This window comes from Saccopteryx bilineata, chromosome 5 (assembly GCF_036850765.1).
Source record: "Saccopteryx bilineata isolate mSacBil1 chromosome 5, mSacBil1_pri_phased_curated, whole genome shotgun sequence".
Lineage (NCBI taxonomy): Eukaryota > Metazoa > Chordata > Mammalia > Chiroptera > Emballonuridae > Saccopteryx > Saccopteryx bilineata.
This window is the reverse complement of record NC_089494.1, coordinates 215,000,984-215,134,190: the sequence shown is the minus strand read 5'-3', so window position 1 is coordinate 215,134,190 and position 133,207 is coordinate 215,000,984. Positions and strand designations below refer to the sequence as shown.

Here is a 133,207-nt window from a genome sequence, read left to right as displayed (position 1 = left end):
AGCCAGTTTATCAGTTTATATACTTTGGGGCAAGTGTCCCCAAACTACGGCCCGTGGGCCGCATGCGGCCCCCTGAGGCCATTTATCTGCTCCCCCCCACCGCCACATTCCTGGAAGGGCACCTCTTTCATTGGTGGTCAGTGAGAGGAGCACTGTATGTGGCAGCCCTCCAATGGTCTGAGGAACAGTGAACTGGCCCCCTGTGTAAAAAGTTTGGGGACCCCTGCTTTGGGGGGTGGTTAGTAATTTATTAAAAAGCATGCAGGCCCTGGCCAGTTAACTCAACCAGTTAAGAGTGCCATCCCAAAACAAGGTTGCAGGTTCGATCCCTAGTTAGGGCACACATGGAGAGCAACCAAAGAATACATGACTGAATAGAACAACAAATGAGTGTTTCCCTTCTCCTCTCTCTCTCTTTTCCTTTCTCTGCCTTTCAAAAATCAGTAAAAATTAAGCTCTGGCAGGATGGCTCCGTTGGTTGGAGTGCTGTCCCAGAGCACAGAGGTTGCTGATTTGATTCCTCAGTCAGGGCACACACAGAGGCAGCTTGATTTTTACCGTTTCTTTCTCCCTGCCTCTTTCTCAAAAAACAAACAAACAAACAAATAAAAAAATATAAAGTAGTTCTAAAAATGAAAAAGAGCATCCAGTTAGTCATGTAGCAGTGCACAAGAGCTGGCATGTCTCCCCAGCAAGTTCAATTAGCACAGGTCTGTTTGGTGATATCTCCAAACAGCTGGGGCCTGGCATCTCTGAGGCCATCTGCCTCTGGGACTCTGCAAAAGAGAATCTCTGGTCTCTTGGAAGACAAAGTAAAGACTCAAGATTTGTGAACTAAGTTCCTAGTTATTTATAGAGCCTTAACTTTTCATGGGAAATTCTGTGGCTAGGCTCTTACAAATAACTATCGTTATTCAACCCCGCCTGAATCTTCAAGTCTCTCCCAGGTGTCCACTTCTAAAGAAACTTTACAGTCCTTCCTGCAAAGAAAAACACTGAATTTCAAAGGGGAAGGCCAGGAAGCCATTAAGAAAAAATAGCAAGTATAATTGACTATTTCCGAACCCTTATTTATTATAATTAAAAACTATTACTGAAACTAAAAATTTAACTTTGGGGTTCCCTTATCATCTGTAATGATGTTATGCTTTTTATTCATTTTAAAAGTGTAAATCTCTTTATTTCTTAATTGAATTTATTGGGTGATGTTGGTTAATAAAATTACATAATTTTAAATATGTAATTTTAAAATAAATAAACCAAGTCAGGATTTCATAATACATTGTGTGGACACTGTACCATATATTCACCATTCCAAGTCAAATCTCCTTCTATCACCATTTGTCCCCCTTTTACCCTCTTTTTTTCTTATGATAACTTTGTATGGATGTGAAGCCAGTGGCCACGGCCACCATCAGAGCAGCCTGGTCCATGCAGGTTCGCATTGGATTTGGACAGTCGGTAAAGAAACAACGGAGCCAAAAACTGATGGGCTATCATCTTTAATCCTCGCTTGCACTAGGTGGGCAAGTAAAAACACACACTGGGCTCCAAAACCCACTCATTCAATGCTCAAAAAGCTACTGACTTATCTGAGTTTCCTAGAATCAAAAGTTTCTAGCTCACCAGACTTATTCACCTCTGTTCCCCATCTCCTTCTCTCTGCACAAACTCTGCACAAACTGGCTTTTCCTTCAACACTCCGCCATCTTGGCTGCTTCCCCTGGACTCCTCCATGTGGCCTTTCTCTGCTCTGCTCTCTAATGCTAATCTCAGGAACTGAGAGAGCAAGCTCCTATTCTGCCCCCACTTTATAGTGTAGAAATCAGAACCTTTAATCCAATATACAAAATAGGGAAGTCTCCATTGTTGGGTAGATAAAATATATTATGCTCACTTTGTTAAAGATGGCACTGCCCACATGGAAGCCCGTCACCCAGGTGATATTAATGTGTGTTGAGGGCAGGCTGTGGGCAGGCAACCTGGGGCTTGGTTTTAGGACTAAGCCTTTCCCACCCTTTTTTGATGTGGGGTGGTACAATCCCATCATGCCTCAGATAAGTGACTTTGTATTAGGGACTTCCCTATTTTTTTTTTTTTTTTGTATTTTTCTGAAGCTGGAAACGGGGAGAGACAGTCAGACAGACTCCCGCATGCGCCTGACCGGGATCCACCCGGCACGCCCACCAGGGGCGATGCTCTGCCCCTCCAGGGTGTCGCTCTGTTGTGACCAGAGCCACTCTAGCGCCTGGGGCAGAGGCCAAGGAGCCATCCCCAGCGCCCAGGCCATCTTCGCTCCAATGGAGCCTCGGCTGCGGGAGGGGAAGAGAGAGACAGAGAGGAAGGAGAGGGGGAGGGGTGGAGAAGCAGATGGGCGCTTCTCCTGTGTGCCCTGGTCAGGAATCGAACCCGGGACTTCTGCACGCCAGGCCAACGCTCTACCACTGAGCCAACCGGCCAGGGCCGACTTCCCTATTTTGTATATTGGATTAAAGGTTCTGATTTCTACACTATAAAATGGGGGCAGAATAGGAGCTTGCTCTCTCTGGTTCCTGAGATTAGCATTAGAGAGGAGAGCAGAGAAAGGCCACGTGGAGAAGGCCAGGAGAAGAATCCAAGATAGTGGAGTGCTGAGGGAGAAGCCAATTTGTGCAGAGTTTGTGCAGGGAGATAGAAGGAGATGGGGAACAGAGGTGAATAACTCTGGTGAGCTAGAAACCTTTGATTCTAGGAAACTCAGATAAGTCAGTAGTTTTATGAGCACTGAGTGAGTGGGTTTTGGCACCCAGTTTGTGTTTTTACTTGCCCGCCGGATACAAGCTAGGATTAAAGATGATGGCCCACCAGTTCTTGGCTCCATTGTTTCTTTACCGACTGTCTGAATCCAATGCAAACCTGCATGGGCCAGGTGGCTGTGATGGTGGCAGTGGGTACTGGCCATACAAACATGATACATTTTTGTTGCTCAGTTTTATGTGAAAGTAATTTTCCTAAACTTTTAGTGTGAGACAGGCTTCCTAGTTCCATAGCCTAGGCCCTTGGGGGGAACACAACAGTGTTCCAAGGAAGTCAGTCTTCTGGCCCATTGCAAGGAGGGTGTCCACATTCCAGAAGGACCATGAAGTGCCTTACCAAAAAAGAAAAAGATAAGTTAATTATAGGAATTTGAGGAAGGGTGGAGTTTAGGAAAAATTAAAATAAAGTTTTAAAATGTTTTGATAGACTCTAAAGAGAGCAAAACGGTATATAAAAGGATCTACATCTTGTCTGGACTGCAGCATGGACCCAGGGTGCTGTTTTTTGAAAACTAAAAATTTTAAACAGGTGTGTATTAGTAACTGAATAGAAACTTCATTTGTTTACTATGACTTTTCTCCTTTCTTTCCTTGTGATTCAAACTGGCTTAATCCAGCACCCTAACACATGCCTCCTTCTTCATGTAAGACCACTCCCTTCAATGATAAGTCCTCAGGACAATGAGGTTCTTATCAGCATCAAATTATTTTAGGATTAAAGCCCTCAGGTCTGTTGACTCCAGAGACAGAATTTCTGTCAAATTAGAAAAAACATCTAAGCCTCAGTTGTGTTTTAGCTCCATGCCCCAAAAAGCCATGAAACCAGAGGAAGCAACATCTTGGCTGATAACATGACCAGATGCACTGATCAACTACCCCTAGTGCTGACCAATCGTCATCTCAGTAGAGACCATGACCCTAACTCCGTTAGGCACCATGATTAATGACTCTTCACCTATATAACTAGTGGTGGGATTCAAATAATTTAACAATCAGTTCTCTGCCCTAATGACCATTTTAAGTATTAAAAAACAATATTCTGAAAGGTAGTTTATTATTTCATGCATTTAGTACTTAAATAAGAGCAATGAAAGAGCTACACAAAACTAGATTATAAGAAAGAGTTTTAAAATATTAATGAAAAATATTAAATAATACCTGACAAAAAACAATAAAACTGTTAGGATATTTCCATATTCCTTCTTGATCAGTGTCCTCACTTGCAATTTTTTTCACTTAAAGGCGGAATGAACATTATTACAGGCACACAGAATATGCCATTGAACAGATGAACATTAAAAAAAAGGAAGGAATGTAAATTTGTGATTCAGCTGTTGCCCAGGTGCCCACCTTAGAAAGAACTCTGATTACAAGTGCCATTTTAACAAATGGTTCTCCAAACTCAACAAAAAATTAGGTATTGGTTCTGCCAAACCAGTGAAAACTGGCTGAATCTCACCACAATATATAAACTATCCCCTAATGCCATTGGGAAACCAGGTCTTTGTGCACTAGGTCACCTGTGACTCTGGCATAGGCCACTTCTGAAAAATAAATCCTTGCTTTCTTTGCTGCAAACTCCTCTTTGTGTCTTTTTAGGTGAGCTTTGATGCACACAGGTGAATGATTCCTTTATCTGATGACATATTGTTTCCACAAACCATTTTTTGACAACCCCTAGCTCAGAAGTAGAGCCTATTTCTTTCTGTCAAAGTGATTTAAGAGCTAACCAAGAGTGGGATATTTCAATCTTAATTAAAGGACTTCAAAAGTAAAGTTTTTAATGATCTGATTATACAGAAAAGGGTTCTCTGGAAGTAAAAAAGCAGTAGTTATTCTAAGTAGGAGGGTTTGTGACACTGCATGTTCTTGGGAGAAATATTATTTTCTGTTATTTTTCAACGGGCTTTATCTGTATCTATTGTCTGTATCTGATAAATGGCAAAGCAGATTTTAACTTTCTTAGTCCAAACTCATTTTTCCTTTCTCATAGGTTTCGGCAAAACTTTTCTAACTTCAGCAAGCTCCCTTTTCTGTTATTTTTGTGTAGTGCTTAAAAATATGTTGGCGTAATTTTTGTGGTTTCCCAGCTCACTCCCCTTTCCCAGTTTGATCTATCAAAGATCCAGTTTCAAATATAAGGTGACAGAAGTTGATTTGGCTTTGAGTGATAGGTGTACAACATAATCAGCAGTTCAAACTCTATAAAATTTTTACCTGAAACCTATGTCCTCTAATTGACAAATATCACCGTGTTAAAGTTAATTCTCTAAATAAAATTTAAAAATTAAAAAGAAGAATAAATAAAATCTTAAAAAAAAGATCCACTGTCTCTTTTCCTCCATTTTTGCTGTCACTGTGCTATCGGTATATGTACACACACACACACAAGTATAAGTGCATAGTTATATTCTAAAAGCATAGCACAATTATATTTCAAAATATTTAATTTGAAATAATTATAGATTTACAGAACATTTAAAAATTAAGACATAATTCTTATATTTCACTCAGCTCCCCCTAATGAAAACATCTTACATAATCACGGTACATTTATTAAAATAAAAAGTTAATTTTGGCACAATACTGTTAACTAACTGCACACTTTATTCAGATTTCACCAGTTTTTTCACTAATATCTTTTTTTCTGTTCTTGAGTCAATCCAAGATGAGCCATTTAAAATTGTCCCATCTTGATCATTATATAGGTGTACTTAGATCAACAATTAAAATATAATTTCTAAGACATTTTATTGTTTGATGTAACTACTTAAGCAACATTGAGTAAAGATAAAATATAATAAATTATGCTCCCAAGTCCAACTTTCTGCTAATAAAAAAACAGAAATTAGATGTCAATTGCCTGATTTGTGGTGGCGCAATGGATAAAGAGTCAACCTGGAAAGCTGAGGTCACTGGTTTGAAACCCTGGGCTTGCCTGGTCAAGGCACATATGGGAGTTGATGCTTCCTGCTCCTCCCCCCATTCTCTCTCTCTACCTATCTCTCTCTCCTCTCTAAAATAAATAAAGTCTTAAAAAAAAAAGAAAATGGATGTCAAAACTGGAAATTCTTAAGTGGGGCATCCAGTCTTCATGGCTTTCTAAACAATATACTGTAAATGAAACAAGATGCCCTGATTGGGGGTGAAGGCACCTTAGTTCCTTTATCAAAGAGGATATTCAGAGCCCTATTCCAGAGATCCAAATTCAGCCACAGCTATTGTTCATCATCAGATCTAAATTATGCTGTTGTATTTTACATCTTTTTTTTTCTTGACTGAAACAACGCTCAGATCATCTTTTTTTCTCATCTTTTTCCTTATTTTGTGTTACAGCAAATATAGCCCAGTGAGCATCAAACTTTTGTACTCATCAGAATCACCTGGTTTGTCTGTTAAAGCACAGAATGTCGAACCACAATGTGTGTGATTGGCTTTCCCAGCACAGATAACTGGGATGAATGTGTTCAAAGTGAAGTAGATATAGATACAGAGAACAAGTTGGTATGGAACTCTGTCATATAAATATTCAAGGCACCATAAAATTGGAGGAAAGCAGTGATACAGCATACACTCTGGTTGATAATGTGGTTAAAGTTATTGTATATTGGGTGCTTGTTATGACGGTGTCTACACAAATATTACATATAGCTCCGTTATCTAATATAAAAGTACAGAGTGGTCCAGAGTAGATGGAGTTGAAGAGTTTAGCTACAGCTGAGAAAAACTAAAAGCTGAGTATATGAAGAACTCTGTTCCTATAATCAGGGATCAGCAGGAAAGCAAAATAGAAACTGGTTTTACAACCAGCCAGCAGAAATCCAAGAAAGCCTGAAGACCCATAATTAAGTCAGCTAGCTTCTGAATCCTGTCCAATGCTAGGTCAATGATTTCCTTATCAATGGTGCTGTGCCTACAGTCACAGCTATCTACAACATCTTCTTTGCCAGTTTTGCCCGTGATGGCACCCTAGGGCAAACTTCATCACTTACAATTGGTCAATTGGTTCGGGGTTTATAAACATTCTTGTGTGAACATACTGGACAACGCTAGCCTTACTGAAGCCGGTGTTGAAGGACTCATCTTCCCTTACAATGCTCTTATCACCTGGTTTTGGGTGAGAGGCTGAATTTTATATTCCAGGCAGTAGAGCTCCTAGCAGGTATTTCTAATCTGGACAAATGCCTCCCCAATGTGGTCAGAGATGCTTTAAGGCAGAATAGTAGAGATAGGGGTGGGAATAGATACCGAGTCTAGGTTATGCTATTCAAAAAAGTAGGAATAGAAGTATTTGTTTTTAATAATCAGTGAAATAAAATTTTAGAATGCTACTCAAAAGAGTTTTTCTACAGATTCTTCAATATCAATTAAAGATAATATTAATAATAATAATAACAACAAATTGCCTATATGAATCCTCAGTTCCCTGATGGTGAGATTTTGTTTATTTCCAAGTCTTGGGCAATTCATAATGAAGGAGATAGGTAAGCAATAGATTTGCCCATCACCAGGTTTTGTAGATTAATCTGGTGATTGCCTCAGAGAGGGAGATACTGCCATCATTTTTAATACTTCTACTGGACAGAAATGATGATTGCTGGTGACATTTAATCACTTCTCTTTAGTATTTCAAGTTGCTGAAAGTCAGTTTGACAAATATCATACCCCTTTTTTCTTACAAGATCTCCCTTCTTTCTTGCTAACAGAATCTCATATTTTGATCAGATATAGGACAGCCTCGAGCTTCATCGGAAGTTGACTTCTCCCTACTATACTGAGTTACCATTGGTCTAAAATAGTCATAATCTCAATCTCCTTGCAGTGGACTGGTTTAAGCATTGGTATGTTAGGTAATTCTGGGTAATACCAGTGAGAGGAGTCTTATTGGATGGGTTACTGAAAGGATTTTCCCTGTTGATAAGGAAATATTCCCTTTTGTGCCTTTGGATGTATTCTGTGAGGAGGTGACCCTTGCAGCTGTTATAGGTTTTTCCTGACCATAATGAACAAGCTTTGAGATCAAACACTGATACAGTGAATATGCCAAAATCCTAAATTCTCTTGAGCTCTGAATCTACTAACCTCAGGATTGTTACGTGAAATAGTGTCTTTTTGTTTTAAGCCATTTTGAATTGTTTCTCATTCTTGTAGCTTAAAGCATTCTACCTGATAAAGGTAATAATTTTCTCATTACCTAATATAAACATTAAAGTTACAAACTTGTCTTATTTTTTGCACACACAGAAAAATCATAAAGAATTTTACAGGGTTTTACATGTTTTATTTCTCTTTGCATGTATAATATTTTATCTGTATTTATGCTTAGAATCTTGCAGTGATTTATTCATAAAAATAATCAAGGACCACATATTATCCCTCTAGATTCAAAATAAATATATCCCTAATTCAACTTTCTCTTGCTTGGATCCCAAAGATATCCATGGCCATTCCAACACCACCTCATCTGGGTGGGTAGTGTGGCAGAGGGGAAGTAAAAGTAAAAAGAGATAGTCTTGACAAATTGCAATTATAATATCTAATTTTTATGAGTGTTATAAGAATGTACAACTATGTGAAGACTTCTTTTCCAGGGCCTCAGGATAGGACTGAATAAATGGAGGAGCATTGAAGGTAAGTTTCCATTAAGAATAGCCAATTTGCCTGACCTGTGGTGGTGCAGTGGATAAAGCGTCGACCTGGAAATGCTGAGGTCGCCGGTTCGAAACCCTGGGCTTGCCTGGTCAAGGCACATATGGGAGTTGATGCTTCCAGCTCCTCCCCCCTTCTCTCTCTCTCTCTCTCTTTCTCTCTCCTCTCCCTCTCTCTCCTTTCTATAAATGAATAAATAAAATAAAATAAATTAAAAAATATTAAAAAAAAACTTATAAAAAAACAAAAAAGAATAGCCAATTTAAGAGAAAGTGAGGAAGTTCTGGGAAGGAGACATGCACAATGAGAAGCCAGCATTTCTGCCTTTGAGACTTCCAGTTGGCGACAACTAATTGCTAAAGTAAAGCCTAGTAGAAGTAGAAAAATGACTCGAAGCTCTGAATTAACCAACTCTACCTGCTTACTTCTGGATTTCCTGTAGCGTGAAATGAAGAGAAAAATGCCGCTTCTAGTCTGATATTTCTATTACTTACACTGAAAGCATTCTAATGGTAACAGTCATGCATAAAAGCCATACAAGCATGCACACAAGTAACATGTATTGTATCTTTCCTCATTACAAAAGAAACATATTTATTTTGGAAATTTTGAGTTATAGGCATTCAAAAGAAAGAAAAGAACTTTAAATTATCACTCAGAGACTATTTCAACAGTTTTTGCCTATATCCTATTATTCCTATGCATGTTCTTTACATATTCTGTAACTTTTAATATTCAACTAATTGTTTTAAACTTGATTTTTAAAAACTAATAACCACAGAATTAAATTGAACATTTAAGTTAATCTTAGAGTTAAACTAAACTTTATTTTATTTAGCTTCCTATAGATGCAATTGATAGTAATTAAACAAGCTCAACAAATCGGTTCAACATTTAAAACTAGACTAAATGCAAAATAGATAACATTCTAAATATATTTTAACTGCCCATAAATATCTCTTTGTTAATACCAAATAAATTCTGAGACCAGGCCATTTAAGAAAATTCCTAAGATCATGTCTGTGGTACCATCCTTCTCCCTCCCCACAGTATTTGTATATTATAGCTATGATATCTCTGCTTCTTAAGACAAAAGTGATTTAGTACAATTTTTGCTAAATTCATTGTCATTAGTTCATGTAATTTCTTTATTAAATTGAGTTGCAAGAGAAAATTCAACTTAAAACCACTTAAATATCTGATATATTGGGTTCTCTCTGCAGAATATATTTTTTTATAAGGAATTCTCATCTTTTATTATGATTGGAAGTAGGGTAAATGACTGTAATAACAAATATTAAATATCTGTCATTGAGTGGTGTATCTTTAATTTAAAAACTACATTTACTTTTTGAACCATGAATTTTGGATTAAATCCACATTATAATCTATGGACCATAGTATTCATATAATATATTTATTTCTGCTGTTTTTCATTATATATTAAGCCTTAATAGGGTTTTTAAGTTTGAAAATGTTGTGTAATCAAATTGAAACAATACAGCTTCAATATTGTTATTATGCATATATATAAACAAATGAATATAGTATGATCATTTGAATTGTAATAAACTTTCTTATAAATATATAAGAATCAGGGATTCTTTTCTTTTTTTTTCTTTTTTTTTTTTTTTTGTATTTTTCTGAAGTTGGAAACAGGGAGGCAAGTCAGACAGACTCTCGCATGTGCCCGACTGGGATCCACCGGGCACACCCACCAGGGGGCGATGCTCTGCCCATCTGGGGCGTTGCTCTGTTGCAACCAGAGCCATTTTAGCACCTGGAGGCAGAGGCCACAGAGCCATCCTCAGCACCTGGGCCAACTTTGCTCCACTGGAGCCTTGGCTGCGAGAGGGGAAGAGAGAGACAGAGAGGAAGGAGAGGGGGAGGGGTGAGGAAGCAGATTGGCGCTTCTCCTGTGTGCCCTGGCCAGGAATCAAACCCGGGACTCCTGCATGCCAGGCCGAAGGTCTACCACTGAGCAAACCGGCCAGGGCAAGAATCAGGGACTCTTAACCGTTTTTTGTTACATGGGTTCTTTTGGATGTCTGGCTTGACCTATAAATCCCTCTCAGGTTAATATTTAGAAATACATAAAATAATACAACTAAGGTATAAAAAAGTCAATTTCATTTAAATATAGTCTTGTGCATGAATCACAGGTTATAGACCCCTGCATCAAGATTTTGAATAGCCCTTTATTTACTATATCAAAAAGTGCCTGAGAACATACCGAAATAGAACAGTTTCTTGAGCATATAAGAGCCAAACTGACCTATGTTCATTAAACACATATTTTACTAAAGCCCTTAGGTTGTGTTTTGTATATTTATATTGTTTTTGCCTTTAAATCCAGAAGTAAGAATTGTTATCAATTTAGAAATAAAATATGTGATACAGGGACTTATAAGTTGGTTTCTTATAATATAGATTCCTTTGTTATCTAGCAGAACTATGAAATCTTGGAATCAATATACCTGTACATGCCTTTAAAGTTAAAATCTGAGCATTTCACTACATTACAAATTTTGAAGTTTGTCCTATTCAACTGTAGAATTGGAGCATGGATTGTTTAATTAAAGGTATAAGTTTAATAAAAAAGAAGATATGAGTGAAAGAATAGAAGGAAGGTGCTCAGTATTAACCAAAATAGGACCAAAAGAAACAGAATTAGAAAATAAAAAAGATGTGGGGGGAAAAGTACCACACACCACAGCATTAAAGAATTGAAATTATGAAGAGAGAAAAATAAGAAAAGACCTACCATGACTCTTATTAGCAATTTATTGTCCACAAGTTCACATGCTCTGGAATATTTGGAAATTACATTTCATCTTTTGTGTGGCACTATATATCTCAGATGAGTATAATGATATTTTACCTATTCTTTAAAAAATAAATTAAATAATGGTTGAATTTATGTCCCTTATATAATTTTCTCATTTAATGAGTATTGTAGTTCCATTATTTTTATCTTCTCCCTCTTTTCATGGAATGAGTAGAAACAGGCCTGAATTAAAAGAAAGATTGTGCAGACATAATTTGGAAACCATACCACTTAATGTGAATATCTGTAGGTGTTAGTTACCCATTTACAGAAAGTTCTTCTTTGCTTCTTTCCCACTACTCTGCTCTGTTCTTTGACCTGTATATATTGAAACTGTGGTTTTCAGAATCCTTTTACATATCAAATCTTTTGCTTGGGCATTTGCTTGATTCCTTATTTAAGATCAGAAGATAGAAAAAATCCCTCAAATTAGAAAAGAGGGTATAAAAATAAATAATAGCTGTGAGAGACACAAATCTGATATGATTAAAAAAACCCAGAAGGTATATGATGTATAAAACATAACCAATATGTCTTTTCTTGATTGTATTTTAAAACAATGTAATTCTTGCTACATTTAATTACCACAATTGCCATAGATTGCACAATCTAGAGGAATGCTCTAACCCCTGTCCAAATCAGAACCCCTCTAAAACTCCCCTTCATGTAGAGGCCCTTCACATACCATGTAAAGAATGGGATGAAGAACCATTTTTAAATCTTGTCAAGTTGGTAGAGTGAATATGGGTAGTTTCTGAATACTCCAAACATCAGAATGCTTTTGAGGGGAAAGAAAAAAATAGATTCATTGCATTTTTTTTAATTATAGGAGGTAAAATTGATTTTGTGGGGAGAGGAAATACTGTCTCTGTGCTCCACATATTATTGTGGCATAAGATTGCAATCGCTGCTAAGCCCTTTTGGAGAAAAACTCTCCAAGGATTGCTGAGGTTAAGACTGTGTTGTGGTTTCTCGGCCTTACTCTTTTGCATCTATTTGCCTTAGGCCAGGGTTATTTTAAATATTTATAGATTATTATACAAGAAGAAAGTAATAGGAAACTTATATAATGTGTTATAGTAGCTAAGACAGGGCAGAGATTAATTCAGAAGCTTATCATTAAGGAAAAATATTGCAAGATTTTACCTGAAGTATTTTTTTTCCTTGTCTCTGACAATGCAATTAAAAAAAATAAGGATGATAACATAAGTTTAAACTCTGCTTTGTTTATAAGTATGTATGCTGCAACCTGTTTATCATTGCCAAATGGAAAAATTCATTCCCTGGCACTTCTTTACAAGACTCCCTATGTAGTCTAATCATTACAAAGAGAAATATCCATATATAAGTGGATCAAAGCATGGATTTAAAAAAGCAAAGAGAAAGAAGAAGTGATTCACTGGATCTGACACCCTATTTAACATTTCAGGGTCAAACCAATACCAAATTCCTAGGACATAGTAGGGAGTCCAGCAGATAGTAAATGAAGTGGCAAATGCAACAGTCATCCTTAGGGTCCTCAGCCGAGCTCTTGGTATATTGTTCTTGGATTGATTCAGTTGCAGTTCTATTAGAAAGATAAAAGAGCAGGCATATAAAGACCAGTTTTATTATAAAACTAAAATGGACAAAGAGGAAGAGAGAATTACTAATTCAACCTAATAAATATAATGGAAGCAAATTTCCAATGTTTTGAATCATGATAATTTATTGGAAAAGCATGTTTATATTTCAAGTTTTCTACACTATCATATAATGAACAGAAAATATTAAAAGATGATAGTGCTCTTAACATTAACTTTCCATCAAACGAATATGGATTTGAAATATGGGGGTAACTCAAACCCTCAAAATATAAATTTAAGATAGAAGACAGGTTAAGCAGAGTTGAATTCTCTGCATCTTGGTTGTCATGCAAACTGTGGCATAAATTTATAAATCCTAGTCTTTGAGAAAGCACTACGTTACTGAAGCAATAAACAAACTAACAAAAAGAACAAACAAACCAAAAAACCCCCACAACCACACTTGTCAAGTTTCAGATGCAGTAGTTCATTACATATTCAACAATATTCCACATATCCAACACACACATAGACACACACACACACACTTTGTGAGACTATAAAAGAGATGATGTGAAACAGAACAGTTTAATTTTAACAAATATATTAGCTACCATTTAATGAATTTTACTTCACTATTTCTAGATATCAGGTGTTTGATACAGGGTTGTGATGGCCCAGTAGGAACAATTTGTCATGCTTATACTGGGTAAATGAGGTAATTTGTCCTTTCATCTTTAATTCCATGGTGCAAATTGGAACAGTAGGAGATATAACCTCATCTGTAAACTGGAGAAAAATATACCTCCTGGGGTGATTATGAATGTTAAATGAGTTAATATATGTAAACTGCTTAGAACAGTATTTGGCACATAGTAAGTGCCACTCTGGGTATTGCTGTTTACAAACCGTTTACCCACAATTAACACCAAATCTAAAGAATACATACTGTGGGGATCTTGGCGAAGGATCCGTGTCAGGGTAAAGATGATTTTTGCATTGCAGATCAACATGATGAGAAGAGGGATGATGAAGAGGCAGCTGAAGGTGAAAAGGTTGTAAAAAGCTTGATGCCACCATTGTGGAAAACTGCAGTGTGTTACACACTGAGAGAAACCTTCTGACTGTCCAGAGCCATCAGCTAAATGAATCATCCTGAAGATATATAACTATAAAAAAAGAAAAAAAATTAAAAAGTTGTGTTACTTTATTTCAAACAGTATTGGCATGTTTTCTTGAAAGTTTTCTCTTCTGCATTTTGCTAACCTTCTGGCATGTTGCTGTCCAAAGTAATCGCTAAGTTCGTTGATATTTGCAATTTCTATGTAAAGTTATAAGTGGATCTCTACTTAAAATATGTTTGGGTAATGTGAACGGATTCTTAGGACTTGGGACTTTTTTGGGAATTATTTCAACCTTGCAGAGCAGCTCTCAACCCAGGATTTAAACCTTGTTTGTACTTCAATTTCTGGCACAATTATGTTGAGTAAACTCTGCAAGTAATTTTTTTTTAACTCTGCAAGTAATTTTATCGTTTCATCTGCAGCATCTATAACTGTATGTGGCTTTTGAAATGTGTCCCCAAGATAGATATTTAAATTTTATTTATGAGACAGAAAACCCCAATAAAGTGGTCAAAAGATATAAACAGACAGTTCACACCATATATATATATATATATATACACACACACACACACACACACACACACACACACACACACACAGTGGCTTTAAAGCATATGATAAGATGTTTAACCTCACTTATGATAAGAGAAATGTTAATTAAGGCTACACTGAAATGCCATTTTTCACTATCAAGATTGCCAAAAATTGGAAAGAAAGGCAACAAAGTCTCATAGCAAGGCTGTGGGGAAACAAGGACACTCATACATTGCTAGCAGGAATGCAAATTGGTACAACCATTATGGAGGGGTATTTTGTGATAACTAGCATAATGCATATCAATTTACTTTTGATCCAGTAATCTTATATCAAGGAATTTACTCTGAAGATATACCCCTGCCTCCATTATATGAAAATACAGCTGCACAGGCATTGTTGAAAAACATTGAAAATATCTAAATACCAATTCAAGAACAGTAGCTGAATAAACTACGGTAGACCACATAATGGAGTGCTACATGGCTATAAAAAAAGTAAGAAAAATGTCTATATATATGTACGTATATATATTTGTGTGTATGCATGTGTGTATACATTTATTTATTTTTCAGCTCTATCTTTTAAGAGACCCCTGACACATTAGTGCCCAGATCTTGGTTTCTGTCATTCTCTACCATAAAAACAAGAGCTCATTTGAGAAGTAGGTGATGCCAAGGCTGGAACAAGCAAAGTACAATATGTGCTTGGATCAGCTTGTGCCAAAAGCCAAAAAGTTGTCAGAAAATGATGGAGCATGTCAAAAGAACTCAGAAGCCAGCTTGAAAGAGCTCCCATTGGCCAAATCTAGGAAAGATTAAGTAAAACATTACAGAAAACAACTGGAGTTTATTATTCTAAGTGAAGTAAGCCAGTCAGAAAAAGATAAGTACCGTATGATTTCACTTATTTGTGTAATCCTAAAGAGCAAAATATACTAACAAACAAAATATTCAATAGAAACAGATTAATAGATATGAAGACCAGACTGACAGCTGTCAGAGGGGCTAGTGGTTGGAAGGCTTGTGAAAAGGGTAAAAAGATTAAGCCAGTGGTTCTCAAAGTGTGTGCCAGGGCGCACCAGTGCAAAGATTTTCAGGTGCACCCTAAGGTATTCCAGAAAAAATCAGTATGTGCCTGTTGGGGACCAAAAAACCAACAGGGTTTTTGGAGTTTAGATTTTTGGGGGACAGAGGTGTGGGGAATTGGCTGTAAGCTGACAGTCTGCTCAACCCCCCACTTCACTTTCCTGATTAGGTTACAGAAGGCTGTTAAGCTGTGGTGCTGGATTGTTTACACTACCCCCCATGTTCCCCAGAATGACTGGAGGCAAGTTTATTCTATCCTTTGTTTGCTCTAAAGTTAAGGTGATATGTATGGTGGGGGTTTTCTGTTATTGGTAAAGTTCTTGGGTTGCCTTGGAAACATGATCAAAGATCTCAATGATTTGCTAATGGTCCACTTTGCCCTATAAATAAAGCAAGATGCGTTTTTTGGGCATGCTTTGTTCTTGCCAGCAGCAATTACAGGGCCAGCCCAACCCTGTATTTTCTTAATTCCTCACCATTCCCACTCGGGAACTAGAATTACTAGCTGCGCTGGTTAGTGGCATGTGCCCAGATATAAAAATAAATATAGTTACTCTATTATACCATTCATTATGGAAATACCACCCTTTTTGTTAACAAATCATTATTATATTTATTATTAACATATCATTATATTATTTTTAGATAAATACATCCAAATAAAATGGGTAGATTTCTCAAAAAGAAGTATGATATTGAAGAGTCCGATTTTGGAAGTGAGCAAAAGTTTAGTGAGCAGAAGGCTGACAGGTAGAATTTAATTTATAGCATTTTCCATCACTTCACACTGAACAATACAATTGGATTAGAAACCCATTCATGGAAGCTTCAAGTGATTTTGGTTTAATATTAACAGAAGAAGAACTGGCAGCTATATCCACTGATCATGGATTGATGATTAAACATAAGGAATTGTCTCTTGAAGCCTTTTGGATTTCTATAAAAGAAGAATATGTGGCAATATCTAAAAAAGCTTTGAACATTTTACTACAATTTTTAACATCCTATTTATGTGAATTAGAAATTTCTACCCTCAACACAATTAAGATGAAAAGAGAGGAATTCTTCAATGTATTGATGAGAAAATGAGAGTTTGCCTTTCAAATTATATGCTGCCCAAACATTGACGAAATCGCTAGGACACATCAGGCTCATGTATCTCATAAACACAAGAATGCAAAAACTTAACACATTTGCACTGGCACCTGCCGAATTTACTAAATTTTACTAAGAATGTATCTATATATATAAAAAGATAACTTTTTTGTGGCTTTAAAAAATTTGTAGTCCCTCCTTTTTACAAATTCTAAGAAGCATAACTTAAAAAATGTAACATAAAAATGTTTTAAAATGTCAGAATAAATTTAATTTTGTCATATTTATTTCATTTAATTACCATAAAAGCATGATTGGATTTTATATTTTTTCTTTAATATTTGACTTATTATAACATATTTCTCAGAAATTTGTATATAGTGTGCCTACAATTATTTGTAGGATTTTAAATGCACCCTGACTTCAAAAAGTTTGAGAACCACTGGATTAAGCAAAGAAAAAAAAAACTTACAGGCACAGACAACTGTGTAGGACTGCAGGAGGGAAAGGAGGGGGTGAGAAGAAGAAGGCTAGAAAGGGAATAGATGGTGACATAGGGGGACCTGACTTGGGGCGGTGAATACACAATATAATATATAAATGATGTTTTGTAGAATTGTGCACCTGAAACTTGTCTAAATTTATTAAGCAATGTCATTCCATTAATTTAATGAAAAATTTAAAAAAACTGATAAAAACGATAAAATATTGAATAAAGAATTTATGGGCACATGCTGAAATAAATTACAAAACAACAGCAAACAAGTGGGGAAGGGGAAAGCTCTTTGTTACGGTATAAAAGAACAATGGAAGTAGTGTTAATCACTATAATAATAAGTGATTCAGGCAAGGATCATCAATGATTGTAAAAACATTGGTGAAAGCTTGCAGAGAACAGGTTATTTACGTCATCTAAAAACATCTACCTGCAGCATATTTATTCATTATAAAGAGTAAGACAACTTTATAATAGAGAAATAACCAAATAATGTTTTTGTTTTTTATTATTAAGTTGACTTTATTGAAACACTGAGAATGGGTCCTGGCTGGTTGGCTCAATGGTTGAGCGTCTGCCCGGTGTGTGCTGTCCTGGGTTTGATTTTCAGTCAGGGTACACCGGAGAAGAAATGACCATCTGCTTCTCTTCCCCACTGCTTCTCTCTCTTTCTCTCTCTCTCTCTCTGTTCCTCTCCAGCAGCCATGGCTTGATTGGTTCGAGCAAGTCAGCCCCGGGTGTTGAGGATGGCTCTGTTAGATTCAGGGAGTACTGGGGCTGCCAAAGATGTAACTATTGAAGGAACAGGGAGTGCTGCAAAGAGTGTAACTATTGAAGGAACAGTAAGTGCTGATATGGCTCCTGTGAGGCTGGGAACAAAGAAGATCAGAGACCCTTATCAGAAGTTTAGGTTTGAAATTCGCCACTAAGCTAAAACCAGCCCCTGTTGCTATGCCGGCCCCTGTTGCTATGCTGCGTGTGACTTCCCTAGCCAATAGCTAAACTGCCACATCTGCTTCTGTACTATGCTTGCTCACTTAGGATATATGAGGGCCTGGCTGTAAGCTCTAGGTGCGGCTTCTGTTTGCAGCTCCTTGTGGGCATGGTGTCTCCGGACATCTTGGGAGTTCACCCCTGCGCAGGTTAAACTGGCCAATAAAGTAACATCTTAACTCCTGAAAGTCTCCGACGTTTGTTCTCATACCCGGTGGATGCTACAGCTCCATGGCCTCCGCCTCAGGTGTTAAGAAGAGCTAGGCTGCTGAGCAGCAGAGCAACTCCCCAGATGGGCAGAGCATCGCCCCCTAGTGAGCCTGCTGGATGGATCCCAGTTGGGGCACATGCTGGAGCCTCTCTGCCTCCCTTCCTTTCACTGGGGCTGAGTGTCCAGCGTGTGACCTCTGGAGGTCCTGGTTCTTGGGTACCTTCACCTTCCTGCTCCCAGAACCGTGAGGCCATATCCCCAAGTCCAAACACTGCTGGGTGCCTCTGCTATGGTGAGCTTAGGACCAGATCACTCCTCCTCTGTTTTTTGTTTTTTAGTGAGAGGAGGAGAGGTAGAGAGACTGACTCCCACAAGCACCTTATTGGTGTCCACCTGGTAACCCCTGTCGGGGCCGATCCTCGGGTTAACCAAGCTATCTTCAGAGGACAGGGCTGACTCTCAAAACAGTTGAGCCACTGGCTGTGAAAGTTGAAGAGGCAGAGAAGCGGGAGAGGGAGAGGAAGAGAAGCAGATGGTTGCTTCTCGTGTGTACCCTGACCGGGGATCAAACCTGGGATTCCGCACACCGGACGAACACCCATCCACTGAGCCAACTGGCCAGGGCCTGTTTCTTCTTTTTTTTTTTTTTTTAAGCTATGTGCTTCAGTATTTTTTTTTGTGTGTGCTTGTTCTGTTGTCATTAGGGTATTAAGAGAAAAATTGTCATATGTACAAGAGTCCTTCGTGTTATCAGTGCTTCCACACTCCATTGGTCCTTTGTGACTGTAGATCTTCATCTTATCCCCTTTTATATTATTGTTATCACAGATTATCCTTGTTTTTATTGTGACCTTGTTAGAGCTTTTACTTGTAATTTATTTTGTCTTGTTCTTTGTATCCGATAGACTAACTCCTTGAGTATTTCCTGCAGTTGGGGTTTTCTGGTGATAAATTCCCTGAGCTTCTGTATATCTGGAAAAGTTTTTATTTCTCCTTCATATTTGATGGATAACTTTGATGGTTATAGTGTTCTTGGCTGGTAGTTCCTCTCTTTCAGTACTTTGAATGTTTGGGTCCTCTGGCTTGTAGAGTTTCTGCTGAGAAGTCTGATAATAGCTTGGTGGGCCTTCCTTTATATGTTATGTTCTCTTTTCTCTAGCTGCCTTGAGGATTCTTTCTTGGTCATTGATTTTTGACAATTTTATAATGATGTGCCTTGGAGAAGTTCTGTTTGAGTTGAGGTCACTTGGCATTCTGTTTGCTTCTTGGATTTGAGAATCTACCTCTTTCCATAGGCTTGGGAAGTTCTCATCAATGATTTGTTTGAATAGGCTTTCCATTTCCTTCTTCTTCTCTTCTTTTTCTGATATACCCATTATTCTTATATTGTTTTTTCTGATGGAGCAATACAATTTATGTAGAGCTCTATAATTTTTTAAAATTTGAGATTCCGTCCTTCGTCTAGTTGCTTGTCTTTGACGTTACTGATTCTCTCCTCCATCTGGCCTGTGCTATTAGGTGAACTTGCTACCTCATTTTCGATTCATGTATTGATTTCTTCATCTCTGTTTGCTTCTTTTTTAAAGTTTCAATCTCCTTTGTGAAGTATTCATTTTGTTAATTAATTTGTTTTCTGAGTTAATTATATTGACTATCAGTGTTTTCTCGCATCTCATTGAGTATTTTCAGAACTTCGATTATGAATTCTCTACTGTTTAACTCCAAGGTTTATATCTAGCTGAGATTGCTTTCTGGAAATTTAAAATTTTCTTTCTGAACTACATCTCTTTCTTGTGTAGCTATGATATTCATTTTCTTCTTCCTGGATGGAATTTGAGAGTGGAATTGTTAAGGAATTTAACCTAATTAAACTAAACTAAATTAAAATAAAAAATACAAGAACAAATAGAAAAACATTAAAAATAATAAAAAATAAAAGAGAAAACCACAAAAATAACAAAAGCAAAAACAAAATACTTCCACAAAAATAATAAAAAATTTAAAAATAAAAGAAAATGAAATTCAAAATAAAAGAGATTTCAGTTATGGGAGGTTTTCCTGATGTATCCCAGTAGGTGGTGCTGTATTACATATTTTGGCTTTGAGAAATTCTTGGGCTGATCTTCTCTGAGATGTTGCTGTCACAATGATGGAGGTGGGGCTGCCATTGTGATGATGGGTGGGAAGTGTTGTGAAGGCCTACAGCTTTATAGATTTAGCAATGATCATCTCAGGCCTCTGGGCTCTTCTCCCCATGTTTCAACAGACCAGGGGACCAGACACAAAGCACCTGTTCTTTAGGGGAGAGAGTGTCTCTGGAGAACTAGCTGCAGGGTAAGCCTTTGCCTTTGCCACTTTCTGTACCATGAGGTGAAGGAGGTAAGATCTGGGAGGCTGGGGTGGGGGACACACTTTGGTTTTCTTTGCCTCTGCGCCAAGTGTGGGCTGTGGGCAGACCCTGCGCCAAGTGTGGGCTGTGGGCAGACCCTGGGAACACTGGCATTGACCCCTCGTTCTGACACTGCTTTGGTTTAGTATCTCCCCTTCTGTTCTTGAATCTCATCACTCCTCCTGGCAGAAGGAGACCCAGTTACTCCAGGCTTCTTCCCTGTCTGGAGCCCCAGTGGACAAAACCCCAGACAATCCAGGTTTCTCTCTTCTCCAAAGCTGACTGAGAGTGAGTCGTATTTTCCACCCTCTTTCTCAGTCTTTCACATAGATCTTTTCAGGCAAGCCTGAGATACCAGCTGGGGTTCTTTTATTGCATTATAGCTATTTAATTTGTTGAAATTTCAAGGGGAGAGATTAAGGGTATCTCTCTTGCCATCATTACTTTGACTTGATTGCTTTTTTTTTTTTTTTTTTTTTGTATTTTCCCAAAGTTGGAAATGGGGAGGCAGTCAGACAGATTCCCGCATGTGCCCGACCGGGATCCACCCGGCATGCTCACCAGGGGGCGATGCCCCGCCCATCTTGGGGCGTCGCTCTGCCACAACCAGAGCCATTCTAGCGCCTGAGGCAGAGGCCACAGAGCCATCCCCAGCACCCGGGCAAACTTTGCTCCAATGGAGCTTTGGCTGCAGGAGGGGAAGAGAGAGACAGAGAGGAAGGAGAGGGGGAAGGGTGGAGAAGCAGATGGGCGCTTCTTCTGTGTGCCCTGGCCGGGAATCGAACCCGGGACTCCTGCACGCCAGACCGACTCTCTACCACTGAGCCAACCGGCCAGGGCCGACTTGATTGCTTTTTATATGCTCCTTGACCCAGGATTGAACCAATGACCTTTGTGCACCAAGCTGACACTTTATCCACTGAGCTACACAGCTAAGGCCAATTTTTTTCTTTTTTTCTTTTTACTTATTTATTTATTTTTAGATGGGAGAAGAGAAATTAAGAGAAAGACTCCCACATGTGCCCTGACTGGGATCCACCCAGGCAACGCCTTCTGCGGCAGCTGCTCAAATCAACTGAACTCTACTCAGTGCCTAGGGCCCTGCTTGAACCAATTGAGCCACTGGCTGTAGGAAAAGAAGAAGGAGAAAAGGGGGAGAAGGAGGAGGAGAAAAGCAGATGGTCACTTCTCCTGTGTGCCCTGATCAGTAATTGAGCCCAGGACATCCATACACCAGGCCAACGCTCTATTCACTGAACCACTGGCCAGGGCCAATTTCTTTCTTTTTTTATGCTTGAATAACATTTCATTTAGTATGTGTGCCTATCTATCTATCTATCTATCTATCATCTATCATCTATCTATCTATCATCTATGATCACATTTTTTTTTATCCATTCATCCATCAATGAACACAGGTAATTTTCATATCTTGGCTATTGTAACTAATGTTACAGTGAACATGGGAGTGTATATATCTTTTTCGCTTAGTATATTCGTTTTCTTAAGATAAATACCCAGAAATGGAGTTGCTGGATCAGACAGTATTTTCAATTTAAGTTTTTTGAGGAAACTCCATACTGTTTTCTATAGTGACTGTATCTATTTGCATTCCTACCAGCAGTGTAGAAGGGTTTCCTTTTGTCCACATCCTCATGAAAACTTACTATTTCTTGTCTTTTTGATAATAGCCATTCTAACAGGTGTGAGGTGATATCTCCACATGGCTTTGATGTGCATTTCTCTGATCATTACTGATGTTGAACACATTTTCACGTACTATTGATCATTTGTATGTCTTCCTTGTAAAAATATATATTCATATCCTCTGCTCATTTTTAAATTAAGTTGTTTGTTTTTTTTGCTATTGAGTTGTATGGATTCTTTATATACACTCATGTGCCACCTAACAATGAGGATCTGTTCTGAGAAATGCATAGTTAGGTGATTTTGTTACTGTACAAACATCATAGAGTATACTTATACAAACCTTGATAGCATAGCTCTGGAGAGGAGGAAAGATAATTTTCCTTCTACCCTACTGGGTTCTTGGTGGAGACCCTTTGTAATAAAGGTCAGATTAATAAGAGAATAATAGCCTGACCTTTGGTGGCGCAGTGGATAAAGTGTTGACCTGGAATGCTAAGGTCGCTGGTTCGAAACCCCAGGATTACCTGGTGAAGGCACATATGGGAGTTAATGCTTCCTGCTCCTCCCCAACCTTCTCTCTCTCTCTTTCCTCTCTAAAATGAATTTTATAAAAAGTAAAAAAGAGAATAACAAACAAAAGTTTAATAACATGTATACCTCAAAACAGATAACTTGTCGAAGTGGCTGAAGTCACCACCTTAAATACCATCTTCAGCTAAAGAGGAAAGATGTTAGGGGTGGAGAAAGTTAGTTATGTTATACAGATTTAATGTCTGTTGCATTGATAAGAGTTTCTAGAGACAACATTATACCCTTTTCTTGGTATTGGGAGAGAGAAACCCTTACAATTGGAGATTTCCTTTACAATGGTATTTTTTTAAAAATAAAGGGTAACTTCTAGTTTTTTTTTATTTCCAGAACGTCCACCATATTTGCTGTTTCTTAAAATTAACCAGCCTAAAATAATCCTTATGCCCAAATGACATATTTTGGGATGAAAAATTCTGTTTTCCTACAGCTCCTAGGAAATAAACCTGTACAGCATGTTACTGTACTGAATACTGTAGGCAGCTGTAACACAATGGTGTTTGTAAAACGCATTGTGATAGGAGAGCTACAACATTCCCTAGCTGATAGGAATTTTCAGTTCCATTGTAATCCTGTGGGACCACTGTCATAAACATGGTTGAGGGAAAATGACTGTATTTTGGATATTAACCCCTTATCAGATACATGATTTGCAAATATTTTCTCTTATTTGACAGTTTGTCTTTTTATTTTTTTTAAAGACAGTTTGTCTTTTAATTTCATTGATAGTTTCCTTTGCTGTGCATTAGCCTTTTAATTTGATGCAGTACCAATTGTTTATTTTTGCTTTTGTTGCCAGGATTTCTTTTATTTTAAACAAATTAGAGACAACGTTTAAAAATTTTTGATTGAATTAGTAAATTTAAATTTAATTTAATTAACAGTCTGAGTAGTTCTTTCCTTTTTGAGGTGATGGAGTGAGAGGGGAATACACTTTTTATAAAATATGTATTTCCTTTGTTTGCTTTTACAGTAGAAAAATTTAATTAACTATAAGTAAATATAATACAAAATACCATGGTTTCTTTTACTTGTAATTAAGATGATTTTCGGTTTTGAGAGTGAAAATAATTTTAAAATTAACCCACTAGAGGGCGCCCAATAATCAACTCAAACATGCAGTCAGCTAATTCTATTTTATGATCCAGACCAACTGTTTCCTCTATACAAAGTGACCCTTTCAGTTTTCCATGTTTCTTTTCAAGCTACCTTATTGAAAGTTCAGTTTTTAATTTGAACCAACACATGTGAGTTGTAGTCTTTGGAAAGGTTACTTTTCATAGAACCTGAGAGTATTATACTTCCTTAAAATCTTTAATTACATTTAAATTTACTAATTCAATCAAAAAATTTTAAGTCTTATACTTCTCTTTGCACTTTCTCAATTGTACTTGTAATCAGATGACCTGAGTTTAACTGTGTTCTGCGCTGGGCCAAATTTTTACTTTAATATTTTATATTTTTAACTTACAATGATGAATCTTTTAATAATACTTTAAAATATAGTACTATGATTTGCATTTTGGTTATCATCTTTTTTAAATTATTATTTAACAAATACTTATTTTAAAAGCAATGCCTCAGTCAAAAACTACACTGGAAAAAAAAGAAGAAAAAAAACTATACTGGGTGCTGTCTGTACTAAAAGATAAACCAGATATATTCTGCTGTCATGGAATTAAATATTTGGTAGGGAAGATACAGCATGTATGTAATGCCTACAATACAAGATAGGCTGTGATAAGGCCAAAAAGAGAGATATAGTCAAGTGGTATGAAAAATCAGTATGTTACTTGTCTATAAATTAATTTGTTTTAGGCTTGGTTCAGTTTATTTTATGCTCCAAGGCCATGTTCATTTTAATGATTGTTAGAGGGATCACTTTACTTCCAGTGGTTCTTTTGTCCTTGGATTATATTTCTTTAATTTCTTTATGTTTCATCTCTCTCATCCCTTGCTTTATTTTGCCATAAACAAGAGTGATCTGTTTTCCTTATTTACAGTCAATTGCAAATGCTCATTTCTTTTAAAAATATTATTTTAACTCTCACCTGACCCCTATACTAAATACACCATAAACTAATCTTTTCCTAAAGTAATTGTCTTCAGATGAATGTACTTTAGTTTCCTCATCTATAAAACAGAGATGTTAATATTATCTATCCCTAGGGGCTGTCATGACAATTAAACAAATTAATAGTTGGAAAGGGCTTAGAATAGCACTTGGCACACCTATGTACATTATAACTCTTATTATAATAAAAAATTTTGAGGCACACAATTTATAAATATGTACCCATATGTATTTGTTTATATATTTGTAAGTATATGCTATATATTTTTTTTCCTGAAATCTTTTTTTTTTTTTTTTTTTTTATAGAGACAGAGAGAGAGTCAGAGTGAGGGAAAGACAGGGACAGACAGACAGGAACGGAGAGATAAGAAACATCAATCATTAGTTTTTCGTTGCGCATTGCGACACCTTAGTTGTTCATTGATTGCTTTCTCATATGTGCCTTGACCGTGGGCCTTCAGCGGACCGAGTAACCCCTTGCTTGAGCCAGCGACCTTGGGTCCAAGCTGGTGAATTTTTGTTCAAACCAGATGAGCCCACGCTCAAGCCGGTGACCTCGGGGTCTCGAACCTGGGTCTTCCACATCCCAGTCCGATGCTCTATCCACTGCGCCACCGCCTGGTCAGGCTGAAATCTTTTAACGATCTATTCTAATCTTAAAATTCTCCTTCTCCAGGATAAAAGAAAATAGACAATATTGCGCAGTGTGACATAAAGTAGTAGTTAAAAGCTCTAGGTATGAAGTTAATGGGATATACTTACACCTCCACCTATTAGATGGTAATGTTGAGCATGTTTTATAACATTTTTATCCTTAGTTTCTTTATGAAAAAAAAAACAAGGACAGTAATTATATCTAAGTTACAGGGTTGTTGGGAGCCTTACTCAAAGTAATACACACAAAAGCATTTAGCATAATTCCTGTTCAATATTTTTGTCCTCCATAACTATTATTTATCATTATTGTCATTATTTCTGTTATCATTATGCTATTACTGTATTCTAGTACAATTTTTGGTATGTTGTATGTGTATGATGAGTATTTGTTGAATTTAAGGTGCTTTTCAAGTCGGAAGTACATTCTAGCCCTGCAAATTCTCAGTGTCAAAGGCAAGCCTCCACATCTTCAGACCACACATATTAACACCAAAGAATAAAGCATGGCTCATGTATTTTTCCTGCAGGCCTAGGTTAACTATAGAATTTAAATACTGTCAAAATGTAATGTTTCATATTAAACTGCTGTGGGCTACTGATATGAACACTTCCTGCAAATAATCTGTTACTCTGGAATTCTTGTGGTCCTAAATGATTGTCATTGAAAACCATATAATTTTTAATTATACTATATATGGACACACCTAATTCAGGAAATGTTTTCTCTTCAACATGTACTTACCAGCCTAACCACAGATGTTCTTAAATTAATTCTTTCAGATCATGCTTGTTGTCTTTCCTCCCATTTTCTCTTCTCTTTTTTCTTTTTCCCCTTTTCTTCTTTTCTTTTCTTCCTTTTCTCTCCCTCCTTCCCTTCTTCTCTCCTTCTCTTCTTCTTTCCTCCCTCCCTCCCTCCTTTCTTCCCTCCTTCTTTCCTTCCTCCTTCCCTTCCTCCCTTCCTTCCTTCCTTCCTTCCTTCCTTCCTTCCTTCCTTCCTTCCTTCCTTCCTTCCTTCCTTCCTTCCTCCTCCTTTTAGATATAATGCCTCTAAAACTTGATTTATTATGCTCTAACACATATACCTTTCAGACTGAGTAGGACAATTTGGTGACTAGGGAGTAGGTCATCCAAATTTACTTGTCAGTCAGAATAAATGTTATAATTTTGAAAAAATTAAAATAATCAACCATTATATAAACAATTCACTCTGCTGTTTTTCAAAGAGCTGTGCATTTTAATACCCATATTTTCCTATTATTTTTTCTCTTGACTTGATGAAAGAAGGAATGAAGACAAGAAGACAGGAGGGAATGAACTTTAACTGATTGGTTATGAAATCTTGTAGGAGATGATTTTATATAGCTTACTTCTTTATAATTTATTCATTACAATTGCATTTAAACTTAGTTAAGTAATTTACACAGAATTACTTAGCTGTTAAGAGATGAGATTCAAATTGAGATTTGAAACCAATTTTGTTTAAACCAATACCCATGCTATTTCTACTATTTGTTGCAGGGAGATGTGAGGTCTTCAGAGAGACTATTTCTGGGGTTACTGAATGGCCAAGCAGAGAATGGGCCTCCCTGATTCCTATTCAACCAGAGCAAATTTACTTATATTTGTTTCATTTATTAGGGCTCCACATAGAATTTTTAAAAAAATTCCCTTACTCATACAAGGTTTGGAAGTTCTTATACTACACTACGCTGAGACTTTTGGAAATATATCCCCAAACCATCATAGAATTTTGTTTTTGAGATTAGTAATCAGGAAAGATAAAAAACCAAGGTGGCCAATTTGAAATTTGTTTTCTTCTGAATAGAGGCAAAATGTCATAAATTCAGATTGCCAGGCCTCAGTTTTGACAACAAACTTTGTAGATATTTTTTAACGAGCAATGAATTAGTCAAGTAATTGAAAGTTAATCTATGCACCTAGGGATGAAGATTAAAGTCATATTTTCAATGTGTATTAGCCGTGACAGGATGCGTCTTTGTCAATGGGCTTGTCTGTAGAGTGTGGGGAAGCGTGAGGTACACCCACCGTGTGTCACAATCTAGAAATAAAGAGCCCTCTCTATCTCTTGTCTTCGCCATCAAATATATGTAATAATAGTCATGGGGCTGAAAGCTTTTTCCTTCAGAGATAGAGCGGAGAGCTATAACAAAAAGTATAATTAACTAGCCTTAATCAAAAGACAACAGGCCAAGTCACACGGGGAAAACCAATGAATCCCTTTAAACCAGTGGTTTCCAAACTACAGGTTGTGCCTATCAGTGAGTTGTAATCAACAGTAAAAAAAAAAAATGAAACAGAATAGATATTTATTTCACAAAAGCTATTTTCAGTTATAGGTGTGTGAGGAAGACAGACAAACCATGTTTCCATGCAGTCTATATTTCTTACTTGGCTTACTGCCAAAAATGTTTGAACATCATTATTTTCAAAGGTGTTTTTTGGTTGCTCTCTTATATGTGAAACGGGGATAATAACATGGTTCTAATGTACTTCATAGAGTTAATGTATAAATATGTATTATAATATGTAAATAATGTAAACATAAAATATGACTGTGTTTTAGGTTTTTCAGGAAACTTCAGAAAGCTCTTTACAAATTTAAAGTGCTGCTGAAAATAAAGATGGGTCATTTATTTTACAAAAATAAAAACAGTATCATTTTCTGTGACCCATATTCATAGAAATCTCTTAGGTAGAGTAATGTATTTATATTTTAAGTCAGGCTATTATTACTTGAAATGCCTAAACAATTTAAAGTTAATTTATATTTTCTTTTTATTACATAAAAATAGATAAGTATTTGGCATTTTCTCCCTATTATTGCTGTGATATAGTTAATTGAAAATAATTGAGTTAATAAATCAATATTTTATTTATAGTTTTGGAAGAGTCCTTTTAAAAGAGCAAAATTGTGGGTTTGTGTTTCACTTATCATAAATTGACATTTCTACTTCTGTTTCAACTTTCATCTATATGAGTATTCCAAATTACCAACTACTTTCCAAATAGCTGTACTTATACAATGACTTTATATTGTCAGTATCATGTCTTAAAGCAAATATTTTTAGCTCTTTTGAAAGCCTTCCTTTTCTCCCCTTTCAAATAGATAGGCAGACAAAGAAACAAACATTCCTTTTCTAAATCTGTTTGTTTCAATGGTTTTACTATTAAAGTGCCTTAGCTAAAAAATATTAAAGTTTTATTTTACTCTCCCCTCTATTATTTTTTTTTCTTTAAAAATTTTTTTCATTGATTTGAGAGATAGAAGCATCAACTCATTGTTCCACCTAGTTGTTCTATTTAGCTGTACACTCATTGATTGCTTCTTGTATGCCCTGACCCAATCAAACCTACAACCTTGGTGTGCCAGCATGACTTTATCCACTGAGCCACCTGACCAGGGCTACTCCCCTCTATTATTAATTCTCTATTACTAAAGCCAATTTGTTGCCAAGCTTTGCTTTTTGTTTGAAATGTCCCTTGTAATTACTAGTAAGTCCCTCTGATACCACCCTAGTCCCCAACCTAATCATCTCTTTGCCAGATGATCTGCAAAAGCTTGTTTGTCTCTCTCCGCTTCACATACATTTTCTCAAACTATTTTTGTTAAAAGTCATTTTAGGAATATATGACATGAAGACTTAAGTTAACACTGCTGTATGTCATATAAGAAAGTTGTTAAGAGAGTTCTCATCATAAGAGAAATATTGTTTCTTTTTTATTGAATTTATTGGGTGACACTGATTAACAGAATGATACAGGTGCCTGACCAGGCGGTGGCGCAGTGGATAGAGCGTTGGACTGGGATATGGAAGACCCAGGTTCGAGACCCTGAGGTTGCCAGCTTGAGCGTGGGCTCATCTGGTTTGAGCAAAGCTCACCAGCTTGAATCCAAGGTCGCTGGCTGAAGCAAGGGGTTACTTGGTCTGCTGAAGGCCCGCGGTCAAGGCACATATGAGAAAGCAATCAATGAACAACTAAGGTGTCGCAATGCGCAACGAAAAACTAATGATTGATGCTTCTCATCTCTCCGTTCCTGTTTGTCTATCCCTCTCTCTGACTCTCTCTCTGTCTCTGTAAAAAAAAAAAAAAAAAAAAAAAAAAAAGTGATACAGGCTTCAGGTTTCTATTGTACAACACATCATTTTTACACTATATTGTGTGTTCACCACCCCAAGTCAAGTCACTGTCCATTCCCACTGATCCCCATTAAATCCTCCTCTACTTACCTGGGCAATCACCACACTGCTGTCCCTGTCCATGGGTTTTTCCTTCTTCCTCTTTTTTTTTTCTCAATCTCTCCACCCCATCCTGTGCCCAATACCCTCCTACCTCCAATAACTGTTATCCTGCTCTCCATCTTTGAGTCTGCCTCTACTTTGCTTGTTATTTCATTTTGTTCATTAGAATCCACATGTGACTGACATCATATGATATTTGTCTTTCCCTGACTGGCTTATATCACTTAGTATAATACTCTCTAGATCTATTCATGCTGTTGCAATGGGTAAGATTTTCTTCTTTCTTATAGCCAGGTAAAGAGAAACTTTTTTTCTTTTTTTCTTATGGTTTCTATATGAGATGATGAATGTTAGCTACACCTATTGTGGTAATCATTTCACAATATGTGTATTTTTTTAAAGGTAAAGTGGTACATTTATTAAGATACAATAAGTTCAAAGAAATCACTGAAAGCACTAGAACAACTTATAAATGTCAAAGGTCATGTTTAGAAAATCAATAGAAACAAAAAATGTTAAAATTATTTAGTCAAAATATTAGTAACCAAAAATATGAAAAAGATATTCTTTTGTGTATTTGTATTCAAGGAGCTCAGAAAGACAGGTGCTTTCTATATTGAGGGTATCAGGAAAAACAGTAATATACAGTTTTGCTGGAAATCAATTTAACATTAGGTTTAAAAGTGTCTTAAAAATGCTTATACACTTTTACTCCACTATTTTAATTTATAGAATGTGCTGAAGGCATAAGAAGACACTTGGGAGAAGATTTGCATTGTAATGTTTGTTTTATCATTGAGAGAAAGGAAGCAAGTGATCCATTAACTCAGTCGGGCCTCACTTGACACAGTACCATTTCAAGTGAAATTTGTGCAGACTGGAAATGTGCCCTTGCTTTGCAATGGGTCTCAGTTACCACAGCACTGTGCAAAGTGAGGACCGCCTGCGCTTAGTAACGCTGCAGGCAAGTAGGTGGCAGATGGAACAGAAGCTGGTTGTATGTGACTGGATTCTCTGTAAGGGTGTGTTGGCTGTAATCATCACGTGGTGAGCATTTGAATGTATACAAACATTGAAACCAAGAAACTCCCAGCTAAGGAAAGGGCAAGTTGTTTTATATAGCAATTTTTTTTAATGATAAAAGAAGGGTAAAGCAATGCATGTACATTATGATAACTTTGTAAAATACCAGGATTAAAGAAAAGTAAGACTTATTTTTTATATCTACGTACTTTTTACGATAAATTCTTAAGCAAGAAAACAAGCAAACTAAAACTGCGTATTTTCTTTTTTTTTTTTTTGTACTTTTCTGAAGCTGGAACCGGGGAGAGACAGTCAGACAGACTCCCGCATGCGCCCGACCGGGATCCACCCGGCACGCCCACCAGGGGCGACGCTCTGCCCACCAGAGGGCGATGCTCTGCCCCTCCGGGGGGTCGCTCTGCCGCCACCAGAGCCACTCCAGCGCCTGGGGCAGAGGCCAAGGAGCCATCCCCAGCGCCCGGGCCATCTTTGCTCCAATGGAGCCTCGGCTGCGGGAGGGGAAGAGAGAGACAGAGAGGAAGGAGGCGGGGGGGGGGGGGGGGGGGATGGAGAAGCAAATGGGCGCTTCTCCTATGTGCCCTGGCCGGGAATCGAACCCAGGTCCCCCGCACGCCAGGCCGACGCTCTACTGCTGAGCCAACCGGCCAGGGCAAACTGCGTATTTTCAGTATCATTTCACAACATATGTAAGTCAAATAATCATGCTGATTACACCTTAAAATCATACAATGGTGTATGTAAATTCTTTCTCAATAAAACAGGGGGAAAAAAGAAAAATATCACTTGACTCTTCCCACAAGACTCACAAAAGGCTCCCACATGAATTTTAGATTTTCCCCTATCAATGTCTTCTATATTATAAATCCAGCATACCACCATTCATTGATTCATTTATCCAAACTTTTTTTTTAGTAAAATGTGCAAGATTTATTTACCCTAAAAAACCGCAGAGTATTGAAACATTTTAAATTTCTATTTTTGCTAGGTATCTGACTCAGTGTTGTGAATATGAAATAAGTTGAGCACAACAGTCTCAGATGTTTAGGAGTATATACATTAAAGGCAAAGACAGGCAAACAAACACAATCACTTTATGACAAAGAAATCATGAGCTACGAGGTTAAAGAAAAGGGAGCAACCACCAAATCTAGTTCCTTACTAGTCCCAACTCTGAATTTTTCTCTTCAGCCAAACATGTCACCTATGACAATCATTCTTTCAACCTTTGCTGAAAAATATGTGATCCTTGACTTACTTTTTCTATCCAAATACCATTCCTCTTTAAAAATTTAGCTTATTTCACCTTTACTCTAAAATCCTCCTTCACCATTTTAACTCATACTCATCTTTCCCTCTTCTGACACTTGTAATAGGTTTAAGACAATTTAGTATGTAGTTATATTAGTTTAATATAAGTTTTGTCTTTACAACTGAATTCCATTTTTTTTAGAGCAATTTCTTTATTTCAGTGTTAAGAACCTAACTTGTGTTAGCTTCTCCCCCCAAAATCAATCACTAAGTAGCACTCATACTTTAAAGAAACAGAATGGAAAATTTCAGGACATAGGCCTTAGATAAATAAATTCATTTCAAGTGACATATTTGCTGAAACTATTCTTATATATTCAGTCACTGTGACAATAATTGTAATATACTTTTCTCCAGAGAAATCAAAACATTTCATTTTTTCCTGTCATAAAACACACATTAATTTAATTTATCTAATAGCCAAAAAATGTTTGTTAAGTGAGGAATTGTTGAAAAAATTTAGTTACCCAGCTTTCCAGTGTCTTGTACTATTTATTTATTGAGTCCTGCATGGTGTTTTTCAAAAACCATCTGGCCATAGACAGACGTTCATTTGTAGAGGCAAGTTTCTGAAGGATCCTGGTTAACTCTGACTTTACTTCCTGACACATTCTTGTACCCTTGGTTCATCCTATAGTACATTTTACTAGGACAGAGAGTGAGAACTTGCTCACTTGTTAATTCAAAGATCTTTCTGTTTGCAAAAATGTTTGCTTCAGAGATATGACGGCTGACAAAGGGAGATTCTGTAGGTCAAATAACCAGGTAGCCTCTGTTGAAAACAATCTGGAGAGATATCTATCGCTCTCTCTGTAGGAGAGGACCTGTGCCTACACCAACAGTCTTACAGTTTGCTCACAGCCTGTTACAGTCTAATTTACCTCCAGAAAAGCTCAAGTCACCATCTAGGAAACATTCAAATTTCTAAAAGTCCAAGATTTTCCACTTTTCCCCTTTATTCAGTCCCACTCAGCTGCGAACTTCAGAATAACATACTAACTGAGAATAATCCTCTCTAAACTGCAATCACAGAATTCTTAACATTTCCACTCGAAATGTCCCAAATAAGACAATTTATAAATATTTCCCACCCATGAAAAATTTCATAGTTCTTAAAGATTCTCTAAATTTACTGTGTCAGCCAGAGCAAAAAGGAAAATAGATGAAAGACCAAGATGGGAATGAGATCAAGTTTGAGAACAGCTACATTTTGAAGGAGTATTTACTATGTACCAGAAATTAGTCTAGACGTGTTAATAGGTTATTCATTTAATCCTCACAAAAATGCGTAAAGTAGCAACTACCTCTATTTTATATAAATGAAGGGAATTGAAACTCAGGAGATTAAGAAATTTACCCAGGGTGACAATGGGAGAATTAAACTCTACTCTCTGACTTCCAGAGCCCAACCTCTTAACGATAATATAATATTGCCTTTGACATACAGTAATACTATATAATACTCAAGTTAAATAGAAAATCTGTGCTGGCCATAGCCTAACAAGTTCATGATAATGGTTTACCTGTGGTCCAGCAATGAGGCTACTGAGGAGCCACCCCAGGCCAATCAAGGACTGCCCCAGCTTACTGGTGCTCACAGCTAGGGGCCTTGTGATGGCCAGGGAGCGGTCCAGGCTGATCACTACCATCATGAAGGCCGGAGCGTACATGGAGAAAAGCTTCAGGTAGCTGAGGACTTTGCAGAGGAACTCTCCCCCATACCACTGGACCGTAATGTTCCACATTCCATCCAGTGGCATGACAATCAGGGTCTCCAACAGGTTGGCCAAAGTCAGATGTTTTAAAAGCACCTTCATTCTTGAGAGCTTTTTCCCTTTCTCTTTCTTCTGAGTCCATTTCTTAAGTTTCAACAAGAAAGAAACATTGAAAGTTGTGGACAGTAGAAAAAGGAAGAAAGTAACTGTCACTCGGATCTTTCCAGATAAGGTCAGGGAGGGGAGGTTGCCTTGCATCAGCGGGCTGCTGCTGTTGATGGGTGAACAGTGATTTTGATTCTGTTCTGGAGAAGCATTGTTTGCCATATTTCCTAACTGATAATGCTTCAAGACGTGCGTCTCTGGTACTTCTAGATTTTTATTGTGGTTGAACATAAAGTTCTATTTTATTTCTGTCACTGGTTTAGATTTGTGTCAAGTTTTGTCCCAGAGATACTTTATATTTAGTATGAAAGATCAAGGTGAACTTGTTTTGTGGGCTTATAATCCAACAGAATACTAAAACAGAGCCTGCCAAACACATTCTGAGGGCCAAATGTAACTGTGATACCTCAGCAGATGGCCTGGTTTTCACATTTCCTGAATGAAGGACACTTGAAGTTTAATTTTGAATTTAAAATGTACTCAGGATATTATTCAAATAACCTTAATAAAGAGATACTGAAAACTAATAAGTATTAGTGTTCCATTAAGCAAATGAAAATGAAAATAAAGAAGAAAAAAAAAAACTTGATCCAGTTAAAATTTGTTGTTTTAAGAAATTAATACATTTCTCAAAAACATTTGTTTTTTTTTTAACCACACACTACTATGCATTCAAACACCAGACAAATATGTTAATTTAGAACCATTCTCTACAAATTAATACCTTAATGGTTAGAATCAGTTTGATCTAATACAAATTGGGCTGCATTCAAATTTATCAATTTAATGGTCATATTATTCATGCTTATATTACAATAAAAATGTTTATTTTAAAAATTATTGGCTTAGAAAACTTTTTATAATTGTCTAATCATTATACTTGCCATTATTGTACATTATTGCATATAGTAACCAGATATGGGAGAGAAAACTGTATAAATGCTGTAACCATATTTAAATGTTTCTATATATGTAATATGAAATATTTGCTTATATTCCTTATATATTATCTGATAATTTCACATTGGGGCCACTTAAAGACTTTCTCTGTATTGCTGTGTTAACTTTGTTTTTATTTACTTATTTTATTCTTTTTTTTTTTTTACAGAGATAGAGAGAGAGTCAGAGAGAGGGATAGATAGGGACAGACAGACAGGAATGAAGAGAGATGAGAAGCATCAATCATCAGTTTTTCGTTGCGACACCTTAGTTGTTCATTGATTGCTTTGTCATATGTGCCTTGACCATGGGCCTTCAGCAGACCAACCCTTGCTCAAGCCAGTGACCTTGGGTCCAAGTTGGTGAGCTTTTTGCTCAAACCAGATGAGCCTGCACTCAAGCTGGTGACCTTGGAGTCTCGAACCTGGGTCCTCCACATCCCAGTCAGACGCTCTATCCACTGCGCCACCACCTGGTCAGGTGACTTATTTTATTTTTTAATTGACCTTATTGGGATGAAATTGGTTCCTACAATTATATAGATTTCAGGGGTACCATTCTATAATAACATTTTCTGTACATTGCACTGTCTGTTCACCATCTCAGGTCAAGTCTCCTTCCCTTACCATTTATCCCTCCTTTACCTTCTTCTGCTTCCCTCCACTGTTTTAACTTTGATGGTGAGTTTTGATGATGATACTTACCAATATTGGTATGACTTACATTGGAATTTATTAAATCACCTGCTTGATTTGTCTGTGTCGACTAGTTCACTTCTGTGGCAGTCACAACTGGAAGAATATTAAAAGTAAAGGTGTTTCTTTTGACTTAAATGGTTTATTCTTGTTGGTTCATATTTTTGCTTTTTTCTGTTTTATATTCATTTATTTAATAGTTATTAAATTTCTGGTATATATACATACTCTTAGCCTTTGTAGGTGATTAAAAAAAAAGTACATATGGCATCATCTAGGCCCTGAAGGAACTTTTTTGTTAGTAAAGAAGATTAGATTAGATATGTCTTGTGCGCCTTCTTGTGTCACCTGTGTGCTGGCTGCCTTCTTGATCTTGAATAGCTGAAACCAGTTGCTTACCCGGCCTCTCTCCTGGCTGTCACCACATGCCCAGAGTTATTGGCTTTCTTTTACTTCTTCTGGACTTAGATAAAATATTATACTGCAGTACATGGAATTTGGCTTCCTAAAGGAATTTCTGAAGGGTCTAAAAATATTTCCTAATAAAGTATTTTTGTTCTGAAATAGAAAGTTTTAGAAAAATTATAGGAGGAATAGATGAGTCATGTGAAGAATGCTTTTCAGAAAAGTATATCACGTGTATTTATAAGCAAAAATGTAGCATAAATATACACTTAACTCTCATTATTTGTGGTTGTTATGTTCTATAAAGTAGCCACAAACACTCAATTAGTGGATACTGAATGATTCCTTCTAATGAATATACAGGAGTGAGTTCCTAAAACATCATTTGCATTACTAGGTTCATTTACCAACATCTTTTTTTTTTTTTTTTTTCATTTTTCTGAAGCTGGAAACGGGGAGAGACAGTCAGACAGACTCCCGCATGCGCCCGACCGGGATCCACCCGGCACGCCCACCAGGGGCGACGCTCTGCCCACCAGGGGGCGATGCTCTGCCCATCCTGGGCGTCGCCATGTTGCGACCAGAGCCACTCTAGCGCCTGAGGCAGAGGCCACAGAGCCATCCCCAGCGCCCGGGCCATCTCTGCTCCAATGGAGCCTTAGCTGCGGGAGGGGAAGAGAGAGACAGAGAGGAAAGCGCGGCGGAGGGGTGGAGAAGCAAATGGGCGCTTCTCCTGTGTGCCCTGGCCGGGAATCGAACCCGGGTCCTCCGCACGCTAGGCCGACGCTCTACCGCTGAGCCAACCGGCCAGGGCACCAACATCTTTATGAAATGAACCAATTTCATCAGCACTGAAACTCTGCTCTTGCACATAACTCTTTTCCTATATAACACTTAGCAGGTATTAACATTTTTTTTTCAAAGTTTTATGATATTCAGAAACTGCATCACCTGCAAGTTTAATATTTTTCATACTGTATCACCTTTTTTTTTTTTTTTTTTCTGAAGCCGGAAACGGGGAGAGACAGTCAGACAGACTCCTGCATGCGCCCGACCGGATCCACCTGGCACGCCCACCAGGGGCCACGCTCTGCCCACCAGGGGGCGATGCTCTGCCCCTCCGGGGGGTCGCTCTGCCGCGACCAGAGCCACTCTAACGCCTGGGGAAGAGGCCACAGAGCCATCCCCAGCGCTCGGGCCATCTTTGCTCCAATGGAGCCTTGGCTGCAGAAGGGGAAGAGAGAGACAGAGAGGAAGGAGGGGGTGCGGGGTGGAGAAGCAAATGGGCGCGTCTCCTATGTGCCCTGGCCGGGAATCGAACCCGGGTCCCCCGCACACCAGGTCGACGCTCTACCGCTGAGCCAACCGGCCAGGGACCATACTGTATCACCTTTTGAAATGTGCAAGCCAGTTGATTTTCATCCTCACAACCAGGCTGTCCGCCACATTGAAAAAATCAATCCTCGGCCCTGGCCTGTTGGCTCAGCGGTAGAGCGTCGACCTGGCATGCGGGGGACCAGGGTTCGATTCCCGGCCAGGGCACATAGGAGAAGTACCCACTTGCTTCTCCACACCCCCCTCCTTCCTCTCTGTCTCTTTCTTCCCCTCCCACAGCCAAGGCTCCATTGGAGCAAAGATGGCCCAGGCGCTGGGGATGGCTCCTTGGCCTCTGCCCCAGGCGCTAGAGTGGCTCTGGTAGTGGCAGAGCGACGCCCTGGAGGGGCAGAGCATCGCCCTCTGGTGGGCAGAGCGTCGCCCCTGGTGGGCGTGCCGGGTGGATCCCGGTCGGGCGCATGCGGGAGTCTGTCTGACTGTCTCTCCCCGTTTCCAGCTTCAGAAAAATACAAAAAAAAAAAAAAAAAAAAAAAAATCAATCCTCATCTCATTTCGTCATTTTCCCATCTTTTACATGGTTTCATCACACGCTACACATTTCACTTTACCACTCTCTGGAGCAGCTACATGTATAGATGAGCAAATTTCTACTTCCTTTTTCTGGATGTACCATATTGCTGATTCATTAACATTGAATACATAGTTACCAGCACTATAGCTTATGCCTGAATTAGTTCTTCTAACACATGTATTTTCTCTGTAAGTCACATCAAAGTCTTCTTATGCTTAAGAACACAGGACAGCACTTTAGCACCATGCTTGGGGCCATTTTAAATAATTAAATTACCAATAAATGCACAAAAAAGTAAAAAGCATGTCACTAAATAGGCCCCCAAAAGAACGTTTGCTCACAGTAAGAGAGCTAAAATGATATGGCAGAGAATGGTCTTGTTTGACCTCAGCGGGGGAACTGCATGCTAAGGAGTTTGGGTTTTACCTATAAGCAGTACCTTGAAGGATAAAGTGGCTTGCTGTTAATATAGCCAGGTTTGTGCTTTAGAAAGAACATTGTGTAACATACAGAGAATTTATTGAAGGGATTTGGGAAATAGTGGGCAGATCAACATTTGAAGCAGTTATTCTAGTTAGAATACCCTTGCTGCTAACACAACATGTAAAGTATGGAGGGAGCATAAAGTGAAGAGAGATAAATTTGCTTATATATAAAGTACAGTTAACAGAACTTGATTGATTAGTTCTTATTTTTGAAGAAGTAAAAGGAATAAAGAATTAGGTTTTAATTTCCAGTTTGGAAATATGAGTTGGATGGGCTGTCTTCTAAACCTAGGAATATTGGAAAGAGAGCAGTTTTAAACATACTTACTTTGAGATGCCTATACATTAGCTTTAAGGGAATTTTTATTATGTATTTGGCTATAAAACTGTGGAGCTCAAGAGATACATCCTGGTTGGAGATATAAATCTGTAGAATCTTTATGTATTTCTTGTGGTTGAAGTCATGGAAGTGGATAAGATTGCCTAGAGCAAGTGTGAATGATAAGGCATAAGTACCAAGAAAGAACTCTGTGGCCTAATCAGGAGGTGGCGCAGTGGCTAGAGTATGGGCCTGGGATGCTGAGGACCCAGGTTCAAAACCTTGAATGAAGAATTGATGCTTCTTATCTCTCTCCCTTCCTGTCTGTCTGTCCCAGTCTGTCTCTCTCTCTATCACAAAAACAAACAAAAATACATAGTAATAACAGAGATTTAGTTAAACACAGATTTTATGTCTTAAAATTAGTATAGTTACATTTAAATGCTTTAACTACCTGCATCTAAATTTATAGTATAATACAAGAAAACTTCATGTTTGTAATGATGAATTTTGACAAGATATTCTAAAACAATAAAGTCCTAATTAGATTTACTATACTGGGTTTATTAATTAGAAAAATACATAATGTATTTCCAGAAAAATCCAAGAAAACTCTTTTCCTTAACAATCAACTAATCTGAAAATGAAATCAGTCAATGTACTAAGTAGAATTTCCCAGAATCAGAGCTGGCAAAGGGGCTTCTTGTGTAAGTGGTTTGAGGGAATGAAACCTTTAAAAGAGTGAGGAAAAGTAAGTTAGGACAGAGAAAGAAGTGAGGCAAATGTAGCTTCAGCTGAAGTCCAGTTTTAGATTGATCCTGCAGTGAGCGCTGGAGTGTGACAGGCATCATAGTTGTCCACCATAAGGAAAAGAGGTTAAGCTTTTGTACTGGTGTGTAAGTTACTCATTGGCTAAGGACCACCTGTTAGGTAGGAGGCATGTAACAACATCTCAGGCACTTTTGAGTGGTGTTTCCCATAAACTGGGGGCATTTCTCAGAAGAGGGCAGTTCAACAGCTAATGGAGGAATGTCCATGTCTGATAGTGGGGTTTAGGTGGAGGACCAATAACATCCATTATAACCCTATCATCTATTCAAAGAACATTCTAGGAAGTAAATGTTTGAGGGGAACAGCATTTTCTGTAATGGTATTTAAACTACACTTTTATTCTGCATACAATATAGAAGAAAGTACTATATGTACTGGGAATCAAGAGATCCCTGTTTTCTTGCATGACCCTCAAGCCTCCTGGGTTTCAGCTGTTATCTGTAAAATTTATGATATGCTTTATAAATTATCTTTCAGTTTCAAAATAATTTTCTATTATTCTTTTACTATGCACAGATTTCTACTCATTAAAATGGTGTATTTTCATTTGTCAGCTATGCGTTATTAAATAGTCATAAGAACTATAGTTTCCAAACTTTTCTCATTCATTCATTATTTCATTTATTTAACAAATATTTTTACATGCAGAGTTCTAGGTATTAAGAATATAGAATAAGACAAAGAGCCTATAATATTATGGAGTTTATGATTTTTAAATAGAAACTTTTAAGAAATGCTATTTGAAATATATGAAAGGTCTTATATTTAGGTCTTTGATCCATTTTGAATTAATTTTAGTACACGGGGACAGGCTGTAGTCGAGTTTCATTCTTTTGCATGTGGCTTTCCAGTTTTCCCAACACCATTTGTTGAAGAGGCTTTCTTTTCTCCATTGTGTGTTGTTGGCCCCTTTATCAAAGATTATTTGACCATATATATGTGGTTTTATTTCTGGGCTTTCTATTCTGTTCCATTGGTCTGAGTGTCTATTTTTCTGCCAATACCATGTCATTTACAGCAAAATGGTGGGATCTTGATAACATTATAAGGAGTGAAATAAGTAAATCAGAAAAAAACAAGAACTACATGATTCCATACATTGGTGGAACATAAAAATGAGACTAAGAGACATGGACAAGAGTGTGGTGGTTACCAAGGGTGGGGGGGGAGGGAGGACATGGAAGGGAGGGAGGGAGAGAGTTAGGGGGAGGGGGAGGGGCACAGAGAACTAGATAGAGGGTGACGGAGGACAATCTGACTTTGGGCGAGGGGTTTGCAACATAATTTGATGACAAAATAACCTAGACATGTTTTATTTGAATATATGTACCCTGATTTATTAATGTCATCCCATTACCATTAATAAAAATTTATTAAAAAAAAAAAGAAATATATGAAAGGTAAGACACATTTTTCTTAAAATAAGAATTATTTTAAATGTATATTAAACCCCCCCAGCAAAAAGTTAAAAAAGAATGTGGTAAGGCTATTCTTTTTTCTAATACTTGAAAACGTATGTAATATGGCTCTTTCTCCTTCTCTCTTTTTTTTAAACAAAGGGTTCTTGAAAATGAGAAAATAAACTCTCTAGAAGGGTTTATAATATAACACATCATTATGCAGGTTGGTTCACTTAATCCAGTCCTATTGAGATGTGACATGCTTCAAAAATGTGCTCACCTAAAATATGTTTTCATGTCAAAGTATTTTTACAAATAAAAGTTAAGTATTTGTACTTTTTCCATAGGAATTTTATGCATTTCCCTTTTCTTTTCTTTTCCTTTATTCAGTGTGAGGAGGGTAGGCAGAGACAGACTCCCATATGTGCCACAACCAAGATCCACCGGGCAGCTCACCAGGGGAAGATGCTCTGCCCATTTGGGGCATTGCTGTGTTGCTCAGCAACTGAGCTCTTCTTAGCACCTGAGCGAGGCCATGGAGCCATCCTCAGTGCCTGGGTCCAACTTGCTCCAATCAAGTCATGGCTGCAGGAGGGAAAGAGAGAGAAAGAGAGAGAGAGAGAGAGAGAGAAACAAGAAGGGAAGGGGTGGAGAAGCAGATGGGTACTTTTCCTGTGTGCCCTAACTGGAATTGAATGAGAACATCCACATGCAAGGTCAACACTCTACTACTAAGCCAATGAGCCAGGGACTACATTTTCTATACACAAAGAAATTAGGTAAAGAAGAGTATTGGTGGCTTAAATCATTAGTCCATCATGTTTTTCTCCCAAGATATCAGAATATGCATAGTATGACATTGCTTTATGCAAAATCTGTGATTAAGACAATAAACACATAAATATATAGAATCTTTGTTTGTTGTGAAGTAATATAATTTTGAATAACCCGTATTAATTCAAAAGATAGCTAGGAAGTTTCCCAGTGGGCAAAAGGAAAGTGAAGTGGAAGCTAAATTTTCATATAAGTTATTCTGGTTGATAATCTGTATCATTGAAGAGTTTTAAGAGTTTGGAGACATAGAATCTGGCATTATTTGCATAGTTTATTCAAGACGACATAGTGTCTGAGGATAAGTTACTATTATGTGTGTACATGTGAGAACTATCTGCTGGCCTCACTTTCATGTGAAAGAAAAATAGGGCCAAATCAACAAGCTTTAAGACCTGTTCAATGCGCCCTAGGAGATTATCATGCTGTTTTCTGACACTCAAGGTGAGGAGTCATAAATAGAAAAAGGGTTAGCATTGACACAAAGCCTAGAAAACAGGTAGGCAGATTTTCCTGGGAAAGTTTTATAGGCAGTATTACGGCAACTCTAGGCTACAACCTACCAATATAATAATTTTAAGGAATCCATGTACTTACTTGTCACCAAGAGATTATGTATGCACTCAGAAGGAAGTTTATTGTGAACAACTATATTCTATGATTTCTCAAGGAAAGTTGATCTGTAAATCAGCAGTGAAAACCTTCTTAGCAATCTGTAACCTATATTTACTCAAACCATTGTCTTTTCTCTACAAAGGGATAAAATACAAAATTGTATGTCTCTGCCATTACTTTTACTAAACCTTTGTCAAAATTTAATTCACAAGAAGCTCTCATAGTTTTAAAATTGAATATGTTTAAATGTGCATAAAGTGGTTCTTAGTTAAATGTAGTTTGGGAATTACAGCCATATTTAACAAGCATATAATCTTCAAGCTTTAATCCACAAAGAATTTCTGTACTAGAGACCAGTTTTGGACATGATCCAGTCTCGATAGTATGTCACGCGAGTGTAGACACCAGGCTTGTTTGGAAGAGCACATTCATCTCCCCAGCTTACAATACCAGCAAGGAACCAAATGCCTTTCTGATCTGCACTCACCAGAGGCCCACCAGAGTCACCCTAGAAAGAGAAAGAATATATGCAGTTACTAGAATGTAAAGATGGACACTGCTTGTTTTTTTCTTCTGTAGTAAAAATGGGAAGACACAAGAAGGAAAAAAACCTAAGCATTTAAATATTAAAATTCTAATCTTGTATATTTTTGTGTTCTATAATCATTTATTTAAATCAAAGATACCAGTGTATATCTGTGGATATGACATACAATAATGGAAAACAAGTATGAAAAACTTCATCTCAATTATTACCTAAAAGAGATATTGAAGGTACTGTTGCTTTTGCAATCATCAGTATGCTGAAGAATTTTCTGATCACCTCCCCAGATTCTCTTATTTTCAGGCAGATACTGGGAAAAAGGAAGTGTTGTTGTTGTTTTTTTTTTTTCTTACCACCAGCACTGGACTGTTGCTTTTTTATTCTTACATAAACATCACTCCAATTTTCAAAATGTAATTTGACTAAACTACCCTCTACATTCCTTACAGTTTTAATTTAGTGATAATGAGGTCATTTTTCTAGAATGATCAAACACATTGGCATTTGGATTTTCTTTTGTTCTAATCCTTAACATCATCCTGAATAATTTCAACATCTATTGGATGAAACCACCAATCTCTTGGTTTCCTTAATTTTTATTATCTACACTTACTTCTTAAACATTTCCATGTCACTCCCAGACAAGGGTGGAAAGGGATAACAGGGAAGACTTCCATCACCTGGAACTGCTCTATCTGTGCAGTGCCATTGTTCAGCATTGTGATGCCTGCGCCCACCCCTTCAGTGTTCTTATTCCTCTACACCTGCTCTTCAGCCTCACTAAGAATGCCAATCCTTGACTCCTTTTTCTCCTAGTGTATTAACTTACTTCTTACCATTTTTTCGTCATGTAATTATGTTCCATAATTTACCTATACTACTGCTCTTTAAACAAGATACTCAGCTTCTTACCTTTACATCACAACCTGGGCTGAACCACATACTGTGAAAGAAAACCGCATTACAAATTTACATCCTCAAGCCAACTCTTTTCCCCAATAGTTATGTGTCCCTAGCCATATTCCTTTCTCATTTTTTAAGAGCAGCCAACCCAAACTTTTCTCATTTCACAATTTGAAAATATTCATTCATTCATTTATTCATTCAATACTTCATTATTTTTTGAGAGAGAGAGAAGGGGGGGAGAAACAGGAAGCATTAACTCCCATATGTGCCTTGACTGGGCAAGCCCAGGGTTTTGAACCAGTGACCTCAGCATTCCAGCTTGATGCTTTATCCACTGCGCCACCACAGGTCAGCCATTATTTTGAATTGTGCAAAGTATACATAACAGAAAAGTTATTATTTTAACTTTTTAAGTATATAGTTCTATGGCATTAAGTCCATTTATGTGTGTGATCATTGCCATTATCCATCCCCAGAACTTTTTCCATCTTGCAAAACTGAAACTCCATACCCATTAAACAGTATAACTCTTCATTGTTCCCTTTCCACAACTCCTGGCAACTACCATTCTATTTTCTGTCTCTATGAATTTGACTACTCCAAGTACTTCATATGAGTGGAATCAAACAATAGTTGTCTTTTTGTGACTGGCTTATTTTACTTAGCATAATGTCATCAAAATTCATTCATGTTGTAACACATGTCAGAATTTCCTTTCTTTTTAAGGCTAAATGGCATTCCATTATACGAACACACACACACACACACACACACACTGTCTTGTTCATGCTTTTATCCATTAATGGACATTTGACTTGCTTTCACTGTTGAGGTATTGTAAATAATGTTGCTATGAACATGTATGTACAAATATCTATTTGTTTCCCTGATTTCAATTCCTTTGGGCATATAGCCAGAAATGGAATATTTGGATCATATAATAATCTATTTTTAATTTTTTTGGGAACCACCATGCTGTTTTCCATAGAGGTTGTGCCATTTCACATTTTGTGCACACACAAGATTCATTTCACAATTTAAAAAAATCATGTTCCCTGACTGAATTTAATGTCTTAGTTTCATATTCATAGAGTAAGTAAAGAGTAACAGGTAGGAATATTTCCATTTCTTTTCTTTGGCTTTTTTGACTTCCCAGTTCACCTACATCAGCCTACACTTATATCTACTCTCCTCTTTAGAGTAATAGATTTCAAGGCTAATCCCTCTATCTGTTCTGTGGATCAAGGACCTTGTTCTATAAATAATCTTTTCTTTTTCATTCTTTTCTTCTCTTCTTAAAGATTTTATTTATTGATTTTACGAGAAGTATCAACTCATATTTGTTTCATTCTAGTTGTTCATTGATTGGTTTTCATATGTGCCTTAACCCAGCAAGCCCAGGGTTTCAAGCCAGTGACCTCAGTACGCCAGGTCAACATTTTGTTCATTGTACCACCACAGGCCAGGATTTTCTTTTTTTATTTTTTAAGTGAGAGGAGGTAAGATGGAAAGAGACTCCCACATGCTACCCAATTGGGATCCACCCAGCAACCCCTGTCTGGGGCCAATGCTCGAATCAACCAAGCTATTTTCAGCACCTGAGGCCAATGCTTGAGCCAATCAAGCCACTGGCTGTGAGAGGGGAAAGAGGGAGGAAAGGAGAGGAAGGGAGAGGAGGGGAAGAGAAGCAGATGGTCACTTCTCATGTGTGCCCTGACTCAGGATCACACCGGGATGTCAGCATGCTGGGCCAACACTCTACCCACTGAGCCAACTGGCTAGGGCCTTGTTTGATTTTTTAATGTCTTCATTTCCTCTAGTCTTTTTCCTTTTTAAGCATATACATGTTTTATTTATTTATTTTTGGTCTTGCCTAGATTAAAAATGACATTTTTGGATCTTAAGACTTCCTCTATTGTTCTAATATCTTCCTTTCAAAGTGAAGTGATTTAAAGTATCAGTCTCTATTAAAGTTTCTGTACTCTTATAAATGGCTTTTCTTTCCACCAATGCATCTTCCCAACTTTACTGATAACAGCTGTTGAATTTGATGGGCTCTTTCCAGATAATAATGTGCTATTATATTAGCACATTAAAAGCATATATAACAGAGTTCTGTTACTCTGGTGCTTCTTATTTCACACTTTACCTGACCCATTGTGTTCATTCTCACGAATTTAACTACCACCCAGATGGCAATGGCTTTTTCTTTCTTTCTTTTTTCCTTTATATTTTTTGAGGGGCATTTCCATATGTATCTCCACCCAGAACTCTTTCTTGAGCTCAAGGTTTTTATTTTCAATGGTATACTGGACATATCTGCCTGAATATTTCACAGGTACCTCAAATTTAGTATACCCCAAACTGAACTTTCACCCTTCCAACCCTGTTCTTTCTCCTGTACACCCTTTCTCCAGTTGCTCAGGCAGAAATATGGGAATTAGCATTATATTTCTCCTTTTCTTTCTTTCTCACATCTAATCCATATCACTATCTTGTCTACTCAGCTGGTACTGTCTCACTGTCTCTTCATTCCTACTATGTCTTATCTGAATCCTTCCTTATCCTTCTCGCACAAAATATTTTAATAGATCACAGTGTTTCTAGCTCACTTGCCTTCAGTCTGTCTTCCACTCTGCATACACTGGATTTGGCAAGTAGACAATCATTAGTAATCTTGGTTAGAGTACTTTCAATAGACTGGTAGGGCAAAAGCCTGCAAGCAGTGAGTCAGAGAGTGAGTAAATTGAGAATGTGGAACTACGATGGTAAACTGTTGTTAGAAATTTGACCAGGAAGAGAAAAAGAAATAGAGTAAGCTATATTGAGAGAGAGATCTTATAATGTTTTCAGAATATGTGGAAAAGTCTATTAGATTGGAGTAGTTTGGAAAATATGGAAGAAAGTTCAAACTAATAGAAAGTTCAAATATCTGTGTAGATAGAGAGTGGATGTAGACTACAAGTAAGGGATTAGCTTTGAATAGTAGGAGAAACTTGTTTATCGTGAGCCTAGAAGATGAAGATAAGTACAAATGTAAATTTATTAGGTAAAAAAAAATTAGGGGTGTTCCTATGTGATCACTTTCATTTTTTTTCTAGTTAGTAGAAAAAAATGTCATAAGTTAAGGAATATCAGAGTGTGGTAAATACATTCAAACAATGTAATGAAAACTTGACATAACACAATGAGAGGTGCATTAAAGAATTCTACAGTGTGTTAAAGACCCAGCTGTGATTATAGAACACCAATTACAAGGCTACAAGATTTTTTCTAGCTGTGCTAAGGAGCTTGCATATAAAAGCAAATAAAGTATATAGATTGCTCAGTGGTTGGAGAGTATTAAGATGGGTGTGAGGGAATAACGGTTAAGTCATTGAAGGTGGTGTCAATAGAGTGGTTGAAATAATAAAACATGGGTTTTGAAATGCATAAGGTTGGAAAAGGGTGACGGACTGAGAAAAAATGGAGAGAAACAGGGATTTAAGCTTGGTCATGATTTCGAAGAATACATTTAGTGAAACAGTTGGAAAGCTGAGAATGTGTAATTAGAGATGATAGTTATGTACTGTAAGTACTCGTTTGCATGTTTTCTCACTCCTAGAGGTCAGGAATAGTGCTCTATTTCTTTTAACTTCCCTGAACCTAGCACAAGGTCTGGCACATAGTTAATAGGCAACAAATAATCATTATATAAAGAATTAATTAATAAAATAAGGATCTTCCTAGATTAATCACTGATGCTGCCTACCTAGATAACTACAGTGGTATTTTTGTTAGCTCCACGACACCTGCTTATAAATAGCATCAGGAGTGTTTGAAGCATATAAAGCAAAGGAAAGGCTGCTTAGTGTAGAATTCACAGTATAAGCTGTAAAGCTCAATTTGTTGGGTTTAAATCTCAGTCCTGCCACTTAATGCCTGTGTGAGTTTAGGCAAATGATTTGTTCTCTTGGTCTCAGTCTCTATATCTGAGAAGTAAGGTTTATAATAGCACAAACATACATCACAGAGCTGTCATACTTGAATAAATTAATATTTGTAAAGATTTTAAAACAGTGGCTGGCATAAGCAGATCCTATACAAGTGTTGTTAAATAAAATATTTAGGGTGTTGGAGCCACCCTCATTTAGGAAAGTTCCACAATTTGGTGTTGGACTCTGTTGAATGATTCTCAGTGAAAGAGAACCATTGGAACTGACGTCACCAACATTCCATTTCATCTCTTTATTGCTACTTCAAATTGAGTGTCTTCCCCATTTCCACTCACAATTTCTTATAAATAGTGAGGATGGTTTAGTACTTTAATGGGACTCATCAGAAAGCACTATAATTTTAATTAGCTACTTTGGTTATAAAATATACTTTAATAATTGCCAGTCCTTTGAGATCTTTGAACTGGTGAATTGGAAATTTAAAAAATATGAGAAAAAAATCTTGAAAATGAATAGGCAGGCTTACCTGGCAGGCGTCCACCTTTCCCTCCCGAAACCCAGCACACAACATTCCAGGTTTTATCACACCACTGTACATCTCTTCTTTGTTGCAGGTCTCATTATCTATAATCTTTACTACTCCTTTTTGGAGTATATTAGGACTTGTTCCTAAAGGAAGAAGAGATCATGCAATTTTTGCTAAAGTCAATATTAGTCTCTCTGGCTAGATTATTAGTATCTGACACTATATATAATTTCTAAACCTTCTAAATCAATGAAAAACATATATTTTAATGAAGCTTTTATTTGTCTCCTTTCTTAGTGACAAAGAAGTAATGTAATGAACACAGTAAGCTGTCGTTAAAAATTATCATATGGGGTGGAGCAAAAATAGGTTTTCATTGTTCATATGGAAAATAATACAATAATAAATAATAATACAGGCATAAACTCTGTGTTCTGTGTACTCACAACTGTAAACCTACCTTTGCTTCATCCTGTACTTTGAGATAGTATGTTCATCATATGTGATGGGATATTTTTACTTTTGAATTGATTTGGAATTTTGTGTTTATTACATGTATGCCTTAGAACACAAAATGAAAACTTCGTAATCTAAAAATATATATATTTTAAGATTATTTTTAGATTTCTGTGTTTTATCATAATTCTGAATCTTAAAATTAATATTAGGTTCATTTTCTTCTACTTTTAAAAGCATTTATGAATATAACTAACCACTAAATCTTTACATTATTAGGGTCACCAAGATGCATGTGTTTCTTTTTTTTTTTTTTTTTTTTTGTATTTTTCTGAAGCTGGAAACGGGGAGAGACAGTCAGACAGACTCCCACATGCGCCCGACCAGGATCTGCCCGACCAGGATCCACCTGGCACGCCCACCAGGGGCAACGCTCTGCCCACCAGGGGCGATGCTCTGCCCCTCCGGGGCATCGCTCTGCCACGACCAGAGCCACTCCAGCGCCTGGGGCAGAGGCCAAGGAGCCATCCCCAGCACCCGGGCCATCTTTGCTCCAATAGAGCCTTGGCTGCGGGAGGGGAAGAGAGAGACAGAGAGGAAGGAGGGGGGAGGATGGAGAAGCAAATGGGCGCTTCTCCTATGTGCCCTGGCTGGGAATCGAACCCGGGTCCCCCTCACGCCAGCCGACGCTCTACCGCTGAGCCAACCGGCCAGGGCAAGATGCATGTGTTTCAATGGTCTTTGATTAGGTATCGCCTTATCATAAAGGGCTATTTATTTCACCCCATCAAAAATGCCTAGTCTTCTGTAGTCCTTATTTTTTCTATGGTACTTACCTGCACAAAACAGGCTGAATGATCTACTTATTGATTATATTTCATGATTATTCTATATTTGCTTAATTAATTTATTAATATATACAAATCACCTAGGATAGTGCTTCTAACAAAAGTGGTAATCAACATAAATGTTTATTGAGTCAATTAATTAATGAAATGGAGAAAAATGAATTACTTATTCAAGTAATACATTTCAGTAAAGATTGCCATTGTTAAGAGAAATTATGGTAAACAGCTCTATGAAATTGTAGTTTCTGTATCAATATTGTAAAATTTTCAACCTACTGCAAATTATCTTTTTAAAAAGGATCCAGATCCTGAGTGGTAGTGGTGCAGTGGATAGAGTGTCAACCTGGGATGCTGAGATCTCAGGTTTGAAACTCTGAGGTCATTGGCTTGAGCTCAAGCTCACCAGCTTGAGTGCAGGGTCACCGGCTTGAGCATGGGATCACCAACATGATCCTATAGTTGCTGGCTTAAGCAAAGGGTCACTGGCTCAGCTTGAGCCCCCCCCCCTCAAAGCACATATGAGAAGCAATCAATGAACAACTAAAGTGATGCAACTATGAGTTGATGCTTCTCATTTCTCTCCCTTCTTGTCTGTCTCTCTCCCTCCAACTCTTTGTCTCTCTCTCTCTCTTAAAAAAAAATGATCCAGAGAAAATATTTCTCAGGTTTACCTGTGATTCTGGGTACTGGTTTTTAACTCCCAAAACTTAAACTATGTAATGGAGGAAGGTTAGGAACTTACCATCAGACTTTAATGTTCCCCATCCAGTGACCACTGCCTCTGAATTGGGTGGAAATGTGTAAGTAGCTTCTGGAAGACATACTCTTCGAATGTTGCTTGTATATAATACTGGTGAAGACAGTTTCACAACAGCAATGTCATTATCATGTTCAGGGTAATGGTAGTCTTCATGAATTATAATATTCTTGATAGGTCGCCGCATTAGTGGATCACTTAAAAGAAGTCCAAAACTAACATTCCATTCTTTGGGATCATTTCCTCTAAAGAAAATAGATTAAGTTATTAAAAGTTGGAGCTATAGGGATTAATATCATATGCTTTTTAAAACAATTACATATTTTTATAAGTACATATATCATACAAATTTATATGTATAAGAAAAAATAAAAATTGTAACATAGGGCCCTGGCCGGTTGGCTCAGTGGTAGAGCATTGGCCTGGTGTGCGGAAGTCCCGGGTTTGATTCCCAGCCAGGGCACACAGGAGAAGCACCCATCTGCTTCTCCACCCCTCCCCCTCTCCCTCCTCTCTGTCTCTCTCTTCCCCTCCTGCAGCCGAGGCTCCGTTGGAGCAAAGATGGCCCGGGCGCTGGGGATGGCTCCAAGGCCTCTGCCTCAGGCGCTAGAATGGCTCTGGTTGCAACAGAGCGACAGCCCGAATGGGCAGAGCATCACCCCCTGGTGGGCATGCTGGGTGGATCCCGGTCGGGCGCATGTGGGAGTCTGTCTCACTGCCTCCCCGTTTCCAGCTTCAGAAAAATACAAAAAAAAAAAAATTGTAATATAGATAGATTTTGAATAACTCAATAAACTGTATTTTAAAAGATAATCCATGAAAACTACATTTTATTCTTGTTTTGTCCAGAAAAGGCTCAAGGTGACTTAGAAAGATAACAATGACAACACAAGATAAAAAGATGAAATAAAAAGTATGCAAGGATATTGGACAATGTAAACACAGAAATTAAGGAAATATCTAAATCCTCTTTTATAATTTTTAAAAGCAGGAGTAGTCAACCTCTTGATACCTACCACCCACTTTTGTATCTCTGTTAGTAGTAAAATTTTCTAACTGCCCACCGGTTCCACAGTAATGGTGATTTATAAAGTAGGGAAGTAATTTTACTTTATAAAATTTTTAAAGCAGAGTTACAGAAAGTTAAAGAATATAATAATAATTACTTACCAAGTACCTTATATCAGATTTTTGCTAAGTTTGGCAGAATAAATCTTTATAAAACAACTTACTATAGTTAAATCTATCTTTTTATTTATACTTTGGTTGCTCTGCTACTGCCCACTATGAAAACTGGAATGCCCACTAGTGGGCAGTAGGGACCAGGTTGACTACCACTGATTAAAAGTATAAAAAGGAATATATTTCTCATTTTTACCATTATTTGTTAATCAAGAGTTTATATGTTAAATGCTAAAACATAGTGCTCTGGAACATTTTAAAATTCTCAAGTTTGAGAGGGGTTTTTGTTTAAAAATAAAACCAATAGGCCTGACCTGTGGTGGCGCAGTGGATAAAGCGTCGACCTGGAAATGCTGAGGTCGCCGGTTCGAAACCCTGGGCTTGCCTGGTCAAGGCACATATGGGAGTTGATGCTTCCAGCTCCTCCCCCCTTCTCTCTCTCTGTCTCTCTCTCCTCTCTCTCCCTCTCTCTCCTCTCTAAAAATGAATTAAAAATAAATAAAAATAAAACCAATAAATGCCATAAAAATTCAATAGAAATTATTGAAATAAACCAGCAAACAAAAGGGCAAAAAACCTTTTAGGAAATAAAAGCAAACTTTTGGTGAAATAATATATCCTTTAAACTTAATTATTTCAAATAGGGCTATAATATATATATACATATGGGAGGATGCAGGATGAATTTAAATATGTATATAATATAATTTATATATACATATGTGAGGATGCAGGATGAATTAAATAAGACCAAACATAATAATGATGAAAAAAAAAAGACATGTTCAAATTTGGATTTAAAGTTTCTTTATAAAAGAAATTAAGTGACTCTAGCTTAGTAATTCTCAACTGAGGGTTATTTTATCCTCCAGGACACATTTGGTAATGTCTGGAGACATTTTTGCTTGTCAATCCTGGGGGAATGCTATTGGCATTTGGTTGGTAGAGGCCAGGAATGCTGCAAAATATCTTCTAATGAACAGTACAGCTCCCCCACAACAATGAATTGTTTTGTTTAAAATGTCAATAATGCCACTGCTGACAAATATGCATTAGCCTGAATAATCTATTTTTTTAATGACAATTCATTGAGTAATTTTAAGGCTATACTGCACAATACTGAACAATTGGAGGTGTAGTTGTGTGGCCATATTCTAGAAAAATTACATATGTATCAAACTTTTAGGTACTTGAGTGCTTTGAAGGCTTTATATGGTCCAGAGCTTACCTTATGAAACAGTGAGCAGCAGTGACAAGCCAGCTGTTACTAATCAGAGTGGCCCCACATCGGTGGATACTGTTCCGTTGAAGGCTAGCTTGCCAGGGCCATTCCCCTGGCTCAGCATCCATGCCCCCAGCTACCTTGTGGCCAGAGGGAGTTATTGTACGACGTCCACAACCTGCGCAAAATAGAGTTCATTAGCATATCATAATATTAATATTGCTTGTGCATGCATTGCTACAGTAAACATATTTCCCATAATACATTTTCTTGTTAATTATTAATTGAGGAAAAACTCAGACAGTCTTGGAGAAGTTGGAATTTACTACTGACATGAGATTTCCTGAGCATTCAAAATAAATTGACATCTGCCTCTTCCTCCCTCATCCTCATCACTCACACATGTTTCTGTGTCTGTGTGGCCTTGTCTGTTAAGAGGTAGGTGAAATTAAATATTTGAAGTTGGAAGATAATAATTGTACCACCAGTTACAAAGCTGCATAGGGAAATATGTGCTTTTTAATTTTTTTAGAAAATTGTTTGAAGTAATGATTGCTCTGAAGCATTCATATGAAAGTGTGAGTGAATGTGATTGAATGAGATATTTATGAGAGACAGAGCAGACAGAAATGTGTTCATACTTGAGTTATAATGCACAATATCTGGATAAAAGGAATAGCGTACGAAGGTAGTCAACCCTCTCTTAAAGTTACATACATCTCCTATGCAGAACTGCTTTCATGTCAGTTTAGATTTAGAGGAACTGCTAGATTCTCCAGTCTTTAAAGCAAATCTGTAGTAATAGTATGACTTCATTATCATCTGTCTGACTCTCTCTCTCTATGATTTGTTTGACTATCTCATGTTACTGCAAATAAAACACAGAGCTTATACCTTAATAGTTTATGGTATCTTTCACTAAATATTGTCAGCCTCATTAATAAATATTTTAGGAAGACAGGAACCATATCTTTAAAAAATATATATCTCCAGAAGCTTCCCCAGAGAATCTATTACATAAAAGGAGTTCAACAAATGAAATGAAGTTTGTAGCAGTGAAGTCTATATAGTCTATTAACGCATGAGGTATCTTGAAATAAAAATGATATTTGACTGCAAAACTCTTTCCTGTAATATATTATGTTCCTAAGCATTTAGAAAATATAAAATACTTGCCATAATCAATGCAGTGGACATAGATTAAAGTAGTGGCTGTTTAATCAAGGACACTTTTGCACACCATCTTCCATCCCCAGGAGAAATTTTGCAATATCAATTGAGAGATGGTATTGGTATCTATTGGGTAGAGACCAGGGATGCTGCTAAAATGGATTGTCCCTGAAACAAAGAATTATCTGGCCCAAAATGTCAATAGTGTTAAAGCTGAGGAATTTGTATCAAGAATGAGATTTAAATTAATTGGAAAGGTTAGATGGTCAATTGTTTTATAGAGATGTTGTTAATTATATGTGACAAGATGTATCAAAATATTATTTCTTGAGGGTGGAAAGGAATTAGACACAGAGTGTAGGGGGACAGACTTTAAAGGGCCTTCACTAGCCCTCTGAATTCCTCAAATTTGTATATTACTTCTGATTCTAGATTGTTCTCTTTGATGTCACCCAAACATTAGTTGTTAAGACATCCTCTATAAAAATCACTTAGCTGAAACAGAGCTTTTGTGATTGGTACTTTCGATGGGAGAGCTTGCATCTTGACTCATTGAATGTAACTCCCTTTTCTTTTCCTCTTTCTTTCCACTCCCTAATTACAGCCCTTACAGAGGATAAAACAAACAATCCAGAACCCAAAGGTATAATAGTGCCTCCCTATCCTCCCTTCTGTTTGGCCAACTCCTAAAGGAAGTTGGCTTTTACTCAACTTCCTTCAGAGGAATATAAAAACAAAGATGCTTCTTTGTAAACTAGAAGAACCTCCCCTGTGTGACTCCAACTTCCCTGTCTGCTCTTATTCAGAATTTTAATCTAATTTATAATTATGCACCAACTGCCATTCTGAGTTCTCTATTAAGCTTTCATTTGCTACCTCTGTAGCATTTACCTTGTTATTACCTTGCTGAAATCTTACACGGCACCTTGTAGCTTTTGTTATGTCAAGAGAGGTCATATGGTAAATTTCAAGGGTTTTGGAATATAATGACAATTCTCTGGCTGATACTTTCAGAATCTTCAGAGAACTTATGAGTTTCTTACAGCTTCCTCACCTTTCTTTTACTTCATCACCTATTGCTACACTTGAAATACTTTATGTGATGTACACGAACTCTCTTTTCTCTTTAACCCTATTTAGTTTTGTTTGACTACCTCTCCCTTGTCCCCTTTTACTTAAAGGTACAATCAAAATCTCAGACAAGTAAAGTCAAATTCAGAATACTGATCTGGAAGTTTATTTAGTGTTCTAGCTGGGGAATAGATAAATTGGCTGATGTCTTGCCTGACCAGGCAGTGGCACAGTGGATAGAGGTTGACCTGGCATACTGAAGACCCAGGTCTGAAACCCCAGGTTTGCCGGCTTGAGTGCAGGCTCGCCAGCTTGAGTGCAGGATTACTGGTTTGAGTGTGGGATCATAGACATGACCCCATGGTCACTAGCTTGAGTCCAAAGGTCACTGGCTTGAAACCCAAGGTCACTGGCTTGAACTCAAGGTCACTGGCTTAAGCAAGGGGTCACTGGCTCAGCACCTTCCACCCCCACCCTAGTCAAGGAACTTATGAGAAAGTATTTGTTGGGCAGATAAAATGTATTATGCTCACTTTGTTAAAGATAACAGGAGGAGGCTGTCACCCAGGTGATATTAATGTGTGTTTGGGTGGGCTAAAGGCAGGCAGAATCCTTTAGCCTGGGGCTTGGTTTTGGGATTAAGCCTTTCCTACCCTTTTTGATGTAGGGCGGTACAATCCTATCATGCCTCAGAGGCTGACTTTGTATTAGAGACTTCCCTGTTTTGTATATTGGATTAAGGGTTTGGATTTCTACACTATAAAATGGGGACGGAATGAGAGTCTGGGCTCTTTTGGTTCCTGAGGTTAGCATGAGAGAGCAGAGAGAATAGAGCCAGCAGCGGGAGGAGGCCACGTGGAGAAGGCCAGGAAAAGCAGCCAAGATGGCGGAGTACTGAGTGAGATGCCAGTTTGTACAGAGTTTGTATCTGGGATAAGGAAGGAAATGGGGAACTGAGGAGAATAAGGCTGTTGAGCTAGAAACCTTTGATTCTAGGAAACTCGGATAAATCAGTAGCTTTGTGAGCACTGAATGTGACTGGGTTTTGGAGCCCAGTGTGTATTTTTACTTGCCCGCCGGGTGCAAGCTAGATTAAAGACTATGGCCCACCAGTTTTTGGCTCCATGGTTTCTTTACCGACTGTCCGAATCCAATGCGAACCTGCATAGGCCAGAAGGCTGCTGTGATAGTGGCCCTGGCCCTGCCTGCTGGCTTTACAGTATTCAATGAACAACTAGTGCTGCAATGAAGAATTGTTGCTTCTCATCTCTCTTTCCTCTCTGAACTTCTGTCTGTCCCTCTCACTAAATTTAAAAAAAATTAGCTGATTTCTTTCTTACCACTGGTTTTATTGACTATCTCTCCTCTTCCAACCTGACAATTGTAGATACTGATTGAATCAGTACTAAAGTTTTATTTGGAGTAAGGGATTTAAGATGTCTTATTAAGTTGCTTGAGGATTGTTTAGTCAAGATAGATCAGAGAGAAAAGTAATCTATTACAGATTTCTGTTCAAGTTTTGCCTAGGTTGCTCAGAAATAATTATGCTGGACTGAAGAAGGATAGTAAGAGCCACCAGGGTCAGTGTCACATGGCTCTGGAGGGAGATTCCTCTAATCTAGCTGCCTCAGTCAATGACACTCCCCAGTTAAGAGCAGCGCTTCTTCTGACAGTCTGTATCAGGTTGTAGCAACCCTGGGAATCACATTGTCCAGAGCAGCTACTGGGAGAGTGGAAGCAGAAAGCCTTGGGCAGCAAGGGAACTGCCTGCATGTAAGACCGCTAATTCTCAGCACACTAAGGTTGTCTTATAGGATCAGAATTTCATAGTGAGTTCCTAAACCTGAAGTTTTCATAGGCAGAATAGAAAATCAAACAGCTGTAACATCTATTGACTGTTTATTATGAGCCACATACTTTTTTTAAAAGCATAAATTAGACATTTTTATTTAGAAAAACTATATTTTCAGAACCATATAATTTAGGGGAAAAGAGCAGTTTTGTTTTATGTATTTCAAGTCTGTCTTGATAAAAGAGGAATGAATTCTTGTTTCTGCTTCTTGTTTCAATATATTGTGATATGTTGTTTTGGTCAAACTATATAAGGAAAATCTGGCCTCACACAGATACACAGGAAAAGGGAGCAGTATTTTAATTGTAGTAAGTAGTGTACTTGAGCTGCATTCTTTTCTCTTCACAGCAACTTGAAACTGAAGGCTTGAGGGGTTAAGTAATGTGTACAAATTCATCTAGTAGTAAATGCAGACCTGGGGCTCAAGACTGAAGTGTAGCTGATTTTAAATTTTAAGTTCTTTTTTTAAAAAAAGAATTTATTCATTGATTTCACAGAGCAAAGCAAGAACAAGAAGGATCAACTCATAGTTGCTTCACTTTAGTTGTTCATTGCTTGCTTGTTGTATGTACCTTGAATGGTCAAGCTCAGGGTTTCAAACCAGCAACCTCAGGGTTCCAAGTCGAGGCTCTATCGACTGTACCACCACAGGCCAGCCCAAGTTCTAAGTTCTTATCATCTCTGCTTATCTCTAGATCCCTTCTGCCATTATGTCATGTGATAAATCCATGATATCAGTTATTTTAAGGCCAACCTATAGTCACATTTGTACACATTTCTAAAAGTAGGCTTCCCATTACACCTTTGTGAATACCAGATGGACTCTCAAATAGAGGTCTTTTTGCCACCCAAGGAATCTTAATTCATTAGAAAATAAGTCTTTGGTGATGCACTTACAGGTATGGAGGAGATTTTCTGCTGTCGGCATTTCTAGGTCTAAAAGTCAAAGGAAAAGAAAATGAATATTTACCTTTATAAACACATTAGTTTAATATTAATTAATATTTATTATTTTGCTGTTTGAAATTCATTTTTATGTAGGCATAATAACTTATTCAACCTTCACTTTATAATTTCTATGTTTATAGATTAACATAGAGAATAATAAAATCTTAGTATTCATTTATCTGTTTCTAAAAAACTCTCAAGTTCCCCATAATAAGTAATTTTGGTATATTTTGATCTTCTTAAAATTAATACTTTTTGTGTGATGTTTCAATTATTTAGAACATTTAATTAAGTATGCCATTTATTTTCCATTCATTTTGGATAATAAACATATTTTTTTTACTTTAGTAATAAGGCAGACTTTAACATTGTCTATTTATTTCTAGCATGTAGGGAATATTACAGCATGAGATTTACTCCTGGCGATTCTGTAAATTTATCTGCAAAAGTCCACAACCCTGCAAAATCATAAACCTGTTCAACTTATGAAGGAGCTGTGAGAGGAGAGGATGAACAAATGAAACATGATAACATCCAAATTTAGATGCAGAAAACTGAGTCCACTAGCTATTTATGTTGGAGGAAAGCCAAAGCACCTAGTGACTTTCTGTTCCCATCCTGAGGAAGTGAAGGTCGAGACCAACCATACATGACTGAAGGCAGTCGAGTCCAGGGAAGGCCCAAGGACGTGGATGCTTGGCCCTGTTGGAGCTTTCTTCAGGTCAGGAATCAGACAGCAGATGGTGTGGTGTTATGTCTCAGAAAGGGCTAGAGAAATCTAATCAGTTTTGCAAAACTAAATAATAATATTGTACACTATCTTCTGTTTGTTAGTTTCTACTCATGGTGTCATGTTTCTGATTAGTAAGTTGGATAACTGATCTCTCTAAGGCACCTTAATCTTGGAAAGGTTGAGGTCCTCCACTTGCAGTATTGTTGCTGCCTCATACTTTTTTGGCTCTTCTTCATGAAACCCTGAATACTAACAACAATTTCTACTTAAGAGTTTTTCTCTTTAAAAAAGAATCTAGTGCCTCTATAAATTAAGTACTATAAATGTCAGTGTAGGTTCATTTTATCATGCTCTTGGGTTTCAATAAATTATGTAGGGAGTATCCAGTTACATATGCATATGCCAATTATAGTTCCATACTCTTACATCAGGTTGAACAACAAACCAGGAAAACAAAAGAATCCTTTGCTGAAAAGTCAACCTGTCTGAACAAAAAGTCAGGAGTAATTCAGCAGGTAGATGAACTATGAGTAGATATATGCCACACCTACTCAATAGGAAGGTAGCATATTTTCATCTAATCCTTTGTAACTGCCTTCCAAAAGCTATTTTTGTTCAACATGGTACATTTAGAGTTTAATTTTGAGCTTTTTGTTGTTGGTAAAATATATCAAACCATATAAAGATTTTGAGAAATGAACTGGTTTAATAGAAAGATGTTAATTCCTATACCTTAAAAACAAATTATTTAGAAATCCTTCTATGTTTGCAGAACTTTCTTCTTTATTTGAGGTTTTCTTTATTGGTACATGACCTGCTAAAATAAAGAAATGTTCCTGACTTATAATTTACTTTTAATAGTGGTATTATCCCAGAGCTTAATAGAATAACTATCATTTGGGTAGGTGGAAGACAGGTAGGTACAATGAATGGGGAAGTTATTAAACTGTCACTCCTTTGAGCTGAGTCACTGTGTTTCCTTCCTTTTAAGTCCCTTGGCTTACACTTGAAGGCTGGAACACTTCCGAATTTACTTCTGAATCAAGGAGTCAATGCTGTAACAGAAGACACTCTGTTTGCAAAGTTCTGTTTAAAGGATGTGACAAAAACCAAAAGATAGCATGGCCCCTGCCAAAAAAAAGACTCCATCAATGAATAAGACAAAGCAATTTTAGAACACAGCCCAGACAACGTGCATTGCTCTTCTCCCATGGGCCAGGAATTGATATGGCCCCTGGCTTCAATGAACGTGGGGTATAATGGACAAGATATACAACTAAGTAGGCAATTTAACATTATGTGATAAGTATTATGGCAGATGTATGTGTAGGAAATTAGATGCACCAAGAAAGGTGATAGAAGAATAGACACAGTTAGCTGATGACAAAATTAATCAAGAAATTAATTTTACTGGGAATATCTTTAGAGTTTAATTTTGAGCTTTTTGTTGTTAGTAAAATATATCAAACCACATAAAGTTTTTGGTAAATAAACTGGTCTAATTTGACTGGGAAAGTGTTAATTCCTATATTTTAAGAACTAATTATTTATTGGGGAAATTAAATATACTTCACTGATTGTTAAATATTAGATTAGAAAAAAATGCTTAAATGCTCCCTAAATGGGTTTTAGCTCTGTAACTGTTTTATATTTAGAATCTTTCTGGGGTTAGGAAGATAGAAATGCAACTTTGGTGCACTGGAAAGAAGGAGAACTCTCTAAAAGTCTGATGTCCAGTGAATATTTTATTCCTTGAAATAAGAAGTCTGAAACATAATAATAAACTAAGCTGTGTAATTCTAAAGTATAAGAAAGAGCTTCACAGTAGCAGTAGATAGATTTGTAATATAAATTTTACATATACTGTGGATTTTAACTCAGGTGAATATATTACTTTTATGAGTCCAAATGCTAAATTAGTTAATTATTCTTAATTTTCAGATAGTTTCCTTAGGGTTCTAGCATTAAAAATATAGAAAAGATCAGCTTAATTCCCTTGTAGGACATATTTTATGGGATATTTTAAAATGTTCATTAGGTAGATTTCTGACAACTTCAAAACTGTAAACATAGATGTATTTACTAAACAAGGTAATGATGATAAAATTGTTTTAAGACACAGAAGTAATAATTTTACACCATGGAAATTCATTTATAAGATTTTCATAAAAAAACCCAAACACTATCTAAAATGGAGAACAAGATTGGGAATTCAGTCAAGAAGTGTCAAGGAAAGGAAATGATATAGAGAGCATATGGTCCAGGACTCATCCTGGGTATGTGGATTTAAATTGGCAGGACAAATTAAGAACTCTGAATAAAAGATTATATTCAGTGGAATAAAACAGATCTGGTCTATTAATAGCTTGTCTATTTTGGTAATGAGTCTCCAAGACTTTTTGTGTGCTTAGAACTGAGTCACTCCAGATGGATCTAAACTAGTAGCTCAGGCAATTAACTAAATTTGCCCACTGTATGAAGTATTTGAGTATTAATAATTTTAAATGAATGCCTGACCATCAAAAATAACTACTGTCAAATTATAATGATTTTCCCTTTCATGCAGGTTAGAAAATAAAATGATTAGCTTGGAAAGACCATTCTTAGTTCACGGATGCTTTTGTGGATATGTGTCTTGTGTGCCCTATTGATAGTGAGAGTTTTTTAATACAATGACTATAATGTTAAACATTTTCTAATACATCAATAATATGTAATTCAATCTCTCACTTAAGGTTGCATTTGAAAAATACTTAAGGAAATATTATTTTAAACACATTTTTGGCTTTATTGAAAGATACTTTGAAATACCAACAGAAATAGTGTTCCATATACTCAAGAGGCGAGACAACAGAATCAGGAAATAGGGTATTTGAAGAGCCAAAAGATATGTATTAAAAAAATCAACTCCCTAAAGCTTATATAATCAAATAAGAAGGCCAATACATGCTTATTTAAAGGTTACTTGTTTCTCTAATTTTTTATATACATTATTATAAAATATTTAGAATTAATTTGAAGAAGGTAGAAGATAGAGAAAACAGAGGTGACAGCAAGAACTTTGCTTGACAGTGAAGTATGAGACGGAATTTAAACATAAAGAACAAATATGAAAGCTCAAAACCCCAAATACTAGGGTCATTTGGTGAAGACACCAAAAACCCTACATTTCCCTAAATGCCCTGAGGGCACTACAATAGCCACTATATATTGATGGATGTCCACAGTCAGGAAAGTAGTTGGTAAGTTTGAGAAAGATTTTGTAAAAATATAATTTTAAAGATAATTTTTATATTTTATGAAAAAGATTAAATATAAACTATTCAGAAAATTTGCCTATTTAAAAGGAGTTATTACAATTAATTGTCAATGACCAATGTCTTATACTAGTACTAGTAACATTTTGCTAATAAAACAGGTTTACAGAGTGGAAGGTTGGTTCTCGGTTAAGAAAGACAATCTGGGCAATAATATGCTTTAAAAAATGTCCCCTAGGATCTATCAAAGAATGATTGGTTAGTCAATTGCTAACGCATGGTCCAAAGAAAGCCATGCACTGTCTGAGGAGCAAGCCATAGGAGGAAGGTGTACGCTCTTAATCACTCATATGTCAGTGTTGGCCAGCTGTTCACAAATGATTGTCGGCCAGAATTTTATTCTTCTTGTAAAATTCTTAACCATAGGTCAGGAGAATCATCTGTGCATGACGTTCTATGTTATTATTCTTTCTATTACTTCCATAATTTGAGTTTTTACTTTATAATTTAACATTATTATTTAAAATACTTCATACTTATACAATAGATGGTTAAATATACCAGTACACACAGGCATTTTTAAGAAAATGGTTATAATTATTTAAAAGAAATTATAGTCATACCCTTAAATATGCCATTAAAGCTATGGGCTTTCTATTTTAGAAGATGTTTCATTTAGAACACTCATTTTAGTTTGTGAGTTCTTAAAATTTTTTTTAATTTATTTATTGAGTTTTAGAGAGAGAGGATAAAAGAGAGACACACAGAAAGAAAAATATTGACTTGTTTTTCCACTTATTTATACTGTCATTGGCTGACTCTTGTATGTGACCTGACTGGGTATTGAATCCTCAACCTTGGCCTGTCAGGACGATGCTTTAACCAACTAAGCTACCTTGCCAGGGCTAAGTTATTTATTTACCTTTATTAAGAATGACTTGGATTATTCCTTTCCGAGCTTCCAGAAGACAGCCTCCAAGTGGGCATCTTTGCAACTCACTTGTTTGGTGATATATCACTTGCGTAGTTTAATTTTTTCTTTCCTTTTTTTTTTTTTTTTTGCATTAAAGTTTTAGTTACATAAACATCAAGTTTCGTATGTATGTTTTGGTTTAATTTTTAAGCTATAAAATAATGAAATCGGCCCTGGCCGGTTGGCTCAGTGGTAGAGCGTCGGCCTGGTGTGCAGGAGTTCCGGGTTCGATTCCCAGCCAGGGCACACAGGAGAAGCGCCCATTTGCTTCTCCATCCCTCCCCCTCTCCTTCCTCTCTGTCTCTCTCTTCCCCTCCCGCAGCCAAGGCTCCATTGGAGCAAAGTTTGCCCGGGTGCTGAGGATGGCTCTGTGGCCTCTGCCCCAGGCGCTAGAGTGGGTCTGGTCGCGACAGAGCGACGCCCCGAATAGGCAGGGCATCGGCCCCTGGTGGGCGTGCGGGGTGGATCCTGTCAGGCACATGCGGGAGTCTGTCTGACTGCCTCCGCGTTTCCAACTTCAGAAAAATACAAAAAAAAAAAAAAATAAATAAAATAATGAAATCATGAAAGCAGTCATATTTTTAAATTAAAAAATTGTGTTAGGCCCTGGCCGGGTAGCTCAGTGGTAGAGTGTTGGCCTGGCGTGTGGGGTACCCGGGTTTGATTCCCAGCCAGGGCACATAGGAGAAGCGCCCATTTGCTTCTCCACCCCCGCCTTCCTTCCTCTCTGTCTCTCTCTTCTCCTCCTGCAGCCAAGGCTCCATTGGAGCAAAGATGGCCTGGACGCTCAGGATGGCTCCTTGGCCTCTGCCCCAGGTGCTAGAGTGGCTCTGGTCAGGGCAGAGCAACTCCCCGGAGGGGCAGAGCATCGCCCCCTGGTGGGCGTGCCGGGTGGATCCCGGTCGGGCGCATGCGGGAGTCTGTCTGACTGTCTCTCCCCGTTTCCAGCTTCAGAAAAATACAAAAAAAAAAAAAAATTGTGTTAACTAATTTAAAATATCGGTATTATCTCTATTTTAAAGGACTGTGATATTATTTAAGCATATGTGAATATAAATTTGGGAGTATTGAAATGCATAAATTGTTTCCCCATTGACATCAGTGGTATTAGGTTGAGAAATCCCTTTTTGAGAAAATTTTCAGGAAAATTCTTTTATGGGCAGGGAAAACTACCATCAATGGTTTTTCTAGGTTTATGCTAAGCAGTCAATTTGAAAATCTTTTAATCTAATGAATTTAGAAATGATAGAGAAAACACTGATTTCTCACTGATTGCTAATACCTTGGAATGGAGTAGCATTGTCATTTTTTGTGGAATTCAGGAATAAGTAGAAGATTTAACTACACATTATGTTCATGGGTCTTAATAAGTGAAGTGCTCTTTAAATCTTAAACCTGGGGTGAAAATGACTATTAGTAGCATCCATGTGGCACACTTGCCATCAGCCCTGCTCAATCAGGATTCTGGAAGATAATTAAGCTTTAAAGCTCTAGGGGACTTTTATTTTTATTTTTGTGACAGGGACAGATAGAGACAGACAGACAGGAAGGGAGAGAGATGAGAAGCATCAGTTCTTTGTGTGGCACCTTAGTTGTTCATTGATTACTTTCTCATATGTGCCTTGACCGGGGGACTACAGCAGACTGAGTGACTTCTTGCTGGAGCCATAGACCTTGGCCCCAAGCTGGTGAGCCTTGCTCAAACCAGATGAGCCCGCACTCAAGCTGGTGACCTTGGGGTTTCGAACCTGGGTAATCTGCGTCCCAGTCCGATGCTCTATCCACTGTGCCACTGCCTGGTCAGGCAGGGGGGACTTTTATTTTTATGAAATAAATGAACTTCTCTTATGCATCTGGCATAATACTAATTACTATATGTTTCACCCCTGAAAGAACTAAAAATAGTCATACATACTATTTTCTTTAGGGATTATTTTTTTTGTGGAAACTCAGTTGAGAAAAGCTGTATTTATATAGCCTATACTCTACTTTTTTGATTTTCAGTTGCAGCTTTGATATTATGGAATTTATTAAATCACCCAAACACTATTAACTGCCACATGCCAGGCTCTGTGCTAGGCTCTAAAAATAAAATGATGAGCAAAAATGGACATGACCTCTGCTCTCAGGGAGACTATGATCTGATGGAAGAGACAGTCAGTAATCAAATAATCAACTTGGTGAATATATAATTAAAACCTGAGAAAATGCTCTGAAGGAAAAATTGGGCTTCTCTGAGAGCTGTGTCAAAGGAATATAACTTCCACTGGAATTCTTGGCCAAGAATGGTGACAACGGCAAAGAGGCCAGTGGCCTGAAAAACATAGGGCTTTGGATGTGTTGTTGACAAAAGCCAGTTTTTAGCTGTTCTCATGTAGCAACTTGTAGTCACTGTTTGATTTTATTAACTGATAATAGCATTAGGTCCAATGCACATCACACTGTGTATACTGGGTAAGCTTAAAATCTATTTGTGAAATAATGATACTATTTGTGCCTTTTGTCTCATATACAATAACTCAGTGAGTTTAAATGAAGGGTATTTGCTGAGAGGAACAGTACTCTTTTTCTCTTTGAAGTCCCCACAGTGCCTACCAAAGTGTTTTTTAAAAATACCTCATAATTTTTAAATTTTTAAATTGATTTTGGAAAGAGAGAGTTATCAATTTGTTGTTCAATTATTTATTCATTCATTGGTAGGTTTTCATATGTTCCCTGATCAGGAATTGAACCCGCAACCTTGGCATATGGGGACAATGCTCTAACCAACTGAGCTACCCAGCCATAATTTTTATTAAAATTAATATTTTATAATATTTTATTTTACCTTATTTTAGCAATATTTAAGTTAGATAGATATAGATTTATGTCCTTTCTTCATTGATTTCAAACTGAGGACAGAGTGTAAAAGATTTGGATTTAGAAGGAGTGACTATATATTTGGAAACAGAGGCATATTTTTTTTTCCAGTAAGAACTTCAAATCTGCAGCTAAATTAGATTTTTAGTGCAGCTCTCAGTTTTAAACTGATTCATAAAACAGTGTAGAGAATGAAAAGAATGCTGAGAATCCTGAGACATGGCAATGTTCAAGTCCTGGATTGCTTGTCATTTACTTTATTATGAATCACTAGTTCACTGAATCTTCTTTACCTATTAAAAGACAATCAGACCAGCCTGACCAGGTAGGTGGTGGTGCAGTGGATAGAGTGTCAGACTGGGACATGGAGGACTCCAGTTTGAAACCCCGAGATTGCCGGCTTGAGCGCAGGCTCATCTGGCTTGAGTGGGATCATAGACATGACCTTGTGGTCGCTGGCTTGAGCCCAAAGATTGCTGGCTTGAAACCCAAGGTCGCTAGCTTGAGCAAGGGGTCACTCGCTCTGCAGTAGCTGCCTCCCCCTCTCTGTCAAGGCACATATAAGAAAGCAATCAACAAACAACTAAGGAAACTAAGAAGCCGCAACAAAGAATTGATGCTTCTCATCTCTCTCCCTTCCTGTCTGTCTGTCTCTCTCTGTCTCTGTCACAAAAATAAAAAAGAAAGAAAAAGAAAAAGTAAACCAGACCAGAGATCTCTAGGTCTTGTTCTTTTCTAAGCTCTTTCAAATGTCCACCATGCAATAACTAATGCATTTTTATGGATTTGATCTGGAACAAAACCCAGTAACCTATTTTCTTAATTTTTTTTAGTTTATTGATTTTAAAGAGAAAGGAAGGGAGAGAGAAAGAAAGATTGATTTGTTTTTCCACCTTTTTTTTTTTTTTTGACAGAGACAGAGAGAAAGAGTCAGAGAGAGGGACAGGCAGACAGGAAGGGAGAGAGATGAGAAGCATCAATTTTTTGTTACAAGCCCTTAGTTTTCAGTGAATACTTCCTCATGTGTACCTTGACCAGGGGGCTACAGCAGAGTGAGTGACCCTTTGCTCAAGCCAGTGACCTTAGGCTCAAGCCAGTGACCTCAGGCTTCAAGCCAGCAACCTTTGGGCACAAGCCAGCGATCATGGGGTCATGTCTATGATCCCACGCTCAAGCCAGCGACCTTAGGTTCAAGCTGGTGAGCCTCTGCTCAAGCTGGATGAGCCTTCACTCAAGCCGGTGACCTTGGGGCTTTGAACCTGGGTCCTCTGCATACCAGTCTGACACTCTATCCACTGTGCCATCGCCTGGTCAGGCTGTTGTTCCATTTATTCGTGCATTTATTGGTTGATTCTTATATGTGTCCTGACTGGGGATGGAGATCAAACTAGCAAACTTGGTATAACGGAACGACACTCTAGTCAACTGAGCTACTTGGCCAGGGTACCAGTAATCTATTTTCTACATTTCTGATCTTGCCACTGATCTGGGATAAATAACATGCATGGCTATTATAGAGAATATAAATTCTAAGTGAAAATCCTATGAAATTTTGCTTTTCAGTCATGATGATCCATAGCAATTTTTAAAAAAATCAAACAATATCCCTTTATGATACTCATTTTAGTATCATTTAGTATGTGCATCAGAAAAGAAAACAATGGCCAGAGCAATCAGACAAGACAAAGAAATAAAAGGCATCCATATCGGAAAAGAAGAAGTAAAGCTATCACTTTTTGCTGATGATATGATCCTATACATCGAAAACCCGAAGGACTCCACAAAAAGATTATTAGAAACAATAAACCAATACAGTAAGGTCGCAGGATACAAAATTAACATACAAAAGTCCATAGCCTTTCTATATGCCAACAATGAAATATTAGAAAACGAACTCAAAAAAATAATCCCCTTCACGATTGCAACAAAAAAAATAAAATACCTAGGAATAAACATAACAAAGAACGTAAAGGACCTATATAATGAAAATTACAAAGCATTGTTAAGGGAAATCGAAAAAGATACAATGAGATGGAAAAATATTCCTTGTTCTTGGATAGGAAGAATAAATATAATCAAAATGGCCATATTACCCAAAGCAATATACAAATTTAATGCAATTCCCATCAAAATCCCTATGAGATTTTTTAAAGAAATGGAACAAAAAATCATCAGATTTATATGGAACTATAAAAAACCCTGAATAGCCAAAACAATCCTAAGGAAAAAGAATGAAGCTGGGGGCACTACAATACCTGACTTTAAACTATATTATAGGGCCACGATAATCAAAACAGCATGGTATTGGCAAAAAAATAGACACTCAGACCAATGGAACAGAATAGAAAGCCCAGAAATAAAACCACATATATATGGTCAAATCTTTGATAAAGGGGCCAACAACACACAATGGAGAAAAGAAAGCCTCTTCAACAAATGGTGTTGGGAAAACTGGAAAGCCACATGCAAAAGAATGAAACTCGACTACAGCCTGTCCCCGTGTACTAAAATTAATTCAAAATGGATCAAAGACCTAAATATAAGACCTGAAACAATAAAGTACATAGAAGAAGACATAGGTACTAAAATCATGGACCTGGGTTTTAAAGAACATTTTATGAACTTGACTCCAATGGCAAGAGAAGTGAAGGCAAAGATAAATGAATGGGACTACATCAGAATTAAAAGTTTTTGCTCAGCAAGAGAAACTGATATCAAAATAAACAGACAGCCAACTATATGGGAACTGATATTTTCAAACGACAGCTCAGATAAGGGCCTAATATCCAAAATTTACAAAGAACTCATAAAACTCAACAACAAACAAACAAGCAATCCCATAAAAAAATGGGAAGAGGACATGAACAGACACTTCTCCCAGGAAGAGATACAAATGGCCAACAGATATATGAAAAGATGCTCAGCTTCATTAGTTATTAGAGAAATGCAAATCAAAACTACAATGAGATACCACCTCACTCCTGTTAGATTAGCTATTATCAACAAGACGGGTAATAGCAAATGTTGGAGAGGCTGTGGAGAAAAAGGAACCCTCATTCACTGTTGGTGGGACTGTAAAGTAGTACAACCATTATGGAGGAAAGTATGGTGGTTCCTCAAAAAACTGCAAATAGAACTACCTTATGACCCAGCAATCCCTCTACTGGGTATATACCCCAAAACCTCAGAAACATTGATACGTGAAGACACATGTAGCCCCATGTTCATTGCAGCACTGTTCACAGTGGCCAAGACATGGAAACAACCAAAAAGCCCTTCAATAGAAGACTGGATAAAGAAGATGTGGCACATATACACTATGGAATACTACTCAGCCATAAGAAATGATGACATCAGATCATTTACAGCAAAATGGTGGGATCTTGATAACATTATAAGGAGTGAAATAAGCAAATCAGAAAAAAACAAGAACTACATGATTCCATACATTGGTGGAACATAAAAATGAGACTAAGAGACATGGACAAGAGTGTGGTGGTTACCAAAGGTGGGGGGGAGGGAGGACATGGGAGGGAGGGAGGGAGAGAGTTAGGGGGAGGGGGAGGGGCACAGAGAACTAGATGGAGGGTGACGGAGGACAATCTGACTTTGGGCGAGGGGTTTGCAACATAATTTGATGACAAAATAACCTAGACATGTTTTCTTTGAATATATGTACCCTGATTTATTAATGTCATCCCATTACCATTAATAAAAATTTATAAAAAAAAAAAGAAAAGAAAACAAATTTAATATTAATATAGTAAAAAATAACTAATAAAGTAATGTTTTATCCAAATGGTTTTAGCCATTGTCAGTATTCAGTCAATATTTATTCAATAAATGAGTAAATAAATTAAGCTAATAATAGATGATTTAAAATTTTTTCTGGTAATGACTTGATATTATAACTGAATTATATAAAGTCATTTTCTGGAGTAGGTATAATTATTAAGTACTGAAATGTTAATGGACATTTTAGTTGATTGACTTTTTATTTCTACAAAAGCACTAATTTTTATCCTGTGGTTTAACTACCATTAATTTTCTTTATTCCTAAGGCTTGTAAAATCTTTTTAAATGTGCTATTGCAGTGAATATTTAAGTATATAATTATCAGAAGAACAATCATGATTACTGGGAAAATATTCTTCTATAAAGTTACATATACAAAACAATTATCTTGTTTATTATTTATTAAGTGCTCATTGCACTAAGAGCTTTAGATGTATGTGTTCATTCTTTTTTTTCAGGATAAACAGTATAAAATAGATGAACCACAGTCTTCTTTTTTTTTTTTTTCCTTTTTGTATTTTTCTGAAGCTGGAAATAGTGAGGCAGTCAGACAGACTCCCGCATACACCCGACCGGGATCCACCCGGCATGTCCACCAGAGGGCGACGCTCTGCCCATCTGGGGCATTGCTCTGCTGCAACCAGAGCCATTCTAGCACCTGAGGCAGAGGCCACAGAGCCATCCTCAGCGCCCGGGGAAACTTTGCTCCAGTGGATCCTTGGCTGCGGGAGGGGAAGAGAGAGACAGAGAGGAAGGAGAGGGGGAGGAGGGGAGAAGCAGATGGGCGCTTTTCCTGTGTGCCCTGGCCGGGAATTGAACCCTGGATTCCTGCATGCCAGGCTGATGCTCTACCACTGAGCCAACCGGTCAGGGCCCACAGTCTTCTTTTTAAAGATGAAAAAGTAAGGCTTTATGAGATAAAATGATTTGTTCGTGTTGGGAGTTTAGGGCTGGGGATGTGGAGTTGCTCCTACTGCACTAGTGCTTTGGGATATCATTCTTTAGAAATGCCTCCTGTTCCTGCTCGCTCACCCATAGCACAGCTTGAGTGCAAGGACAGGGATATTAATGAAAATATCAGATTATATCTACCTATCATCTTTCTATCTCTATATAGAAACATATGAGTTTCAAATCTATAATCCATATGATACATATTTTGAGTGCTTCTTTTTCTCTAGATAAAAACTGAACAGTTAATGATACTTATCCTCCTGTACTAGTCTTGTTATTTTTAAATCTGTTAGGTCTTTTAAATACAACAATCATATGAAATATTTATTTTTATTATCATCATTCCCATGATAAGATGGTTAGACTGAAACACAGAAATGTTAAGTAATTTTTCCAAAGTCACACAGCTAATAAGTAGAGGACTTGGGATTTAAATCTCATACCAGGACCCATGACCTTAACCACTATTTTAAACCTTCTCTCTCTAGGCATAATAATATAGAACCAGTACTGCTATATTCAACCACTTGTTGTAACTAATATCACTGGCCAATGTAGGAATTTGTGACTTTTACCCTATGTTAAGCAGCTTGTATAAAAATGAAACCAACAACCTTGCCATATTCGGAAGAAGGCTCTAAATAACTGAACTAACCAGCCAACATATGAAGGTCAGGCTATTCAATAAGATGCTGTGACAGCAACCTTAACTACCTAAATAAGCTTTTCATAGATTCCTATGAAGATTCACACTCCTTTTCAGTAAGAGCTATCGTGAATATGAGCTTTTTGTCAATTTATTTTATTATGGTTTTGGAGGACTGGATCAGATGGATGCTGAGCTTGATCTTGTATCTGTGAACCCCCAGTGAGTTTCAGGAGCGCGAGGGAGTTTCTAAGTAACAGGTAGAGGCTAAGACAATACCAAAGGTCACTCCATACTTAAATGTACTACACTTAACAGTCATTGCACTTCATAAAGTTGTAGGATGGCATTGTAATAGACAAAACTACAGAGAAAAATAATAAATCTGGAAAGAACATCCAGAAAGTCTGTTATTCTGGTATCTGACATAATGTTCTTAAAGTTTGGAGAAAAACTATAAATATAATGCAGTTTCTCAGTTTGTCATTTTAGCAAATGAGTTTCCAAAGAAGTATCTTTGCTAGCAACTTCTCTATAAATTGGAGAGCTGTTTTATTTCTATGTATTCTTTTGAGGTCATGACACATAGGGTTAGCTGTGTAAGAAGGAAGATCTAAGAGAAAGCATCAAATAATGTGAGGAGAGTCATATTTCAACCACCTGATGGCTTCTTATCTAGGAGAAGCATGTTCATATTTTGCTTTTTCAGCCTTTTGATGTTTCATGAACAATTGGCACAGATCTCCCCCCCCATATATATTTAGTGTTTAAGTCTTTCCTGTAGGGGTAGGGATACTTTTCTGCCCTTGGTCAAATTTGTTGCATCGGAGAACTAATTGCTTAGCTTGGCTGTGCTGAGTGTTGGCTGTACTTTTATCAAGACCAGAGAGACACTTATTTCCTGGGAATGGTAGGACATTTGTCCCTAACCTTTTAGAAGCTGCCCTTTATAGTAGCGTTGGGTGACTATGAATAAGATTTAATCATATATAAGAATGAGAGACAAAGTCCATTAAAGGCTTATCAAAAAGTGAGTTTGATGTTAAAAAGATTCAAATTCAATTTTGAAATTTAGGAGTCTAGATCCTTGAGACATCCAAAAGAATGGAGGGAGTAATTATGACCCACAGAAAAAGCCATAATAGTTTAAGAGTTAAAGGCTGCCTTGTGTTGAAAAGAAATGTTATTTGGGACCCTGATTACATTTTTTAAAACTATCATCATAATACAAAGATATCATATCAAGAAATTGATTGAAATAAACCCTGAATAGTTTACCAGTTATTAAAAGCAATTATCATTGTATATGAAATAATATTTTAAAGAGAGGTGTGATTTTCATTTGTATAACAAAATACATATTAAAATTAAAAGCTATAAGTCACTCTATACCATACAGAAAAATGCTTACTTGCGATTTTAAATGAAGAAGAATCGATTTGTAAAGATCCAGTTTCACCATTTAACTTCTGATGTAAAATGGTTTTGATCCTATTCTGAAATTTTGCTGCTTTATTTTTAAGGTAGGATATAAACTTCAGCACAGCATGTATTACCACTTTCCCTTTGGCTCGGCTGCAGAACAGAACCAGACAAATAAGTTAGGCTTTTATTACTGAACCTTTATTGTTCTACAAAGAGTCATTTTAAACTTTGTTAAGCAGATCTCCTAGCAGCTATTTCAGTTTGTTCAAGGGCATGGAAATGGCACTTTCTGAACATAGTGAACAGTAAGGAGAGTGTGATTTAGACTCAGGAGCACTGAGTTTGTATTCTAGATTCACTGTTTGCCAGCTCTTTGACTACAGCAAGCTGTTGGCATTCTTTGTACTGCTGTCCTCTCTGTAATGGGGTGGTAATATTATTTACCGGGTTATTGTAAAAACCATATAAGATAATGTATATGGAGGTATTTTGAAAATTTTAGAGTGCTGTGTACAAATTATTTATTCATATAAATGAATCTATGATTATAAATCTAGTATGGACTCTGTATAAAAGGCTAATGGCAAATAACAAAATGAAAGGTAACAGGTAAAAGGAGAGAATCACTTATTATTATTATTTTTTAGTGGAGGCAGAATTTTCAAGAGTAGGAACAATTCTCTCTCACCTGTTGAAAATCATGATTGAGCAAAAAAAAATTGGACTAGATTTATTACATTTGTAATTTGCACTTAAAGATACAAATATATAAAATAAAGTAAAATGAATAAATAAATAAGAAATTTTAAAAGGGTAACTACGACTGACTCAATACAATGTCTTTTCTACTTTATTCCTTAATTCTGTGCCTCCTCACTTCTCTACGTATTTCTCTGCAAATGTGTATTTGAAAATCCACAACCACAACAAAGCTTTATAAGACTCAAGAAAAATCCTGAAAACATCCACTGCCAAACCTCCATAATACTCATAAACAAAAGCAGTACCCATGATCAAGATCCAAGGTTATAAATGATTAAAAAGCCTATTATTTTAATATATTTTTCTAAGATACTTTTAAATTAATGCATGCATGAACTGTTTTTCATATCACTACTTATTACTTCATGTTTTAGGGTATGTGTACATATGCTCTTCCTTTGAGTGCGATACATGAACTATTTTTATTTCTTTTATAAAGTATTAAGCATTTAGTTATTAAATGCCAATTTATTAAGCATTCTCACCTCTTCTGCTTTTATGCAGGTGCAATGCTATTTTTTCTTATCTGATCTGTAGGGACAAACCCTTTATTATTTTTGCAATAGACAAGGACATATTGCATTACTTTGTTTATTTTAAAGATTTTTGTCAAACCATGGGTGTCACTTTGACTTTTTCTTCTGTTTCAAATAACAATCTAAAAATAACTAAATATAGACATATGGATTCTTAATTTGATGTCACTGGGTAACATGACCCTCTTTTCTACTAAAAACATAAACTAAAAGTTATTTTAATTTTTCTCTTGACTCATAAAATACTCTTTAGATTTACATGACAAATTCTTGTTTTCCTTTACATTCCTGAACTTTCAATTTGTTAATTCATTAAACAAATGTGTACTAATTAATCCAGGCAATATGTCAGACACAGTTCTAAGTACTCAAAATGTATCAGCTCATATTATACCACAAGGTCTCTGCTACCATATTAATAGGAGAGACAGACAACAAAACAAATAAAATAATCTTCATGGTAAATTCTATGAAGAAAATAGAGCAATGATTTGAAGGGTAGAGGAAGCCTCTTTGAAGTGAGAGCCTCATGACAAGGAGTGAGTCATACTATAGTCTGAAGGAGGAATATTCCAGTATGAAGAAACATAAAGTATAAAAACTTTAACCAAGATAGCTTTAAAAATCCCTTCAGTTTTATTAAATGTTTGACAGGCTTCTTCCTGACCATGATATCCTTTTTTTTTTTTTTATATCATTTCCTTTGAAAACTTGTAAACATAAATTCTTTCTCTGCCCCTTTGAAACATACTTAAATCTTTTATAAAGATCTTGCAGTTTAATCCCAGAAATGTTTTTCTTAAGGAACTGAAAGCCATTTTCTGGAACCATCAAAGGTGATAACCCGTCTATCTATCAGTTTCTGTGGAAAGGTGAAAGCCTAACCTTGGTGAGCACCTTACTTCCAAGTTGTAAAACTACCTCCTGTGATGAAGACATGAGTTTATTTTTCTTTGGGCAAAGCCAAGGTCTCTGCTATCATAGCAGCAATTTTTCATGTTTATTGGAAAAATAATAGCAGGTCAGTGTGGATATAAAGTTATGGGTGAGGACAAAGGTATGAGATGAAGTCAGAGAGAGGCAGGGCCAGGTCATGTACGCTCATAGAGAGTTTGTAATTAGTAACAAATGGTCAGATGATATTAAGTAGAAGGATTATACACTTTTCCAATTCACTCTGACTGCTGTGTGGGAAATGGATTGTAATGAAGCATCCAAGATTGAAAACTGAATATTAAACAAGTTGATGCAATAATATAGATATGACTGTTTGGGTTCAAACTACAGCTTTATAATTTATTAAATGTGTGACCTTGGCAAATTACTTTACTCAACTTTGCTTCAGTTTCTTTATCTGTGGAAGAGGAAGCTAATATATATAACCATACATAGTTGTTATCAGGTTAAATGGGTTAATAGATAAAAAGTTCTCTGGGGATACTAGTTAAGAACATAAATTATTTAATAATAAACCAAGAAAGTTATATTGCACAAGTTCTACTTTTAAGGAGAGGTAGATTTCTAAACATTAACATTTCTATATGTGCTCATAGTTATTATTTTCCCCTATCTATGGCAGGTTATCTGTTTTTCCCTGGTGTTTGGACAAACACCTTTAGTGATAGAAGAAAACAGCTGTAGACTGGATTTTTAGAGGGGTAGGAAGGTGAGGTAAGAAGAGTGAAGCTGGTTAGGTGTAAATACTCATTACGTACATTGCGGGAGTATTTGGGATTGTTACAAACCACGCAACCTCAGTTTCAATGTATTGTTAGAATGTGGACTCTGTGTTTTCAGACCTTTTGATTTTTCAACATCCAGCACATTTTTTTTTTTTTTTGTATTTTTCTGAAGCTGGAAACGAGGAGAGACAGTCAGACAGACTCCCGCATGCGCCCGACCGGGATCCACCCGGCACGCCCACCAGGGGCGACGCTCTGCCCACCAGGGGGCGATGCTCTGCCCCTCTGGGGCATCGCTCTAGCGCCTGGGGCAGAGGCCAAGGAGCCATCCCCAGCACCCGGGCCATCTTTGCTCCAATGGAGCCTTGGCTGCGGGAGGGGAAGAGAGAGACAGAGAGGAAGGAGGGGGGGGGGTGGAGAAGCAAATGGGTGCTTCTCCTATGTGCCCTGGCCGGGAATCGAACCCGGGTCCCCCGCATGCCAAGCCGATGCTCTACCGCTGAGCCAACCGGCCAGGGCCCTGCAAAATTTTTTTATGTTTAATTTTCTAACTTTTACATTTGGTCCACACCCTAAGCTAGACTGGGCCCATTAGCTACCAGTTTGCCACTCCTCGGTCAAACATTTTGTAGATGATTCTCTTATTTTACCCATTCTTTCCTTATCTGGAAATCATCTCCAGATTTTAGAGTTGGTTTTTTACTTTGTCCCTTCAGATAAGAAATAAACCCATTTAACTTTTACCTGAAACTCACAATCAGCTGGAATTCTTCATTCTGGTTTTACAATTTCTCAATAGAACTTAAAGACCTTTTTTTTTAAATTTGAAAATGCTAGTTGTTTCAAAGATCCAAGTTCACATTTTTTCAACCTTTCAATTATATACGAAGTAAAGATATTCTGTTGAGTATTACATAGGAAAGAGAAGGACAAAAAGATTTTTCTCTGTGCCTTTCAGGCTATTTTATATACCTTACTTGGACAACATGAGATTTGACATACTGTCTTCTCAGTTTGGATCCATGAAATGTTTCATTTATCTGTTAAAAAGTAAAATGCATAATGGTTATGTTTTCTTTTTTTATTTTTAAGTTTTCACTGTGGAGAACTTCAAACATACATAAAAGCAGATAACATAGTGTAACAAAATCCATGTACCTATCATTCAGCTTTACCAGTTATCAGTAAGTGGCTAAACTGGCTTCATTTTACTACTACCTACATCCCAGGAATTAAATAATATCTTAATGTCATCAAATGCACAGCATTAGAATTTTCCCCGATCATGACTCATTTAGGAAAAAGATACAATGTGTTAAAGATGCATCTTTTTGAAGATTATTTTTATATTGTCTCAGTTCATTCACAATTAGTGTATAACCCAATATAGAATCTAAATGGATTAATCTTAGAATATATGGGGATTTAGGATATATCAAGGATTACATTTTAAATCATTGGGATAGACAGGATTACTTAATAAGTAAGTGCCAGCTCAACTAGCTATCTATACCTAAAATAAAATAAAACTGGGCTCCCAGCTTATACTAAAACTATTCCCATGTGGATTAAAACTTAAAAACAAGGGGGTGGAATCTCCCTTCTTTCATGGGCTGTGGGAAACATTTGAATCGAAACAGAACTGACTGTCTGATAGGACTGACCACTCTAATCTAAAACTTAGGTAGTGGTAAAAAATAGTGTGAATATATGAATTATTAAATTCTAAGCTGGAAGGTGATTGTTAGGATTCTGGCACTTTTAGAAGCATAGCATTTAAAAAGACAATACACAGAAAAACATTTTAACTTACCAAAGACACTATCTTTTCATTTAGGTCTATATATTCTTGTGAATATGGTTTTTCAAACTTGCTGTCATAGTCAGTGTTATTGACTTTAAAGCTGATGTGGTAATAGAGAGATGTCTTCCCTGAGGAGAGAATAGAAAAAATAGTTCTGACTTTGCTCATTGTGTAACTACATTTATTCTTAAGAAAATCATGTGAAATACAATACTTTAATAAAATTGCAGTAACTTGACATTTAAATAATCTTGATTTTTAATGACTGTTGAAATAACTTCGACAGATAAATGTTTATTAAATTATAACTTCACCCAAGAATGTCATCAGAATTAAAAAAATTATTTTTCTTAAGTGAGAAGTGGGGAGGCAGAGAGACAGACTCCTGTGTGGTGGTGCAGTGAATAAAAAGTCAACCTGGAAGGCTGAGGTTGCCAATTCAAAACCCTGAACTTGCCCAGTCCAGGCACATAGGAGAAGCAACTATCACTAGACAGACTCCCACGTGTGCCCTAACCAGGATACACCAGCAAGCCCCCTATACCATGTTGCTCTGTCCACCTGGGTCGTTGCTCTATTGCTCAGCAATTGAGCTATTTTAGTGCTTGAGGTGAGGCCATGGAGACATTCTCAGTGCCCAGGGCCAACTTGCTTCAACTGAGCCATGGTTGTGGGAAAGAAAGAGAAAGATAGAGAGAGAGAAGGGGGGGGGGGTGGAGAAGCTAATGGTCACTTCTCTTGTGTGCCCTGACCAGATATTGAACCCAAGACATCCACATGCTGGACAAATGCTCTACCGCTGAGGCAACTGTCTAGGGCCAGAATTTTTTAATTTATTTTTTGTATTTTTCTGAAGTGAGAAGCGGGGAAGCATAGGGACAGATTCCTCTATGTGCCCGACCAGTATCCACCTGGCACACCAGGGGGCAATGCTCTGCCCATCTGGGCCATTGCTCTGCTGCAACTGGAGCATTCTAGCACCTGAGGTGGAGGCCATGGAGCCATCCTCAGTTCCCAGGCCAACTTTGCTCCAATGGAGCCTTGGCTGTGGGAGGGGAAGAGAGAGATAGAGGGAAAGGAGAGGGGGAAGAGTGGAGAAGCAGATGGGCACTTCTCCTGTGTGCCCTGGTCAGGAATTGAACCTGGGACTTCCACATGCTTGGCCAACACTCTACTGCTGAGCCAACCATCCAGGGCCCAGAATTTTTAATATAAAATGTCAATGTGCCAGCTCTCAAGTTTGGGCAATCTGGAGACAGATATGTTACTATGAGATGATATTATATTAAAGCATAAATAATCTTAGTTTTTGTGATTGTTAAAGATTACATTTAGAAAAATCAATGGAGTCCCTGGTTTAATTATTATGAAATACCTATGAAATAAAAATGAATAAAGAAGTAAATAAAATGAGGTATGACTGGTAAATATTGCAAATTATGTAAACAGAACAAAGAAAACAAACCCACAACTTTTTTTTTTTTTTTATAATTTTATTTTTTTAATGGGGTGACATCAATAAATCAGGATACATATATTCAAAGATAACAAGTCCAGGTTATCTTGTCGTTCAATTATGTTGCATACCCACCACCCAAAGTCAGATTGTCCTCCGTCACCCTCTATCTTGTTCTCTCTGTGCCCCTCCCCCTCCCCCTTTCCCTCCCCCATTCCCCCCTCCCCCCCCCCGTAACCACCACACTCTTATCAATGTCTCTTAGTTTCACTATTATGTCCCACCTACGTATGGAATAATACAGTTCCTGTTTTTTTCTGATTTACTTATTTCGCTTCGTATCATGTTATCAAGATCCCACCATTTTGCTGTAAATGTTCCGATGTCATCATTTCTTATGGCTGAGTAGTATTCCATAGTGTATATGTGCCACATCTTCTTTATCCAGTCATCTATTGATGGGCTTTTTGGTTGTTTCCATGTCCTGGCCACTGTGAACAATGCTGCAATAAACATGGGGCTGCATGTGTCTTTTTTTTTTTTTTTTTTTTTATAATTTTATTTTTTTAATAGGGTGACATCAATAAATCAGGATACATATATTCAAAGATAACAAGTCCAGGTTATCTTGTCGTTCAATTATGTTGCATACCCACCACCCAAAGTCAGATTGTCCTCTGTCACCTTCTATCTTATTTTCTTTGTGCCCCTCCCCACCCCCTATCCCTCTCCCATTCCCCCCTCCCCCCCGTAACCACCACACTCTTGTCAATGTCTCTTAGTTTCAGTATTATGTTCCACCTACGTATGGAATAATACAGTTCCTGGTTTTTTCTGATTTACTTATTTCGCTTCGTATCATGTTATCAAGATCCCACCATTTTGCTGTAAATGTTCCGATGTCATCATTTCTTATGGCTGAGTAGTATTCCATAGTGTATATGTGCCACATCTTCTTTATCCAGTCATCTATTGATGGGCTTTTTGGTTGTTTCCATGTCCTGGCCACTGTGAACAATGCTGCAATAAACATGGGGCTGCATGTGTCTTTACGTATCAATGTTTCTGAGTTTTGGGGATATATACCCAGTAGAGGGATTTCTGGGTCATAAGGTAGTTCTATTTGCAGTTTTTTGAGGAACCACCATACTTTCTTCCATAATGGTTGTACTACTTTACATTCCCACCAACAGTGTATGAGGGTTCCTTTTTCTCCACAGCCTCTCCAACATTTGCTATTACCTGACTTGCTAATAACAGCTAATCGAACAGGTGTGAGGTGGTATCTCATTGCCGTTTTGATTTGCATTTCTCTAATAGCTAAAGAAGATGAGCATCTTTTCATATATCTGTTGGCCATTTGTATTTCTTCCTGGGAGAAGTGTCTATTCATGTCCTCTTCCCATTTTTTTATTGGATTGTTTGTTTGTTTGTTGTTGAGTTTTATGAGTTCTTTGTATATTTTGGATATTAGGCCCTTATCTGAGCTGTTGTTTGAAAATATCATTTCCCATTTAGTTGGCTTTCTGTTTATTTTGTTATCAGTTTCTCTTGCTGAGCAAAAACTTCTTAGTCTGATGTAGTCCCATTCATTAATTTTTGCCTTCACTTCTCTTGCCATTGGAGTCAAATTCATAAAATGCTCTTTAAAACCCAGGTCCATGAGTTGAGTACCTATGTCTTCTTCTATGTACTTAATTGTTTCAGGTCTTATGTTTAGATCTTTGATCCATTTTGAGTTAATTTTTGTACAGGAGGAGAGACTGTAGTCCAGTTTCATTCTTTTGCATGTGGCTTTCCAGTTTTCCCAGCACCATTTATTGAAGAGGCTTTCTTTTCTCCATTGTGTGTTGTTGGCCCCTTTATCAAAAATTATTTGAATATATATATGTGGTTTTATTTCTGGACTTTCTATTCTGTTCCATTGGTCTGAGTGTCTATTTTTCTGCCAATACCATGCTGTTTTGATTGTCGTGGCCCTATAATAGAGTTTGAAGTCAGGTATTGTTATGCCCCCAGCTTCATTCTTTTTCTTTAGGATTGCTTTGGCTATTCGGGGTTTTTTATAGTTCCATATAAATCTGATGATTTTTTGCTCTATTTCTTTAAAAAATGTCATTGGAAGTTTGATGGGAATTGCATTAAATTTGTATATTGCTTTGGGTAATATAGCCATCTTGATTATATTTATTCTTCCTAGCCGAGAACAAGGTATATTCTTCCATCTCATTATATCTTTTTCAATTTCCCTTAACAATGGTTTATAATTTTCATTATATAAGTCCTTTACATTCTTTGTTATGTTTATTCCTAAGTATTTTATTTTTTTTGTTGCAATTGTGAAGGGGATTATTCTTTTGAGTTCCTTCTCAGTTGTTTCATTGTTGGCATATAGAAAGGCTATTGACTTCTGTATGTTAATTTTGTATCCTGCGACCTTACTGTATTGGCTTATTGTTTCTAGTAGTCTTTTTGTGGATTCTTTGGGGTTTTCGATGTATAGGATCATATCATCTGCAAAAAGTGATACTTTTACTTCTTCTTTTCCGATATGGATGCCTTTTATTTCTTTGTCTTGTCTGATTGCTCTGGCTAGAACCTCTAGTACCACATTAAATAAGAGTGGAGAGAGTGGACAACCCTGTCTTGTTCCTGATTTAAGGGGGAAAGCCTTCAGTTTAGTGCCATTTAATATGATGTTAGCTGATGGTTTATCATATATGGCCTTTATCATGTTGAGATATTTTCCTTCTATACCCATATTGTTGAGAGTCTTAAACATAAAATTGTGTTGTATTTTATCGAAAGCCTTTTCTGCATCTATTGATAAGATCATGTGGTTTTTGTTCTTTGTTTTGTTGATATGGTTTATTACATTAACCGTTTTACGTATGTTGAACCATCCTTGAGATTCTGGGATGAATCCCACTTGATCATGATGTATTATTTTTTTAATATGTTGTTGTATTCGATTTGCTAGTATTTTGTTTAGTATTTTAGCATCTGTATTCATTAGAGATATTGGTCTGTAGTTTTCTTTTTTTGTGCCATCCTTGCCTGGTTTTGGTATGAGGGTTATGTTGGCCTCATAAAATGTGTTTGGAGGTATTGCTTCTTCTTCAATTTTTTGGAAGACTTTGAGTAGAATAGGAACCAAGTCTTCTTTGAATGTTTGATAAAATTTGCTGGTATAGCCATCAGGGCCTGGACTTTTATTTTTGGGGAGGTTTTTAATGGTTTTTTCTATTTCTTCTCTACTGATAGGTCTGTTTAGGCTTTCTGCTTCTTCTTGACTCAGTCTAGGAAGGTTGTATTGTTCTAGGAATTTATCCATTTCTTCTAGGTTGTTGAATTTAGTGGCATAAAGTTTTTCATAGTATTCTACAATAATTCTTTGTATATCTACGGTGTCCGTGGTGATTTCTCCTCTTTCATTTTGGATTTTGTTTATATGAGTTCTTTCTCTTTTTTCCTTGGTAAGTCTTGCCAAGGGTTTGTCAATTTTGTTGATCTTTTCAAAGAACCAGCTCCTTGTTCTATTAATTTTTTCTATAGTTTTTCTGTTCTCTAATTCATTTATTTCTGCTCTGATTTTTATTATCTCCTTTCTTCGGCTGGTTTTGGGTTGTCTTTGTTCTTCTTTTTCTAGTTCCTTAAGGTGGGAAGTTAAGTGGTTCACTTGGGCTCTCTCTTGTTTGTTCATATATGCCTGAAGCGATATGAACTTCCCTCTTATCACTGCTTTTGCTGCATCCCATAGATTCTGATATGTCGTATTGTCATTTTCATTAGTCTGTATATATCTTTTGATCTCTGCACTTATTTCTTCTTTGACCCATTCATTTTTTAAAAGTATGTTGTTTAGTTTCCACATTTTTGTGGGATTTTTTTCCTCTTTTTTGCAGTTGAATTCTAGTTTCAAGGCTTTATGATAGAAAATATGCTTGGTACAACTTCAATTTTTCTGAATTTGCTGATATTGTTTTTGTGGCCCAACATATGGTCAATTCTTGAGAATGATCCATGTACACTGGAGAAAAATGTATACTCAGTCACTTTGGGATGAAATGTCCTGTAGATGTCTATCATATCCAGGTGCTCTAGTGTTTTGTTTAAGGCCACTATGTCTTTGTTGATTCTCTGTTTGGATGACCGATCTAGAGCCGTCAGCGGTGTATTGAGGTCTCCAAGTATGATTGTATTTTTGTCAGTTTTTGTTTTAAGATCAATAAGTAGCTGTCTTATATATTTTGGTGCTCCTTGGTTTGGTGCATATATATTAAGAATTGTTATGTCTTCTTGATTCAGTGTCCCCTTAGCCATTATGAAATGGCCATTTTTGTCTCTGAGTACTTTTCCTGTCTTGTAGTCAGCATTATCCGATATGAGTATTGCTACACCTGCTTTTTTTTGGATGTTATTTGCTTGGAGTATTGTTTTCCAGCCTTTCACTTTGAATTTGTTTTTATCCTTGTTACTTAGATGAGTTTCCTGTAGGCAGCATACAGTTGGATTTTCTTTTTTTAATCCATTCTGCTACTCTGTGCCTTTTTATTGGTGAGTTTAATCCGTTTACATTTAGTGTAATTATTGATACTTGTGAGTTCCCTATTGCCATTTTATATCTTGCTTTCTGTTAGTTTTGTGTCTTGTTTGATCCTTCTCTTTCGTTTTTCTATCTTTTGTTTTTATTTGGTTGTATTCCATACATCTTTCCTCTGTTGCTATCTTTTTTATCTCATGTGCTTCTTTGGTGGTTTTTTCAATGGTGGTTACCTTTGAGTAATGAAAAGGGTCCCTACCCTGTTCATTGTAGCGAACTATTTTGTGAGTACTTTTGCACTCCATCGTCCTTTGCTACTGTTAATCTCCATCTTCTCCCCCTCTTTCTTTTTGTTGTTGTCACAGTTTAAATTTGGTTTTATTGTGTTCTTCTTGGATCTTTTACTTGTGGCTCTGTTTTTTTTTGTTCTTTGTATCTGATTGGAGAACCCCCTTTAGTAATTCCTGGAGTGGGGGTTTTCTGATGATAAATTCCCTCATCTTTTCTGTATCTGTGAATGTTTTTATTTCTCCTTCGTATTTGAAGGATAGCTTTGATGGGTATAGTATTCGTGGCTGAAAGTTCCTCTCTTTCAGGACTTTAAATATTGGGGTCCACTCTCTTCTAGCTTGTAGAGTTTCTGCTGAGAAATCTGATGATAATCTAATGGGCCTTCCTTTATATGTTGTATTCTTCTTTTCCCTGGCTGCCTTGAGAATTTTTTTTTTCTGTTGGTTTGTGTCAATTTCATTATGATATGCCTTGGAGTAGGTTTGTTGGGGTTAAGAAAACTTGGAGTTCTGTTTGCTTCTTGAACTTGAGGCTTTAGTTCTTTCCACAGGCTTGGGAAGTTCTCATCTATTATTTGTTTGAGTATGTTCTCCATTCCATTTTCTCTCTCTTCTCCCTCTGATATATCTATTATTCTTATGTTATTCTTTTTGATGGAGTCAGATAATTCTTGTAGGGCTATCTCATTTTTTAAAATTTTTGAGTCTCTTTCTTCTTCTCTCTGTTGTGCCTCAAGTTGCTTGTCTTCTATTTCACTAATCCTCTCTTCTATCTGGCCTGTTCTATTAGCTAAGCTTGTTATTTCGTTTTTCAGCTCGTGAATTGAGTTTTTCATCTCTGTTTGATTTGTTTTTATAGTTTCAATTTCCTTGGACATATATTCTTTGTGTTCATTGAGTTGTTTTCTGAGCTCCCTAAATTGCCTTTCTGTGTTTTCTTGTATATCTCGGAGGATTTTTAGTATTTCTATCTTGAATTCTCTGTCATTTAGCTCCAAGGTTTCCAATATATTAAATTTTTTCTCCATAGATTTTTCCTCATCTAGCTGTGTTACCTCTCTTTCTTTTGTATCCATGATATTCGATTTTCTCTTCCTTAATGGCATCTGAGGGTGGTTTTGTTGATAGTATTAATGAGATTTAATAAAGAATAAAAAGTTAAAAAAAATAACAATAAAAAAATAAAAAATCGAAAAGAGTTGTTTTTTTTTTAAAAAAAATTAATAATGAAATAAAGAAAAATAAAATAAAAATTAAAGAAAAGGAAATTATTCCCCCCCTCCTTTTTTCCTCTCCTCTCCTCTCCCCTCTTTTTTGAGAAAATCTTGTGGTGGACTGTGAATTATAACAAACAATGCCTGTGATGGAGGGCCTGAATTGGGGAAAAGTAATAAAGGGGCAAAAAAAAAAAAAAAAAAAAAGAAAAAAAAAAAAAAAGGAAAGAAAAAAGAAAAAAAAGAGCGTATGGACCCACTAAAAGCAAATAAGGAAAAAATTTGGGTCAAGAATGAAATGATTTGCTTTTAGGTGTTGGTTGTCTAAGAGTTATGATGAGAGGAATAAGAGGAAAACGGAAAAATGGGGGGACAAATTAAAAAATTACTATTGTATTTAGTGGAACAAGAACTAGATAATATGGAGAGCCAGGGATGAGAGCACTGCTAGTGAGTTAAAAAGGTGAAGTAAAAACCCCCCAAAATGCCACAAACATAGGTTTGAGTCCCAGATAAGATAATTTGTTTGTTATTGAGGTTTGAATGAGAGGAGATGTAAAGGAGAAAGGAAGAAACTAATATAGAGGGAGAAAAGAAAGAGAGAGAAAAAAAGAGGTAACCACTAAAAGAAGAAAAAAGAAAGGAGAGAGAGAGAGAGAGTTAGGGTTTTGGAGTGCAACCCTCATAGAGAGAAAGGAAGAGAAAAGATAATGGGAGATGTAACACTTATGGGTAGTGTAGTTCAAGGAGAGGAGAGAGTAAGACCGGTAGAGAGTTAATCGGCCAAATTGGAGGAGGAAAAAAAAGTATCAAGAATGAAGATAAGAGAAACAAACGAACAAATATAATAAAATGGGATAGGTTATAAAGTCTGCAGATTATTCTTGATTTTGAGAGGTTATCTTCTTGCTTTTTCTTTTCTCTCCCTCTTCCTGGTCGGTGACTCTGTACCCCGGGTTCTGCCCCTTTGGCACGCTCAGGTAGAGGTTTGCAGTTGATAAGTCTCTATGGCAATGTCATGTATTGTGCTTTAGTCTCGTTGGCAGTCGAGGCTCATTAGCATTTATAGGCTCCGACAGTGAGAGACTCCGTGTTCCTGGAGCCTTTCTCCTAGTCTTTCCTTCCTTAATTAGTAGCCTGATAATCCAGCTATGGGGTTGCTGCTGCCTCTGCCTGGATAGTAAGAGGCTCAAAGAGCTGGCAACTCCCCACTCTATTTCCACTCAGCACAGGGCTCTGGGTAAGGCTCAGTCAGTCAGAGCTGCTAGCATAATCAGGCGGGCTTTCTGCCCACTGAAAGACCTCTGGCTCTGCCACTCTGTCCGGTAACACAAGCGGGCACCCACTTCCGGGGCGCTTGGAGGAAACTCTCACTCACTGTGTGCGACCAGGATATCCGGCCAGCAGTCTCACGCTCTGAGTGAAACCCCCAACCGCAGGGAAAAGTTGTAGCATTGGAATTGAGTCTCACTCCGTCCCCGTGCGCGGCTTTTGCAAGGCGCTGGGGCGCCTCGAGATTCCGCTTTGGCCCACACAAAGGCCCCTGACTCTGCCCCTCTGTGCGATAACACGGGCGCGCACTGCCGAGGCACTCGGAGGAATCGCTCACTCCTTATCTGCGCGCGCAAACCAGGATATGAGGTCGTCCGCGGTTCCCTCTGAGTGAAACACCCTCCAGCACGGAAAATCTCCACCGTTGGAATTGAGTCTCGCTCCGTCCCTGTGCGGGGCTTTTGCAAGGCGCTGGGGCGGCTCGAGATTCCGCTTTGGCCCACACAAAGGCCCCTGACTCTGCCCCTCTGTGCGATAACACGGGCGCGCACCAACCCACAACTTTTGAAAAGTAAAGCAAAGGATAACGTTGAGGGCTAGATTGAACCATACTATTATACTTATTTATTTTCAAAAGTTTATTACAAAAAATTTACTGCAAAACTTTAGAGTAATTTTTTTCTTTTTATTGATTTTATTGAGGTAACATTGGCTAAGATAGGTTTCAAGTATACATTTCTATGATACGTGATCTGTATATTGTATTGTGTGCCCACTACCCAAAGTCAAATCATCTTTTGTCACCATACGTTTGACCTCCTTTACCCTTTACTAATCCTCACCTCCCTTCCCTCTGGTAATAACCATACTGATGTCCATGTCTATGAGTTTTTGTTTGTTTTTCTTGTTTGTACATTTGTTGCTTTCAGTTTTATATCCCACATGAGTGAAATCATATGGTTCTTAAATTTTTCTGTCTGACTTATTTTTCTTAGCATAATATTCTTAAGGTGCATCCATGGTGTTACAAATGGCGTATTTCATTTTATGGCTGAGTATTCCATTGTAAACCTACTTTTGCCCCATGCTATATGTATTATATCTTCTTTATCTGATCATCTGTTGAAGGACAGTTTGGTGGTTTCCATGTCTTGGTCACTGTGAATAATGCTACAGTAAACATAGGGGTGCATATGTCTTTGAGAATAAATGTTTTCAAAATTTTTAGGTAGATATCCAGAAGAGGGGTTGCTGGGTCATATGGTAACGCTATTCTTAATATTTGAGGAACCTCCATACTGTTTTTCATAGTGGCTGTACCAATTTACATTTCCACCAGCAACGAATGAGGGTTCCTTTTCTTCCACAACCTCTCCAACACTTGTTATAACTTATCTTGTTGATAATAGCCATTCTAATAGGTGTGGGATAGTATCTCATTGTAGTTTTGATTTGCATTTTCCTAATAGCTAGTGAAGTTGAGCATCTTTTCAAATATCTATTGGCTATCTGTATGTCTTCTTTGGAGAAGTGTCTGTTCAGGTCCTCCGCTCACTTTTTAATAGGATTGTTTGTTTGGTGTTAAGTTGTAAAAGTTATCTATATATTTTGAATATAAACCCTTTGTTGAAACTGTTATTTGCAAATATCTTTTCCCATTCGGTTGGTTGCCTTTTTTGTTTTGTTGATATTTTCCTTTGCTGTGCAGAAGCTTTTTAGTTTGATATAATAACATTCATTTATTTTTACCTTTACTTTCCTCGCTTTTGGGGTCAAATTCTTAAAAAATCTTCTCTAAGACAAAGGTATATACATTTAGTACCCTTTTATTTGTATGTAATTTATTGTCCCATGTCTTATATTTAGGTCTTTGATCAATTTTGAGTTAATATTTGTATATGGGGACAAACAGCAGTCTAGTTTTATTCTTTTGCATGAGGCTTTCCAGTTTCCCTGACACTATTTATTGAAGAAGCTTTCTTTTATTCATTGTATGTTTTTGAGTCCTTTGTCAAAAATTATTTGTCCATATAACATGTGTATTTATTTATGGGCTCTCAATTCTGTTCCATTTTTATGTGTGTCGATTTTTCTGCCAATACCATGCTGTTTTGATTATCATTGCTTTGTAGTATAATTTGAAGTCAGGAAATGTGATTCCTCTGCCTTTGTTCTTTTTTCTCAGGATTGATTTGGCTATTCTGACTGTACTATTTTATTTTAATACATTAAATATGGTAGAAATTAAAAAAAGCTTTTGTAACTTTGTTCAGGTCTCATTGTACCCCTCTACCATAGATTGATAGGACACAGAGAGAGAGAGAGAAAGAGAGAGAGAGAGAGAGAGAGAGAGAGAGAGAAAGAGAGAGAGAGAGAGAGAGGAGAGAAAGAAGGAGTAGGAAGGGGAGAGGAAGAAACAAAGCAGACAGAAAAGAGAAAGAGATGGAGGAATAAAAGCATTTGTGACCCTCAGAGTGAAAAGTGACCCTTCATTCATCCTTCCTTAACATCAATGAATTAATATCTGGAGAAAATCTTTCTTGCACATTCACAAATAATCAAAGAAATGCAAAGTAAAACAAGACAGCATTTTTCTTGAATTAAATTGTCAAAGATAAAAACAAACAACACCCATGGTGGGGTAACTATACTTAAACAAAATAAACTTTAAATTAAAAAATAGTAACAAGAGAAAAAAAATAGATAAATTCTGAGAAACATACAATTTTCCAAGACTAAATCATGAATAAATAGAAAATAACAGACCAATAATAAGTAAGGAGATTGAAACAGTAAACAAAAACCTTCCAATACAGAAAAGCCCAGTACCACATGGTTTCACTGGTGAATTCTACCAAACATTTAAAGTAGAATTACTGTCAGTTCTTCTCAAAATTGGCTAGAAATAGAAAAGGAGGAACCACTTCTAAACTAATTTTATGAGGCCAGCATTACCTCTAAGGGAAGTTTTGAGCTAAAAATTTTTAGCATTAGTTCTAATTAGGAGGCTTAGTGATTAATGCATGTAGAAAACTGTCATTTCAGGAACTTCAAGCAATGGACTAGACCAGGTCTGCCTCTGGGAGAACAGGAATTGATAGAAAGTTGTATCTGTGAACACATGACTAGGCCAAGACCAATGAGCAATTAACTGTCTCCTTGAATCCTGGCTCCAAAAGAAACAGGGAGCAATTAACTTTCTCCCTCGAATTCCAAACCCCATACCTCCACTTTTCTCCTTCACATAAAAAGGCTGGCTTAAGATGAGGTGTAAACACAGTTTTTAGGGTACATAACCTGCTGTCTTCTGAATAAAGTTCCCATACAGATTCAATTCTTGTCTCTGGTTATTGGCTTTGTCGTGACAGGTATTAGGAAAGCCAACCTTCCTGTTTCACTAATGCCAAAGGAAGATAAGGACACTAAAGAATACTAGAAGTATTCCTGATAAATATATGTGCAAAAATGTTCAACAGAATATTAACAAACTGAACTTAACAATATATTAAAGGGATTATACACTTTGATCAAGTGGGATTTATCCCTGGGATACAAGGGTGGTTCAATATATACCAATAAATAAATGTGATACACAAAATTAATAGAATGCAAAATAAAAAATTATATGATCACCTCAATAGATATATAAAAAGCATCTGTCAAAATACAACATTCTTTATGTTGTAAAAATGCTAACCCCAATGAGTCTAGAAAAAACATACTTCAACATAACAAAGGGCATATCTAACAAACCCATAGCTAACATCATACTCAATGGTGAAAAGTTGAGAGTTTTTCCTATAAGGTCAGGAACAAGATAAGATGCCCATTCTCTCAACTTGTATTCAACATAGTGCTGGAAATCCTAGCCAGAACAATCAGACAAGGCATACAAATTGAAAAAGAAGAAGTAAAATGGATTATATATAGAAAATCCTATAAGCTCCACAAAAACTTAGAACTAATTGAGTCCAGTAAAGTTGCAGAATTGAAAATCAACAAACAGGAAACAATTGTGTTTTTATATATTAACAATGAAACATCTGAAATAACATAATTGTATGGTGGTAATTATTTTGCAGTATATAAGGTTATCAAATGAACTCATCCACATTTAATTTTAAAAATATTATATGTCAATTACATTACATCTCAATAAAGCTGGAAAAAGAAAATTCCATACGAACATTTTGTTGTATATTTTTATTCATATTTTGTGTGACTTTTTTTCTATTAGAACATCTGGGTTGAGAATCTATAGTACTGAAGCAGTATTAGATTATATTAACTTATTGGACTACTAAATAAATTTCAAACACTAACGAGGAAAGCTATTGTCTAGCTGTTATCCTAGTAGAGCACTGAGACCTTAATTAATGTTAGATTCAAGGAGTACTGATATGCTCGGGGCTGCCAAGAGTGTACAAGGTCCCTGTGATGCTGAGAACAAAGAGTTCAGCAACATCCTGCATTGAGTCAGAGACCCTTATCAGAAGTTTATGTTTGAAATTCTCCACTGAGCAATAACCCCCCCCCCCCGTAACTGCGCACGACCTCCCTAGCCAATAGCTAACAGCCACATCAGCTTCTGTATGATGCTTGCTCATCCTAGATAGCCACCCTATAAAAAGGAGCCATTTTAGAAGCTCGGGGCTGCAGTGCTCCAGTCTCTTCGGAGGCGTGGGTTGCCTGCAGTCCCTGCGCAGGTTTGGGGGGCTGCAGTGTTCCCCTGTGTGGGTTGCCTGCAGTCCCTGCGCAGGTTTGCAACAAAACTTATAAAATTCACTTTGTGTCTGCTGTGGCCTGTCTCCTGGGATGTAACAATTAAAAGGTATAGTAGAAAACTGAGTAAAAGGTACTGTTGCTTTCAGAGGAACTATGGACTATCATAATAAAGGACTAGCTCATTTTCTTTCAATGGAACCTAGACTTTGAGCAGAAAAAAAATTTTATGACCTAGGATCTCCTCTAAGAATTACTTCCATTGTTTTTTTTTCTTAGTAGAGGAGTTATATTTTCAAATAATTGGGAACATTCTGGGCTAGGGTGAAGAGCTCCAGGGAGGACTAGATCTTGATTAATTCTCCTCTTTGTATTTTAACAAGTAATTTTAAAAATTGAGATATAATTGACATATAATATGTTTCAGGTGTACAACATAATAGTTTGATATAGGTATATATTGTGAAATGGTCACCACAGTAAATCTAGTTAACATCTATTGAAGTGATTTTTATGCATATTAAAGCTTGAGAAACAAGATTTACATAAGTGGCTCTCAGCCTGGGCTTCCAATTAGGATCACATGTGGCGTTTTAAGAACTATCATCACTTCTGTCCTCTCCCACACAGTCTATTGGTCTGGGTGGATACATCATTGTTATTTTAATTCAGTGCTACAGATGGTTCTAAGGTGAGGCCAGGGTTAAGTATGAGGACTCCTGAATATTTATGAGAGTTCAGTTTAGTTGGTCCAAAGGGAGGTTACAGGATACGCTCACTCTACATGGGTTAGGTAAGGGCAAGTCAGTGAAATCCACATTATCTGTGCTGTAGCAGAAATTTTTGATATCAGAATGGAGGGTCCCTGAAGGCAGGAATGGAGAAATTCAAAGTCTGGTCTCCATGTAGGAGCTCTCTGTTTCTGAACCTCTGTTGTGAAAACCAACAGGGGAGGGTGAACTTTCCTGCACTTCTGCATTTCAAGGCCCTTCTGCGGGTGGCTGTTGTGGTAGCAGGTGAAGGGTCTGTGCCAAAGCCCTTAAAGGCATTTTCTCAAGTTGCAGATGTGATTTCTCCATATAATCTCCCTTGAGGAATGAAAACCCCAAGAAGAAAGAGGAAGAGGAAGAGATGGAAAGTTTTCAGGTAAATGTCATGTCCTGGGTTAGGTGCTGTGCCCTCTTTTTGTTCTAAAATGCCATGGTTTTAGAACATGCAAACATTTACAGCTGTATCTCTGGTACTTCTGCTTAAAAAGTTTCTTTTTAACTACTTTTTTTTCCCTTCTCTAACTATGACAGTCAAGTTTGGGTCTTTTGCACACTTCTCAAATCCCAGAGACTTTTCTCCATTCAGACTTCTGATATGCCTTGAGCAGTTCCCACCATGAGCAATTCTCTGTAATTATTGAAAATATTCCCTTTGTGAAGATCAACTTGGGAAGAAGGTATTGATATCCAAGATTCCTATGTGGGAGCAGGTGGGGTCCTGGGATATCAGTGAAGGAGAATGTTGTATTAGGTCTCATTTGAATGTCTCATCAGCTCTATGTAGACCAGAATGGAGAAAATGCAGATCTAAACAGGGTGGCAAGAAAAACAACAAAAACAAAACAAAAAACCAGGGTTTTTTGGCCCAGAATAACTCAGAAATTCTGAAAAAACAAGAGAAATTATAACAGATGGGCTCTCCGGAATGCTACAGAATAACTACTATACTATACTATAACAGAAAACAGGTGCTTTATGTGGCTTGACATTTGAATAAAAGTGATGTTTTTCATCATTAGATTTTGATTATGACTCACTTGTTTTACTGGCCAATAATAACAGAACAGTTATGTGCCCTTTTAGCAAACATTAGGCACCTGGTATCGATTTGTCCCACTATTGCTGATGTTAATTCTATTCACTTGGTCAGGTGCTCCCTGCCAGGTTCCTCCTCTACTCCTCTTTGTATTTTTAAAATAATTACTTAGAAGTAATCTAAAAATATTGTTCAAGGAAGTAAATTTATTTGAGTTTTCTTTTTAAGATACTCTTTGTCCTATGAGAAATATAATTTTTCTGTGTGTGGTCCTGATTATACATTTGTTGTGGGTTCATAATGAATTGATAACAAAGTTAGTGCACTTTTCTCTGTATGGTTCCACACCTAGCTCTTTCTCACACATGGTGACTTACTTGCTCAAAACAGTTTGGTGGCAACTGACTGCTCCCATTCTTGGCTGCTGTTATCTTAGCAAATGAGTCACCTTAAAGACTTTCAATTTGATCCTTGGCTTTGTTGTCCACATTTAAGACTTGCTGAAAGTATCAATAGTTCTCAAGGCCACGATTGCCCAAACGTTCCTCCAGAGAGTCAGAGATGCCGTTTACAGAATCTCTTAAAGTGAACATACTTGGCACTAAAGAAACACTCTAGGAAAAGAATCTCATGTATTTATCATTTATGCCCTTGAAAGCAAGAAAACAAAGCAAATAAATTTGAATTTATGAAGGAGTTATTTCTGTGTAGCCTCTGATGTTTTCCTTTTATTTCCTATTCCTTGAAAATGAAGTTGTTATTTTGAGGGCTGACAGTTTATAGTTACCATAGGAAGACTTGGAAATATTGTCCTGAAATAGTTGTAGTGAGAAAATCAGCAAGAAAATGAACTTTCTCGATGAACATACAGAAACTTGACTGACGATCTCATCTGCCAATTTTCTCACTAATCACCACAGCTTAACCTACTGAAATAACATTTTAACCACCAGAGAAAAAACACCCTGTTATTTATTGATACCCTTTCTTCCTTTTTTCTATAAGGATACAATTTAGAACTTTTAGCTGAGCAGATGCTATTCCAAAGGAAAAACATAAACTACTGCTTCTGTTACATCTAGGAGTGAGTGATCTAGTGCATTTAGGTTTAAGAAATGGAAGGAAAGGGAAAGTGGTATGTGCCAATTTCTTAGATGTTTTCTTACTGAGATAGGGTATGCTCTTCTCCTTCCTCTTCTACCTGTTGTCTAGCTGAAATGTGGGCATGATGAGCAGAACTGGCCCAGTGTCTCTGGACATTGAGATGATCTGGGCAGAGAGGGTCATGAGGGAGCAAAATGATAGAAGGAGCCTGGGTCGCTGATGTTCGGAAGAGACATACTGAACCTGGGTCACTGACTTCTGAACTTACTTCTGTCCGAATCATATGTGCATCTGTCACCCTCTAGATCAGTGATTCTCAACATTGGTTTCACATCGGAACTACCTGAGGGGCCTTGAAAATGATAATTTTCACTCTAGACAGCATTTCTGATAGTAGGCTTATTAAAACGCACTACTCTAGATTAGGGGTCAGCAAACTATGAAATCGACCTACCTCCTGGTTTTAGATGGCCTATGAGCTAAGAATAGTTTTTTATTCTTTAAAAGTTGGAGAAAAAGTCGAGAGAAGATTTTTGTGACATGTAAAAATTATATGAAGTTAAAATTTCAGTGTCCATGAATAAAGTGTAATTGGAAAATAACTCCATTCGTTTATTTATATATTGGCTACTTTAGCACTACAACAGTAGATTCAAGTAGTTGTAAGAGAGACTATAATAGCTCACCATGAGGAAAATATTCAGCCTGGTCTTTTACAGGGACAGTATGCTGACTCTGCTGTAGATACTGAGCAATTTTAGTGCAAGGACTAATGTGATGCTCTAAAGCTCTCCTCATGACTGCTATCCCCCCATTATAGCACCTAGTCTAGTGTCTGCCATTAAGTACATAGTAGTCACCCAGTGAATGCTTGTTGAGTTGAATCTGTGTGTAGTTTCAGATACTCTTATTATTTTTCCCACTTTCTCTATCAAGTTATCCATCTATTATCTATGTATATCTTCAAATGTTAACTAAATAGAAATTGTGACATTGCCATTATGACATCACAGAGTCATGTGAAGTAGAAAAAGGTAGGTGTTTGAGAATAAATATTTGTACTGTATTTCGGAGTGTCCAGCTGTCTTGTTTAAGTCATTACTATCCTAAGGGAAAGAGTAGTTACTGTGAGGAGATGGCTGGTTGCTTCCAGTTTTGGAATTTAGAATAGCGAAACAGGAAACCCAATATGATACTGAAAATTTCATTCAGATGAGGAACATCATAAGGCTGTCTTTATATGATGCCAAAGCATCAGGAGAAAATGTATACAATTTAGTTAGTCAAATTGAGATTTGGTTTTAGTGACAAATATATAGGTTCTTTTTTCTACATTAATAAATTTGATTTAATATTTAAATATAAAACATTTTTTAAATGGTTTAAAGTGTCCCACTCAATATAATATCCTCAACTCCCTGCGTTGTGACCCTCATGCCCCATACAAAGTCTCTTTCCATTTCCATTTCATCCTCTTTGCCCCCCCCACCTCCATCCCCCCTTTCCTGCTGGGATTTGCTACCTTGTTATTTGTATCTGTGTGTTATGTATATTTAATTTGGCTAATCCCTTCACCTTCTTTGGTCCTGTACCCTCAACCCCTTCCCTCTGACAGCTGTCCATCTGTTCCTTATGACCCTGCCTGTTTTTCTAATATGTTTCTCAGTTTATTGTGTTCATTAGATTCCAAATATAAGTGAGATCATATGATATTTGTCTTTCTCTGCCTGGCTTCTTTCACTTAGTATAATAATCTCTAGGTCCACCCATGCCATTGCAAAAGGTAAGATTTTCTTCATTTTCACAGCTGTGTAGTGTTCCATTGTGTACATGTACCACAGCTTTTGTATCCACTCATTACTGATGGACACTTGAGTTGTTTCCAGATCTTGGCTGTTGTAAACAATGCTGCAATAAACACGGGGTGCATATCTTCTTTTAAATTAATGTTTGAGGATTTTTAGGATATATTCCTAAAAATAGAATAGCTGGGTCATAAGTCAGTTTCATTTTCCACAGTGGCTGCACAAGTCTGCATTCCTACCAAGAGTGCAGAAGGGTTCCCTTTTCTCCACTCCCTCACCAGCACTTGTTGTGTGCTGATTTGTTAATGAGAGCCATTCTGACAGGTGTGAGGTGGTATTTCATTGTGGTTTTAATTTGCATATCTCTGTCTCTGATTAGTGATGTTGAGCATTTTTTTTCATAAGACTATTGGCCATCTGCATGTCTTCTTTGGAGAAGTGTCTGTTCAGGTCCTTTGCCCATTTTTTTAATTGGGTTGTTTACCTTTTTGGTTATGAGTTTTAGAAGTTCCTTATTATAAATTTTGGTTATTAACCCCTTATTAGATGTATCAGCAAATATGATCTCCCACTGAGTGGGTTGCCTTTTTATTTTGTTAATGGTGTCTTTTGTTATGCAAAATATTTTTAGTTTGATATAGTCCCATTTGTTTATATTGTCCTTTACTTCACTTGTCCGTGGAGATATATCAGCAAAAATATTGCTACGAGAGATATCAGAGAGTCTACTTACTGCCTATGTTTTCTTCTAAGATTTTTATGTCTTCATGACTTACATTTAAGTGTTTTATTCGTTTTGAATTTGTTTTTGTAAACTGTTTAAGTTGGTAATCTAGTTTCATTTTGTTGTATACATACACCTAATTTTCTCAACACTGTTTATTAAAGAAACTGTCTTTACTCCATTGTATACTCTTGCCTCCTTTGTCAAATATTAATTGACCATAAAAGACATGAATTTCTTTCTGGGTTCTTTGTTCTATTCCATTGATCTGTATGCCTGATCTTATGCCAGTACCAGGATATTTTGATTACAATGTCCTTGTAGTATATATAACTTGATATCGGGAAGTGTGATATCTCCCACTTTGTTCTTAATTTTCAAGATTGCTGAGGTTATTCAGGTTCTGTTTTGGTTCCATATAAATTTTTGAAATATTTGTTTTAGATCTGTGAAGTATGCCATTGGTATTTTAATAGGAATTGCATGGAATCTATAGATTTCTTTGGGTAGTATGGACATTTTAATGTTAATCTTCCTATCCATAAATATGGTATATGCTTCCACTTGTTTGTATCTTCCTCGATTTCTTTTTTTAATGTCTTATAATTTTTTTGAACACAAGTCTTTTACCTCCTTGGTTAAATTTATTCCTAGGTATTTTATTATTTTGTTGCAATAGTGAAGGGGATTGTTTCCTTAATTTCTCTTTCTAACAGTTTCTTATTGGTGTATAAAAATGCCACTGACTTCTAAATATTAATTTTATCCTGCCACATTTGTAAATTCATTTATCAGATCTAGTAGTTTTTTGACTGAAACTTTAGGGTTTTCTATGTACAGTATTATGTCAAAAGCAAATAATGACAGTTTTACTTCTTTTCCAATTTGGATGCCATTTATTTCTTCTTTTGTGATCATTGTGGCTAGGACTTCCAGAACTATGTTGAATAAGAGTGGTGAAAGGGGACACCCCTGTCTTGTTCCTGATCTTAAGGGGGTTGCTTTTAATTTTTGCCCATTGAGTATGATGTTGGCTGTCATATATGGCCTTTATTATGTTGAGGTATGTTCTCTGTATCCCCACTTTGTGGAGAGCTTTGATCATAAATGGGTGCTCAATTTTTATCATATTTTCTGCATCTATTGATATGACCATGTAATTTTTATCCTTTATTTTGTTTATGTGATGGATCACATTTATTGATTTGTAAATATTGAACCAGCCTTTCCTCCCTGGAATAAGTCCCACTAGATCATGATGTATGATCTTTTCAAGGTATTGCTGGATCCAGTGTGCTAATATTTTGCTGAGAATTTTAGCATCTATGTCCATCAGGGATATTGGCCTATTTTTTTCTTTCTTTGTAGGGTCTTTACCTGATCTTCGAATGAGGATTATGCTTGTCTCATAAAACGAGCTTGGAAGTCTTTCCTCTTGAATTTTTTGGAATAGCTTGAGAAGAATAGGTGTTAGTTCTTCCTTTAATGTTTGGTAAAATTTGTCTATGAAACCATCCAGCCCAGGACTTTAAGTTTGCTGGAAGTTTTTGATAACTGTTTCAATTTCATTTGTTGTAGTCAGTCTGCTTAAGTTTTCTGATTCTTCCTAATTGAGTTTTGGAAGATTGTATGTTTCTACGAATTTATCCATTTCACCTACGTTGTCCTATTTTTTGGCATATAGATTTTCATAGTATTTTCTTATAACCCTTTGTACTGTATTTCTGTGATGTCAGTTGTTACTTCTCTTTCATTTCTAATTTTATTTAGGTCCTCTTTTTTTTTCTTGGTGAGTCTGGTTGAAGGTTCATAAATCTTGTTTACCTCTCAAAGAACCAGCTCTTGGTTTTATTGATCTTTTGTATTATTTTTTTAAACCTCAATGTCATTTATTTTCACTCTGATATTTACTATTTTCTTCTTTCTACTTCCTCTGAGTTTTATTTGTTGTTCTTTTTCTAGTTCTTTTAGGTGCAGGGTTAGACTGTTTATTTGAGCTTTTTTTTTTTTTTTGCTTTTTAAGGTATGACTCAGTAGAAGAGCACATACATTAGCCAACAGAATTTCTAGAATCACTGTGGCAGATGGTGATTTGTTGAGTGGTGCGCTTGAAATCTGTATGGTTTTGTGAACCAATGTCATCCCAATAAATTCAATTAAAAAAAAGAGGTATGCATGTAATGCTATAAATTTCCCTTTTAGGACTGCTTTTACTGTAGATTTTCCCATAGATTTTGGGTTGTTGTATGTTCATTTTCATTTATTTCAAGTACATTTTTTATTTAATTATGATGTGTCTTGGTGTAAACCTCCTTGAGTTAATCTTTAATGGGACTCTCTGTACTTGAACTTGTGTGATTTTTTTTCTTCATCAGTTTAGGGAAGTTTTTGGCTATGATTTTTTCAAACAAGTTCTTTATCCCTTGTTTGTTCTCTTCTCCTTTAGGAACCCCTGTGATTTGAATGTTGTTTCTCTTCATGTTGTCACAGAGGTCTCTTAGAGTTTCCTATCTTTTTGAGCCTGGGTTTTTTTTTTTTCTGCTCTGCTTCCATGCTAATGTTTATCTTGTTCTCTAAATTGTTGACTTAATTCCCCACTTATCCAGCCTGCTGTTGATTCCTTCTAGTGCAGTCTTCATTTCAGACATTGTATTTGTCATTTCTGACTGGTTCTTTTTTATGATTTCAATGTCCTTTTTAATGGTTACTATTTCTTTGTTTAAGGTCTCATTGTGATCATTCATTCTTACTCTAAGATCCTTAAGCATCCTAAAGCCATTATCTTAAACTCTGCATGTGAAAATTTGGTTACTTCCATTTTATTTAGTTCTTTTTCTGGGGATTTCCCTTGTTTATTCATTTTGTTCATATTTCTTTTTCTGCTCATTTTGTCTGAGTACTAGGTAGCTCTGCTCTGACTTTCAAATTTGTTGTGGCATCATTATGAGGAAGATAGGCTCAGTGGTACAAACCTCCAGGCCACCTTAGTTTCTTGTTCTGGGAATTCTTTTTGAGGGTTATACTTAACTTCTTGTTATACAAGAGTCTTGAATGCAGTTGACCCTTTGTTGGGTGGGGTTATTCCTTCAGGCTGGCTAGATTTAAGGGTCAATCTTGATCATGAAGTATTAGATACTGTGCAGTGCCTGTCCTGTTTGGCATATTTATTCTCTTCAATGTCTGGTGTCTGCTGGACTCCTTCTTTGGGTGTGTTATTTGTGTAGCTAGCTGAGTCTAGCATTGGTGCAGTCTGCCACCCACTACTGTTTGTGTGGTTCTGGGTCCTCTTGGGCAGGGTTTGGGTTATGATTTGGCATCAGTCATTGTTTGTAACCCGCCATGGGCTGCCTGTCTGGATATATTGCTCTGTTCACTATTTGTGTCTGCGTTTTCTGTGCCTGGGTAGTATGGGAGGGCCAACCTGTGTATAAGGATTAGCTTCCTCTTGCTTAGAGATTACAGCAGCTCTGTAAAAGGGCCCAAGCTCTATAAGATTTGCCTCCACTTTTTAACTGCTCTACCTCCTCTTGCAGTTTCCTGGTCTTCCCAAAGAGTCTTCTGTAGAAAGATAGTTGGGTGGGTTCACACTGGCCTCACCCCACCAACCCCTCTACAGGTTGCAAGCCTCATGAGTTAGGGCAGCTGAGGTTGGGAAGACAATGTTAGTGGTGCCCCCTACTTCAGGGATATCTTGGTCAGAAGCTCAGTATGAGGAAAGTGGCTACTACTTTGGAGCCTAATCCTTCAGACACTGCTGGATACTCCAATTCTTTTTCTCCCCAGTGAGGTGAGCAGTGGCTCAGATTGGGTGGGGCTGACAGTCTCCTCTGCAGCAATTCTTCCAGCTGGGGAGTCCCTGGTCTCAGGAAAAAAGACCAAGATAGATCTCTCCTGGGGCTGACTGTTTTCCCTGCCCCAGAAAGTGGCTAAGCCCCTTGACAGGGCCCAACATAGGCTCCTGGAAACCTTCACCTTAAATGCCCATGCTGCACACCTCTCTTCCTTCCCCCTGTGGAACCTAGCCCAGCAGGGCACAATATCTGGGACCCAGGATGACCAACTGTGAAGCTCTACACTGTTCAATGTGCGCATGAGCCACTGTTCAGGTGCTGACCATAGAACGTGAAGCTCGTCTTAGCTGGGCCCAGTGTCTTAGAAAATGCCACCAACAAGTGTCATTGGGTCCTGCTCTGATGCTTTTTGCAGCTCGCCAGCCCTGGGCCTCCTTAAAGGGATATTGCCCGTGACTGGCCCTCAGCAATCCAGAGTTTGTGGCTGCTTCTGCTGGGCCCAGGTGCACATGAAAACACCAAGCCACACACCTAGGCTGGCTTTTACTCACACTGGACCTGGAGACAGGTCAGCAAAAGGCCCAAAGTTCCCTGAAATCAGTGGTGGGATTCAGCTGGTTTGCACTGGTTCAGCAGAACCGATACCTAATTTTTTATTTAGTTCAGCGAACCAGTTGTTAAAATGGCACTTGTAATCAGGGCTCCCTCTAAGGTGGGCTTTGGGCATCCACCCAATGTGGAAATCACAAATTTACATTCCTTACTCTTTTTTAATGTTCATCTGCATAACAGCATATTCTAAGAGCCTGTAGTAATGTTCATTCCGTCCATGGGTGAAAAAAATTGCAAGTGCGGACACCAATCAAGAAGCAATACGAAAGTATCTTAAATAAAGTTATAATTCTTTTTTGTCAGGTATTTTTAAATATTTTTATTAATATTTTAAAACTCTTTCTTATAACATAATCTAGTTTTGTGCACCTCTTTTATTTTTATTTAAGTATTAAATGTATGAAATAATTACCTTTCAGTATATTGTTTTTTTATACTTAAAATGGTCATTAGGGCAGAGAACCGATTATTAAATTATTTGAATTCCACCACTGCCTGAGATCCATCTTCTGCAGCATCTGTCTGCTAAATGTTTGTTGGGCTTGGTCACTGAAAAAACCTCTGGTAGAGTCTAGAAAAGGGGTCCCCAAACTACGGCCCACAGGCCGCATGCAGCCCCCTGAGGCCATTTATCTGGCCCCCGCCGCACTCCCGGAAGAGGCACCTCTTTCATTGGTGGTCAGTGAGAGGAGTATAGTTCCCATTGAAATACTGGTCAGTTTGTTGATTTAAATTTACTTGTTCTTTATTTTAAATATTGTATTTGTTCCCATTTTGTTTTTTTACTTCAAAATAAGATATGTGCAGTGTGCATAGGGATTTGTTCATAGTTTTTTTATAGACTGGCCTTCCAATAGTCTGAGGGACAGTGAACTGGCCCCCTGTGTAAAAAGTTTGGGGACCCCTGGTCTAGAGCTTTGGGTAATTCTAGGATTAGGAAGGGTGGTGAGTTTGGCTCCCACCCTAAGGCCCCAGGTGTCAGTCTGTCCTGATTTTTTTCATAGACCTCAGTGGGGTGTGGCCACTAGGAATCCAGTGGGTGTGTGGTCTCTGTGACTCAGAGATTTGGTCTTTGCACAGTCTGGACAGTGTCTACTGAATCTCCTGTGAGGCAGAAGCATCAGTCATAGTCATGGAAACATGCAGGGGGTGGGAGCTCCGCCTCAATGTCAGAAAACAGTCCCTGACGCACTGCCTGCTTCCTGACTTCTCAGAATGACCTGGTCTCCATAGGATGGGGTAAGAGAAATTCCTGAGGGTGGGGTAGTTGCTTTTCCCCAGGCTGATGCCTCTCAGAAGGAACTGCTCCACCCAAGAAATATGGTGACTGTAGTACTGGAGAATGACTCAGCACAGGGGTTCCGGTGGTCATGAGCCAGAGTGTCTCTCCCTGGGCCTCCAATTTTACATTCTCCTCATGCAACTCTAGTCCTCTCAGCTCTTCCCTGTGGGAGCCCCTGGTAAGTGGCTGTGAGTGAGATTTTCTGTGTGGGCCCTTTAAGACAGAACCTGCATCTCTAAGAGCTTCATCTGTTTCTCTCAGACAAAAACCTTGGCCCTTTTCACCATCAAATGCTACTTGGGCATCTCTTCTAAGCTTTGGTGCTCTAGTCTGGGGCTGAGGACTGTCCCTTCTCAGGGCGACCTCCCCACAGTGAGAGTCCCTCCGGACCCTCAGCTGCACTAGCTCCTGAGAGTGGGGCAGTCCTTCCTGTGTCTCCACTCTTCCTACCAGTCTCGCTGTGGCTTCATCTGTGATCCTTGATTATGGACTCCTCTTCATTTAGTGAGAAGTTGGCTTTTCAAGAAGTTTATTCTTAGATTTAGTTGTAACTTGTGGTGCAGCTGTGTTAGGCTTGCTCGCAGGGTTACCAGCTGTAAGCCCTTTGCCTGATTAGTGCCTGAGCACTTGGCAGCCCCATGTGTGTATGGCCTATATAAAGCTATGGGTGCTTGAGCTCCAGGGCAGTGCAGATGCTGGATTGCCTGCCCGCCACTGTGAGGGGCCACTCTTGCTGTTTGCCTGAGAAGAGGTTTTCCTCAGCCTGTGTGCTTGTTCACCTGTAAGATTTTATTAAATGGAATGGTCCTAACACTTCCTGGCTCTGCACTTTCTTTACCGTCTGGCCTAATTCAATGTGTACCTGCCTGGTCTCAGTCACTGACACTACATAACTCTAATTTGGACCTGGGAGGTGGCAGTTGAAATGTCTGCCTACTCTGTTGCCATCTTGGAATTCATATATAAATTCTTAAAAAGAACTTTCTGACTTATTTTTTAGTATATATTGCATCAGCAAGGCAGCCTTCAGGTGAAACACCATTTAATGACTTTTAAAAAGAAAAAATATCTAGGACCTAGGAAGGTCTATCAAGGTACTTTACACAGTCTCAAATAAGTCTATTATTGTTTCTATAGGTTTACTATGACTTGAGAAAACATATTATTAATAAAACTTATTCATTGTTCTGATGCAGAAATATTTAATTTTTGATTGTTTTTCTTTTCTTTTAGAAGTGTCAAAACCCATTAAAGTTTATAATTTATAGTAAATAGGTATTAGTATGGCTAAATCCCAGAGTAAGATCTTAAATATATTAGGACTGATATTCATTCTGGTATGAGTAGTTTCTTCTAGGCCCACTAAAACTATCTGTGTGAAATTTCTATAGAATAAAAACAGAAGTACTGATTATACACAAATGCACAAATATATATAAACTGGTATTTCAAACAAGCATATTTTATAGGATATACCCATAAACCAATTTTTAAAATTCTTTAATAATAAAAAGTTCTATAGTCACTATTAATCACAAAATTCAGTCTTGATTCAGAAATTAAAATACCCAGGTTTGTATACTAATCAAAACTTGATCTTGATTTAAAGAGAGATCTCCCTCCCCTTTCCTACTAGTCCTGCTATTTCTTCTGTCCCACTTCATTAATTGTATTTGGACCCTTCTAGGTCCTTACTTGAATGGTTGAGGATTTGGCATCTAGCTTTAGTGTTCTAAGAACTTAGCACATGTTTAAAACTAAGGCCCTTCTAGGTTTTAATGAACCACTCATTGCTGGGATGTCTCTACTACAGTTCCCTTTTATAGGTAGATGTAACTATTCCTGTTTGAGTTTACTCCTTTCTCAGCATTTAGACAGCTGAACATATTTTCCATTCTTCAACCTGAATCTGATTATCATTCCAGGTTGTCTCTTAGAAGGGACCTAAGATAATAGGGCTTGTTTCTGCATGGTCTATGTCTAATTCATAGAAAACATTTATACATTACTTGTCTCAAAGACTCTGGTTGTTCAAACTGTCCAAGGGTATCACCTTCTTTTTACTCTGTTAAACAAGCTCCAACTCTCTTGCTCTTTAGATAGTCTAGGTGTGAGTCAGATTTCAGTCTACTGTACTTCTGAATCTGTGAGGGTCTTCTTAGAGTCATATTGGTCTCTGATTCAAAGCCCATCTCCGGTTCCTGACACTTTTATACCCTTGATGAAAGACAGCAGGTTCTGTGTCTATGTCTTGAGTGAGAGGCAGAGGTGGGATCAAAGGGACCAGAGGGAAAGTGATCAGAGGGAAAGCAAATGAGAGGATAAGATCAGAGAAAGGAAAGAGATTAGTGAAATTATATATACATAACACAGCATTATAGAGAGCAGGACAGAAAATCCTCGAGGAAAGGGGAGAAGGTGTTGGGGGGTTGGGGGGAAGGGGTAAGTGGGTGTTGAGGGGAACACAGGGGTGGGGAGAGATATATTCAGTGGGACAGTTGAATCTATGTAAACACAATAAATTAAAATCAATAAAAATTAAAAAATAAAAGGTTTATGGGCATATGCTATGACTATGACTTGTGGTCTGTCAGGGTAGCAGCTGGCATTACAATGTACCTAATGATTGTGTTTGCACAAGCAGTCAGCCTGTGTTTATGGAAGGGTATGCATTGAAAATGAAGCAGAGACAGTAGTAAATACTTAGTTCTTGGGGAGATGGCCTCTTTACTCCACTATGTACTATTCTATTTTGCTCATTGTAAATCTTTTTCCCCTTATAACCGGAAATATATATTTATTTAACTAGACAGCTTTTTTTCTAATCCCCCCCCCAAAGAAAATACAATGCTCTAACGCAGTACTTTCTAATCTGTGAGTCATGAATTATATATATAGGATAGGGGGCACAAGATGATTCTAGGGGCAATATTTATATACACACTAGGCAGTGTTCTTCTAGACTTAATAAACAATGATTCTTGTGTATATATATATGTATTACTGATTTTCAAGTATAGGTTGATATAATTAATTAAATACAAGTTTGTTTAAAACCATTACTGAGTTTACAGTACTTGTTTATCTTTATTATTAAACAAATTCTACAAATTAGAATGTAGAAATAGTTTTTTTAATAGAAATGTCATCATCCTTGAAAAGGTCAGGAAAGAGTGAGTGAAAGAAAGTGATGAGCACAGGACACAGAGAACTTGGCCCAAAGAGCTATTTTTAAGAAAAATCAAACTTGAGGATCTCATATATTTATTTCTATTTTATGAAAAATATGGAAAAATTTGTTCTTTCTTTCTTTCTTTCTTTCTTTCTTTTCTTTTCTTTTCTTTTTTTTTTTACAGGGACAGCGAGAGAGAGTGTCAGAGAGAGGGATAGATAGGGACAGATAGACAAGAACAGAGAGAGATGAGAAGCATCAATCATCAGTTTTTCATTGCAACATCTTAGTTGTTCATTGATTGCTTTCTCATATGTGCCTTGACCATGAGCCTTCAGCAGACCGAGTAACCCCTTGCTCAAGCCAGTGACCTTGGGTCCAAGCTGGTGAGCTTTTTTTGCTCAAGCCAGATGAGCCTGCGCTCAAGCTGGTGACCTCAGGGTCTCGAACCTGGGTCCTCGGCATCCCAGTCCGATGCTCTATCCACTGCGCCACCGTCTGGTCAGGCCACAGTGTTCCTTTTTTAATTCTCATTAGTAAAAAATACAATTTAGAGAAAATTTCATGAGAATAAAACATTGTATAGATTTTACTTAAAGGTTTTTATAGTAAGAAATTTTAACTTGGTATTCTAGATTGTAAACTTTTATATTTGTTAACTCATTCATTATCTCTTCAGAAAGTTATATAAGTTCAACAGTATAAGACTATGACTATTTATTAATGTACTCTTCACATCTAAATCTTTACCAGAAATTAAAAAAAAGAGTATACCAGCCTGACCAGACAGTGGTGCACTGAATAGAGCATCGGACTGGGATGTGAAGGACCCAGGTTCAAAACCTCGAGCTCACCAGCTTGAGGGTGGGGTTGCTGGCTTGAGTCTGGGATCACAGATATGACCCCATGGTCACTGGCTTGAGCAAGGGGTCACTCACTCTGCTGTAGCCCCCCCCATGAAGGCACATATGGGAGAGCAATCAATGAACAATGAAGGTGCCACAAAAAAGAGTTGATGCTTCCCATCTCTCTCACTTCCTTTCTATCTGTCCCTATCTGTCCCTCTCTCTGACTTTCTCTCTGTTTCTGTCACACACACACACACACACACACACACACACACACACAGAGCATAACAAATCTCTGGAGTGAGAATGCCCTAAGTCAATGGTTGCTATAGAACAAAGACTGCAATAAATATTATTAACTATAAGAATTTATCTCTGCTAAATAATCTTGTCTGATTTCTTTTCTTCCCCTATTCTAAAATCTCCTAACTTTCCAATAATGGGAAATTAAATCTGTGTAACTGGAAAGTCGGACGTCATGAGTACTTACCATGAGTGATGAAATGACCAATGAGTCCAATGATAACTGCAGCAATCACCATTACTATGATACCCACAGTAATCTTTCCACACCTTGTTAGTTTCATTTTTGTGTTTGACTCCATTATTCTGAGCAAAAAGGACAGGAAAACAAGTGTTAATATGAGTAGGATATAGAGCTCTCTCAGAAATAAATACTGATTTGATGTTAAATGTAAAAGTATGTTATTTATCATTAATTATGGATTCTGCAGACTGCTGAACTTGGAAAACAACATGTAGAATTAGTGAAAATAATATTTGACCTGCTTATTTTTCAGCACACATGAATCATAACGGTAATACTAAAATCAATTTATTTAGTCAACAAATATTTTTATATATTTTACTATATGGTAAGCACAGTTGTGAGAAAAGACCTCTTTCCTTATGGAGCTTATGGTTTAGTGAAGGAAGATAGTCAGCAACAGAGAGCATAATTAATATAATTAATAAAATTCATAACTGATAAAACAATATTAAGTTCTGTAGGAAACAAAAAGTAGAACTAAGTGAAGACCTGAAATGTGGGAGTGTGTGTGAGATGGTGTTGGTGTTAGGATGCAGCATTAAATAGAATAGTCAGGTTACGCCTACTGAAAAGGTGAACTCTAAGCAGACTCAAAACAAGAGAGGATGTTAGCCACAGAGATTTCTGGAATGTTTTGTGCAGAGAAAACAACTTGTCAAAGACTCTTTGGGCGAGGCATTCCTTGTATGGTTAGGAGAGCAGTGTGGCTGTAGCAGTGAATGAGGGAAAAGTGGTAAGAGACTCTGAGAGCTACCAAGGCCCAGATCACTTAGAACTTGTGCATCATTTTAATTACATTGACTTTCTCTCTTAGTGAAATGGGAGTATTGGCAGTCTTTGGACAGAAGATTATGATGCTCTGCCCTAATTTCTTTCTTTCTTTCTTTATTTTTTTTGTATTTTTCCAAAGTGAGAAGGGGGTTGGGGGGTTGGGTGGAGGCAGACAGACAGACTCCTGCATGCACCTGACCAGGATCCACCTGGCGTGCCCACTAGGAGAGGGGGAAGGGTGGAGAAGCAGATGGGCGCTTCTCCTGTGTGCCTTGGCCGGGAATCAAACCTGGTACTTCCACATGCTGGCTGACGCTCTACCACTGAGCCAACTGGCCAGGGTCTGCCCTAATTTCTTAATGAGATTTTAAGGACTACTACGTATGTGGACAGTAAATTTTAGAGAATAAAAGTGAAGGCAGAACAACAATATAGGAAGTGATGACAATAATGCAAGCACAAGACAATGTTGACCTGAATAGGGTAGTAGAGGTGGAGGAAATAAAAAGAGATTAAAGTTTGGATACATTTTGAGTATAGTGTTGATAGAGTGATAAGAGTGGGCATATTTGTCTTGTGCCTGATCTTAAGGGAAAAGCATTCAGTCTTTCAGCATTAGTTATGATGTTATTGGGAAATTTTTGTAGATGTTTATTTTTAAGTTAGGGAGGTTTCCCTCTAGTGTTATTTTCATAAGATTTTGTCATGAAACAGTGTTGAATCTTATTAAGTGCTTTTTGATATCTAGTGATATGTGAAATTTCTCCTTTTGCCTGTTAGTATGTTGGATTATATTAAAATTATTTGAATAGTGAACCATTCTTGCATCACTGGAATAAACCACAGTGCATATTTCTTTTTGTATAGCTTAAAAATTACAATTTAAATTTTCTTAAGTAGTTATGAGTCTATTAAAAAGGTCTATCTTATGTTGAATGAGATGTGGTACTTTGTGTTTATTCAAGGAATTGGTCCATATTGTCTAAGTTATCATATATATGCATATAGAGTTGGTAGTATTCCCTTTTTATCCTTTTGATGTCTACAGGTATAAACAGAGATCCTCTGTTCAATTTCTTTTTTTTTATATTTTTTTATTTTTTATTTTATTTTTTATTTTTTTTGTATTTTTCTGAAGCTGAAAACAGGGAGAGACAGTCAGACAGACTCCCGCATGCGCCCGACCGAGATCCACCTGGCACGCCCACTGGGGGCGACGCTCTGCCCACCAGGGGGCGATGCTCTGCCCCTCCGGGGCGTCGCTCTGCAGCGACCAGAGCCACTCTAGCACCTGGGGCAGAGGCCAAGGAGCCATCCCCAGCGCCCGGGCCATCTTTGCTCCAATGGAGCCTTGGCTGCGGGAGGGGAAGAGAGAGACAGAGAGGAAGGGGGGGTGGAGAAGCAAATGGACACTTCTCCTATGTGCCCTGGCCGGGAATCGAACCCGGGTCCCCCGCATGCCAGGCCGACGCTCTACCGTTGAGCCAACCGGCCAGGGTCTCTGTTCAATTTCTGATATAGTTAATTTTAAAATTATTTCTTTTGTTAGCCTTCCTAGAGATTTTCCAATTTTATTGATTTTCTTTCTAATTATCATTATTTGTTTTATGGCTTTTTCTATTGTTTTTCTGTTTTCATTTTATTAATTTCTACTTTTCATTATTTCCTTTCTTCTGCTTGCTTTGAGTTTATTTTGCTCATCTTTTTCTAGGTTGTTTTAGTGTGAGCTTAGATTATTTATTTCCTACTTTTACTCTTTTCTAATGCATGTTTTTAATACTGTATTTTTCATCTCAGCACTGTTTTAGCTGTGTCTCATAAATTTGATATTTTATTTTCATTTTTATGTAGTTCAATATATTTTTAATATTTCCACTAAGTATTCCTTTTTGACCTATAAATTGTTTAGAAATGTATTTAGTTTCCAAGTCTTTTTGCGATATCCCTGTTATTTTGTTAAAATTATACTCCTAATTTGATTCCACTGTGGGTAAAAAAATGCACTATATATGATCTGAGTTCTTTTAAATATGTTGAGGTTCGTTTTATGGCACTGCATTTGGTTTATCTTGGCATATGTTCCATGGATCCTTAGAAAGAACATGTTCTACTGTTGTTAGCTGAGTTTTTTTTTTTTTTTTAAATAAATGTTGATTAGATCCTGTGGTTGATGATGTTGTTGAGTTTTTCTATTGTTTTTTCTGTGTGGTTGGTTGTTTAGCATTTTTGAGATAAAGTCATTGAAGTCTACAATTATAATTTTGAATTTTTAAATCTTTTCTTTTAGTTTTTTTGATTTTTGCTTCACATATTTTGCTGATCTGTTGTTTGTTATATACACTTTTAGGGTTGCTATGTTTTCTTGATAAATTGACTCTTTTATCATTATATACTGTCTCTCTCTGTCAGGTAACTTTCAGACTCTACTTTATCTGATGCTGATATAAACAAGTCTTGCTTTCCTTTGAATAATGCTATATGGCTGTTCTTTTTCCATCCTTTTACTATTAACCTGCCTTATTCACTATATTTAAAGAGAGTTTCTTATTAACAACATATGTTAAGGTTATATATCTTTAATCCATTCTGTTAATATCTGTCTTTAAATGGAATATTTAAACTACTTACATTTAGAGTAACTGTTAATATTTTGAGGCTCTGGTTAGCATTTGTATTGCCTTAATCAAAACAGCCTTCAGAAGCTGTGGAGGCTTACTCATTATTATTCACAGACTTATCAGATATTTTATAGGCATTAAATGAAAGCAATAGAGGAAGTGAATAACAATAATAAAAACTTTTAGAATAAATTACCATATTATTTTGACTTGGGGGCAACTTTATTCCAATGTATCTGTTTCTACGTTATTAAATTATGTTTTTCTTTAGCATAAACAGAGATATGTCTTTTAAAGGCTTTTTTAAAAATTGATTTTTAAAGAGAGAGAAGAAGGGGAAGAGAGAGAAAGAAACATCAATTTGTTATTCTACTTATTTATGCATTCATTGGTTAACTCTTGTATGTGCCCTGACTAACTCTTGTATCAAACACACAATCTTAGCTTATGAGGCTGATGCTCAACTGAGCTACCTAGCCGGGGCTGAGAATATGTGTTTTAGAAGTTAAATAATTTATTGTATTCATATTTATTATTTTCTATGTGCAAAGTATTGGACTAGGGTAGTTAGCAAAGTCATTAGTCAACAGAGCCAAATAACAGTACAATGACTGAAATTTCTTTTGAGAGCCAAATTTTTTGAACTTAAACTATAGGTACATTCCAAATCGAGGTAGTGCCCGCACATGGTATTTAGTGGAAGAGCCACACTCAAGGGGCCAAAGAGCCGCATGTGTTTCACAAGCCGCAGTTTGCCGACCAAGTATTGATAGGTATGCAAGGGGTTTACAATGATGAGAAAGATTGCTAATGTTAAAGGTGAGAACTGCAAAATTAATTTTGTGTTATATACTATAATAAATATTATACTAGTTTGTAAGAACTGCCAAAAAGTACCACAGACTGGTGACTGCAACAACAGAAAATTATTTTGTTACAATTTTGGAGACCAAATGTCTGAGATCACAGTGTTGGCAGGTTTAGTTTCTTCTGAAACCATTCATTCTCTTGGGCTTACAGATGACTATTGTCTTCCTGTGTCTTTACATGGTCTTCCCTCTGTAGAATATCTGTATTCTAATTTCTTCTTCTTATAAATATACCAGTCATATTTGATTAGGGTTCACCCTAATAACCTCATAACTTAATTACCTTTTTTTTTTATTTTTGCATTTTTCTGAAGCTGGAAATGGGGAGAGACAGTCAGACAGACTCCCGCATGTGCCCGACCGGGATCCACCCGGCACGCCCACCATGGGGCAATGCGCTGCCCACCAGGGGGTGATGCTCTGCCCATCCTGGGCATTGCCATGTTGCGACCAGAGCCACTCTAGCGCCTGAGGCAGAGGCCACAGAGCCATCCCCAGTGCCCGGGCCATCTTTGCTCCAATGGAGCCTTGGCTGCGGGAGGGGAAGAGAGAGACAGAGAGGAAAGCACGGCGGAGGGGTGGAGAAGCAAATGGGCGCTTCTCCTGTGTGCCCTGGCCGGGAATCGAACCCGGGTCCTCCGCACGCTAGGCCGACACTCTACCGCTGAGCCAACCGGCCAGGGCACCTTTTTTTTTAAGAACCCTATCTTCAACTACTAACATCATTCTGAGGTATGAGGGGTTAGGGCTTCAACATATAAATTTTGAAAAATAAAATTCATCCCATAATACATACCTTTTATTTTATATTTGGTTTATATATTTTATATTAATATAATATAAATTCTTCTATTTGTATACTTTGTATACTATATACCCATATGTACAATATTACTCATAGATTTGTATATATAGGATGGAACAAAAGTAGATTTACAGTTGTATGTAAAACACAATTTATTCTTGTATTATTTATTATTGTATTAGTTTATTAATTATTGTATTAGTTTTTTATATGAACGACTGTAAAACTACTTGTACATTTCAGTTTTTTACATATTGCTATTTTGTTATATATATGTAAATATATAACTCAACATACACTGCTCACAAAAATTAAGGGATTAGGGAACTTGCCGATACTCCAGTACTTTCAGCCTTTTGTATAGTGCATTTTCGCCAATAAAATAAAAGTTGGTTTTGCATCTCATTTGCATAATCAAGAAACTTTCTTTGACTTGTGTTTGCTTTTCTAATGTTCTTGTTTAATGAAAAAAACCAAATGCTTCTTTTTTTATCACTTCATATTTATTATGAAATATCCCCTAATATTTGTGAGCAGTAAGTGACTATATTAAATACTAATCACCTGTATTAATTTGATTTTTATTTGCAAAAAATTAAATATATTTTAGGGAATTTTTTTTTACTTAGTTAACAGTTATTTCCTCAACAGGTGCTATTTCCTGAACAGATAATATTAACTATATTCTAATGCAGGTAAAATTTCCAACTCTAAATCTTTTTAGAAATTATATTTTACTTAAAAAAAGGTTTGACAATTTAAATATATTTTGTTCAAATTATGTTTGCATCCTGAACATAAAATGAATATATTAATATTTCTATAGAAATATGATGCCCATGAACTTTTTGGCTTTATAATAAAATTAAATATAAAAAACCTAAAAGACAACTCACTACATAAAAACTTAGAAGAACACACTTTTTCTCAATCTGATCGACTCCCTTACTGAGTCTAAAATAATGTTTAAAATTTTGGAAAGATAACTGACTAAATGTTATAATAAAACCCTGTAACTTAATTTCCTATAGATAAGTATGTTATCCTAAAGCAACCTGTTCCATACTACAGGTATATATCTGTATATTTTACTCAGTATAGTTTACCATGGGATAAACCTCAAAGAAAAAATGTGATATATGGAGTGTGAAACTTGATGTAGCAAATATTTGGAGTATATATTTCTATTTTCCTCAACCATGTCCTTCTAATAGAATAAACCATATAAAAATACTACATTTGTATATCAGAAAAATTAAATGTTGACAACACAATATTTCAGCCTATGGATACACAGATAAATTTCATTTAATGTTTCCCTTATTTGTCTTTACAGTGATGTAACAGTGATTTTTCTATAACAGAATTTGAATAATAGGGAGTATTGTTGACTTTAAATTTACCTCCCATGTATAGTTCCTAGAATAAAAAATGCATAGCTTTTTAGAGGTGGAATAAACTTTGCAAATCACCATTCTGGTTTCCTAATTTCAAAAAAGGGAAAATTGTAAAGCCATATTTTCTCTTTATGCCATTTCAGATGTAGGGAAGATATGGATTCTAGATAGTGATTTTTCCTCTGATTGTTATTAGTATATTTAGGGTTTGAGTTAGAATTAAGATTAGCATTTGTTCCTGATCTCCAGAAAAAAAAGTAAATCTCTTATGTTACAGTCAAAATCTAAAATCACTGTAGTGACTTAACCATCTTCATTTATAAATATAAATTATGATGATAAATAAAAATTAATTTAAAGGTAGGTGAACTGTTTGTTTCTGTCATTCTCACCTGAGTTTTCTAAGATACAGATATTCTTCCTACTTGCAAAGGGTTTGATTTGAAGATTTCCAGTGTGTTTGTGTGTGTGTGTGTGTATGAGATTATATTTCTAATTCAAAAGGAAAAATTTAAATTTGTCACCATTTAGATTATTTTCTTTAAAATGTCTCATAAAGCAATGTTAGACAAATTTCATTTTTCTCCAAGTGTTATGTGGAATGTTGGTGGAAAAATAGACTATACTTATTATTAGAAATTGGGTCTTGGTAGTGAGTTAAAGTGAAGAATAAAAAAATGTTTTGATTTTAGCAACTTGCCTTAATTTTCCAAACTTTTTTCATCAAATGTATTCTGAAACCATTTAGGTATAATAATGATAAGATAATAAAGATATTGAGGATTATTTAGAGATTTTAGAAACAGTGGCTTTGCTGATGAGCTGCACTTAGAAAAACACTAATTCCTTCAAAGGACAAAACCAGGGTCTGATTTCTCATGTTGTTTATGGAACAAAAGGAACATTGCAAATTAACATGAAGGACATAGAACACATTACTTGGAAATCAAGATTAAATATTTTAACTAGCTTTTTTTGTTAATTAAATCAAAAGGATTAACAGTAACTTAATTTAATGAAATACGTTTCAGATAAAAGGTTTCTCTTATAGTTGATTAATCTAAATATTAAAGTGAATATATAAAATAACTGATTAAGCTGTTTATTGAGAAGTTACATTTTGCTCAATATTATACTCATTACTTAGAGTCTAGCTGTTGGCAAGATACCAAAATCAGAAAACTCATCTAAAATTTTTATTAAAAATGTGGGTCAGGCTCAAAGGGTTTATCAACACATGCATTTTGTTGGAGTCCAGAAAAGACTGTGTGGACAAAAGAGGGGCCACATCCTAAACCTGACAAGCTCAGGGAGACATGTGTGGCAACCTTACAAATTTAGAGTCCCAAAGTAGTCACCTAGGATGGTCTGAAATGAAAACTTTCTAACTAAAAGCAGGTCATGGCAGGTTGTCATGTCCTAGGCTGGTATTCTTAAAAAAGGTAAAATTTTACCTTAACTGAACCTGTTTATTGTGTTTTTGCATTGAAGATAACATACCTGATAACATGGCTTTGGAATATTACAGTAATCCTCCTTTTCCAGATTCCTTAGGGCACAATCTCCCAGCAGATCAGAGAATATTAGAGCCCCTCAAGGTTACCTTGTTTCCCCACATACTACTTCTATGTGCTGTAAATGTTAGTTGTTTACAATTCTATAACCACACACCTATATGTGTGTTTATATATTTTGCTTTTTATCCAATCCCAGGGATTTCCCCTCCTTGCTTTTTGCTGCCTCCCTAATCTACCACCAATGGATTTCATATAGTCCCATTTTTTCTTCCCCTTTGATTCTGATGTATCCAATAAGTGGTGAAACTGCCATTTTTTCTGGATCATTTTCTTGGTCTATTGAGATTTTGCTTTCTGTCAATGTCATCAGTTTGGCTCAAATAAACCATAAATATTCTTACAGTTTGGATGTTTCTTACCTTGACAACTGTAATGTGTGTGTGAACATTTATATTTGTGTTATTTTTATTATATTAAAAATCATAATATAAAAATTATTTGCATATCTTTGTGTTCTATGTAACCAGCCAACACACTTCTTTGACTTTTAGGCTGATATGCTATCTGAACATATGACATGCTAATAGGAAGGAATAAAATCCTCTCTTCCTGTTTCCTACTAGACTGTTAAATCATACCACTAAAAATGCATAACAGGGAAGCATTGAGATGTTTCAATAATTAAAAATTAAGACCTAAACTTCCTATAGGTAAAACAGCATATTATGAACACAAATATTGTCTTGATATCAACATACAGCATTAGAAATAGATGTCTCTATCTTGTATTCTTTACATTTTCTAAGTGAAATTATCTTTTTAAAAGCAAAATCTCCCAATTTTACTTCAGCAATTTCAGCCATTATATATGTATACACTTTTCATGAATAGTAAAATTGTGATTGATTTTTCACAATAATTCACAAGCAAAACAGATTCTAATGATTAAACTTCATTGATCTTGGTCATTCTTGTTTTTCCCAAGTGCTTTGTATTGCTCTTATTTCCATAAAATAATTGAAAGAGTAACATTGTTTTTAACAAATATAAAGTATAAATGAAGCTACTTTAATTTGGTCATTTTAGAAAGTGGACCCAGAGAGCCACGGCAGGCCATCCCGCAACCCACCCCTCCCACTTAAGCCCACCTGCTCTGTAGGGGTGTCCATGACAGCTCCCTCCGTGGAGGCTGCTCCTTTGCCATCTTCTCCTCGAGTGCCGCGTGGTACAGTCATTCTCCATCTATTTAGCTTATGTGACCCTGTGACTCTTATGTGTTTTATGACAATGGTATAATGATAATACTTAGCTGACACACAACTTTTCATCTTCAAAGTGCTTTCTGAGCATTTGCTAATTAATTTTACATCAGTAAAACATGAGCTGTATAGGTACTACTCTATAAATAATAACTAATCACATGATCCAAGTGGAGGCAAAATTTAAGACTTTCAGTTGTTGTGAATGAGCAAGCAGTAGGGTCATCTGGTTTGAGAAGGACAGTGAGCCGTTACCCACATAGTTTTTGCATTTTGTGAATCTGGAGGCAAACAGCAGCTCTTCTCACTCCTTTGAATCTGCTTCCAACATTTTTGGCAGTTTTGTTAGTGCTTTTTGGTGGAAGGCCAATGGCTGTCCAAGCTCTAACCCTCCATTAGTATCTGAATGCTCTCCAACTCATAACACTCTTGTCTCCTTCAACCTATATATCTTCCTTTGATGAATTCCTTCTTGAAATTTTTACAGTGACCCTAATACTAGTGCTCGTTAAAGAATTTTTTATACCTTAAAATCCAAAGGGTGTTGATTTTTAATTAAAAGAAATAAAAATTTAACTAGTAATTTTTCAAAGTTTTGGATAGCATTGAGGTTCTTGGCAGCCAATTCAGATATTGGTGTGGAGGCTAGATAGGACATATCTTAATGTTTAGCCACCTAGAAGAGAGAATTTGCCAGAAGCCAGAGACCAGCAGTAGAGAAAAATCCAGTTATGCTGGAAGTCATCCTTATTATATAATCAAGTAGAATCATTATTCTACCTATGCAATCTCCTTTCTACCTAAAACATGTGAAAGGAAAGATAATCAGAAAAATCATATTTGTACTAAAACAGAAAAGAATAATTATGTCAATTCTTGCATCAGTTATTAAAAAGACCTTGATCAGATGTATTTACATTCTCAAAAAAATTCCAATTTAGTTGTATTTATTTGAGCATTCCAGATGCTATGATTTTATTCTTGTCTTCAAAATATTTAGTTTCTTTTATTTGTCTATAAATCCTACTTAGCTTTAAGGTTAGCTCAATCTTTACTTTCTCCTTGTGGGCTTCTCAAAATATACTTTTTTATCATCTGAAACTCACAAATTTATGTGTACTTCCACCAAAAACTACACAGGGTTTGGCGTATATAAGACCAGGGATCTGCAAATCAAAACGGCAATGAGATACCACCTCACACCTGTTCGATTAGCTGTTATTAGCAAGACAGGTAATAGCAAATGTTGGAGAGGCTGTGGAGAAAAAGGAACCCTCATACACTGTTGGTGGGAATGTAAAGTAGTACAACCATTATGGAAGAAAGTATGGTGGTTCCTCAAAAAACTGAAAATAGAACTACCTTATGACCCAGCAATCCCTCTACTGGGTATATATCCCCGAAACTCAGAAACATTGATACGTAAAGACACATGCAGCCCCATGTTTATTGCAGCATTGTTCACAGTGGCCAGGACATGGAAACAACCAAAAAGCCCATCAATAGATGACTGGATAAAGAAGATGTGGCACATATACACTATGGAATACTACTCAGCCATAAGAAATGATGACATTGGAACATTTACAGCAAAATGGTGGGATCTTGATAACATGATACGAAGCGAAATAAGTAAATCAGAAAAAACCAGGAACTGTATTATTCCATACGTAGGTGGGACATAATAGTGAAACTAAGAGACATTGATAAGAGTGTGGTGGTTACGGGGGGGAGGGGGGAATGGGAGAGGGAAAGGGGGAGGGGGAGGGGCACAAAGAAAACAAGATAGAAGGTGACAGAGGACAATCTGACTTTGGGTGGTGGGTATGCAACATAATTGAACGACAAGATAACCTGGACTTGTTATCTTTGAATATATGTATCCTGATTTATTGATGTCACCCCATTAAAAAAATAAAATTATTATAAAAAAAAAAGAGTGCTTAAGATACTATAAAAAAACCCACAAAAACAAAAACAAAACAAAACCAGGGATCAAATAATACAATTCCTGAATTATTATTGTCTTAGAATGGCTTTTGGTGATTAAGAAACAAAATATTCTGATACAGAATAATTTATTCCTTCATTGAAAAAAATGTAAATTTAATAAATTATCTGTGCTACATCCAGACAATGGAATATGGTTCAGGACTAAAAATGAACTATCAACCTGTGAAGAGACATGGAGGAAGTTTAAATCCATATTATTAAGTGAAAGAAGCTGATCAGGAAAGGCTACATACTATACAATTCCAACTATATGATATTCAGGAAAAGGTAAAACTGTGGAGACTGTAAAATAATCAGTGGTTGCCAGGAGTTAGGGGTGGGTGGGTAGGAGGGATGAATAGGCAAATTATAGAAGTCAGTGAAAATACTCTGTATGATGCTATAGTGATGGATATATGCCATTATACATTTGTCCTAATTTACAGAATGTATAAAACCAAGAGCGAACCATAAAGTAAACTATGGATTTGGGGTAAATATAACGTCAGCCTAGGTTCATCAATTGTAACAAATGTGTCAGTTCAGTAAACAAAGTTGATAGTGGGAGAGGCCTGTATGTGTGGGGCAGGAAGTATATGGGCAATTTCTGTCTTTTCTGCTCAATTTTTTTTTTTTTTTTTCAATTTATAATTTTATTTTTTTAAATGGGGTGACATCAATAAATCAGGATACATATATTCAAAGATAACAAGTCCAGGTTATCTTGTCTTTCAATTATGTTGCATACCCACCACCCAAAGTCAGATTGTCCTCTGTCACCTTCTATCTTGTTTTCTTTGTGCCCCTCCCACCCCCTATCCCTCTCCCATTCCCCCCTCCCCCCCGTAACCACCACACTCTTATCAATGTCTCTTAGTTTCACTATTATGTCCCACCTACGTATGGAATAATACAGTTCCTGTTTTTTTCTGATTTACTTATTTCGCTTCGTATCATGTTATCAAGATCCCACCATTTTGCTGTAAATGTTCCGATGTCATCATTTCTTATGGCTGAGTAGTATTCCATAGTGTATATGTGCCACATCTTCTTTATCCAGTCATCTATTGATGGGCTTTTTGGTTGTTTCCATGTCCTGGCCACTGTGAACAATGCTGCAATAAACATGGGGCTGCATGTGTCTTTACGTATCAATGTTTCTGAGTTTTGGGGATATATACCCAGTAGAGGGATTGCTGGGTCATAAGGTAGTTCTATTTGCAGTTTTTTGAGGAACCACCATACTTTCTTCCATAATGGTTGTACTACTTTACATTCCCACCAACAGTGTATGAGGGTTCCTTTTTCTCCACAACCTCTCCAACATTTGCTATTACCTGACTTGCTAATAACAGCTAATCGAACAGGTGTGAGGTGGTATCTCATTGCCGTTTTGATTTGCATTTCTCTAATAGCTAAAGAAGATGAGCATCTTTTCATATATCTGTTGGCCATTTGTATTTCTTCCTGGGAGAAGTGTCTATTCATATCCTCTTCCCATTTTTTTATTGGATTGTTTGTTTGTTTGTTGTTGAGTTTTATGAGTTCTTTGTATATTTTGGATATTAGGCCCTTATCTGAGCTGTTGTTTGAAAATATCATTTCCCATTTAGTTGGCTTTCTGTTTATTTTGTTATCAGTTTCTCTTGCTGAGCAAAAACTTCTTAGTCTGATGTAGTCCCATTCATTAATTTTTGCCTTCACTTCTCTTGCCATTGGAGTCAAATTCATAAAATGCTCTTTAAAACCCAGGTCCATGAGTTGAGTACCTATGTCTTCTTCTATGTACTTAATTGTTTCAGGTCTTATGTTTAGATCTTTGATCCATTTTGAGTTAATTTTTGTACAGGGAGAGAGACTGTAGTCCAGTTTCATTCTTTTGCATGTGGCTTTCCAGTTTTCCCAGCACCATTTATTGAAGAGGCTTTCTTTTCTCCATTGTGTGTTGTTGGCCCCTTTATCAAAAATTATTTGACTATATATATGTGGTTTTATTTCTGGACTTTCTATTCTGTTCCATTGGTCTGAGTGTCTATTTTTCTGCCAATACCATGCTGTTTTGATTGTTGTGGCCCTATAATAGAGTTTGAAGTCAGGTATTGTTATGCCCCCAGCTTCATTCTTTTTCTTTAGGATTGCTTTGGCTATTCGGGGTTTTTTATAGTTCCATATAAATCTGATGATTTTTTGCTCTATTTCTTTAAAAAACGTCATTGGAATTTTGATGGGAATTGCATTAAATTTGTATATTGCTTTGGGTAATATAGCCATCTTGATTATATTTATTCTTCCTAGCCAAGAACAAGGTATATTCTTCCATCTCATTATATCTTTTTCGATTTCCCTTAACAATGGTTTATAGTTTTCATTATATAAGTCCTTTACATTCTTTGTTATGTTTATTCCTAAGTATTTTATTATTTTTTTGTTGCAATCGTGAAGGGGATTATTCTTTTGAGTTCCTTCTCAGTTGTTTCATTGTTGGCATATAGAAAGGCTATTGACTTCTGTATGTTAATTTTGTATCCTGCGACCTTACTGTATTGGCTTATTGTTTCTAGTAGTCTTTTTGTGGATTCTTTGGGGTTTTCGATGTATAGGATCATATCATCTGCAAAAAGTGATACCTTTACTTCTTCTTTTCCGATATGGATGCCTTTTATTTCTTTGTCTTGTCTGATTGCTCTGGCTAGAACCTCTAGTACCACATTAAATAAGAGTGGAGAGAGTGGACAACCCTGTCTTGTTCCTGATTTAAGGGGGAAAGCCTTCAGTTTAGTGCCATTTAATATGATGTTAGCTGATGGTTTATCATATATGGCCTTTATCATGTTGAGATATTTTCCTTCTATACCCATTTTGTTGAGAGTCTTAAACATAAAATTGTGTTGTATTTTATCGAAAGCCTTTTCTGCGTCTATTGATAAGATCATGTGGTTTTTGTTCTTTGTTTTGTTGATATGGTGTATTACATTAACCGTTTTACGTATGTTGAACCATCCTTGAGATTCTGGGATGAATCCCACTTGATCATGATGTATTATTTTTTTAATATGTTGTTGTATTCGATTTGCTAGTATTTTGTTTAGTATTTTAGCATCTGTATTCATTAGAGATATTGGTCTGTAGTTTTCTTTTTTTGTGCCATCCTTGCCTGGTTTTGGTATGAGGGTTATGTTGGCCTCATAAAATGTGTTTGGAAGTATTGCTTCTTCTTCAATTTTTTGGAAGACTTTGAGTAGAATAGGAACCAAGTCTTCTTTGAATGTTTGATAAAATTCGCTGGTATAGCCGTCAGGGCCTGGACTTTTATTTTTGGGGAGGTTTTTAATGTTTTTTTCTATTTCTTCTCTACTGATAGGTCTGTTTAGGCTTTCTGCTTCTTCTTGACTCAGTCTAGGAAGGTTGTATTGTTCTAGGAATTTATCCATTTCTTCTAGGTTGTTGAATTTAGTGGCATAAAGTTTTTCATAGTATTCTACAATAATTCTTTGTATATCTACGGTGTCCGTGGTGATTTCTCCTCTTTCATTTTGTATTTTGTTTATATGAGTTCTTTCTCTTTTTTCCTTGGTAAGTCTTGCCAAGGGTTTGTCAATTTTGTTGATCTTTTCAAAGAACCAGCTCCTTGTTCTATTAATTTTTTCTATAGTTTTTCTGTTCTCTAATTCATTTATTTCTGCTCTGATTTTTATTATCTCCTTTCTTCGGCTGGTTTTGGGTTGTCTTTGTTCTTCTTTTTCTAGTTCCTTAAGGTGGGAAGTTAAGTGGTTCACTTGGGCTCTCTCTTGTTTGTTCATATATGCCTGAAGCGATATGAACTTCCCTGTTATCACTGCTTTTGCTGCATCCCATAGATTCTGATATGTCGTATTGTCATTTTCATTAGTCTGTATATATCTTTTGATCTCTGCACTTATTTCTTCTTTGACCCATTCATTTTTTAAAAGTATGTTGTTTAGTTTCCACATTTTTGTGGGATTTTTTTCCTCTTTTTTGCAGTTGAATTCTAGTTTCAAGGCTTTATGATCAGAAAATATGCTTGGTACAACTTCAATTTTTCTGAATTTGCTGATATTGTTTTTGTGGCCCAACATATGGTCAATTCTTGAGAATGATCCATGTACACTGGAGAAAAATGTATACTCAGTCACTTTGGGATGAAATGTCCTGTAGATGTCTATCATATCCAGGTGCTCTAGTGTTTTGTTTAAGGCCACTATGTCTTTGTTGATTCTCTGTTTGGATGACCGATCTAGAGCCGTCAGCAGTGTATTGAGGTCTCCAAGTATGATTGTATTTTTGTCAGTTTTTGTTTTAAGATCAATAAGTAGCTGTCTTATATATTTTGGTGCTCCTTGGTTTGGTGCATATATATTAAGAATTGTTATGTCTTCTTGATTCAGTGTCCCCTTAGCCATTATGAAATGGCCATTTTTGTCTCTAAGTACTTTTCCTGTCTTGTAGTCAGCATTATCCGATATGAGTATTGCTACACCTGCTTTTTTTTGGATGTTATTTGCTTGGAGTATTGTTTTCCAGCCTTTCACTTTGAATTTGTTTTTATCCTTGTTACTTAGATGAGTTTCCTGTAGGCAGCATACAGTTGGATTTTCTTTTTTAATCCATTCTGCTACTCTGTGCCTTTTTATTGGTGAGTTTAATCCATTTACATTTAGTGTAATTATTGATACTTGTGAGTTCCCTATTGCCATTTTATATCTTGCTTTCTGTTAGTTTTGTGTCTTGTTTGATCCTTCTCTTTCGTTTTTCTATCTTTTGTTTTTATTTGGTTGTATTCCATACATCTTTCCTCTGTTGCTATCTTTTTTATCTCATGTGCTTCTGTGGTGGTTTTTTCAATGGTGGTTACCTTTGAGTAATGAAAAGCGTCCCTACCCTGTTTATTGTAGTGAACTATTTTGTGAGTACTTTTGCACTCCATCGTCCTTTGCTACTGTTAATCTCCGTCTTCTCCCCCTCTTTCTTTTTGTTGTTGTCACAGTTTAAATTTGGTTTTATTGTGTTCTTCTTGGAGCTTTTACTTGTGGCTCTGTTTTTTTTTGTTCTTTGTATCTGATTGGAGAACCCCCTTTAGTAATTCCTGGAGTGGGGGTTTTCTGATGATAAATTCCCTCATCTTTTCTGTATCTGTGAATGTTTTTATTTCTCCTTCGTATTTGAAGGATAGCTTTGATGGGTATAGTATTCGTGGCTGAAAGTTCCTCTCTTTCAGGACTTTAAATATTGGGGTCCACTCTCTTCTAGCTTGTAGAGTTTCTGCTGAGAAATCTGATGATAATCTAATGGGCCTTCCTTTATATGTTGTATTCTTCTTTTCCCTGGCTGCCTTGAGAATTTTTTCTTTGCTGTTGGTTTGTGTCAATTTCATTATGATATTCCTTGGAATAGGTTTGTTGGGGTTAAGAAAACTTGGAGTTCTGTTTGCTTCTTGAACTTGAGGCTTTAGTTCTTTCCACAGGCTTGAGAAGTTCTCATCTATTATTTGTTTGAGTATGTTCTCCATTCCATTTTCTCTCTCTTCTCCCTCTGATATACCTATTATTCTTATGTTATTCTTTTTGATGGAGTCAGATAATTCTTGTAGGGCTATCTCATTTTTTTAAATTTTTGAGTCTCTTTCTTCTTCTCTCTGTTGTGCCTCAAGTTGCTTGTCTTCTATTTCACTAATCCTCTCTTCTATCTGACCTGTTCTATTAGCTAAGCTTGTTACTTCGTTTTTCAGCTCGTGAATTGAGTTTTTCATCTCTGTTTGATTTGTTTTTATAGTTTCAATTTCCTTGGACATATATTCTTTGTGTTCATGGAGTTGTTTTCTGATCTCCCTATATTGCCTTTCTGTGTTTTCTTGTATATCTCGGAGGATTTTTAGGATTTCTATCTTGAATTCTCTGTCATTTAGCTCCAAGGTTTCCAATATATTAAATTTTTTCTCCATAGATTTTTCCTCATCTAGCTGTGTTACCTCTCTTTCTTTTGTATCCATGATATTCGATTTTCTCTTTCTTAATGGCATCTGAGGGTGGTTTTGTTGATAGTATTAATGAGATTTAATAAAGAATAAAAAGTTAAAAAAAATAAAAAAATAACAAATCGAAAAGAGTTGTTTTTTTAAAAAAAAATTAATAATGAAATAAAGAAAAATAAAATAAAATAAAAATTTTTTAAAAAAGGAAATTATTCCCCCCCTCTTTTTTTCCTCTCCTCTCCTCTCCTCTCTTTCTTGAGAAAATCTTGTGGTGGACTGTGAGTTATAACAAACAATGCCTGTGATGGAGGGCCTGAATTGGGGAAAAGTAATAAAGGGGCAAAAAAGAGAGAAAGAAAAAAAAAAAAAAGGAAAAAAAAAAAAAAAAGAAAAAAGAAAAAAAAAAGAGCGTATGGACCCACAAAAAGCAAATAAGGAAAAAATTTGGGTCAAGAATAAAATGATTTGCTTTTAGGTGTTGGTTTTCTAAGAGTTATGATGAGAGGAATAAGAGGAAAATGGAAAAATGGGGGGACAAATTAAAAACTTACTATTGTATTTAGTGGAACAAGAACTAGATAATATGGAGAGCCAGGGATGGGAGCACTGCTAGTGAGTTAAAAAGGTCAAGTAAAAACCCCCCAAAATGCCACAAACATAGGTTGGAGTCCCAGATAAGATAATTTGTTTGTTATTGAGGTTTGAATGAGAGGAGATGTAAAGGAGAAAGGAAGAAACTATTATAGAGGGAGAAAAGAAAGAGAGAGAGAGAAAAAAAGAGGGAACCACTAAAAGAAGAAAAAAGAAAGGAAAGAGAGAGAGAGAGTTAAGGGTTTTGGAGTGCAACCCTCATAGAGAGAAAGGAAGAGAAGAGAAATGATAATGGGAGATGTAACACTTATGGGTAGTGTAGTTCAAGGAGAGGAGAGAGTAAGACCGGTAGAGAGTTAATCGGCCAAATTGGAGGAGGAAAAAAAGGTCTCAAGAATGAAGATAAGAGAAACAAACGAACAAATATAATAAAATGGGATAGGTTATAAAGTCTGCAGATTATTCTTGATTTTGAGAGGTTATCTTCTTGCTTTTTCTTTTCTCTCCCTCTTCCTGGTCGGTGACTCTGTACCCCGGGTTCTGCCCCTTTGGCACGCTCAGGTAGAGGTTTGCAGTTGATAAGTCTCTATGGCAATATCATGTATTATGCTTTATTCTCGTTGGGAGTCGAGGCTCATTAGCATTTATAGGCTCCGACAGTGAGAGAGTCCGTGTTCCTGGAGCCTTTCTCCTAGTCTTTCCTTCCTCAATTAGTAGCCTGATAGTCCAGGTATGGGGTTGCTGCTGCCTCTGCCTGGATAGTAAGAGGCTCAAATTGCTGGCAACTCCCCACTCTATTTCCACTCAGCACAGGGCTCTGGGTAAGGCTCAGTCAGTCAGAGCTGCTAGCATAATCAGGCGGGCTTTCCGCCCACTCGAAGACCTCTGGCTCTGCCACTCTATCTGGTAACACAAGCGGGCGCCCACTTCTGGGGGGCGCTTGGAGGAAACTCTCACTCACTGTCTGCAACCAGGATATCCGGCCAGCAGTCTCACGCTCTGAGTGAAACCCCCAACCGCAGGGAAAAGTTGCAGCGTTGGAATTGAGTCTCGCTCCGTCCCCGTGTGCGGCTTTTGCAAGGCGCTGGGGCGGCCCGAGATTCCGCTTTGGCCCACACAAAGGCCTCTGACTCTGCCCCTCTGTGCGATAACACGGGCGCGCACTGCCGAGGCACTCGGAGGAATCGCTCACTCCTTATCTGCGCGCGCAAACCAGGATATGAGGCCGGCCGCGGTTCCCTCTGAGTGAAACAGCCTCCAGCACGGAAAATCTCCACTGTTGGGATTAGTTCTCACTCCCTCCCGTGCGTGGCTTTCCCAGGGCGCTGGGGCTGCCCAGAGACTCTGCCCTCAGCCCACAGAAAGGCCTCTGACCCTGCCTCTCCGTGGGGCAACACAGGCACCCACTTCCGCGGCTTAGGAAGAAATCTCTCTTCCACTAACTGCGCACCGACCAGGAGACCGGGTAAAATGGCCGCTCCGCTTGTCTTTCTTTCTTTGGGTTTGGCGCGAGTGTTAGCTTGTATTGCCTGGGTTGCCACAGGATCAGATTTTCCTCGGCTTGGATCTCTGAGCCACAGCCTGGTTCGGCCGTTTTTGCTGCGGCGGCCTGGATCTATTCACCCCCTTTGCCCGCCTCAGTTTCTATATTCACAGTTACCAGAGAAAGCCGCCCTGTTTAGGTTAGTGAGGAAGGCGGAGCATTTCTTACTCCCTATTTCCTTCGGGGTTTGGTTATATATTTAGCCAATTTTTCACTCAATCATACCTTTGGGTGTATTGCGAAGAATCTGGAAGCTCCAAGTATAGGTTTTTCTGTTTCTGGTTGAAGATCTTGTTGAGTTTTGGGGGAGATTTATCGGTATCGCTTCCTACTCCGCCATTACTCTGACGTCATCTCCTCTGCTCAATTTTGATATGAACCTAAAACTGCTCTTTAAACATAAAGTCTTTAAAAATGTATTGCACACCTACAAATAGCTTTGGTACTATGTTAATTATAGAATTATAAATAATGCCCTAAGATGAATACATTCTACAATGATGGTAGTCAAATAAACTGGTGATTAACACGTATCAAAACAAATCTTAGATAGAGCATTTGTGGAGCACTGTGTGAACATGGAGGTGAAACCAAATTCTGCTGCTGTGGGAGGGAGTCAGAGAAGAGTATTCAGAGGATGTGACATCTGTCCCGAGACCTGAAGGGTGCACAAGAATACAGTATTTTGACAGATGAGGGTAATAAATCAACCCAGTAAAAATCAAGAGAAAGCATTGCAATTTGAGGTGACTAGGAATTACCCCCATGTAATTTGAATAAATTATAGAGGGTGCAAGTGTGTGTGTGTGTGTGTGTAGGGATAAGCTGAGAAAAGATGAGGTGAGAGAAATAAAAAATCTCCAGATTCTATAAGACCTGCTGGGCTTTTTGAGAAGGTTAAAGCTGTTTAATTTTGATGAATGCTTTTATGAAAGAATAGTTTTGACAAATGGCAGCTATGATATCCTGGTATGTAATACAGCAAACAATGAGCTGTGTGAGAGTGCCTCACTTCCCAGCTTGTTAAATGACTATAAGTAGTGTTGATATTTGGATATAAGCCAATTGAAATTATTTAGCATATATTCCGCTTTGGCTTTTTTGTATTTAATATTTTAATCAACAATTTTGGAAACATATTTTTGTAGGAGTAGCTAAAATAATAGGGTCCAAATCAAGATTAAAAATAATACTATAAGTTAAATTGTAAAGTTCTTGGAAAAATAGGTGATGCAGTGTTGCATAAATAATATTATTTGTATATTAATTATATGGTTTTGAAGTAAAATTGAAACATAAATACAGAACGAGGGACTTATTTTACAGAAGAGTGAATATATAACGATACAATTGAACAATGCTGCTGCTGTATGTTCCCCAACTGCTAAACTAATAACAGAAGTGCACATTCCAAATCACAAGAAGTCATATTCTCACTGTTTCCCACAGTCACTGGACCATATCTGGAATGCTAGATGCAGTTCCGAGTGCTGTAGTTTCAGAAGAATAATGATAAGATAGTGCAAAACCAGAGGAGAAAACCTGGAATCATGATGTTGGAAAAATAAGACATGATAGTTGAGCTAAAACATTTGAGACACCATTATGTTGATCTATTCTGTAAGGTTTTCCTTTTTCTGAAACCAAAATAAGTGTTTAGAATATCATTTAAAAATATTATTATTAATTTTTTTGTAATTCCATTTGACCTGCAATTCTTTCCTTTATGTCAGCTAATTACACAGCATTTTCAGTTTACTGTCGTCAAATAAACCTTATAGTAGGAATGTAAAGTCAATTTCAAGTAGGATCTTTATGCATATGGTAGAATTACTATCTTAAAAAAACTTTATTTTTATTCAGAAGAGACTATTTTTTAAAAATTTTTATTAAGTGACAGGTGGGGAGGCAGGGAGACAGAGAGATAAACTCCCGCATGCTCCTGACTGAGATCCGGCAAGCCCACTAGGGGGCGATGCTCTGCCCATCTGGGGCTGCTGCTCTTGCTCTGAATGGAGCTATTTCAGCACCTGAGGTGAGGCTATGGAGCCATCCTCAGCTCCTGGGCCCAAATTACTGGAACCATTGGAGCCATGACTACAGGAAGGAAAGAGGAAGAGAGAAAAAAAGGGGGGGGGGAGGGGTGGAGAAGCAGATGGTCCCTTTTTCTGTGTGCCCTGACTAGGAATTGAACTCCGGACTTCCACATGCCAGGCTGATGCTTTACTGCTGAGCCAAATGGCCAGGGCCGAGACTGGTTCTTTTTTTTTTTTTTAATCGTTTTATTTTTCAACCACCGTTGACATACAATATTATATTAGTTTCACACGTATAACTCAGTGATTAGACCTTCTAATAACTTACCAAATGACCATCCTGATAAGTCTTGTACCCATCTGACACCATCATAGTTATTAGAATATTACTGACTTTTTCCCCTATCCTGTACTATACATCCATCCCCATGACTATTCTGTAACTACCAATTTGTACTTTTAATCCCTTCATGTTTTTCACCCATCCCCAACCCCTCTTCCATCTGGAAACTGTGAAAATGTTCTCTGTATTTATGAGTATGTTTCTGTTCTGCTTGTTCATTTATTTTGTTTTTTAGGTTCAATTGTTAATAGATTTGTATTTATTGCCATTTCAACGTTACATTTTTTATCTTTATTTTTTCTTCTTCGTAAAGACCTTTTAACATTTTATATAATACTAGTTTGGTGGTGATGAACTCCTTTAGCTTTTCTTGTCTGAAAATCTCTCTTTATATATTCTTTGATTCTAAATTATAACTGCTGGAAGAGTAATCTTGGTTGCAGATCCTTGCTTTTCATCACTTTGCACATTTCTTGCCACTCCCTTTTAGCCTGCAAAGTTTCCGTTGAGAAATCAGCCGATAGAGACTGGTTCTTTTTTTTTTCATTTTTCTGAAGCTGGAAACAGGGAGAGACAGCCAGACAGACTCCCGCATGCGCCCGAACGGGATCCACCCGGCAAGCCCACCAGGGGGCAATGCTCTTCCCATCCTGGGCGTCGCCATGTTGTGACCAGAGCCACTCTAGCGCCTGAGGCAGAGGCCACAGAGCCATCCCCAGCGCCCGGGCCATCTTTGCTCCAATGGAGCCTCGGCTGCGGGAGGGGAAGAGAGAGACAGAGAGGAAAGCGCAGCGGAGGGGTGGAGAAGCAAATGGGCGCTTCTCCTGTGTGCCCTGGCCGGGAATCAACCCGGGTCCTCCGCACGCTAGGCCAACGCTCTACCGCTCTTTTAATGATCAAAAACTGTTCTCTGGCCCTGGCCGGTTGGCTCAGCGGTAGAGCGTTGGCCTGGCGTGCGGGGGTCCCGGGTTCAATTCCCGGCCAGGGCACACAGGAGAAGTGCCCATTTGCTTCTCCACCCACTCCTTCCTCTCTGTCTCTCTCCTCCCCTCCCGCAGCCAAGGCTCCATTGGAGCAAAGATGGCTCCTTGGCCTCTGCCCCAGGCGCTAGAGTGGCTCTGGTCGTGGCAGAGTGATGCCCCCGGAGGGGCAGAGCATCGCCCCCTGGTGGGCAGAGCGTCACCCGTGGTGGGCGAGCCGGGTGGATCCCAGTCAGGCGCATGCGGGAGTCTCTCCCCGTTTCCAGCTTCAGAAAAATACAACCCCCCCCCCCAAAAAAAAACCAAAAAAAAAAAAAAAAAAACCCATAGAAAAACTGTTCTCTGACACAGGGAGTTAAGGGTTTGGAAAATGTTCTATTTCTTATAGTAAATGCATTTGTGCTCATTTCAAAAATATTCTCTGAGTTCTATGGCAGTATATACTATATGATCCCACCATACAAAAATATATGTATAATATTTTAAGCTGATGACCACCTTATGCCATAGAATTGGAAATATAATGTTCAGAGCAAGTTTTTACCCCACCTGATCAGACCACATAAAGTTTTGTGGAAGAGGAAGTAGAGAGTCAGAGGAAAGAACTAAAGCGAGAGCCTGAGTAAAGGTCCTGTGAGTCATACTTCTCCCTCAGTTTAGGATTAGTTATGTAGATTAGGACTCATAACACTCACTCATTCAACATTCATTTTCCATCTTTTATCTGTTATTCATCATAGTGGGTATTCTGAAATCAAAGTCAACTACATTTTAACGAAGTGAAAATTTAAATCCCATAAGGGTTCTGTGAAAAATTTGTATACATGTGTTGTGTGATTGTGGAAATTTCATGGGAAATCTGTGACATAAAGTGGTCATGAAGTTAATTGGTATATATTTTTGTGTTCTGAATCACAGTGATTATGTTATTCAAATTGTTGAGTTCTAAAAGAACCTAACTTGTAAACACATATACATAAATTTTGCTTTCTTAAATGAAAAAAACAATTAAAATCAAGTATGTCAAAATTAGGCTTCTGTTGAACTTTTTTATATGTATGTAAGTGATTTAAAATATATATTCAGTTTTCAATAAATTTTCTTTCAATTTATGGATAATTTCAAGTCTGTTTGAGACAAACATCATGAAGAATATTCTCATATTTTAAGTGCTATAGTTTTATTTTTCCAGTTTCTTTGCCTTATTTACACAGACTTTATATTTGATTCTCATTTAAATTACTATTTAAAATTTTTTAAAATTTTACTTTTATAGTTCAAGAACATTTTACAGGAACATAATAAATCTCACTTGTTTGGTTTAAGAATCTCTAACTAGAGAGGTCTTTTTTATGAGAGAATTAATCTTCTTTTCTATTTTTTTATTGTTTACTTCCTATTTTTAAAAAATGTTTGTCATTGAGGAGAATCATACAATGTCTTTAAACTAGCACTTATTCCCCATATTATATTAAATTACAAAGAAACAAAAGTTATACTTACCTCTGGGTATCTAAAATTGGTGAAAAAGAAAGGAATCATCACTTTAATCTCATACCATGGGTAAGTGTTTCTTGGGTAAGAGCATTTCATGTTGCAATCAATATTTCCTGATTCAGGATTTTTAAAAAAATGAATTTACAGGCAATTTAGATTAAACGAGTTTGACAGGACTTCTACATAGAAAACTTTTACAGAAGGGATTGTAAAAAGTTTTAGTTTTTGAAGAAGAGTTTCCTTGTTCAAATAAGAGCTACAAACCAAATAGAGATTTTTAAAATCCAGAATAATATTAAATAATTATATACACCATAAAATATTTAGAATAATTTTAAAGTTTTTAAAAAATTGGTCTAAGTAGGTGGTATAAATGTATCTTTGTAGCTATTTTTTTATAATTCTATTTTTATTGCTTGTGATTTGCCTGTTCCCTCAAATTTATACCTTTCTCATTAAATTGCTCTGACTCTCAAAAGTAGAGAGAAAGTGGTATAGTTAAAGTTGAAAAGAAACAAGGTTGCATCCTACCTAAACCTGTTCAGGGCCAACAAAATGTCAGGGATTTTACACATGAGATGCATAAAATCATCACAAGAGGAACAAAACGGTAGGGTTTTTCAGGTGGCCCATAATAAGTATGAGTCTGAGCAGTATTAAGTTAGGACAGCATTACACTGTAAAGTTTAGGAATTATAGATAACACTGGGGAACAAAATTTTTTTCATTTTTTGTTGCATGAGGTTTTAGAACTGTTTCTATATTTCTGCATCGCTGATTCCAAATCTGAAATCTGATTTTTGGTGCATGCTCCAGTTTTTATGCAATTTTAATTTCTTTTTGTTACAGTTAATGGCATGCATTGGTTTTTAAATTGGAGTTAAAGGGCAACGACTCTTAGATTGAACATAACCACAAGGCAATTAATGTTTTACAAACATCACTTTTACATAATTGTAGTTGTTTTTAAATGTAAAAAATTATTATCTGATAAAAACACCCTCTTCTTTTGTTTTAAGACTGAATCATGGCTTCTTCAAGTAGGTGTAAATGTAAGAATAGTCCTGACACCTTCTGATATATATGTGGCTGTTACACACTTTAATGTCAAAGGTGCAATATTTCATCATTTGTGACATGTGCATATATTGCCTATTTTCAAGTTCCCCTTGGCAATCAAGACAAGAACTCTGCTCCTCGTATTGTGTGTCATAATTGTGAGGAAATGCTTCGTGACTGGACAAAAGGAAAACGCAAAGGAATGCCTTTTGGTATTCCCATGGTTTGGTGTGAACCTAAGGACCACAGCAGTGACTGTTATTTCTATCTAATCTATACAAAGGGCATCGGCAAGAAAAAATGGCATATGATTGCATATCTTAATATTTCTTCAGCAATACGACCTATCCCACACTCTGAGACACACCCGGTTCCAGTTTTCAATGGTTTTATTTCTTCTAAGGATGAAGAAAGTAAACATGATGATCAAGTGTATTTTGATAAGATGCATGAGGAAATGGTTGTAGAATCTGAAGGGTCTTCTTCTGATGCCAAGCAGTCATTAACCCCTCAGCAGTTTAGCCAACCCTAATTGACTTAGTAAGAGATTTGGGCCTATCAAAAAAAGCAACTGAGTTATTAGCCTCCAGGCTTCAAGAAAAGAATGTACTTCACCGGTCAGCTAAAGTATCCCACTTCAGGAAGTGTGAACAAATTTTTGTGGACTTTTTTTTCTGAAGACAAACACTTTGTTTACTGTCATGATATCAGTAGTCTTCTCAGCCAGCTAGGTGTTACCACTTACAGTCCAACAGAATGGTGGCTATTTCTTGACAGCTCTAAACAGAGTCTGAAATGTGTTCTCCTATACAATGGTAATGTTTATGCAGCGGTTCCAATTGATTATTCAACTCATCTGTGAGAAGATTATAATGACATAAAAATTGTCCTCAACTTTCTGAAGTATGAGGAGCATAACTGAATCATTTGTGTAGATCTTAAAATGGTAAATTTCCTACTAGGACAACATAGAGGTTTCACGAAGTATCCTTGCTTTCTGTGTTTGTGAGACAGCTGAGCTCGGGAGAAACACTGGACACAGAAGGAGTGGCTGAAACGTGAAGCTCTGGAAGTAAGGATGCAAAATATTGTGAATGAACCTGTAGTTAATCTAGACAGGATCATTTTCCCCCCACTTTACATAAAAGTTGGCTTAATGAAGCAGTTTGTTCAGGCTTTGAATAGAGAAAGTGAATGCTTTTAACATATTATTTCTGCTTTTCCTGCCTTCTCTTTCGAGAAGATTAAA

General features: G+C 37.0%; 2 protein-coding genes across 3 annotated transcripts; both read right to left on the bottom strand.

Moving 5' to 3' along the window:
• Positions 1-12,593: 12,593 nt before the first annotated feature.
• On the bottom strand, positions 12,594-34,394 carry GNRHR (gonadotropin releasing hormone receptor). Of its 2 annotated transcripts, none has more exons than XM_066232447.1 (3): positions 33,876-34,394; positions 13,786-14,005; positions 12,594-12,838 (listed from the first exon to the last, which is right to left on the bottom strand). In XM_066232447.1, exons 1-3 carry the CDS (start codon positions 34,392-34,394, stop codon positions 12,594-12,596), a joined length of 984 nt encoding a protein of 327 aa, XP_066088544.1. The 2 variants fall into 2 exon arrangements, with proteins under 2 accessions (XP_066088544.1, XP_066088545.1); XM_066232448.1 differs by having other exon boundaries at positions 12,703-12,838; positions 13,786-13,877.
• Positions 34,395-43,004: 8,610 nt separating this feature from the next.
• LOC136306644 (transmembrane protease serine 11C-like) lies at positions 43,005-115,873 on the bottom strand. The gene is made up of 10 exons (XM_066233091.1): positions 115,818-115,873; positions 106,633-106,751; positions 77,511-77,629; positions 76,670-76,737; positions 72,704-72,867; positions 58,025-58,063; positions 53,041-53,212; positions 50,616-50,875; positions 48,570-48,712; positions 43,005-43,166 (listed from the first exon to the last, which is right to left on the bottom strand). Exons 1-10 carry the CDS (start codon positions 115,871-115,873, stop codon positions 43,005-43,007), a joined length of 1,302 nt encoding a protein of 433 aa, XP_066089188.1.
• Between the last annotated feature and the right edge of the window lie 17,334 nt (positions 115,874-133,207).

Bases quoted from the DNA above. Each gene is read 5' to 3' on its own strand.
- GNRHR (XM_066232447.1), bottom strand. From the start codon at position 34,394: ATGGCAAACAATGCTTCTCCAGAACAGAATCAAAATCACTGTTCACCC. The intron at 14,006-33,875 runs GTAAACCATTAT...CTTTTTTTATAG, and splicing joins GCCTCATTGCTGGACCACAG to TTATATATCTTCAGGATGAT. The intron at 12,839-13,785 runs GTATGTATTCTT...TCTTTCTAATAG, and splicing joins CCTTCGCCAAGATCCCCACA to AACTGCAACTGAATCAATCC.
- LOC136306644 (XM_066233091.1), bottom strand. From the start codon at position 115,873: ATGGCAAAGGAGCAGCCTCCACGGAGGGAGCTGTCATGGACACCCCTA. The intron at 77,630-106,632 runs GTAAGTACTCAT...TTCTCTCCTCAG, and splicing joins TGGTCATTTCATCACTCATG to GGAAGACATCTCTCTATTAC. The intron at 48,713-50,615 runs GTAAGTTCCTAA...TTCTTCCTTTAG, and splicing joins GGGAACATTAAAGTCTGATG to GAACAAGTCCTAATATACTC.